Raw genomic sequence first — 119,783 nt, 5'->3', positions numbered from 1 at the left:
CATTAGGTAATGTGTGCACAGCTTGGACGAGCTTAGGGTAGTCAAAATTGGCAAGTAAGATTAATGTTTAGTTAAAGTTTAGGATCCTTCTCAAAGAATGCGATATTTTTCGCATGTGAATGAAAACCAGATTGGTGAAAAACTCACCCAATCAGTTAACCATTTAAATGCAAAAAAAAAAAAAATTTGCATCTGGTGAGAATGGCCGTTTATGTAGAAAGAGTTTGAATAAAAAAACTGATTAGGATTGAAGATGCAATGAGTTTTTCTGCTTAAAACGCTTATCGCTGGGCAAAAAGTTTAAAAGTTAACCATTTAGACAATTTTAAAAAATGACTCAGCTCGATAGAAAACTCTTTATTGGCCCTAGGACAATGGTTAAAAATATAGAAACATAAAATCTTTAAAAAATCACATTTCATAAAATCTCTGAACATAAAACATTCTATATGAACATATTCTTAAGTTATTTACATAAATATACTTTCACATACAAAACAAGAAGTTCGTTATTGCACAGTTATATGTAAAAAAGTTTTTTTTAAAAATTGCAGAACTCAAGTGACCTTTTTTTCAAGGAATTTTAAGTGCACTTTGTTTTCAAATTTAAAGAAAATTTCTCACTTAATTAATCGCTTCGGTGGTTTGTTAGTAATGCAATATTTCTTCGATTTTGAAACAGTGTTTCATAATTATAAATGACTTTGTCTTCGTCTTTCGGTTAAACTATTTTTTGTTTCATAAATTTGTAAGCTTATGTCATCAGGATCAAATGCTTTGTTTCCATAACTGGTATCAATACCACCATTAGGCTTAGCAAAAACTCTTCTTAAATCGTTATTCTTTGGCCGACCATTTTTATTTCGAGCATTGAAATCATTCTTAGCACCAAGTGTTTCCATTCTACTATTATTGCCAAGGAGGTGATTACGCCGTAGTTCGAGTGCACGGATCGTTTCTCGACTACGACCAATCTTGTTAAGACCATTCAGAACCGGAGTAGCTGCAAAAGAGTGTTCAAAATTTACTAAAACTCAGTGTTTATATGGGTCATTCTCACGAAAACTGTCATTTTTCAGTTCATAAAATCCCAAAAAAGTAAAGTGAATAAAAAGCTCTGAAACTTTTTATATTAATAGAAATATGTAATGGCATTATAAAGAAAGTATATATCCTATAAATTATACTTAATATTTAAATTAATTAATTTTTTAAATAATTAATTTATAATTAATTAATTTATAATAATTAATTAATTAATTTAATAAATAAATTTATTAATTTAATAAATAAATTAATTAATTTAATAAATTAATTTATTAATTTTTAATTTATTTTTCAAATTAATTAATAAGTAAATTAATTATTTTCACTATTTAAAAAGTGAGGGAATGATATTTTATTTTAATACATGTTTCTATCTAAGTTACATCTACCTAAAGTTTGAAAATAAAAACATACTAAGTATATCTAATATTTATTATAATTTAGTCTTATATATTTAATAGTTTTTACAGGTTTGGGAAATAAAATTGGCTGGCACGATTGAACAAAAAAAAAAAATTTGATAATATACTCATCTTGAATCATTCCCTCACTTTATACACTAGTGAGGGAATGAAGAATTCAATGAAATTTAAAAATAACAGTTAGGCCTAATTAATTTCTGAAGTCAATCACATACAATTATATTCATACAAGAAAGCAACATATAATTATCCACTTTCTCGATGAAGTTGTATTTTATTTTACTCTAAAAAATGACATGAGGGAATGACAAATGTAAAAAATTTTACCTGGTTTGATTCATTCAAATTTATTCCACAGCAAAGCTTCTTTAAGTTGAAGATGGAAACATACTGCAATTTTGTTCTATAATGCCACTTGTTAACTTCTGAAGTTTTTATTAAAATATTTTTATTCTAAGAAGATTGCAGGTGATAAGAACATTGTTGTGAGGGAATGACGCGAAACACTGGGGACAAAGTTTAAAATAGTGCTGTGTTAATATTTTTATCAGAAATTAAATATAAAATTGATTTTCTGAATTCTATATTTCAGTATTCTGAAATAAAAAACACGAATTTGTAAAAAAAAATTTTTTATTTCAGAAACAATTTTTTTCTTTTTTTAAATCAGCAGTGGGGACAAGTAAGGGAATGACATATTGGTATATTTTAATTACCTAAAATAAATAAAAAATAAAAATTGATAATTTTAATTTTATTCTTTTGTTAGCTTGCATTCCGAAGGACACTTTCCCTGAATTTTTTTTTTTCGCAAGCTGTAAAACAAACATAAAATATACTGGGGACATGAAAATGACTGTTTTTGTGAGAATGACCCATATAAATATGAATTGCAAGAATTAGTAAATATGCAATTACAAATGTAAATTTCCAATTAAATACGAATTTCAAAAAAACTTTCCTCTGAATATTATTTTTCAACGAATGTGGATTTCTAATCACCAAAATATGTTCAGTAGCCTTAATCTGGAAACACTGACTTAATAGCTTAGTTGAGATAAGGTTCTGAAGTTTGGATACTTTAAAGTTATTTTTCACATTAAGAGTATTTCGCCATACCTCAGGAACTTTATAACAGTTTTGCACACAATTATGAAATTAGTTTTTCCAAAGAGGAAAGAAATTTCAAAGTTAACAGCGCATAAGCTGCAAGTGCATAGAATTTATAACAATTACACAAAGAAAACAAGAAAGGACAAATAAAGGAGAGAGAAAAAAAATATTTGAACAATCTTTTTAGCAGGAATTAAAGTAAATCTTTTTTATATAAAAAAATAGCTAAAAATTAAATGCAGACGGATTAACAACTGAAAAATATCACTTTTTTGACCCACATAATTATATCCGCAAAATTTTAATATATTAACAATATTTTTCCCACTACATTCTAATAAGTTTTACTTTCATATTTTGTAATCTGGCAGCTTAGTTATGGAAATATATTTTAAATAATTTTTGTAAAGTTATTGTAAACTCATGACATCTTTACCCATTCTCTAGCAGAAGAGCTGTTCAAAGTTTGGACCCCTTAACGTAAATTTTGCTTTTTGCGAATTTCACAATATCTCGAGAATTTTTTGAGCTAATCAAAAAAAATTTTCACAATTACAAAATTCGTTTATCCAAAGATAATTTCATGCAAACAATTTATAATAATCCCTTATCATTTTTTATTATTTTATTTAATAATGGCCGAAATTTTTTTTAGATTGTACCTCTAAATGTTTTTATTCTTCTATATACAGGGACCCCACCTAACCTTGGGGGACTGGTTTACATTTTTGTCATTGGAAGTTAGGCTTCTTCCCCTTCGTATATTCTTTGCCGACAGCCCCGGCACTGCTCAGGGATCAATCACAGGACTACCGAAAAAATAAATTATGGAAGTTACATTTCTAAATCATCCATTTTGATATGAAATTCTTAATCTTTTTGTTAGCAATATTTTGTTGATTTTAAGGATTTTTTTGGTTTTGGGAAATTTTCCCAAAGAAAGGCTATACACAATTTTTGGTGCACTTACCAATGTGTCCATTTTCTCCATCATGAAGATTCATAAATCTTTTTCTGAATGCTACATCTAATGTACCAATTCTGTCTCGTTGATTTTTTCTTTTTTCTAAGTTCTGAATTGTCTTCCTCTTGGCTAATCTATCTCCATAAATCGATTCATCATCATCTATGCCCCGCAGTCGTTGAAGCTGTCTAGCTATCTGAACGGCATTTTTGTCTATGAATGCATCATCGCTGATATCATCCACCTTTTGGTTCCAACACGACAGTTCTATTGACGCCATGATGTGGGACAACGTACCAAATCGGTGAAATAACATGGCCACAAATTGAATAACAAGAATCAAAGCAAAGAAGACAGCAAACACTAAACCAATTGGTTCAAGCTCCAAATATTCTTTTTCGATATGGACTTCACTAGTTTCAGGATTATAGGTAATGTTGGTTTTAACTCCAAGAGGCCAGTCCAAATGTAATTGATCTTTGTTTAACTGGAGTAAGAATACTATTAAAATAAAAAGAGCATTGAACATGAAAAAAGCAAATACAACTTTGTTCCGTAGTTCCTTGAGCTCTGAAGCTACGCGAGCTTGATGTTCTTTATTTTGTTCAATAGGATATAAATATTTATCAATAAGATCTTTCCAGAATTGGATTTCGGAGGCTGCTAAGTATTCAACTTCTCCACGTTTTAATTCTTTATCTTCTATCCAGTATGGATTAATCAGATCATCTCGCTCTTGCTTAGGTTCTAGAAAGAAAATTAGTATTAACACATAGCAGGTTTTGACTCACTTAAATGGACAACTGACTTGGAAAAATTGGTAGTTCATTTCACAATCAAAAATTTTTGATTGATTTAATGTAGGGTTTAATGGCACAAAGTCCGAATAAGGACATGCTGCGCCAAACAATACGGTATAACAGTTTAAAAGCTAAGGTCAAAGTGCTTATAACACTTTCATTGTACAATTTTTATTAACAAAATGGTACAAATTTATAAAATCAGATGAAAGGTATAAATAAATTTAGATAAAAGGGTATGAATACATTATAAAATACTATGAGGGAATTGATACGATGTTTGCAAACTGAATAAAATTGTAGATGCTTAAAACATTCAAATATTGTTAAAAAGTACCAACAGCACGCAAAAATGTTAGGATAATGAATGCCATTCAATAAATCCTGTATACATAAAATTGAACCCCCAAAAAGGTAAAACGTTGTTGGTTAAAACATGGGCCAATTATTAAAATGTGGTGAATTGTGAGCGGAACATTACAAGTATGGCATTGAGGAGAAGGTTCTTCAACTAGCAAATGAAGGTGTGTTAACCGGGTGTGACCTATTCGCAGACTGCTACCAAAATTTTTGAATGGTATTCTTTCTGATTAATAGGGAATTTTAACGTTAATCTTTTTAAGATCCCTTTGAAGCAGCCCACCTTTTATGTAAAATTTATTGCATTGTAAAATTGCTGTTATTCAGAATCCAATATTAGAAGCGAATAAAAGCTATTTTTCAACGTATAAATTCAAATAGCTTTAATTTTGACACTTAAAATGTATTGTTAATTTTGACATTTTCCAAGACTGGTCTATTTAGAGGAAACAGAATAAAGAGTTGAAACCATATATGGCAACGTTACTTTTAAAAAGTAACGAGTAAAAGAACAAGTATTTTTAAAAAAAGTAACGAGTAAAAAGTTCTTATTTTAAAAAGTAACGAGTAAAAAGTACAAGTACTAAACAAAAAAAGTAACGATTTAAAAGTACATTTCTAGGAAATCGAAAATTCAAAGTAACCTAAAATTTTATTGAATAATATTCCTATGTTCTTCAATGTTTTTGCAAAATTGTTGTTATTTATTTAATTATTTTTAATTTTGAGAGTTATGGACATTAATTTATTTTTAAATTCGGAAGAATATTATAATATAATTTTAGAATATAATCGTATAATATAATTTTAAAATCAAATATAATTTTAATATCAAACTTTTTATGGATTTGCACGAAAAAGAAATTTTATCTAAAATTTGAAAACTGGTTCAAAGAAAAGAAATAAACTGATTAAATATTTACGAGTAAGCAAGTCCCTCTAACTTTAAAATATCGTTGGCGCGACTTATAGTACACAATTATAATTAATAAACCTCAATATAGTTGATTAATGAGAAACGAATATCAAAATTTACGGAAACGACAGCTCTTTCTTCTTTCCCTAGTTTATATTAACTTAAAGAGTCTTTTTTTTATTTAAATAAAAATTTATATTTGCTAATTCAAAATAAATATTTGTTAACTTATTTAAATGAAAAAAAAGATGAAAGTGGTAGAAATCATATTATTACGGAATAAAATCTAATTCGAATGTTAAAAAGCTCCTGCAATAGTGAACATTTGAAATACCCAGGAGCCAAACCAGAAATCAAAATTATCTGTTTACATATAAAAAGGAGCTTAGATTTATGTTAATATTAGAACTATAAAATTTTTTTTTAATTTTGTTTTTATTTTCGGAAGCTTTATTTTATAAATAAATTACCTTGTTCGACAAATTTGATAAACATTACAACTTATGTTAGAAAATAAATTAAAAAAAAATACATTCATATACAGGAAACCCCTATAAATCCAATAAACTACAAATTATATTTTGTTTTTAACTATAAATTTTTTTTATTTGAAAATATTTCATAATGGTAATTTTTGGATTTGTAATAACGATGTGCAAATTATGAACAAATGTTTTATTTTAAAATTTTATAAAATAAATAACTAATAATCCACGATGTGCAATACTAAATCCAAAAATTATAAACAAATGTTTCATTTTAAAATTTTATGAAATGAATAACTAATACGTTTACGTAATAGTATATATGTTACGTTTAATATAATTCAAAAAAAATATTTTGTTGCAAAATAAAAAAAAATTATAATATTTTAGATTTTTTTAATGCATACTACATCTCCATTAAATAAAGCATTGTTTTTATAATTTAATACTTTAACGTTAAAAAATTTAAAACTTGTGCCAAAATTTTTTGTAATAGTAATATGAAATTAGTTATTTAAATTACTTAAAAAAGCATCCAATGCGCACACATTGTTAACAAAATTTTTAATTGACATATTTAAATGAATGAAAAATGTTTCAAATAAATATAAAATGTTATTTTATAAATAGAAAATAATTAGATATTAAAATTTTTATGAATAATTAGATATTAAAATTTTTTAGAAAGCTTACTGAGTTTTAGAAAAAAGTAACGATTTCATTCGACATTTCCGTTACAAATACTTGTACTTTTTCCCTAAAAAAGTAACGAAAGTACAAGTAAGAGTACTAAATTTAAGAAGTACAAGTAAAAGTACGTACTTTTTACTTGTACCGGCGGTACAAGTAACGAAAGTAAAAGTACTGCCATATATGGTTGAAACCCATTTTAAAATTGAAAAATATTTTAGATTTTACAATATATTTTTACAGATTTTAGTGTCTCAAAGTCTACTTGAAATATTTTGAATCTAATTCTTAAAATATTTAGATGAAAATAAGAAACTCGTCGTTATAGTGTTAACCGTCACACGATAGGACTTTAAACAAAAAGAATTGAAAAGCTAGGGTAAAACCATATCTACGGCCAATGGCTGTAAGAATTGGCCGTAAGGGCATGTTAAAGGCCTTATATGCCGACAAGCATTGAAGGATGATAGCCATCGGTGAGCGTTTTATTCTGGACACTGATCGAAATTCGTGTTTAAGAAAATGGACACCGCAAAACATGTTTACAAAGGTGAAACTGAACGGGGAATTTCGTACTTATTTTTTAAAAAGCTAAACATAATCATTATGGAGTTAAGTCCTGGGCTTCGAAGTCAGGGTGGCTGGGTATATTATACAGATATATTTTCAGGCATGTCTTTGTATTCAGAACATTAAACGATGAAGTGGTTTTAAAAAAATTCTAAATTCGTACAACGTTAATTTATTACCAAAACTTTGTAAAAAGAATTATTGTCTTTCAAAACAGATAATTTAAAAAATTGTACGGCATCACATTATGAATGAATTTCAATCCATTAATTGATTTTTCTTTTTTTTCTTTTTAAATAATTTTTATGAGAGAAATTTGTATGACATGTCCATTCCCATTTGTATGCAATGTCCATTTTCTTAAATAGCTATATCAGTTTTCATAAACACGCATTTTGATCTGTGTTCCGTTTCTTAAAAGCACATTTTGAGCTGTGTCCAGAGTAAAAGATTACCGTTATAGTTTTTGATACAGTAAAATGATAAGTTGAATGATTTGTTGATACAGTAAAATGAAAAATATATATGAAGGGCTTGGAGCAATATAACAATAAGTCACCTTTCAAAATTGTTCAAAAGAATACTTTGAGTGGAAGAAAAAAAGAAAAACGATTTTCAAGAGGTTATAAGATTTGTCTGTATTGTGTTCTTATCTTGTGAAAATTCTTTAAACTTTTAAAGTACTCAGAAACAGTTTGCAGAAAAGATCTCATCCTTAGAAAATGAATCTAATTTTTACTTTCTATTTTTCAATTTTCTTCCAACTTTTTATTTCGTTTCAATTTTATTCGATTAAAGAAGGCCATCAACAACAATTCTATTAGAAGGAATATATTGTTTTTTAAATTATATACATTAAAAATTAAATGACTTCAAAACTAAATCTCAAGGCTTTTCTACATTTTTAGGAAAAGTAAAATAACTCATTTTAAAATTCAGCTAACAGAACATTCAGCTTCTTGACATTTTAAACTTGCTAAATACTTTAAAGTCACTCTCAAAAACCAGTTTTTTTTTTTTTTTTTATTTTTTATTTTTAAGGAAAAGAAAAAATCTCGAAAATCAGACACATATTTGACATTTTTTGTTTTGTTATAGTTTTTAGGATAGGCTCTTAATGTAAAACTATTAAAAGTTTTTTTTTTTATGAAAAGAGGAAAAAAAAATTGGGAAAGTCAAACCTGTAGGTCATCGGGTATTTTAAGAAAACCGCATTGATTTAAACATATGACAATACTTTTTGTGCCAAAATTGAATGGTCGAAATTGTGCTCCCACACTATGAGGACAGAAATATTCATGGATGACTCTTAGAATAAGGGTCAAAGCTCATTCAAAATTCTATGAAGTAAGACTTTTTCCTTAGATTTTGTCTGTTGAAACCTACTTGTACCAACAGTGAATCACAACTATGTATATTTCAGAGCGAATATCTAATTAAGACAAAATGTGTTATGTACGTTGGGCGTGACCAAAAACTGAAAAAAAAATGCTTTGGTTAAAGTCATTAACTGCCTTCGCCATTAGTTAATAGTAATTGGCTGGAAAAGAAGGCTGAAGGATAGTAGAAACGAAATCTACTCGCAGATTTACTATTACTTATTCAAATTTTTTTTTTTTTTTAAATGATACCCATCATGGATATCTGATGTTTGCCTCCTAATCTGAGGGGAGGTTTTCAGTCGCCGTCTTGAATTAACTAAGGGGAAGGATGTCAAAATTGGTGAAATTTACACATTGTTATCTAGAAAAATGAGATCTTTTTTCCGATATATAATTCTTCATGCTGAATCGAATGAAACCAAACTCAAGTTAATAATTCAAAAGTCGTAAAAGATTTTATGTATTAAAAAGTTCAGTTTTATATTTATATCTTTTAACGCGTTTAACATTGCTATGTAGGCAAGTGAATCTTATTAAATCAAATATTCGATAGATTCGAAGTTTTATGGATTTTACGTGTAAAAAGCTATAGGTCAAAAATTAGTTTTTTTATACATAAAATCATCATATTTTGTAGTAGTTGATGCAGCTGTTCTATAGACTTGGTTTTGGTATGAATCAATTCAGTGTGAAGCAGTGCATAGCAGAACGAACAAACTTTGTTCTAAACTTCGGTTTTATGAAATAGTATGATCAATTTTAAGGTCATCCCAGAAGATCTTTTCAGGTACTACTTATTAGTATGAATTCACTGACGTCGGTTCACTCTTGGCAAAATAAGTCAATTAATATTTATGTTCTTATAGCTAGTAAGGAAGTAATAGAACACATAAGTATCGTTCTCATGATTGCACAATAAGTATTGCCATGTGTTTTTCTTAAAATACTAGATTGTCTTCAATTTTGACTCCTTAAACTTAAAAAAAAAAAAGACAATATTCTGCAAAAATAAAAACACGCATCTATAGTTTTACACAAAGAACACACCCAAAAAATTTCATCAAAATCAAAAATGATAGGTATTAAACCTTACAATTTTTTTAAAAAAATAAACTTTTTCTTAAACAAAATATGTATATGTTACTGGCAAAGTATGAAACGCCGGCATTGTATAGAATGCCTGACGTTTTTAGGCAAAGTATGAAATGTGAGAAGTATTACATACTTTGCCTAGGCATTCTATACAATGACGGATGCTATTTAGGCAAAGTATAAAATAAACGTCCTGATGAGGTTATTATGTAAATGATGTGCATGTTACTGTGAATGAGCGAAATCGGTGATTGTTGACTTTCACCGGTGAATGTTGACAATCACATAGTCGCTTTGGTGAATGTCCGAAATATTTATTACATCCGATTTCATATTAATTTATTCGTGGATATAATTACATTTATTCGATATTTTAATACTTACTGACGATAGATTAGAAGAAACATGAGTGTATCGGGCAAATATAACCGGGCAATGGCACTTGATCTTAAAAAAACATTAGTGTAGGGTATACCGGGCAGTGGCACTGAACCTTAAAAAAACATCAGTGTATACCGAGCACTACATTTGCACGGTTTACCCTACACTGATATTTTTTTAAGGTCAAAGGCCATTGCCCGGTATATATTTGCCCGATACTCCAAACACTGATGTTTCTTCTAATTTATCGTGAGTAAGTATCAAAATAACGAATAAATGTAACTATATCCACGAATAAATTAATATAAAATCGGATGACGTTTTGAATTTGCCATTTTTGAATGACATTTTGGCGAATCGGAGATGTATTTTGTACTTTGCCGGTTTCTCATTTGGCATTCTATAGAATGCCTAGGCAATGTGCGAAATATAAATCATTTCATACTTTGCCGGGAAAATTTTAGGCATTCTATACAATGCCTAGTCATTCTATAAAATGCCGGATTTCATACTTTGCCGGTAACATATACATTGAAATCTAAATAAAATTTCGATTTGAGGCAAATTGTTGAACGTTTAACGTTTTCTTCTATATTTTTAAAATTTAAAAGAAATATAAAAATTCCCTGGAATTCACAGTTTTCGCTGAAGAATCTTTTAATTATTGACTGCGTGTAGAGTTAAGTAGCACTAAAGTTCGAAGCTACGCTACTTCTCAAGATACAAGATAACGCATTCAAAGTAATAAAATCAATGAGGCGGTTATAAATAAAAAGTATCTTTGGGACCCACTGAGAGAATTCACTTAGTAGTGCAATTATCCTACCTAATCCTTCATTAGAATATAAGTCCGAGTCTGATTCAAATTCAGCTTCCTCATCCTCGTTTTCATTTACAACAGATAATCCAGCTTCAGATGGAGCTCGTACAGACCCTCTTCCAACTACAGATGTCCTCCTACTCTTGAAAGGTATTACATGTGACAATTCCAACTGCCTTTCTAGGTTAGTAACTTTTTTATTCATTTGTTCTAGTTGATCTCCGATTTTCACTAGATGAAGCTTGTCTTCATTCGATTTTGGATATGTGCAAAGCATACAAGTAAATAAGTTTGCCAAACTAAGCGTTATACTACCCTCTTCGTTGTCTTTACTTCCGATACCAAGAAAAGAGAGAAGATCGGTATTTTTTTTCTTTTTAAGAAGTTCCTCTTGCTCTTTCCTCTCTTCTTCGACTTCTTTCTTAGTTTTCTTTGTTTGTACTTCTCTTGTTCCCCATGTTACCACATTCAAGTTCACAAGGGAATAAATTATAAGCAATAGATACATAGATGGAATACTGAGGAAATAAAGCAAGCCCGGAAAAACGCACCAAAACTCCTAAAAAGGAACAATATAATAATTAAGAGAGAGTACCACGTTGATAAAAGATTGCCATTTTTTAAAGTATAACTCATAAAGCAATATTATATAGGATAAAATAACTTTTTACCTGCAGCATTTTATAGACTTTCATATAATTTACTTAACACTATGCTTACAATTAATCTAGTTATCGTTGCATCCTACCTTCAATGCAAGCTATATTAGTAATGTATAGGGTACAAAATAAAATAAAAACCTTTTGATTAAATGATCAGATTTTCACCTTCAAATTTTATTAATTCAAGGGGTTGATTTTAAATATGCTTATTAATTTGTGCAGATGATATTTCAAAATACAAACCCAGACAAAAAACTTTTTTTTTTTGAATAAGCGTACTTTTTTTAGCGGATTCTTCACTCTCATAATAGAGGTCGGCGTACTTACTGGTAATATAGAACTCATGTCATTACTCATAGTTTATCTAAGGAAGCTAGCCTTTATCTATTAAGTACCTCCTTTGACTGGGGCTGTGGGATTATATAGGCTTATTATGTGGCTTTGTTTCAAATGAGTATAAATGAAAACTATCAGCGAAATTTATCAAATATTGTAATTTGTGTTGAACGCAAGGGAAAAAGGTTTTAATAGCGCTAACTATAGTTGAAGAGTGATGACAAACAGTTTCAAAATTGCTCGAAAGAAAAAGATTGTATAGTCGATTATCAAATTTTACAAAATTTTTCTTAAATATCGCTTTTTTTCTCCTGTGTTGAAAGCTTATCCGTTTTTTTCCGATTATTTTAATTTCATTATTAATACCTTGTCTCTATTTTTTTATTTAATGGGTGGCAAATTGGCCTAATTTATTAAGATTAGAAAGTTAATAAACTGTATCTGAACAGTTTCCTTCTTTGACGTTTCGTTTTTTTTCCCAGCCAAGAGACACGAAACTACACCAAAATTACATAAATTATTGATCAGCGGATTCATTTCTTGAAATATTAAAATAAAATCGTATTTTTTAGCTTGTTTGCTAAATTTTCTTCTAGACATAACTGCTTAAAAAGAAAACTTAACGTTTTATCACAAAATCAACTGTTTATTTAGCATACAGTAACAAAAATAACTTTATAAATCCTCAAACTATAATTATAAAGTTTTTTTAAAATCTAATCATGTGACCACGTATATGAACATTTTTGCCTATAATTGAATATATTGAATTGTTAATAATTTTGAATACAAAAAAAAGAATCACATACCAATGGGTTTGAGCTTTGGATTGATAAAAATACCTTGTCGATGCGATGAATTCATGTTAAGTCTATAAAGGAATTTTTGTTTCGTGTCTTTTCGGTAAGTTTTGCCAATAACGCATGTCCGTAGTGCTTTACTTACATTAAATACAAGGTATCTAGATTTTAAAAAGTATAATTTATACAAACCTGTGGATGAAGTAAGGCTGCTATAAAGAAACTACCCGATAATGCTATTAAAAATATTGAGGATGGTGAACCAAGACCATCTTCAGTAAGTTGAATCGATGTACCAACTAATACAGCCATCATCAATAAAGCATAAGCAGCACTCATTACTTGAGCAACCATTATCTGAAATTATTTTATTAAAATATTATGCAATTCAAATGTTTTATTGCAATCGAAAAAACAACATATTAAGCTTTTCTTTTACTATCGGTTGAACTAATAATATTTATTCATCAATTACTAACTGATAATTATCGTAACATATTTACCATATCATTATCATAATAGATTTATTAGTAAAAAAATTATTATATTATATTATATTACATAATATATTATATAATATAATTATTATCTAAAAATCATTGTATTGTTTAATGTCTTACACATTTTTGAATTCAACGACGGTTATAAAATAAAAGGACTTAATATTAAATTGTGAGCAAAATGTCCACATTTGAACTATGGAAAAGGAATTTATTTTAACCACTTATCGTTCAAATGTCACTTCAAAAACTTAGAATATTAAAATAAAAATCCTTCGTGTTCACATAACCTTCTCAATTTAGATTTTATTCTATAAGCACAATAACTTTAATAGCAAAAAGAAAAGATTCCATTTTGGGGAAAGAAATTAAACCGTTCTTCCACGTGATTCAATATTTTTTTAAAAACATTACAATATAAAGAAATATTGAATCACGTGGAAGAACGGTTTAACTTCTTTCCCCAAAATGGAATCTTCTTTCCTTTTTGCTATTCAAGTTATTATGCTTATAGAATAAAATCTATGAAAATCTAAATTGAGAAGGTTATGTGAACACGAAGGATTTTTATTTTAATATTCTAAGTTTTTGAAGTGACATTTGAACGATAAGTGGTTAAAATAAATTCCTTTTCATAGTTCAAATGTGGACATTTTGCTTACAATTTAATATTAAGTCCTTTTATTTTATTTTATAACCGTCGTTAAACACCCGACCCAATTTTAGGTTTACGACTACCAATGTTCAACTCCGTAGCCCTGTAATTTTGAACCCAATCCAGAAGACAAAGGAACTCTTTGATCAAGTATTGGGAAAAATTTGTCTTCGCGGAGGACTTTGGGCATGAAACTAACCAGCATTTTCGTTACATGGAGAGGAAAACCACGAAAGTCTGCCACGGTTACTCTGATGGCAAGGGGACTCTCACCCGTGATCCGTCTACCACTGAGGATATTTTACGTCAGCACTGTGGTCGGTGCAAGCCAGGTGAGAAATTCGAGTCGACCAGCAATCGCTAGGATTCGAACCCGGTTCACCTCATTGGAAGGCAAGCACTCTATTCAGTGAGCCACAGCAGCTCAATATTAAGTCCTTTTCATTTTAGATTTTATAACCGTCGTTAAACAGCCGATCCAATTATTGGTTACGAATACTAATGTTCTACTGCGTCTGTAGCTTTGTAATTTTGAACCCAATCTAGAAGATAAGGGAATTCCCGGATCAAATAATGGAAGAAATTTGCCCCTTCGTGGGGGAATTTTTGTTGGAACTAACTCGCATTTGCGTTACATGGAGAGTAAAACCATGAAAACCTCCCACGGTTAGTCTGACGGCAAGAGGACTGTAACCCATGGTCCGTCTGCCACTGAAGATATTTTACGTCAGTACTGTGTTCGTTGCGCGTCGGATCGTAACAACCGAGAAAGAATCCATTCTCGGTCGTTACGGTCGGATACGGAATTTGCATCCTTGCCATCGCTGGGATTCGAACACGGTTCACCTCATTAGAAGGCGAGCACTATCTCCTGAGCCAACGGCTATAAATTCATTACAAAAGAAACATTCAGTGACATTTTTAATACTATGTAATCTAATAGATAATTTAAATAGATAATTTTTTATCAACCCAATGAAAGCAAGAAAGCATTAGTGAAATGAGATTTAAAATAAGGAAAAAGTTGGAATCAAGCATAATATTTGTCTATTTCTAAGCAGTTAAAAATTTAGTTGTGTTTAACACAAAATAATAAAGAAATGTTTATAACGATTCTACGCTTGGGCAAGAGTTGTAAAAGGTTTTCATTTGAGCTTTTTTCTCGTATCTTAAAATTAGCTCTCAAATTTCTCACAAATTTCACTAGTTATTATTTTTATTTCAAAATATATGCTTCTTTTTAAATAAAAAAAATACTACGAACTTTTAGAGACTATTTTTGTAACGTTTAATGAAATGTAAAATATAATATAAATGATTTGCCTTTGACCCACTCATAAGAATCTACAAAAAACAATATACAGACCTTTAACAGCAATAAAATACAGTTCCATTGAAAAATTACATTATAGTTAAATAAGTTTGAAAGAAATTACCTGAATATCATTCTTGAAAATGAAACATACTGCCATAAATAAGAGTATAGGTATGATATTATAAGTGAAAGAATTCCAATTGGATATTTTAAAAGCGGCGACCATTGCCCCCACCAACATAAGAAAAATTGTACCAGGACCGAGGACAGTTCCAGTCATTAACATGCCTTGATATACAACATAAGGCAAAGATATATTGTCGTTAACTGCAACCGTAGCTTTATAATCGGATAATAGATCCATTATATTAGCCATTGTGGATGGAGCCCATCGCCGCCGCTGGGTATAAAATTCTCCAAATCCTTCTGGGCAATGAGTATAGGCATCTGATGCTGCACTGTATTCAACTCTGTATCCCCGTTGTAGCAATAAAGTACACAACCAACGATCTTCACCTAAAAAAAGATCATATTATAACACTTGCAATTCATCGAATGAAAATTGAAGAATGATCACATACCTTGATCATATTGTACATAATGTCGCGCTTCATCCGATCTTGTTGTATATTTCCTCATAACGTTGTCATCCATCAAAGCTTTGGCTCTGAATAACGAGAAACATCCTGGACTACAAAGTACACAGCCTATCATGTGCTCCGTTGCTTTTTGCAGCCAATGACCAATAGCGTATTCAAATTTCTGATACCAGACCATGGGACCTGCCGACATAAATTTCGTTACATAATATGGACATAAATTTCGTTATTCCATAAAAAAAAAAAAAAAAAAAAAAATTCGTTTATCAATGCCAAAAACTGAAGCAATAAATGTATTCTTATTTGTCCACTTAGAAAATTGCATTAAATATAAATTTGTTAACCCTTGCTGATTATTACAGAATTCAAATTAAAGCTTTATCAATTGAATTCAAATTAAAACTTCATCGAATTAGTTTCCCTCATATTTGGAAGAGAATGAATGATTTAAAAATAATATTTTATTGCTGGTTGAGTTGTGAAATATAGCTTGTATAGTTTGAAAGAAAGAGAAAATTCAAATGATTCATTTACTTTCAAACTATGGATCAAATAATGTAAAAATCTCAATATGTGTATCATTTATTTTTAGAATAGTTAATTTATAGAATAGTAATTTATAAAGTAATTTATAAAATAATTTATAGCTCAGAAAATAACAAAACATAAAAAATATCAAAAAATAATCTGCTTATGCTGATTATTTTTTCACTAGTTTTCCTATTTGTTGAATGTAGAGCCGCTGGTGGTTATACTGCGCCAAGCTCAAAATATTGCTACGCATGAAATGAAATCAAACGGTGATAAAATTTAAATTTGACGAAAAAGTAATGGGAACAAAATAATTTAAAATTAATTCCTCAAGCTCATTTTGAGTCAAAAATGTAGATTTGAATGTATTATTTCAATACTTTTTTCAAAAAACCTTTTTTACATAAAAGCTAATTCATTTAAATGAAATGTCGTTCCTGTTTCCACTATTTTTTTAAAATTAATAGCATTTTATCTAATATTAAATTATAATATTCATCTGAATAGTTTCTTTAGTGTTCTTAAATTAATTTTAAAAATAAAGAGAGATTCTTTTAGAGTTCAGAAAACTTCTAAAATTAAATTAACCCTGTTAATTTAGAATATAAATAGTAAGAGATTCTACACTATGAATTTAAATCGATGTATGTGATGAAAGGATCCGAAAAGGAATAGTCTAGGTTTCTCTAAGCTGAAGATCTCTTGCTTTAACTCTACCAGTTTTAAGGCATCGCTCACATTGCTGGTTGGAGAGCTGGGAGTTCGATTTTGGCAGATGACAAAATAACCGGCGTGTATACGCAGCAAGGTATACGTTAAATTTGTCGAGGCTGTAAACGTGGAAGTTTGGAGAGAGGCGCTGTTAACGTCGTCTCACCGGTGTCAAAATTAAGTGACATTCCTGTCAGGGTCGTTCGAAGATAGTTCTAAAAATATGGCTAGGTGTTTGGATCAAGTTCGTAACAAGGATAATTTTTTGAAAATGTGCTAATCATATCTATAATACATTTTACAGGTTATAGGAGATATTTTTTTTAAATACTTTCAACTGGACAAAAGTTGCAAAAATAATGTCGATAATTCTGATAATTTTCGCAAAATGTTGAGAAATTTCCTTTAAGAGGTATCCTCTGATAATTAGTGTTTATAACAGTCAACAACAATGAGATGCAATGAGTAATGCGATTATTTAAACCATTTCGAGATGGTTTTATTTAAAATTCTCTGTGGAAGAAGGTTCCAGGTGACGTTCTTAAGGAACTCCAATTTTTGGATTTAAAAACGTGTAGTGGTACGAATAAAACCTCTCCCCCTACCAGGTCATTAAACAAGATAGTTTTTTAAAAAACATGTTTCGTAGACAACTTTCTGCTGTTGCTAGATTTTTTTTTTTATTTTTTTTTTTTTTAAGGCTGATGTTCTTAAATTCACTGATATGTCACAAGCCCTTTTTCCACATCAGCTAAATTTCTCGTCATTACTGTGGTAACATGTATTTCAAACAAAATGACACAGTTAAACCAGACGTACCTGAACCAACAGGATGGATTCGTCCACATGCTGCACCTAAGTTTCTGTTCTTTTTCATAAGATCCACTAACAGTTGGACAGCATGTGGTCTGAAATTAATATCACCATCTAGTGCTAGAACAAAAGTATTTTCTGCCATGGTCGCTTTTCTGTTTACATCTATAGGCAGCTCTATTAGTCGATGACCCAGTAAATAATACATATACATAACCTACAAATGTAGAATAATTAATACGTGATTCTGATATTTGGTTTTCATGGAGGGCAAAAAATTATTATGTGCTATTCTGGTGTTCGGTTACCTCAGTTAGAGAAATTAAATTGTGTAAAGTTAAAGGAACAAAAAGGTAGGTCAAAAAGTGAGGGCGTCAAAAAAGAAAGTCAAGAAAGAAAAGTGAAGTAAAGTCAAGGTAGGCTTAGAGTCAAATTTTCCAGAAGTGAGGGCAAAAAAATATGGTTACCGAAATGGCACTGAGGGCTGCGAAAAGAAAAAATCCTGAGGATCAGAATTTTTCGTACTTAATAGCTCGAGGAATAGATCTTTAACATGTTACCTGTTTTTGACGTAATATTACACGGTATGGTATTTTTGACGTAAAAGTTACATTCCAGTTTAGTCCTTCATTTCCTCTTGTTTTTGACGCATCATTTTGCTCTCTATGCCTTGCCTGCGTGCTAGCAACTGGAAGAGACTATAGTTTGTCTAAAGTAATAACTCCCCTAGCTATTCGTCTAGACTCGCGGCTGTGACGAGGTATAACTATTTCAAGCAGGGGTCTAGGGTCATTGTTTAGAACAGGTTTTGACTGGTCTGCGAAAAAGGGAATATTTTTCTTCGATTTATTGCGTTAGCCTTAGAATGAAGAGAAGCTACCTTCCCTGAAATGCCCTATTCTTGTCTCCATAGCAGCCTCCGGCTTCAGACTTTTTGGCGGGAGGAGTTTTTAACGCAGACAAACTATACTTGCAAACAAAGAGATAAAAAAACCAATAATATCAAAACAGTTAGGTTCGTTCTGAGTCAATATGCCGTGCTCAATTCGTCACGGCGACGATTGGAGGGGTGCAATTTTTCAGGGAACAATTCGTTGTGAGCACAATTCATCACAAGCACAATTTTTAGAGGGCACAATTCGTCGCAATGACTATTCGTTGTGGGCACAACAAGTCATGATGATAATTCGTGGTAGGTACAATTCTTCGCGGGCTCAACTCGTCGTAGTGACAATTCAACGTGAGCACAGTTTCTCGCAGTTTCGATGAAATACAGTTACTTACAAAGACTAAAGTCTTGTATTGTCTGCAAAAGCTACGTAAATATTTAATTTGTGGCAGTTCAAATGTTAAGAAAGTATCTAACGGAAGAGGGATTTCAGATTTGCTTATTGTTACTTACAAGGAGCGGGGTGGTATGTCCAATGCTTGCGTATGAGATTTTAAAAAAAGTGAAAATAGCAGGATTTTGGTAAGTGCAAATATACAACAAAAAAAATTTGAAAATATAAAATCTGTAAAGTTTTTTTATTTGTAATTAAAGTTGAATTTGGGGGAAAAAATTTCTTTAATGAGTTTTAGAAGTCAAGACCGAAAGAAACCTCGAAAAATTTCAAGACAATATTCGAAACTTTATAAAATTTAAACCAAATAGTTTATATAAAGTTACATTTTTATTTAAATTTGTTTTCTAAGTTAGATTTTTCCAGTAAAGGTAAAACAAGGGGAGGGTGTTACCAGTAAAAGTAAAAACAAGGGGAGGGTGTTACCAGTAAAAGTAAAAACAAGGGGAGGGTGCTACCAGTAAAAGTAAAAACAAGGGGAGGGTGTTACCAGTAAAAATAAAAACAAGGGGAGGGTGTTACCAGTAAAAATAAAAACAAGGAGAATTTCTTACCCAAGCATGAGAGGAGGGTTTTCTCACTTTGCTAAAAAGGAGGGGAGGCCAAACTGCCAAAAACATATCTACGTAGTATTTGAACGGCCCCTTATATGATTTTACTTTAGTTTAAAAATAAAACCTTTTCTATTAGACCAAGATATTTTTACTTAAACTGCTAACAGAGGCTCGAGTACTTTTTTAGTTAAATTATTTGGACCAGACTTTCTAAATTACGGATAATCCTTACAGTTCAAGTCAAAATCCGTCTTAAATTACAAATGTGTTTTTTAATAAAAGAGAAACAAGGGGGCATGATAGATGTGGTCAACAAAAGGTGCATTCTCTTTGAGACTGCAGAAGATTTTCTTTTGGTAAGAATTAGCTGGTAGTCGCACAAGCATTGTTTGGCACAAATAAAGAGCTAAAACTGTGAGGAGGAAGTAGATTTTCGTTTTTCTGTATAGATACCAGAAAAAAATAAAAACGTCTTCTATTTAAATCTTTATCGCATAATATACTACTCACTTTAACAACAGAAAAATGTATTTATCTGAAAAGAAATTGGTAATAACAACCTATGGTTAGTAATTTTTAACTCAATATAAACATACAGTTTTTGTATGTTTAATATTAGGATTTTGACGGTACAGTAATAGCAGGTTTCTCGAAAATTGCCGTTACGTCAAGCTTTTACTGAAATGTTTTCATATGAATTCATAATTATCTTTCGACTGCGGCTTTTCATTAGCTTAAAATCTGCCTCTTAAATCATTGAGATAGCAGAGGAGTGTGCGACATTCTAATCTTTAGACCAAAAAATATTTAGAATATTCGGTTTTACATTTGGTTCATTGTTTAATTTGATCAAATGCTCGTAACTTTTACTGCTCTCAAACCCTAAAAAGCCCAAGTTTTCCAGATGAAAATTTTATTGTGTCTACTGTAAAAAGTCGTACTACCCGTCAATGATAGCTAAATTTTGAAACAAAAAATAAAAAGATACAGCATGACTAAAAAGACTAAATGCACGATTTACGTTTGTTGATCCAAAGGAAGGAGAATTTCTCAATTCATTGGTTAAGGAACCGCTTTGTTTAATCTGCAGATTAAATGTGATACAAAACGTAGAATGACTTATGACTCTGATTCTGGGACTTACATCAGTAAAATTTTTTTTCTTTTTCTCTATCAATACAAAACCGCCTTTTTACTGCCTCAATAGCTTCAATTACATTTTTCATTGCGGAAAATTACAAATAATAGTCTTCTTGTAGGACTTGGTGCAAGAACAAGGTAAGTCCGAATTTCCCATATAGTTTGTGAAAGCTAAATGAAGTTAAAAAAGACAATAGGATAACGTAGCTTTTCTCCATACTATAGGGTGGCCATATTTAAATATCGTGATTTTTAAAGCTCGATAGCGCGAAAACTGCTGAATCAAATTCAACATCATTTGTAGTAAACACTATGTTTGACCCATGGAGCTAGGAGTAGATGGAGGAGACACTAGCAGAAATTCGTGAAGCCGAAAGCTCGGCAATGTTAACCGCGAAATTAACCGTCGGCCATCTTACATACTTCAAAACATTGGCAGTTGTAGCTCGTTTATGCTTGAATTGTCGTATGTTCGGACAGTCATTATCATTTTTATTTTATTCGTTATTCGAGTAGTCTTACTTTGTCTTATTATTTTTTCTTGGACTTCTTATTATTTTAATTATATTATTTTAATTATGACTTCTTGCATCTTAAGGTTTTATGTTACTTTATAAAAATTTCAGCTGTAGTTTTATTTATTTCTGTCGAACTTATTCATCTGAAAATTGATATTTTTTAAAACCAGAAAGTATCCCATTGCATTCCAAATATGAAATAGATAAAAAAATTTAAATTTATTAAAAGTCTAATATCGTAATAAGTTTATCTACCTTTACTAGTATAATAATTAGTAAGTTTGAACTCTTAAGTTTGAACTCTTAAGTTTGAACTCTTAAGTTTGAACTCTTAAGTTTGAACTCTTAAGTTTGAACTCTTAAGTTTGAACTCTTAAGTTTGAACTCTTAAGTTTGAACTCTTAAGTTTGAACTCTTAAGTTTGAACTCTTAAGTTTGAACTCTTAAGTTTGAACTCTTAAGTTTGAACTCTTAAGTTTGAACTCTTAAGTTTGAACTCTTAAGTTTGAACTCTTAAGTTTGAACTCTTAAGTTTGAACTCTTAAGTTTGAACTCTTAAGTTTGAACTCTTAAGTTTGAACTCTTAAGTTTGAACTCTTAAGTTTGAACTCTTAAGTTTGAACTCTTAAGTTTGAACTCTTAAGTTTGAACTTATAAAACTCTCAGGGTGGTTGAAATTTTACAATTCTTAATAAATTTAATTATATTTTTTAAGTTGTATTGATAAATACATAGCGATTGTAAAATGGAATAGATCTACTTTTGTTTTAAAAATTCTCCAAGTTAAATTTTTTTTTTCTAAATGTTTTTGTTGTATACCTTCATTGAAAACATTAAATGTGTTTTTCTCTACATTTAAGAATCTTTTTCTGGATTTATAAAGTTCAATGCACCCCTCTAAGGAAATTGTTAGTTGCTTTTTGTTGTATACATTAAATGTACATACCTTCATTGAAAGCATTGAACATGTTTCTCTCTCAATGTATATATATATATATATATTATTATTGTTTTTTTTTAATGCATAGAATTTTCTAATCCCTAAGCTAATTTTTTTTTCTTTCAAATTTAATAATTTTGAAAACAGCTATATTCAATTTATAAACAAAATATATGTATATATTTAAGGATCTGATTCTAGATTTTTCAATGTGCCTTTGCTCAGGTTTAAGAATTTTTTTTTTTGAATAATCACTAGAATACTGTGATAATATTTTATTAATCTGTAACATATTTTTCCTTTTTTTTAATAAACATTTTGACATATTTTTTTAAAAATTGATTTACTTTGTGTGCAATTAAAAATGTCCTATTTAAGTATTCATAAAACTATCAAAGTATAAATCTTCATATGTATAGATTTATTTTTAGCAAGAGAAATTTGTATAAATTTATGTATTTCACTTTCTGAAATCATTCTTTAACAATAAACATCTTTCAATATTGTGGTATTGTGGTGTTTTCTACTTACAACTGTAAGCCTCATGCTATACTTTGTGGTGCATGAGGAGTTTTAAGTCGTTTAAATAAAATAAAAAAAATAATGTGGTATTCAATTTATTTCTATATTCAGCTTGGAGTTAGCTCCCTGGATGCAACACATTCATAACTACTTAATATATATTTTTTTTCCTTCTCTTTTCTTAAAATAATTAGTTACCTGACTTTATGGACCTATTAATTAAAACTATCAGAGTAATATAAATTTTAAATTTCTAGATAATAAGCTTTTTTATCTTCTTGAAATTGTTTTGAAAAGTGCATAGTGATTGTTAAATGAACTTGACCTAATATTAACTTTACCAAGAATTCCATTTGTTTCAAAAATTCTGTCAAGTTGAAATGTTTTTTCTAAAAGTTAGAAATACGAAAATTCTAACGGCTAAATAAAAAATGGAGAAAGCTTGGATGGATGGATGTCTTATTCAACTTAAAAGACTAAACTCGACACTTTAAATCAAATTAAGAACCCTTCAAAACCGCCCTCCAAGCTTCGTTAAAAAGCATGGATTAACTAGAAATAGAAAGATGTATGAGCGCACAACGACGCAGCAAGTAAGATGGCGGAGAACTCTCGCGGGTGCTTCACCTTGAAAGGAGTGGGCCAATGGGAGTGTCTTCTCCACTTACTCCTAGCTCCATGGTTTGACCCATAGGAATTAGATTTTTGAAAGAAAAAAAAAGTTCTGTTTTTCGCCACCAGAGACCAAAAATTGCGTTGTAATGTCATTTAGAGATTAAAATCAAGTAATGCATTAACGTTTTTAAACTAAAATTGAATTTTTTTTAAACCGGGATAGTTGAGACTAAAGTTTCGGAATTTAACAAAGATCGAAGTTTCGTGCCTCGAAGACAGTGAAGAATTTCAATGTTTTCAGCTTCCTGAAACTAGAAATTTAAATAATGGTAGAAAATGCAATTTTTACTTAAAAATATGTAGGTTAAACGAAAGTAAACTTATACACGCAATAAGAGCTTTTAAAAAAAGATTTAACTAAATTTAACGCTTTTGTTGTTAGCTATAACACAAAAATTATAAATGTTAAGTTTTAGATTTTTATTGCATATTACCAAACATTTTCATGGTATATTTTCTCATACTTTGGTCCTGAAACAAATCCACTAGACTCAAAATATTTATATACCATAAAAATGTCTAGATGGTTACTTTATTTTCTTACCTTTCGTATGATTTTTCCTTGTAATTAAAATCTCCTAACAATGCGAGTAAATGCAATTATTATCTTGCATAGACAATTTTGTAAAGGCTTACAGAAAAAAAAACTTCTTAAAGTATTTTCAAAGTAATAAAATTGTATAAAATATTGTCTAATGTATTAGACCCTGGGTTTCAGATAAAGTGCAGTGGATAAAGTGCAAGTGCAAAATACAATAGTAAATATATACGCGATTACAATAGCAAAATGAATGTAAAATACTTATTTTCTTTACTTACTTTTACCTATTTAACCTCAAAATTGCTTTACAGTATCATTAGGTAGGTCTCTGATGGGGAGAAAAAAAACAGAATAATTTTGAAATTTTAATTCTAATAGTCTAAACTATTTTTACTACTTAATCTTTTCTACTATTAATTATTGGTTCCATTTAATCCTCGCTATCGTGCTTTAAGCACCTCAACTTTAATTACGACATTTACCACATAGAAACTGATTGAATAAGCTACAAAAATTTGCAGCAAGCCTCTGAACTTGATAAAACAATAAATGTTACCTGACTCCATCTCTTTCGATGACGGATTTTTCCTTTATCTTTTAAATGAGCAATAAGCTTATTTCTTCCAGGCATTATCCATTGTAATCGACCGCCATAAGGTGTTGGAATTTTTTTCGGAGGCTTCAAACGAATATTACATTGATGGACATTACTAAAATTTAAAATTTATTTAAATAAATAGGAAATCAATGATACATTTTTGAAGAAAAAAAATACATATTTGTGATATTTGGAAGAAATATCATTCAAAAAAATACATATTTGGGATATTGGGAAAGGCTTTTCCGTAACAACTATAAAGATTTCACCCAGTCTTAGTCAGATTCGATATAGTTTTAATTTAATTTAAATTATTTTTTTGATAGACATAAATATTCAAGCTGTGCTTAAAACTTTAGATAGTGGTATTAAAACTATTCGATTTTATTTACTCTCGAGTTAAATAACACATTTTTAACTACCAACTCAAATCTATAATAGTTTGGTCTGTATTTCTAGCTCTGTATCTTGATGTCTGTATTTTTAAAATTTAACTGCTTAAAATTTTTAAATTTTACAAGTAAAATAGTCACATTTTTTAAAAATATTTTTTAGCTCAGCTTGCACTGAATAATTGGTAGTATTTGCAGAGGTGTCCGGTGGTGTATTGGTAGCATTTCGCGTTCCTGTGCTACAGGTCCTGGGTTCTTTCCTCTTCCTCAGACCTGGCATGGTTGAATCAGCCTTTCCTCCCTTCAGTGGGACGATAAAATGATTACTAACTAAACCGCCTCCAACAACCCCAGACTCCAAGGTCAAGAAAGCTGAAATGGGGACAGTAGGCCATGGCTCTCCATGAACTGTCTCGCAACTGAGTTTAGTGTTTGTAGGGCCACAAAAGCTGTGGGAAGCGTATAAGAATTTAAAATTCTGATTATTTCATGAAAAGCGTTTAGATAGTAAATTAAACGAGTAAAAGTGCGGCCCAGATTAGAACCGTTAAAAGATATATCAATAATGTTTTAACCCAAGACGCCAAGTGTCCCTTTCAAATGCCAATGAGTTTTTATATCAGGGTTTTGCAATGACCCCTCAATAAGGCAATGTTTTTTTAATCCTAGTCAAATATAAAGTAAAAAAAGCATGAATAATAGAGGTCGCAAATAAATAATTAAACGAGGAGAAAATAAAAACGATAACGAAATCTTTTTGATTGCCTAGGGAGACAGGAGTTGAAAGATGATAATTAGAAATAAGTTTGATGATAAGGCAATCAAACTTTATAAATTTTGCTATCAAGCCATCCTTACTAATGATTTGCATAAAGCTTTTTCTTGTTTAAATAATTTGAGATCCTTAATGCGTATATAGCCTGGGCCAGATTTATCAAACCTTTATCTATAAAATTGAGTTGGGAAATTTTTTTCCCCTGATTAAAATGAAGGCAAGAGAACCTATTTTTAAAAATTATATTCCCGAATTAACAAATTATCTCAACAATTTTAATTTTTTTTTTGATAAAAAAATAATTTTGTTTTAAAAAGGATAATTTTTTTTCTTCAGTTTTACATTATTAGATAAGTTTTCGAAGATAGAAAAGAGAAAAGTTTATTTTTTATCAATGCCTTACCCAGACTCTTATTGAAAACCTGAGGATTTTTGTTTTTAATGAATTGCCCAAGTGTGCTTCTACCACTAGACCTTGGTAGTCATTGTTCCATTTAGAGAAACTTGTTTATGAAAAAAAATATAGCCTGGTTGAACGAAAATTCAAGCTCAAGGTTTTAAATGGTTAATAATTTGTTTAAACATCTTGAAACCAAGTGTTGGAAAAATGGAAAAAAAATGCTTTCAGGCATACAAGTAGGATCTAAAGCATTCACAATCTGATGAATTTTTTGCTGCAGAATTCAAAGAGTAAAATTTTCAATTGCGGAAATGTTTGTACAGTAAATATAGATTTTTTTAAATTTATATTACGAACAATCCCTAATTTAACGAATAAAATTTTTGACCCTGTTTACTTCCTTAAATCATAGACCGGAGAAATAGTTTCAACATTGGCAAGTCCAAGGCATATCAGGTTATTCCTAGCTTGAATTAAATAAGATACGGGGGTCGTAGTTTCAACATAATGAAAGATTTTTTAAACTGGGTTAGATTTTTTAAACTTAGATTTTTTAAATTTGCAATTAGTATTTGAAGAGAAATTCTTTCACATATTAGCTATCAATTTTCTGTTAAAATAGACGATTGATTTGTCCCTAATATCTGTCCTTAAATTTTTAATAGCTTTATTAGTTACATATATAACAATTCTGTTAACAGCATCCATATCACGACTTTGTGACCATTTTCAATTTTAAAGAAAGCACTGTCCTTACATTTTCTGACAACTCTTACAACTCGGTAAAGAGAGAAAGATAGATGTAAAACTATTTTCTATTCTACTTTTTTACAGCAAGTAAATTAATCGTCACTAGCACTTTTTTTTTATACATAATAAACAACCATATTTACTTGTGAAATTCTTCAAAAAAATAAATGCTGAATAGATGCATTAACAATTCTTGGTTGTCACGGATATTTTATTACTACCTGAAACAAACTGGAAATTAATTACTACCAATTCTTTCCTGTGACCGGAATTGTTTCAGCTTTGATAAGTTTTTCTAAAAAGTACGATTGCATTAAAAATTAATAAGTAAATAAAAAAAATATTCAATTCAGCTGTTCAGCACACTGAATTCAGCAAAAATGGATTCTATTCATCTCGGAAGTTGGAACGCATTAAAAATTTGTTGTCTGCTATAATTGGTAACTAACATCCTAGAAGAAACTGTGTTTCAACTATTTAAAATTCTTGCCAGCACTAATTCACTTTTTAAACTTTCATTTATTTTTATTAAAGTGTATTGATTAAAAATTAGAAATTGAAAATGTTTGTAAGCTTATTTAAAATATTGGTGGGCAATTGGAAGAACAACGTAATTGTTTCAGGATAGTTTTCGAGAAAAGCGGGTTGACAACTATTATTTTTCCCTTACTAATGCTATCAAAGCTAAAATAGAATTTCAAATAACTTAAGGAAATTTGGTTATATTTTCCAATTTGTAGCGCTTTATGCGAAATTGCCAATTATGTAAAAATCTCGATTTTGAGTTTTGTTTTTCTTTTTGTTTCCGTTAATTTTTCTATTGCACGGCTGAATATGTTCTTTAAAGTTTCTCGTTTAATCACAATTACGCTTTTAATTCATCATTATTGTTATACAATCCAATTATTTGAAGATGATAATACGCATTTTTTTTGAACTTGTATTTATCATTGAATTTCTCAACAATGAACGTCATTTTTAAATAGAAATTAATTCAACGTCATTTTTAATGTTCATTTCTTTAATACGCTTTTTATCGGAAAGAAATCTTTACTTAATAATATTACTTAATAATATTTAATCATTAAATCAAAATACATCATTATAGTGAGAAAAAATATGCATATTTTTAAATAATAAAACAGTCATAGTTTCCAAAAGGTCTAGGAGAACTTTCCTAAGTCTGTATTTTTTGGAAGAATTCTTTGTATTTAAGATTCTTTTAGTTTGCCACACATCCTATTTTCAAACATTTTACAAAAATAGAAATTTTACCTCGCAGCTGTATCCATAACCTGAATCAATTGCTTTACAAATCTATTTACAACCATTTCTTCATCATCATCATCGCATAATTCATATGCATCATCAAAAAATATGTGAACTAGAAAAGAAAGACTTCATATAATTTGATCCGACATTATTTATCTAAATTATCTTATAATTACGAATTATATAATAATTATGAATTACCTAATAATTATGAATTATCTAATAATTATGAATTATCTAATAATTATGAATTATCTAATAATTATGAATTATCTAATAATTATGAATTATCTAATAATTATGAATTTTACAGTAATTGTCGAAAATTGCATTCAGGTATGACTAGCAGTAGCTGTTTTAATGTATTTTAATGATTCAGCAACCAACTTAATGAATTCGACAAGTTAGCTGTCAAATCTTTTAATTATGATTAAAATTTCACGTGACTAAAATTAATAATTAACGTACAGTTTATGGATCAATTCAAAAGCAGTATTCAACTATAATTACTAAAAACAAACAAAAAAACTAATTTCGTTTTATAAGAGTCGCTGTTCAATTTACACTTGAGCAGCCAGACCTACGATGACATCTCTGATACTGCTTTCTAAATATTTATGATACATAGTTTGTCTACGATAAGAACTCCCCCCGACGACACAAAGTTTGAGGCTGCTATGGAAACAAGAATAGCTCATTTCAGGGAGAGTAGCTTCTTTTTACTCTAGTGCTAACATAATAGACCAAAGAAAAAATTTCCCTTTCTCGCGCTAGCCGGAGCAAAACCTGTCTTAAACAATGACCCTACTTGAAATAGTTATACCTCGTTACCATTGTCACCACCACTGGTCCAGACGAATGGCTTCTTACTTTAGACAAACTATACTCTACCTTCCCTCCATATTTGCAAGTAGAGTATCCTATATACATTTTCATAATACAGGGTGTTTATGAAGTCCCAGACTCATTTTGATGCTTAATAACTTATAAAATAACGATACATTAAAATTAATAACATAAATGGTTAGACTCAAGAAGTTTCATGACCCTTGTCAATGAACTTCCACGTGTGCCCCCTTCGTCGCACGGAGAATATCAAGTCGATAGTCAATTTCACGCCAGGTAGCGTCAAGCATGTCGGCTTCCACAGAGGTTATTGTGGTTGTGATTCTGGCTTTTAGGTCATCAATGTTCGACACGATCCTCCTGTAAACATTGTCCTTTATAAATCCCCAAAGAAAAAAGTCCAGCAGCGTTATATCAGGTGATCTGGGTGACCAAGGAATCGGACCTTCTCGCCCAATCCATCTTCATCGAAGATGATCATTCAAAGAACTACGAACGATGATACCCCAATGAGGTGGTGCACCATCTTGTTGCAAAAAGACATGTGGCTGAAGCTCTTCTACACTCATGTTCATAAATTAAGGATAATGAAGTTTAGGCACAGAAAGAGACAGAAACCAAACAAATTTGACTTATTTGTAAAGTCTATGTATTAAACAAAAGGTAAAGAGCAAAAAAATGCTATATGTTTGACATAATTAATAGAAATTGCGATTTTTACTCCCTGGAGCAAATTTAAAAAAAGAACCTACTTACAAAAAACAGTATAACATGGTTAGTATGATGGTTAATACGGAGTATGTCTCCCGGACGATGCAATACAGGCCGTACAACTCCTAGGCATGCTGAGCATCAAATTATCAATCTGATCTCGGGGAATATTACACCACTCATCAAGCAATGCCCTCCGAAAGTCCGGTAGACAGGTGGGAGGAGGTTTATGGGCTGCAATTCGTCGGCCAAGCATATCCCACACATGGTCTATTGGATTCAAGTCCGGTGAGTATGCTGGCCAATCCATACGGGTGATACCCTCCGATTGAAGGCATTCGTCTACAATGTTTGCACGGTGAGGACGGGCGTTGTCCATAAACAGAAATTCAGCACCCATGGCGCCCCGAAGCAAACATACATGTTGTTCCAGAATGACATCCCTATAGATGTGGCCTGTCATCGTTACACTCTGAACATGCAGGTCAGTTCTGGAACCAAGAATAATTCCTCCCCAAACGAGCCATCCTGCACCACCGTAACGGTGTCGTTCAATGGTGTTGTCTTCGTGGTAACGAGTGCCTGGCGCTCTCCATATGAAAGTCCGGCGAGAATCAGACTGCGAACTAAACCTGGACTCGTCGGAAAACATCACACAAGATCACTGTTGCGGTGTTCACAATGCATGCTCTACTCCAGGCTAATCGCAGGCGACAGCGAGTTGCGGTAAGTGGAACATATCTGGCAGGCCTACGAGCATATAGACCAATGTGCCCTGAGCGTCTGCACACGGTCTGCCTTGAAACTGTCGTACTGGTAGCTGAAGAGAGCTGACGAGACAGGTCTGATGCTGTGCTCCGTCTGCTTCTTTAGGCAGTAACTGCCAAATATCGGTCTTCATTCGGCGTTGTAACTGGGGGTCGACCTGTGCTGTAACGTCTACTCACATTACCATCATCTTGGAATCGTTGCCAAAGCCTGGAGATGACACTCTGGGTGATTCCAAGTTCCTCGGATACTTCCAGCTGGGTACGTCCATATTCCAGTCGTCCGATGATTCTGCCACGTAAAAAATCATCCAAATGCTTCCTTTGTGCCATAACTATGCGGTTATTGCACTGAAAGGCTTTTAAAGCGCTTGTGAATAATTTTACTTCTTTGCCACCATTCCTTATATACCCCTCTCTTACACTCTCGTCATTGTGACGTACTACCAGCGTCATCTAGTGGTTTCCTGTAATTCGCATATTCTTCAGGATGTGTGTGATAATTCTACAGGTCAAATTTTAATTTTAGAGTTTTATTTCCGTGTGATTCTGAATTATCCTTAATTTATGGACATGAGTGTAGTTGTGGAAATACGAAGTTTTCCAACATCATCTTCTATCCTTCCTACCATATCTGTTGCAAACGCCATCCTCCTAGGCCTATCATCCGGTTCCAAACCTTGAACAATTTGAACTTGCATGCATGCAGTCTTAATTGTTTCTTAATAGCCTTGTACACCGTCGAAATTGGCATATCCAATTCTCTTGCCGCTGGTCTCACAGATCTTCTAGGATTATCTAAAAATGTCTGCCTGACACGCTCAACGTCAAAATCACTTGTGCAGGGACATCCGGAACGTTTCTTATCTGCGATACTTCCAGTTTCTAGAAAATTCTTTTTCCACCGCAAGATGCTGCTTTTAGATGGAGGATCTTTTTGGTAAATTCTTCTGCAATTTCTCTGTGCTTGCACTATCGATTTCGTTTCTATGAACCACCATAAAATCTGTGCTTTCTCTTATGGTGTATGCATTCTCCTTAATATCCGCTCGAATAAAACATCACATAGAAAAGTACTACATAGAACAAACACATCAAAAGTAAACATAACATTGCAATAGTTGCCAAAAACAAAAGAGAGAAAAATGCAATTAATAAGCAGACAATATTTACAAAAGTAAAGATATTCAAACCTGAAAAGGAAAATATATGAGTTATTCCATCAATAAATGCCATAAGTTTGTTTATATCTTCATTATTTTATGAGTTATTAAACATCAAAATGGGTCCGAGAATTTATAAACACCCTGTACGTTTCAACACGCATTTTATTTGTTTCTAAATACCCTTCAAAAGAAGCAAAACAGAAAATATATAAATTTTATTAAAAATCCTTCTTACGATATCTATCGGAGCAGTCTTTAAAATCTTAAAATTAGAAGAAAGGCACAGCAAAAAAAACTTTTAAACAAAGACTAGAATTTGTGCCCAAATTAACAGAATCCGAGTCAGAGACTCAAAAACGAAATAAAAAATCGTTTGTAAAGACGATTGAAAGAACTTCTTGTGATACTATACAGTAACGAAAATATTTTAATTGCCTTTTGCACTGCTAGATAAAACTTAGAAATTAATTTATTTCCCGCATAGAATATTATTTCGTCATTTCTATAACACAGAAATGTTTGACAATTTTGGATGAACTGTTTCGAAATAATTATATAACAACGTTGAAGCTGGAAAAATCTTGCAACATTCAAGTAATTTCCAGGAAAGTAAATTTAATAATATCAAAAATATGCAACAGAACTCAAATATCTCAATAAATTATGCAAGTTTTTTTAGTTATTCGTGATTGCAGGGTAAAATAAATGTTATACTAAAAAATTAATTCGTCAAACATTCGAAACTAAATTAATAAAAAAAAAGACCTTCAAATTCATAGTAATCTGGATCCACAATTCTGAGGTACTTTTGGGCATTTCTTCTAGCACATTGATCTTCATCCATTCTGTAAATCAATATAATTTAATATATTTTTCAGGACACTCGCTACATAATAATAAAAACAATTATAACACGTTTACCTTAACACTGATTTTAACATTTGCAACATTTCTTCAGTTGTTTCATGCCACATCGTTGCACATGCGTAAATCCTAGTAATATGATCAGAGTTTCGAACATTTTTACCTGCAGGATCACTAGATGTTTCAGTTTGAATTGAAATGGTTTCGTAATATTGAGATATATCGTTTTCTTCGTTGTTACCTTCTAAATCCAGCTCCTAGAAAATACAATATGGAATTCTATGAAATTAAAACTCCGAAACGGCTGAATTGCTCATATTTATTTTTTTTAATTTTATTTCATAACCGTCATTGAACAACCGACCCAAAATATTGGGTTCACTGCTACCAATGTTCAACTCCATTACCATGTAATTTTGAATCCAATCCAGAAGACAAGGGAACTCTTAGATCAAGTATTGGGTGAAATTTGCCTTCGGGGAGGACTTTCTGATGGAACTAACCCGCATTTGCGTAACATGAAGAAAACCTCCCATGGTTAGTCTGACTGCAAGGGGACTCTAACCCATGATTCGGCTGATGTTCAACCTCGTAAATGGCATTAAAAGTTCGCATGAGAGTGGTCATACCAAATACCATAGGTTCCCAAACATTTTTGAATCACGACCAGTTTTGCGAGAAAACACATTTTTAACTCCACCTTACATAAAACAATAATTAGACAAAATAATTGATTCTCTTTTGTGTTCATTTTAAGTTTAAATATTTTTGTTATGATATAACAATGCCTTGAAAAAATTGAAAATGTATTTAATGATGACTCATGTCGAGAATTTTTTTAATACTAATTAGGATGAAAATAACTCATTTTTAAAATGCTTGCATGAAAATAATCACTGGGAACTGAATACTTTTTCACTAAATAATGATTTTTTTTGCGGAGTATTAAGATATTATAATGCATAATCTATCTACATAGAGGGCTTGCGCGGGACGCACATATGAGCCCATAGGCCACACCGATGGTTTCGCTGGACGCATATAGTAGTCAAAGGGTTAACGAAAATAGATTCTAATGACGTAGCAAAAGTGCTTAAAATACGAGAGTAAAATTTAATGCCATTTATAAAGCTCATTATAACTAATTCTAAAAAGAATAAAATTTCTCTTACATAAAGTAGAAACAAAGCCAGTCTGAAAAATTTCTTACCTCACTCTTAATTTCTCCTTCATCGTCTCTTCTCCGATTTAAGGCAACTGATTGGTCAATTAACGCTCCGCAATACATTGGATTTACAAATAACCTGCATATTATTAGACGTATTTGTAATATGCTTTTCATGTAAACTAAAATGCAATTTTTTTATTATTAATACTTAAACTGCCGTGTAATTAAAAAAAAACGTAAGTGCTTCTTAATTGTGAGGAAGGTGGCTTAAGAACAATTTTCTTTCTATTGCTAATGCTACGAACGCTAAAATAGAATTTCAAAAAATTGATGAAATAAAATGTTTGAAGAAAAAAAAACTCTGCAATAAGTAGCTTATCATACAAAAACGCCAAATAAATATAAATCTTAATTTTGAATTTTTTGTTGCTTGCGCTGTTTTTCTATTACACGGCAGTATACAGGATTTTAAGTTCCCAAATTTATTTCTGAAATTCTCATTTTGGTCAAGTTTTCTTTAAGTAGTATAAAAATTAATTAGATTTTTTTCCTTTTTTTTGGGGGGGGGGGTTCATTTCTTAAATAGAAAGACAGAAAATAATCTAAGAATGTAGGAAGAATGATTCTGTATATTTTAGTATTGCTTATGTTTTAATGATACTTTAATCATCAGATTGCACTGAAATTGAATGTAAAGTTTATTTGTTCACAAACCAGAAATGATTATACTTCGCCAAACGACATTAGGTACACTTGTTAAACTGATTAAACTGTGTAGTAAATTAGAAAAGAAAGAGGAAAAACTTTCTGGGAACTCGTGATCAGTATCTGGAAACATTGAATGATTTTTCAGCCTAAGTTTCCTATAGAAAGCTCTCCTTTATGTAAGAAGAATTTTAGAATATATGAGTTTTATAGAAAATAGTACTTAATTTCATTCGTGAATAGTAGTGAACTCTGTATTTCAGAAATCAAAGCTGATTTAAATTAAAAAATAATTTTCTGCAATTAACTGCGATAAAATAATATAATGCAACATAAATATTTCGATCTTCTAAACACACATAATCTCAATGCTAAAATGAAAAACTATGAACTAATTATAATTGTGCATTGTTGGTATTTGAAACTTATTAATACAGTACAATATTGTGATTTTTTTTCGCTGGTTTCTCTTTTATTCATGAACAAACAAAACCTTTTATCTTTTTAATCCAGCGTGGAAATGGCACCAAATAAAACAAAATTTTGCTATGAACAAATCTTTTTAGAGAAACTAAGATTTCGTGACATTAACTCGAATGTTATTTATTTTAGGACCATTTGAAAGGTCCCTAAGTTAGTCCAAATAAAAATTTCACGCTGAGTAATAGAAATAAAACGATTGCCATCATCACAGTGCTCCATAGGCGGAAATAAGCACCAAGAGTGTATTTAATAAGAATTTCCTTTATAGTTTAACCTGTCAAGAATTGAAAATTAAGTTTAGCCCGGAAAAACTATACAGTCCTTGGCCAAATTATTAGACGCACTATAAGATTCGATGTAAAATCTCAATTATCAAGTGATATTATACAGCTTTATTGTTTTTACGTGACTGAAACCGGTTTGCACTTGTTTACGTTTGTATATTAAACTGTTAAATTTGATAATATACAATATAAATTTGACGATAGGATAAATTAGACGATATATTAATTAAATATTGAATATTTATTATATAAGGTATTATATTAGTATATTATAATAATTAGATCAAATTATTAGACGCACTGTAGTGTTTTAATAATTATATATTTTGCATGAGTTTATATGCAATACTTTTATATTTAAACATACATGTAATGGGTTTTTATCCAAGAGATTTTTTATATGCTTCCTATTTGTATTTATTTTTAGCGTATTGCATTGCAATGCTAACAACAATACACAACCGTAAACAAGTGCAAACCGGTTTCAGTCGTGCAAAAATAATAAAGCTGCATAGTATTACATGATAATTAAGATTTTGCATAGAATCTTCAGTGCGTCTAATAATTTGGCCTTGGACTAAGTTTAAAATAATACCTTGAGGCATTTTTCAAATAAAATTAATAATACGTCGAATCAATGAAGAAATCAAACTATGCCATTAAAAGACAACAGATACGAACAGATGCTTTTACTTATATTTTTTTAAACAAATGATTTTTGCAAATGACAAAGACTTTATTGTCGCTGTCATAAATTACTCTATGATGCAATGTATTTTTCATTGTATTTAATAAAAAATATTGGCTGATTTAAAAAAAAAATGTAATAAAAGTTAATAATGAAAAATACATAAATTAAAACATTTAAAAACATTTTTAGCAAAATAAAAAAATTTAAACAATTTTTTCTTAAAAAAAGCAATTAATTCATTGAAGAAAATGAAATGAACCCTCGGTTTTGAACCTTTAGAACAAAAATTACATATGTTTACTTGCTGCGCCACAATCACTATGAACGAAAGCTATTTTTGTTCATGTGTCATAAAACATTTTTGGAAGATGGAACGAATAACTTCCGTTCAAATGGCCTCAGTAAAAATGACTAATTCTGCATCATAAAATCTTTTTATCAAGATCTGATGTTATATTTAGTGTTATATTCTTTTAAGTAATTAATCCTTTTAACGAGAAAACTGAATCGAAAACATGAACCTCATTTTCTATAACAAAGCAAATTTCACAGTAAAAAATTCCAAAAATAACCGTATCCTTTAAGACAAGTCACCACTATCATTCTTAAATGGCTGTTATATGTTGGCAAGATATGTAAAATTTCCTCATTGAAAACTTTGTTGGTCATATTTGAATAATATAAATCATCACAGACCATTATTGCAACTAGACTAGAACATATAGGAGGCAATTCTAAAACTCACTCAAAGTAAGAAAACTAACAAAATTTGACGCATAATAAAAAATAAAAAGATAGGACAGCTAGTGTTTTAAACGAAATTAACCTGATAAAAATTTCTTAAAAAATAAAAATACTTACTTCTCAGTGCTGGCAAGACGCTCACATTTTGGTGTCCATATATGCACAGTAATCCATATTTGAGAAAGCAACCAGAGAAGCCATATCCAAGCATATTGGCTGGATACAAAGTCTTGAAAGAAATTGCCTTGCGGGCAAGTCCAAAATAAATATTTAGGTAAAACAGCCTCAAAAAAACACACATCCTCCGTCCGAACTCCACATGAAGCTATTAACATAGATATGCAGACAGGTATAGTTAAGTTAATTGGAAAAGCAAAACTAAATCCCTGAATGCAAATCTTACAGGCAAATTTTCCAAATACATAACACATAAGAGAGGCTGCTACTTGTATGAGAGCAACATAAATTGGTGTTAGAGCAGAGGACATTAAAAAAACTTGTTCATCCAGGGGACTGGCTGTAGGAATATCAGATAAAACTTGTAATGGAAGGCGCAATTGTTGAACCATTATGGGATGACTTCTAAAACTGGCAGTAAATCCTCTAAAGATGAAGGTAGCATCATCCATAGTTAGATGTAAAAATCCAAACATGGCACAAAAAATGACTATCATTTTCCATAAGGAAAGAAATATAGAAATAAAATAACGACTTTTTCTTAAATCCTCCTTTATTGAGCTCAGCTTGCGTAGAAAAGAAAAAGGGGAGTTTTTATCCACATAGTTTTCCCACCATCGAGCAGATACTAAAGTTACTGATATAGGTATCAACCAAGCTCTGGGAGTTTTTTCAGTCATTGGCCATAAAACGAAACTAGTTCCTTGAATTAGTATTGCTAATATATCAAAAATTACTTTTACAGGTCTCTTGGCTTCGCCAGAATGCCTGGATAGAAGTCCAAGTACAGATGGAATAAAACAAACACAGTTCGTCAACATGGCTGCTTTGATGACATCGAGATCTGGTAACACTATAAATACTAATAATGAAAGCCCAACTGCGTAAAGCGTCTCTCCAATAAATAACTAAAAGCAAAAACAAAAATTAATTTTAGACAAGACTTATAAAAAGTAATAAAAATTCAATTTACTCACAGAAATAAAGGTAAAAAGTTTTGGTTTTTTGTATGACTTGAAAACACATATTCTTGTACTTCGAAAAAGTGCAAACAGTTCTGGCACAATCAAGGCAAGAAAAAGACTCCAAATCCAAGGAATTCTTTCAAACTCCGGTAAAAATACTTCGTAATCTTTGTCTCTATCCAGTCCTTAAAAAATAAAGCATTATCATACAATAAAGAAGGGAAAAATGCAAATACACTACAGGTAACTGTATATTTAAAGAAATTATAGCAAAATGCTAACAACTCGAGTATATTGCAAAAACATTTTCATTCTAAGCATTCAACCTAAAAGCATAATTTATCCGTAACTTTAGACACATTCTACAAAATGATTCCTTAAATACACGATTCTAATTATGTGGGTCTTAAAAATAGTGGGTACTACAGTATCATGACAAAGGAAGAGTACATGCTTGAAAAATTGTACTTTAACAACTTCTGCTTTTCAAAATTTCTAAAAGTAGATAGAAAATAGCGCCTTTAGACAATTGAAGACATCTAAGCAGTGGCTCAGGGATAGAACGTTCACATTCCAATGAGGTGGTTTCGAATGCCAGGGATGGCTGGTCGATACGAATTCCACACCGGGCTCGCACCGACCATAGTGCTGACATAAAATATCCTCAGTGGTAGACGGATCATGGGTAAGAGTTCCCTTGGCTAACCGTGGAGTTTTTCGTGGTTTTTCTCTCCATGTAGCGCAAATGCGGGTTAGTTCCATCAAAAAGTTCTCCACGAAGATAAATTTCTCCCAATACTTGATCCAGGAGTTCCCTTGTCTTCTGGATTGGGTTCAAAATTACAAGGCTACGGAGTTGAACATCAGTTGTGGTAAACCTAAAATTGGGTCGGCTGTTTAACGACTGCTATAAAATAAAGTTGAAGTGACGCGAGTGTCACAAGTATTTAGTTACACCCCTTAAAAACTTCTTAACAAAGTTTACAATTTTTGATGTTAAAAACAAAATAAAATTTGAAAATTTAATTGTACAAGAACCATTTTTTCCTCAAAATTCCTCTCTAATCAATATTTCCTCAAATATTCTCGTCGCCTTTTTGACTATACTTTTCTATGTTGTCTACGTGTGGACAATGCAGCCCATCTCCACTGTCTAACAACTTTCGGGGAGAACCGATTTTTCACGTTATTGATTCATCAAAACTTAATAATCTCAAAATGTAAAAGACTGAATAAAAAATGGACATAAACTGTTCTTCTCCTTTGATCTTCAATTATTATTTGTGATTCATCTAAAAATAAAGTGGTCAAATAAGTATGTCCACTTTTAAACGTTTTTAATGAAAATGGACCAGAAAAAAACTGACTAACTTTTAATGAGGAATCAATTCCAATCTAGAAATTACTACACTTACCAATTTCATTAAACTTTATGTTTGTCACTGAAAATGACGTATTTTTAAATTTGTAAAAATTTGCGTGCCATATAATTCAAAATTTGAAAGACTTGTTAAATGAAATAAAAAGTAAAAGGTTATCAAAAATTATTTCTCTTTTGATTTTTAAACAAAATTAATAATCAAAGACCAAAAGACGGATCCCAGGAGAAACAATGGTGCAATCAGAGTTGAAAAGAAAGACGGATTTTGAAAATGTGTTGATTGCTTAGATTTTTAAGCGCCATGGAGATTAGATGCCCATTATCCCATTATATTATCAACAGCTATTTATTCGTTTTTTTAAACTAACAATTTGAAATCTAAATTTAACAAAAATAAAGCATGCATAAAAAAGTATAATTTTAATTTATATATATATATTGGTTGAGGAAGAAAAAAACTTTTCCAGTGAAATTGATAACGGCACATACCTAATCCTCTTTTACAGACTTGTGGATTTTTGTTTCCTTTTATATTCGATGTCATAAACAAAAGCGTTCCTTTTGAAATAACTGCAGAGCCAAGGACTACACAAAAGGTCAACAAGTAAATCAAAAGTTTGAAAGCTTTCAAAGTGATGTCAACAGCTTTGGATATTACAGTTTCATCTTCATCTTTTGGTTGAGTAACAACAAAAACATCCCAATTTTTCACATCTTGCCCACTGAAAAGAGAACAAAATTACATCTTAAAACCTAAAAATCACCGAGGTACCGAACTTTGTATCAAAGATATTTTTCATACAATGGTCCTTATAAATGGGAGGAATCACACTTACGATTGCAATTAATACACTCTTACAACTAACATTGAAAAGATTGCAATTATCATATTCATTCGCTTCTTAAGAGTTGCAAATCATTATGCTTAACAGAGAAAAACATGTTTTGAAAAAATCATTCGGGTGATTTTTTTGTTGATTTTTGTTTTAATTTTTAGCAGCAACAGCACTTGATACATATATCATTCGCTGGAATGTGCAAACACTCAACCACTCCATGCAAGCATACTAGGAGAACATAACCGAACATAAACTAACAACTAATAATATATGTAACATAAAAAAGCATTAAAAGATTATTAGCATATCATACTTCGTATATCAGTAGTATAAAGATTTGCCAAAATTTACTCTTTTCGAAGATGTATTTCTTCAAATGGTAGCAAACTTATTGAAATGCAATTGCAGATAAAATTTGCTTTGCACAATTGTTAAGGCTTACACTTATTTTCGTTTCTGTAACTTGCTCTTATATATCGCTCATGGGCTGCAATAGTGGCACAACTAAAAAAACACGCGTTTTGGACTAAGAACAGGCGTAAATATGAAAATGCACATTCTTTCAGCAGCAGTACTAGCACAACTCATATTTCAACTTGATGGTAATCTTCGTTTAAGCAAACTAAAGAATTTCTTATGCATTTTGTTTAGTAATGAAAACTTTAAACCTACTTATCTCAAAACTTGATTTTTTGAGTTGTACCGCTATTGCAGCCCATGAGCGATATGAGATTTATTTGCATTTTGTGGTAGTCAAAATCATTGAATTAATAAATCCAGGGAGTAAAAAGAAATTTATAAGATTCAAAACCACTTTATATGTAAAAATGAAATATTACGGACAATCCGTAGTTGTTTGCAGATATGGTAGTATGCCTTATATGTGTCCATCCCTTAAAACTTTAAATTCTGCGTAAGATGTAACAGAAAATACTAATAACTATTCGCTTCAAAAATGGTGCAGTCGCTTGAGTGGTATTGTACTTGCTTGTGGCCAAACGTTGAGGGTTTGAGTGAATTACACAATTTCCCTCCTTTCTTTTCTTAAAAAGGATTTTCGTAATAAATATACTGTTTATATTATATTTTTTATAATTTGATACTTCAATTATATTAATAACTCAATCTTTCACTTAAAATAATAATGGTTAATATGATAGCATAGCGGTCAACTTGTACTGCTGTTGAGAAAAAATTTTCTTAGTGGTAGCAACATTATAGCATTTTGACGCATTAAATCTTCAGTTTGAAGTTTCAAATACCTTAGCATGATCCACTAAAACTTTATAACCATATACTCTTATTGTATTAACATTTAAAAAAATTCATCAATCTACTGAAAGCGTAGAATCGTAACAAGCATTTCGTAACCTTTGTTAATAAGTGTTGATAAAAATTTAGAATGAACTATTGATTGTATTTTAATGTATCAAAATATAATGTAATAAGCAGAATTCTTTAAATGTTTTATTAGACTTTTCACCTATCTTTAAAAAGAAACTTCTTAAGGCTAATTATTTTTACAATTTATTTTGGTGAAATAATTTTAGCTGTGCAAGTGGGTAGTTTATGGTCATTCAATATCTGCATACATTTTTAGAGTGTACTATACCCACCGCTAGTCTTCGGTCATTCACATTTTCCAGCTATTAATACTCATTTACTACTATCATTATTTTGTTGAAAAATTACATTATTATTGCAAGTTAACATAAATACATAATTAAACAATGCTCTCATTTATATGCGTGTTTAATTCCATCGGTACCTGGAATTTAAAAATGCAGTAAAACTGCCATTGTAAACAAATACTACCATATCATTGATTGGTAGACAATATGTTCAATATAATAAACGTTTCGTAAGAATAAACTAAGAATTTTGATCATTTTAAGAAACAGTAAGAGAAAAGAGATTAAACAACCCACTTGATAAAGTAGGCGTCAGTCAATGAACTTGAACAAAATCCTGCTATCAGTGAAAAGCAGGTGTGGCCACAAACTCCTGAATCAGATGAGGAGTACGATCGCAAAAACATCCTATTTCACTAAACTAAACAAATAACCCATATTTTAAGGACACATAAATGTGAATTAAAGTTCATAAAATGAATTATTTCCAACAAAATAATATTAAAATTTTTTAAATATAAAGGATTTTATTGGCAGTATTTCTCCTTATTAATTGACCTTAAAACTTCATAATTAAATTAGTTTTAAAATCAAATTATATTCTCCATAAAATGAATTCTTTCAGTCAAGTGTTAAGCTGTTAGAAGGTTTAAATTCATAATCAAGTTTGCGTCCTTAGTCATAAAATGGATGTTTGGCTGGACACCTGGGTTCATTGCCTCCCATGATTCCTTTTTTGCCATTGGGCATAGTGAAAGAACAAATAAAATTTTCTTACTTCACTTCATTGAAGAAAAATTTGTACTCAATATTAAAAAAAAAATTTTTTTAATCTCTCGAGATCACTAAAAATTATTTTTTCCGTACAATACATGTTTTTTTATATACAATACACGTTCATCAAAACAAGTTTGTATATAAAAACAATTATTGACGTGTATTGACAATCTTTACATTTAGATTTGTCAAGCTAGAGCATGTTCAAAGACAAACCAGAAAGAAAAAAGTTTTGAAATATGATTTTGCTATATTTAAAAAAAAATTATGTAAATGAATTTAACGAAATGGTTTGTAGCTATTTATAAGAAGTTAAATCTTGTAATTAAAAGTTGTGAACATTTGAGGTCGTAATTTCACACTGTGCATGGGCATGCAGATTTTTCATTTTTTACCTTTAATTTGGCAGACAACCACATAGACTCAAATTAGTACAGTTGTTGAGGAAGAATTTCCTAATTATATGTCGTTGAAATATAACGTAAACATCTGAAAGTGATAGGGGTCTGTGATTTGCATATTTTTGTTGACAAGTCCAAAAGACACGATTGCGTATCATTTGAACGATTGCAACATTTTATCTCGGTTTTTTGAAATTTTAAAATAAAATTTTTTTACCCACAATTCAAACACGTATGCAGGGTGTTTCATAATGGCCACCCTTATATAATTTTTAAAAAAAACACATTTTGACAAAAATGGATGAAAAAATACCTATTTGGAGGTGTAAATTAATATTTAAGCGAGGAAAAAAATGCTTTAGAAATTTATAGTTGCATTTCAGATTGGATATTTTATACGGATTTTCCGTAAGATTTCATTTTTGCATTTAAAGTTGTAGCAAATTTTATGCTATTTCTAGTTTATTTCTTGATTTATAAATTTAATTTAAACTTAGCCATTACTACGTATAAATAAAAAAGCATGTGAAGTAACATACTAATTATGCAATAGGGTGTATTTAAGCTCTAACAAAGTAAAACAATATTTTTGTATCTGTTAGAAGGTTTAATTTCACAATCAAATTTGCGTCCTTAGTCATAAAATGGATGTTTGGCTGCCATAGCAATTGCCATAGCGTTACTACCTCGGAAGCTCAATCCCGAAAAGAATGAACATAACATGCAAGAGGGTGAAATACGAATGAAGTGAAATTAACATTAAATGACCCAAAATATCGAACGCTTTTCTTAACTAAATCATATTTTACAGGTTGTTGCCACTCTCATTCCCATATTTTGATAATCAAAATTAAAAATTCGTTGAAAAATGAGTATATTTATTCAAACAAACATTTTTACTGTGTCAGATTCAGATTTCCTAACATTATTGTCTTCACAAATTAATTTGTGCATATAAACTATCCAATCAACCCATTAAAATTACATTTTAGTACATGAAAATTCGACCATTTTTTATTAGGTAAAAGTCGGTGTTTCATTTTTTAATAATTTGCGCCCAAGAATAAATAGAAATATATGATTTAACAATAACATTAACTTAAATACAATATTGAAATTTTCTTAGTTTTCGATGAAAACTTTGCTAAAGTCGGAGTTTTAATCGAGCATTTGAAATAATGACTTTACATCTTGCTGCACCATGATTAAAGTTATGCGAGACAAAATTTTTTTAGATGTTCAATAAAGATATTTTTTTTTCTTTTGGTTAATGGCGGGCACTTGGGTCTATGTCCAATTGACCTCAGCAATGCCAGAATTGCTTCTCTCTTATCGTTACCTAGCACCTACGGCTAAGCCACGGCGGTGGAGTAGCGTCGCCCACGTCATACAACCACAAACCCGTTTATAGGGTGGGTTACATTCACACAATCACACAGAAGAAAGGACATAGAACACAGAGAGAGAGAAACATCCATGCCCTGAGCGGGATTCGAACCCGCAACCATCGGCTCCGCAGAGAGGCAAGCTAATCACTCGGCCACCTAGTCGGCTCAATAAAGATATAGTTTATAGATAATTTTGTATTTGAAGATCATTTCGTGGTAATAGCTTTATTTTTGATTATCAATACTATAAAATTGATGATTGTTACTACCTTCTTCATAATTTCCACTTTGTTTCATGCTAATAAAGATTGCGGAAACAAAGCTATAATTTCTTTGAAGTCAAATGCATAACTGCCAACTTTTAATCCTTTTGAGGATGATTTTCCCCAGTGGTAGTAAAATGGAATTTAAATTACAATTTTAGTCAGAAACATACGCTGTATTTTGAACAAGCTTATGCGGACTACTAAAACAGTATTACACGTTATTATATATGCTTCATTTTTTTTAAAAAATAGTGGTGGATCAAAAAGATTATAAATTAAGTTTATAAATGCAAGGAATATATAGGGTAAACCAACCAGTGAAGGAACACTACCCAGTGAAGTAACATTTCATATATATTGATTAAAAATAAGAATTTGAAAGCTTTTTTTTTTTTAGATATATTGGTAACAATAGCTTACTGCCAAACAATCGGAAGTCATCTAGCAATGTTTTGGATTACCTGGTTAAATAGACTTAACTGGAAAAAATTTTGAATTTGTTATTATCTCTGCAACACCTTGCTTCTTTGTAAAAATTATAAGGTGAGTGTTTGTATTTGTATGTTTGAAGTGGAATTAATTGCATGCAATAGTTTTATTTTTCTCACTGTGAAAAAAGAGAATTCAAAATAAAGTTATTGAAGTTACGTTTTATTTTTTTAAAGCATCATAGCATGATAAAGTACTGAGATAAGGGGATGTTTATTCACTGGATCACCAAACGATGAAAAACCAGTGAGGGAACAAGTGTTCCTTTACTGGTTTTTTATCGAAGTTAATGAAAATAAAAGATACTTTAATTTTCTTGTACCTTTAGTGATGTTCCGCATCAAAAGTATGTTAAAAATACGAAAAGCAACTTTTAACCAGTGAGGGAACAGGCATGTTCCTTTACTGGTCATAGATTTCCCAGTGAATGAACAGTATGCGTTAATATGTTGACACTTTAATTTTCAATTCATGATTATAAAAAAAAGCTTACATTTTCCAAGTATTTATATGCTATAATTTCAAGAATAGCCTTGTTTTTAAGTATTTGTATGGCTTATAAATTCATAAAGAGCATTAAAAAATAACCAAAATTAAGTGTTCCTTTACTGGGTGTTCATTCACTGGTAAGAGCTGTCTCTTCATTTGGTCCTCTTACTACTTGTTATTTGAACCTCCAAAACTTTAAAACAATATTATGTAAGTCCTCTACAATTTTTTACATAATTTGCAATTAGTAACAAATATGTTGACTTTGTCATTTAACTAAAATTACGAATTTTGAAATTAATATGATTTTTTAAAAGGCAAGCAAAGCTCAAGTGTTCCTTCACTAGTTAGTTTACCCTAGAAACCATACATTTTACTATAAAATTTTACGCCAAATGCGTAAAAGTTGGCAGGTATGCAAATGTTCCCTTTTTTCAATTGGAAACGCTACAAAAAATTTGTTAAACTTCCGTCTTAGTGATTTTCTTGTAAATGAATAAAAACTTTAGAAATATTAGTTTTTGTTGGAATTCATGTTGGCTTTGTTGGAATTCATGCAGCTAAATAGAATAATTTATTTGAAAAAAATATTCAGTATGATATAAGATATTTATGAGATAGAACATTTTATTGTTGCTGTGTTCAAACTGTTTCTTACGTGATTCATTAGATCAAAACTCCAACTTCACATGAAACTAATGAAAATTTAAAAGATTTTTTATTTGCTCATGTTTTAGAAGAGTTTGAAAAAAATGGACCAAAGGTTAAAATGCGTGTTACGTAGCACAAAAATAGGCCTTATTTTCAATGTTGAGCAATGAACCCAAATTTGTAACCTCAAATCAATTCAGCTTAGAATTAGGGTGACTTAGATGACAAACGTAACTTTTCTAGCAATCTCATTGAGTGAAAAAAAATTTGAGAGCAAATCAGTGTTGGCATCTTTTAAGATCTTCATTTTTTATTATTTATTCTGAAGCTCGAAAGTTAACTATCGTGAAATTTAAACATCTTTGGAGTCTTAGAAAAAATCGTTGCCTCCTCAGTTAGATTTTATGAACATATTGCCCACGGAAAACATCTAAAAACAGGGTTCCCACGGATCTTACACATATTAAAAAGTGGAGTGGAAAAGGAAAAAAATTCAATATTTTCATATATTTTTTAAACACTATAGTACAGATTTTTAATGGAAATAAGTCTATATGAGAATCCTAAGTTTTTCGATATTTTGTGGATAACTTCTTCGTATCGTAAACAAAAAAAAAAAAAAGTGTATCTTATATTATGGTAACCGGTGTTATTAATTTGCTGCAACAGTGGAATTTTGTATTAAGAACTGTGGATTTTTAAAATCTGTTAAATAAAAACTTATATAAACAAAGTGATTCATGCATTATGAATTGATTTGGCTCCTACACTGTAAAAAGTTTTGGTGTATAGTTGCCCCCATTTTTGGCGCTAAGGTAAACTAAAATCCTTTACAGTGCATGTAGTAACTGTTATAGTTTAATTTTTAAGTTTTTGCTTATTTACTGACGATACATTTTCATGCGCATTCGAATAAATTTATAGATTCAATGCGCAAGCATTTCATTGAAATAAAAATCCTATTTTTAATAACATATCCGCCCTAATTCCTTAAATTCCCAATTTTGTCAATTTAATCTAATTTTTGCACGATTACAATCGTTTTCTACTTAAAAAGGCATTTAGTTTTCCTCAACAGCAAAATGGTGGCATTTGTCTATACATTGAAAATTTTAACAGTGTGATACAGTTCTAAAAGAAAATTAAAAAAATCGTTATAGTTTAAAAAACGAATCCAAATGTATAAATAATATGCAAGCATCTTAACTTGCCATGTCCATTTTCCAAGATAGGCATTTCAAGTTTAGTCCAAGATAAAAAGTTTGCCCTCCAGTTGTTGATTTAAACATTAAATGGTCATTTTTCCACAATTACACTAATGTTTGTAAAAATTTTCAACACTATGAATCAGAAATTAATGAAATATATTCTACATATGACTGATTGTGGTACAAATAAACATGCGCGATCGCTTTGTAATTCTAGTCATTTTCATGTTTTATCTCACTTTACATTTCATGTAAATTTTGTTCAATTTGCATAAACCTTCATGGCGTTACAATTTCCACGAACGTGAGTGCATTTTTTAAAAAAAAAACTCAAATTGCATGAAATTCAGAACTTTTCAAAAATAACTACCTGCAATCATTTAAAGGTGTTTTTTCATCATCCTCATCATCTGGCAAATCCGTCTGCACTGTAGGCATACTCAAACCTAAAGGAAGAAATAAATATTTGAAATAAATGTTCCACAAATGAATCATCTGGTCTCTTTGCTACATTAAATGGAATTTCTTTGACAATTTTCACACAATTTTTGTGTTATTGAAAATTTTGAACATTCATGGCATACAGGAAAAAAATTCTGGTAAAATTACCATACTTGTATGGTAATAAAATTGCTAGTAACAACAAAAAACAATAAATTTTCTAAATAAAACCAAAAAATATATAAACTAATTTGGTAAATTTTTCGTTTGTATGGTAAAGGATTACCTGAAATTTTGGTTTTCAAAATTCTAGTTTGTATTACCACACATTTACTAAAAATACAAAACTGAAAAATGAATTTAATCGGATAAATATATTTTATGACATGCTCTAAGGTATCATGATCGAATCACCTAATTTTATCACATATCAAAATAAACATTTTATTGCTAATTTACCTTAAATTTTACCACAGTCTCGTAGTTTTAAACATACTTTTTTTCTTTTCAGTGTATACTTAATTGAATGTTTCATTTGGGTGGGGTAGCTCTGAGTGCTTCATTTGAGTGGGGTGGGGGGGGGAGGAAAGCCGGTCTTTCATGGCTTGGTAACAGATGAGCAGTTCCTAATATTTTTCGGTTATGGAAGAGCACTGAATAATCTTTTGGTGGGAATCATGCTTTCCAAATGAAATTCGTTAGCTATTGCAAACAAATTAATTTACCAAAATAAGACTTGATAATTTGGAAAACTTTTCATGTGAGAAGGAAGTTTTTTCATAGTTTCATCAATGATTAGTTTTAAAATTAGGTCGTATGTCGAACAGTTTAATTCTCAGGTCTGGAGTGGCATTTAGTCTATTTCTGCCTTTATTTTTTTTTATTTCTTTTCTTTTTTTGTATGTTATAAGTTTCAAATTAATTAAATGAGCAAAATTTAGGTAGAAAAGCAATTAAAATGAAAACAAAAAGGAACTGTTATAATAAACAATGAAAATGCTTATCAGAGATTGATTGAATGTAGAGTTTTATGGCACAAGATCCAAAGGAAGATATGCTGCGCCAAACAATTTGTTGAGTCAGATTTAATGGTAAATTGTACGCTACAATTTCATCGTCATAAAATAAATGAAACTATTAAAATTGTTAATCACAAGACACGTATTTTTAAAAGTTCATAAAAATCGATAAAAGGCGTAATTCTATAAAATGCGCAGAAAAGGTAAAACGGTACATGGGTAAGAAATGAGAGAGAATAAAATCAGATAAAACAGTTATATACAATATAAAATACCAATAGCTAGCAGAAAAATACTTAGAGAAATATTTCTTTATTGTTGAAATTGGATTTTTTTTTTCAATTCATAAGTTTGAAGGCAAATACTAATGCAATTTTTATACATGCATATTGTTTATATAATTTATTCAATATATTGTTGGGAAAAATTATTTTTTATTCCTGAAAATAATCAATATATTGAATAACTAATTTATTATAATTGTATATAAATACAGCAAAAAGTTTGAAATATCATAACTGGCTAAAAAAATATCCTTACTCTCTAAAGTCCTATCACTCTTTCTAAGGAACCCTAAGGGTTAAAAACCGCTGTGTTAGATGATTGATCAAATTGCATTTTCTCCGGGTTTTGTCTTTCGGATGTGTAATTTTTATATTGGTTTCATAATGGAAATAAGTGAAGTATGAGAGGGTGACTACGTTTATGTTAATTGTTGTAATATATCGCTAGTATTGCTTCATGATCTTAATTAATAGGAATCTATCAAATAGCTTATTACTGCAGATCTAGTGAGATGGTGCCAATATAAGAATTTGGTTAGTCGTCCCGCCCGGCACTCGACTGTTACAATGCAATACAATTTGACAACCACAATAAAATACAATAAATACAGTTACAAAAAAATGACATAAGAGTACAGATGATTTCATTACAATAATGACAGCTCAACTCCAAAAGCATGACAAGAAGATCTCTTCGTAAGATGACGGTTTGATGATTAAAAACGATTAGAAAATGTATAATTGATAGCCAAAATACAATAAAACTAATTTGAAAAGTAAGCAGATTTAAAAATAGGTATATAAAAGCAACAATGAAAATCAAAATATCCAGGGTAATTCAGAATGCAATAAATATAAAAAAAAGCACCAAAAATAAAAGCATCAGTGCCCAAAATCATTAAAAAGGGTAAACATAGGAATCTAAACCAGAGTATAGGTATTTAAAATCAGTAAAAACAAAGTCAATATTAAATCTGATAAGTTAAAATACTTATGGGATGGTAAACAAGGGGTCCATGAGGTCGTTTTGGGACATTATGTCTTCGACACAGTATTTAATGATATTTCTTATGCTTTGTTTGTGTCTTTCTGTTCTGCACCACGATCTCATGTCTCCCTGGTTTTTAAAAGTGATGCCACGGAGTGCTGTAAATTTATTGCATTCCGTTATGTTAATATAATCTTTTGAGACGCAATATGTGCCTTTAGATAACAAAGAAGGGATAGTCTGGTTGGCAGGGCGCTGGGTAACGATAGTCCGAATCCAACAGACCGAAGACTAGTAAATAGTGACTGGTGCACGTTAATTCTGTTGGGTCACAAAGTCTTCCATGTTCCCATAACAAATTATATCTATTGAGGTACTGAATTGGAGATTGATCGTTCTCTGGTTCAGTCAAAATTACGATCTGTGGATCAATGAATGAATGGATGGATGGATAAATGGGTCCCCCCTATAAACGGGTGTGACGTATGGGAGTGGCAGAAGTTGAATTCGTGGCCATAGATGGGGCCACTTTGAAACAAGAGCAATCGCACTCCTTGCGCTAATGGCTTACGACAGTAACAGCAGATAACAAAGAGAGAATTAAAACTGCAGAAAAGATTTCTATTACACAAAAGAAACATCGTTAAATTAACTAATTTAACACCAGTAGGTACTGGCTTGATCGTGGCCTTTCAAAATACACTTAAGATGCCACTGAATTAGGAGTACACTATGTGATACAATAAAAGATGCTGCACTTCATAAACGCACATAAAGGCGTTATGTTAACTGCATTAACTAATATTATGGTTATATTTAATCAGTTTGTAGTCATTTGAGCTAATGTTTGATTTCACTGGCTACCTACAATAAGGCTGAGCCACCTCACATCGTTCAAGAATAATTGTGTTTTGCAGTTTACCTGATCGTTAATGAATCGCCGAACCAATTTTGGGTTTACGACTACCAATCTTCAACTCCGTAGCCTTGTAATTTCGAACTAATCCAGAAGAAAAGAAACTCCTGGATCAGTACCCCCCAGGGGTAGGATTTGTTATGGGAACATGGAGGACTTTGTGACTCGACAGATTTAATGGCATCAGTCACCATTTACTACACGGGGAGTCTCCAGCCGGCGGGGATCGAACCAACGACCTTTTGGACATGGACCCAGTGCCCTACGCTATCTCCACCCTATATGAATGGTTGAGCGTGTAAAACTAAGCACAGATGGAGCTAGGGGTTAAAATTCGTCGCAAGACTTCCGGGTTACTATGATTTCTGCGCCTAAGCTTGAAAAAGGGAGAGATCAAATAGTATACTTGTAGTGTTTACAATATAACAAATTTTCTAAATTTAAATGTCAACAAAACAAGCATAAGACTCCACAAGCATGCTATTCTCAGCACGATGCAATCCAAAAAATAACAGTGATATTTTAAGCAATTATAGCCAAATAAGGCAAACACTCAAAACATGGCAAACCTTTATTTATGCTGTGATATTAATTTTCCCAAATTTGTTTCAGGCTCCCAACCAGTTAGAATTTATAAATTATTATATTAAGCCTGTTCACAAGTAAGCATAACATAAGTTTCTTCTTGTTTCAGGAAGTGTTTACATTCAGTCAACCATCTGGAAGACATGGTTCCGAGTAAATCACCGAAGTCATAGGCTGTGGGCAACGAGTGGGTGAGTGACGATCACTTTGATGAGCCTGCGAAAGGACCAAGTATGTGCGGTATCGGTCTTCGTTAAACTGTTGTATAGGCTCCGCCTTCATCACGTAGTGTCCGACGAAATTATTTCGCTATTTTTGAGAGAAAGATGTGGACAATCCTGATCAAGGTTGCTTATTGACGATCGAATGACAAAAATATTTATTTCACAATCTTTATGTGCGTTTTTTTTAACATTAAATATTTCATAAATTTGACGACATTTTTCTTTTTCGAGTGAATAGTTTGAGACATTTTGCTGCAAGATATTTAATTAGCTAGAGTTACGAAAGGTATAATAGCAGATGATAAAGCGAAGTAAGAGACTGAAAAAGTCTACGTTTGGCGAGCATTAAGGGTCGTCCGAGGAGGTGGGGCCAAGTGCCAACTCCTGGTGAACGAACTATAGTGCTCGACTTCGTGTCGTCTTGCTACCAAAGTGGAGGAGATATTTCCTCTGCAGATCATTCACATGGATGTTTCCCAAACCGTCGCCAATAGATCATTGTGTAGTTCTAGTGTGGCATATTAATACTACTAATACTCTAACGATTTAATAATAACGATAATTATGTTCAACTAAAGAGAAATTTTTTTTTTCAATCCCAAAGTTTCTTTGTTACAAAAATAAATTTTTTAGCTTCCTAGAGGTCTGCTTCGATTACCTTTAAAATATTGAATTAAATTGGAAAAATTTCTGGTAATTAAATAATTTCAAATTTATACGTTGTTACTTATTAAAAACAACCAAAATCTTTTTTAAAAATTTGTTTTGAAAATATGTATGATTTAATTATCGTAAAAAGATCAAGCTTTATTGACGAGACCAAAAATAAAAGGAAACAACTCATATGCATAGTTAAATTTGTTCTTTCAAAGCAATTAGAGCAAATTGTTTTTTCAACGGTAATTTACTCTGAATTTTCTAACATTTTTATAATCGCAAAATAATTTTTAAAAAAACATTTAAAATTCAAGTCTTTGCTGATTAAGGTAAGCTGATGTTCTAATTTAAGTGTTACATAACAAAATATTTGGAGATTGTATTATAAATAAAAATGAAATTTAGGTTAATTCAAAATAATAAATAAATATTTTAATTCAATATATGATAAATTTTAAAATCTGCTAACAAATCCACATTGAAATTTTTATACTCATACTTAGATTCTTCTACTGCAAATGACGCACTTTTTATTTCACTTTTTTTCAACTTATTTATAAACCAAAAGTCTTTCTGACTAACAAAACATATAGGTCAAAGGAATATATTAATAGCATTTTGAACAGATTGGGCCGGTAATCAAACTGTATCATGCTGACCGTCGGGTAAGTACGGCACTCGTATACACAAAACGTTGCATGGATGTCTGCTAAATATGGCACTCGTTAAGAACAATTATTTCCAAATTGTGAAGTGGAAATTCTTTAGTTTTCATGCAAATTCCTGGGTAGTTGAGAACGGAAATAAGTAGGTATGGCTGGAAATTGTTATAATTAGGTATGGCTGAATTTAGTAAGTATGAAGTATTAAAAGTACAATTTTTATTTATACCTATAATGGCTTATGAAACTTATCTAGACAAGTATTAATGTAGTTTCTTATGTGGTTCTTATTTTATTTTATAACCGTCGTTGAATAGCCGACTCAATTTTTGGGTTTACGACAACTAATGTTCAACTCCGTAGCCTCGTAATTTTGAACCCAATCCAGAAGACAAGGGGACTCCTGGCTCAAGTATTGGGAGAAATTTGTCTTCGAGGAAGACTTTTTGATAGAAATAACCAGCATTTGCGTCTCATAGAGGGGAACCTCCCGCGGTTAGCCTGCGGCAAAGGGGCTCTAACCCATAATCCGTTTACCACTGAGGATATTTCACGTCAGCACTGTGGTCGGTGCAAGCCGGATGCGGAATTCGTATTGACCAGCTATCGCCGGGATCGAACCGCGGTTCACTTCATTGGAATGCTCTATCCCCTGACCCATCACGGCTCTATGTAGTTCTTATGTAGTTTTTAAATATGAATCGAATGAAACAAAAAAAAAAAAAACAATTGATAGGACTAATAGTTTAAAAATTATTACACCTTATACAAATTATTAGAAGCACTATACGATTCTAGTTAAAATCTTAGTTATCGGGTGATACTATACAGTTTTATCGTTCCAAAGAGACTGAAACCGGTTTGTACTTGTTTGCGTTTTCGTATAAATTGGTTAGACAATATATAACAAATTCGACGATTGGATAAATTAGACGATATATTACATAAATATGGAATATTTATTATATCAGGTACCATATTAGTATATTATAATAATTAGACCAAATTATTAGACACACTGCAGTGTTTTAATAATTATATATTTTGCACTAGTTTACATGCAATACTTACATATTTGGATATACATGTAATGGATTTTTTAGTCAGGAGATTTTTTATATACTTCCTATTTGTATTTATTTTTAACGTAATGCATTACAATGTTAACCGATTGATACAGGAACGTAAACCGATTTCAGTCGCGTAAAAACAATAAAGTTGCAGAGTATCACCTGATAATTTAGATTTTACATAGAATCTTATAGTAAGTCTAGTAATTTGACCAGGGATTGTATGTATAAAAAGTACAGCTTTGTACCAGCACCTTCGTGAGCATCTGACATTGTTAAATAGACAAGTGAAGTATGGGATCGCGTGTTTATTACACTAAACTGAATAAAATCCAATTCAAGTCTATAGAATTAAAAATTGAAGCTATGAGAGTTCAAGAGAAAAGTTTCAAGTAAAAAGAAAAACTTTTGTAATTGTACGTATTTATGCTTCTGACATCGCTATCTAAACAAAAGGATCATTATTTCACATTTCTTATATTAAATTCAATAAATTAAAAACTATTGAAGGTTTTATGATTTATAAGGAAGGTATAAAAATTACAACTTTAATACATGATAATCTCATAATTTCTAAACTATTGGTTTTATCAACTTGGTTATAGTTTCATTCAATTTAGCGTAAAGCAATACATAGGATCCAAGATCAAATATTTCGCTATAATGGCAATATCAAACGCTTCAACAGCTATAAGTAAAAAAGGGTACTTTTTTTACTTATAAAATTTTTTGCAACTTGATCTATTTGTCCTATTTGATTTAGAGTATGAAAAAAAGGAAATATGCCTCAATTGGCTGGATAAGAGTTTCTGACTCGTCAATAGGTATTAATCAAAACATGTACTTTTTATACTTTATACGTACTATATTCCTCCTAACTTTTAAAATATTAGTCCTATCAACTTTGTTTTATGTAATTCAATTCAATGTAAAAAATTTATAAGAAACAATACCTCACTTGTCTAGTTAGTAAATTTCAAATTTTTCCTCTTTTGACTCTCTCTACCCCTCAGTTTATTCAAGATAGCAGCTGAAGCTCATTTTGAGGAGGGGAGAAAACTTCAGTTTTCTTTATTGGACTCAAACTGTAACTTTTATAATAATTTCCAGCTTTCTCCCATTTATTTCCGGTTTTTGAACCTCCCCCCCCCAGAGCGAGAGGCGGCCCATTTCGAAATGTTTAAGAGTGTTTCAAACTGTTTTATAACACTATTCTTTTATCTATATGGTTTAAACTAGTTATTAAAGTATGCGTTTTTCAGTTTAAGTATTTATATGTCTTTTTCTTTAGAAATGCCAATACTTGCAGAAACAAAATTAGTCCAAATATTTTGTATAGGAAACCATCAAAAGATTCAAAATTAAAACTTATGTTAGCATAAATCCAATAAAAAAGAAAGCAATTGTTCCTTTACTGTTTGCAATGATTTAGTATTTGCTTAGTCAAGAAGCAAATGTAGATTTTTACCGTCGAACAATATAAAATTGTATATACATAGATGTGAGAGTACATTTTCTCCTTCCCAGTGTTGAGAAAAAAATTTGAAGAATATACGTACCGATAAATTATGAATCTGAATAATGAATATTTTTTTAAGATATAATGCAATGCTTCAAAATCTTTTAACATTTGAATCTAGAAATTATCATCAAAAGATTACAAGAAATATACTATAAAATTCGTACAAGATGTAAAAAAAATTAAATGGGATATTTTTAATAGAAATGATGGAAAATGTCATGTTAAGAATTAGGCTTTTTCCCTTATCTTCGATTTCTACATGAAAAATGAATCTGTATAGTTTATATACAAGCTGCTGAAATTACAATTTAATCTAAAATGTATATTATGAACAGTGAAATAAACAATTTTTTTTGTTTGAGTATATTTGCTATCTATAATTAACAGCATTAAAATAATGAGTAATCCTAGTTATAGAAAGAAATTTCTTACTTTTCTTAGGCCGTAAAAAATCTTGAAATGTCCTCGTAAAAATTTTGAAAGTATACTTTATGCCATAATTTATTCAAACACTCATGCAAGTTTCCATGAATTAAAACTTTTAAGCGTATGTTTTAGCTCGAATTAGACTTGGTTGAATTAAATTAGTCGTATTGGCTTATTGAAATTACATACATTTGCAGGCTTGTGTGCTCAATTTAGGCTTATAAACCTTTATCAAGTAGAACAGATTGAACAATCCAGAAAAAGACATCACGAAGAACACATCCAGGGTTATGGTGTGATGTGAACCCGCTGCCTCCATGCTTTGCACAGCGCTTGGCGGATTTTATTGGTTTATTGGAATTACATATATTTGCAGGCTTGTGTGCTCAATTTAGGCTTATAAATTGTTAAGCAGAAGGACAGACAGAACAATTTAGAGAAAGACATCACGAAGAACATATCCAGGGTTACGGCGGGATTCGAACCCTCTACCTCTACGCTTTGCACAGCGTTTGGCTGATTTATTAGTTTATTGGAATTACGTAGGCTTGTGTGCTCATTTTATGCTCATAAACTTTTGTCAAATAGAAGGGCATATAGTTAGAAGGACAGCACGAAGATACATTCAGGGTAACAGCGGGATTCGAACAAGCTACCTCCAAGCTTTGCACAGCGTTTGGTGGGCGATACCGCTCGGCTAGGGAGGTCCCTGAAATAGTTGTAAAAGGAAGTATGTGCTTTTATCTCCTATTGTGACTCCTTGACACAAAATCAGTAATAAACCAAAATGAAAAAACAACATAACAGGGAGCCGTTATGGCTCAGGTCATCCAGCTATGGCTGATCGATACGAATTTCGCGCCCAGCTCGCACCTACCAGAGTGCTGACGTAAAATATCCTCAGTGGTTTCAAATCATGGGTTAGATTCCCCTTGCCGTCTGACCAACCGTGGCAGGCTTTCATGGTTTTCCTCTCCATGTAACACAAATGTTAGTTAGTTCATTAAAAAAGTTCTCCACGAAGGTAAATTTCTCCCAATACTTGAGTTCCTTTGTTTTCAGGATTGGATTCAATATTACAAGGCTACGGAGTTGAACATCGGTAGTCGTAAACTCAAAATTGGATAGGCTGTTTAACAACGATTGATTGATTTAACTCTTATGTTACAATAACATAACAGCTAAATCAATGCGATATATCATTTCACTCTCGTATGGTTAACTTACAAATTTTATTGGATATGAAGCAACAATATAAAAGCAACATGATTGCAACTCCATCCAATGAAAAATCCGTGCAACCGAAACCATAATTATGTAATTTAACACTTACTGATCAAAAAATTGCCATTTAACTTGTAACCAAGTTGTATTAATTTTATCAGCTGGTTTTTAAAAGGCATATTTGATTTTAATTAAATATAAAAGAAAGAACGTTAAAAATTATTTTAATCAATTAGATAACATTGAAATTATTGTAATGTATGACATTTCTCTTTAAAACGGTTTAATAACGAATTTTATTGGATACGGAGCAACAACATAAAGTTATGTAATTGCAACTTCAGCCAACTATTTGTTGGCTTATTATCTGTGTAACTAAAATATTGATTTAATAATTTTGACATTTATTGATTAGAAAGAAATCATTTAACTTGTATTTTTAAAAAACAGGATATTTTGATTTTATTAACTGATTTTTGAATTTTACATTTGACTAGTTTTAACTTTGATTTCAAATTGTCAACTTTTAAAATTTTTTATTGAATAACTAATCTTTTATCGTTATTGTTGTATTAGTTTATTTTTATATTCAATGATAAAAATTAAAAATTTAGAAACAACTTTTATTTAACGTCTTTAGCTATAGATATGGGTGTAAATTTTTCATGGTTGTTGTTTTATTAGTTTATTTTTATATTCAATGATAAAAAAAGAAGAAAAGTTGAAAAAAATTTATTTAACTTCTTTAGTTATAAAGATTTATGGTTTGTATGGTTTAGTATGATTTATTACCTTAATTAAGGAACCGGCTGGATATGATCTGATAATGATTATTCTTTTGAACAGGGGTCTACAAAATATTCGATATCTCTAAAGGATAGAACTAAATTTCATGAAGCCCGAAAATATCTACGCATTCTAATTCAAAAAAGAAAAGAAAAATTGGGTTTTTTTAAAATATTAGGCGCCATGTTTAATTCTCCGAGGCAACTGAGATTTGTAGACCCTGTTTTTAAGTAAGATATCCTTCAAACCTTTTATTTGTTTTTAAGTGTAATTGTATTTTGGAGTGAAATATGATTGATTTTATATCATTTTAAGCATAATAACCGTTTTAGAGATTGGATAAGGCAATTTTATATATTCAAGCAAATTATCTTAACAAATTTGTATAGGATAAAAAATGTAATATTTTTTTGGAATTATTTTTTGTTGAGAGTTATGTTTACAGTTCTTTAAAACCAATAACTATTTGTAATATAAAAAAAATCCATTTTTGTTTCCTACTTTTGTTATCCTGATAATTATATAATATATATTTTATTCCAACATCTATGCTGATTAACTTAAAGATATTACATTTAATTTACAAAAGATATAAACTGTATTTAAAATAATAATAATATTTTTTTAATTGTAAAATTTGGAACTAATCTTTAGTACACCTTATTATGATTTATCTCAGGATAAGCATTCGCTAAAGACATATCACAAGGACAATAGTTTTCAATTTGAATTCTAATCTTCTAAATCTTTTTAAGTCATAGATTTCAATGCATGTTTGAAAGCTCCTTTGTTAAATCAGGAAGGGGATGTGTTGCAATGCTTTTGAACATTTAGTTTGAACAAAGAATACATGACTTTGAACTTAGCTTTCGTACAAAGAATAAATTTAATTCCGTTAATCAGGTTTTTTTCACTGCCATATATTTAAGCTTAGAAGAAGATAAACTCCTAAATAGGATAATATATATTATATATAATATATATATATATATATATATATATATATATATATATATATATATATTTATATATATATATATATATATTTATTTATATATATATATATATATATTTATTTATATATATATATATATATATTTATATATATATATATATTTATATATATATATATATATATATATATATATATTTATATATATATATATATATATATATATATATTTATATATATATATATATATATTTATATATATATATATATTTATATATTTATATATATATATATATTTATATATTTATATATATATATATATTTATATATTTATATATATATATATATTTATATATTTATATATATATATATATTTATATATTTATATATATATATATATTTATATATATATATATATATATATATTTATATATATATATATATATATATATATATATTTATATATATATATATTTATATATTTATATATATATATTTTATATAAATATATATATATATATATATATATATATATATATATATATATATATATATATATATATATTTATATATATATATATTTATATATTTATATATATATATTTTATATAAATATATATATATATATATATATATATATATATATATATATATATATATATATATATATATATATATATATATATATATATATATATATATATATATATATATATATATATATATACAAGATTTGATAATTTAAGCACTCTTTTTGCATATTGAAGGTAACTTTTTAGGTTTTTATATTGTTGTCATGGTAAAATAATCCATTGGACTTAAGTATTAAGATTTTTATAAGTAATGAAATTGTACGAAAGGTTACTCGAATCCTTACCTTCATTTTAATAATTTTTCATTGTAGTTAAAGAAAACCAGCCATTGAGGGAAATTTTAATTATATTTGTAAATAGACAACGTAAAGGCATGCAAACGAGAGAAAAAATTAAAATATTATTTTTTAAGGGGTAAAATTGTACAAAAATTGTGTCCAATATATTGGACGTTGATCAGGAGGTTTATGAATTCAATTACATTCTATTGTGAGCAATTTCCGGGTTTTTCATTTTTATCAGGCTTGTTCCAAGGGATTAATTTGATTTTTTGAATAAATTTATTCAAAATCAATTACTTCAAATATTTATTCGAAGTTGTTACAAATGACTATCTGGAATCCATTATATCAAAATTAAATGTAATCATATTCTCAGGGGTTTCCATTTTTATCAAACTTATTCTAAGGGTTTCATCTGATTTTTTTTTATTTTATCCAATATTTTTTTGAAATAGAATTGTTGCTACAAATGTCTATCTGAAATATCAATCCATTATATCAAAATTAAAAATAATAATATTCTCATGAGTCTTCATTTTAGCTGGCATATTCTAATGGTTTCATCTGAATTTTTATTTGACCTAATATTTATTCAAAATTAAATTGGTGTTATAAATGGTTATCTGGAGTCGTAAGGGCTCAGGGGACGGAGCATTCGCCTTCCAATGTGGTGAACCGGGTTCGAATCCCAGCATTGGCTGGTCAATACTAATTCCGCATTCGGCTGGCACCGACCACAGCGCTTACTAAAGTTGTCTATAACTATACTATAACTGTATTGACTATAACTATAGTTGTTAAGAATAGCTTTCTAGAATATAAATCTATTTAGTCCAAATTAAATTTAACCATATTCTCAAGGGTTTCCATTCATCAGGCGTATTCTAATGGCTTCCTTTGATTTTTTTTTCAATATTTATTCAACAAAATATTTAATAATATTCGATTGGGAGAGAGCTACCATTTTTTGCCTAATTCTAATGATTTCAACTGATCGTTTCCTCGCCCAGTATTTATTCCAAATTTAATTTAATTACTTTCTGTTGTAAGCAATTTGCAAGGTTTTCATTTTTAACAGACATGAGGGGATTATCGACTATGTCAACCTCCATCTATTAAAAGGTACCTCTACATAGAATCAAGTTGATTGATTGATATGAGTGGAATCTCGGTGTTAAGCGCGAAGCGCTTCTAACCGATTCATCTATACTGTTTTGGCATTTAGTCCAGAGGTCATATACAGTTCATAGTTCTAAGTTAGGATCAGATAATAAGTCCATGATGAGGTGAGGCATGAGTTGATTCAGTAGTACATCAGTTGTATGGGGAATTCCCCTGGATTAAAGTTGTGAGAAGATGCAGTACGTCTTGGTCCTTCAGCAAGTCTTTAAGTTCACTGATGAGGCTAACAAGTCTGTGGGCTGTAGAAGTAGTCGTGTCCTTGGTCGTTTTTCTCTTTCGACTGGGACGGGCCTCGCACCCAGTGAAATTTGAGGTGTGGTTTTGCATGCAGTTGCAGCATTTAGCTGGGGAGTCTCGGCTCTTTCTGCACTGGAATGAATAGTGCCCTTCGGCACATTTCATGCATCTTGGGCTGGAGGAGCAGGAACGTTGGGTGTGGCCGAAACTCTGACATCGAAAACACTGCAGCGGCCGCCGGCCGCCGTGGTATTTCTCTATGCTGATCGGGATCTGCTTGATGCTCTCAATATGGTAGATCATCTCGTGATTGGCTAGCATTGGCATAACGATGAGGTACAGGGGGAGGGGCCTAAAGGCTTCACCCACTTTCTTCTTAAACTGGACATAGAATCAAGTTAACATGTCTTTAATACTAGTGATTTGGTATTTAATATTTATAGTGGTAGTTATGCCACATTACTCCCCATGCAGAATTTAATCTGTGATAGAATTCGATGAACGAATACCATTAGCTGATTTATACTGTTTTTATTATTTTCATTTATATCAGTTCGCTCATTATAATTTTTCTTTATTATTGTTTATTTCCATTTCTCTCATTATTATTTTTTTCCCTTCAATTTTGTTGATTGACCGGGAGACTTTTTTACTTAGCTCTATATATATTAAACATATCAACTGTTCAATGTGGATCACCCATCGATGCTCATATCACGTCCGCAGGTCACCATTGAGGGGATTATCGACTATGTCAACCTTCATCAATCAAAAGGTACCTCAAGATAGAATCCAGTCAACATGTCTTATATACTAGTGATATGGTATTTAATATTTATAGTGGTACTTATCCCACAAACATATTCATATGGTGTTGGACTTAATTTTCATTTCCCTGCTCTATGAAATAGATCGCATTTAATAGTGAGTGATTTTCGGGGTTCTCGTTTTTAACAGGCTTTTTCCAATGGTTTTTTCTCATTTTTTTTTCACTGTCTAACATTCACACAAAAGTAAATTTTATCACATTCTATTCAAATCAATTTGAGTCAAATCAAATTTGTTTTGTTGTTAATCAAAACGATTTTGAAATTTTTTGGGCACATGCGGTGGACTGCTGAGCTTGAAAAATCTGAAACATTTAATAGCTGGGTATGTTAATTTACAAAATGCTTACCCGAATGAAACTTTAATATGCCCGGACATCTTTATTGATTGCATATTGATGAAAACACATGATTGAACCTATTATTAATCTGACGATAAAAAAGACAGTAACAACGACACATCAAAACAAAAACAAAACTTCACTTTCAGACAAAAGGCACCAACACTTTCAATTTTAGTCAACAAAAAAAATTAATTAGTTAAAATTAAGCATTACTAACAAGAAGTATTAAGCACGATTAAGTATTGATGGTGTAAATAAAGAACACTATTGTTAACAACGATATTATCAAAATTATTATAAAGAGCACTATTGTTAACAATAATATTTTAAAAATTATTATATGATATGTGCGTGCCCTTCAAGATACTTTGAAGCGATGCTGTAAAATTATACAATAATTATACTCACAGATAGAAAAGTAGGATTTTTTTAAAATAAAAATAAGCGTGACTTATGAAATATAAAAGTAAACTAATTTCAATAAACAATTTCTTATTTTTGTATGATTAAATTTATTTAGATTTTAGCAAATCGAAACGATTTTTTCTCATCCCTCTTTTCGTAGCCATTTTTTCGCCTCATCCGACATCTTGATGGTTTTTCATCAAAATTTAATGCACTTAATCGGTACCAAGGGTATATTTGATTGAACATTCCCGGGTGAGCATGTAAGGGCAAAAAATACATGCCCGATCAGAATTTTTAGAATTTTTAAATGTCTGAGCTATATCGGGCAATTTTTAAGCATTAATAAACTGTTTGGAGTAGCTTAATAATTAGAAGTTTACGTACTCAGATATTTTTCTCGTTCACGAAACTTCAGAAATACCTTTTGAGGCACTAAAGCAGCTGCTAAGAAAAAAGAAAGAAACGATTTTCCAATTTTAAAAATTTCAAATCAACTCTTTCTTATTAATGAAATAATATTTACAGGCTATATTTAACCCTGTAGATAAAGTTCACAAAGTTATATTATAATTTCATTTTTTTTTAAAACTCTACTATCTTATTATGCAGAATAATCATTTTATTATCATAATCATTTTATCAGACTATTATTGTAGAACCTGCAATTGTGAGACTTAACTACTAAAACAGTTGCATTTATCGCGATATTCATTAAAAATCTTGTCTATGTACTATGAGACACCTTATTGTATACAGAATTTTTTTTACAAAAAATAAACATAAAAATACGCATCATAAGGATACGTATTTTTATCAGTGTAAATATTATAACCATAATACAATCATTAAAACCATTATAGCCATTTTTAAGTAGACCAACTTTATTTTTCAATCGATAGGGTAGGTTGCAAAAATCGATAGGGGCGGTCCCATTAAAAAACTACCATAAGTTTGGTACACATTTCCTTGTACATATTAATCTAAATAAATAAATAATAACTAATTTTCAATATGTTTTAAAGATGACATTCATCTGATTTCGATATAAAACATAGTAATTTGAAAAACTTCCATTTGACCTAAGTTTTTGAATATGTGTGGCATATTGATTGGCACAAAAATTCGATTGGCATTAAAAAAAAATTTATCAGCGTAAAAACTATTACTTAAAACAATAGTTAAAAAATACATCTTTCTTCATAATTCCAACCATTTTATACTTTTAAAATTTAAAAAAATCCTCATTAAAATGATAAAGATAGAAGTATTTTACCGTAGATATAAAACATAATTATTTAACTCAGTTTTGTACAAATTGATTTAATAGCTTGAGTAATTAAAAAAAATAGATGAAATCTCTTATGAAGTAAATAACTTTTGTGTTCCTTTTCATTCATTCGTTTACAATCAAACCTTATTATAATTAATATGCGAGCGTAGTAAATTCTGTGCTAATGCAAAACTAGAAATTAAATGCACGATTTCAAAAGAGAAAGAAAAAATATTTTAACACATAATAAAGAGTAATAATAATTAGATAGCAAAAAAATTAATTGCATAAAAACAACGTATTCGGATCGATTTATTAATCTCATTTCCGCAGTTTCTATTCATTAGTTGACAATAAATAGTAATTACGTAGACCTACTTTATTTTTCAATGATTGTTGTCAAGAATGATAAGTTGATGTTTTAAGTGGGGGTTGAGCAGGATTTAATATCAATTTGCTTGATCTTTTTTTTATGATTCAGTAATTTAGGTAAGAGAGTGGTTTCTAACTAATGTTTAATATTATTTATTTATACATTTTTTTTGTAATATGTTTTATTTTAATTTCCGGCTTGTTTTCAAACCTTCTATTGAAAAATCACTAATTTTTAATATGTTTTAAAGATAATATTCATGATATTCATCTGATTTCGATATAAAACATCGTAATTTGAAAAACTAACATTTGACCTAAATTTTTGAATATGCGTGACTTATCTCAGCAGTGGCTTGCAAGGGGGCAACGGCCCCAGGCATATATCCAAAGGGGACATCCTTTTGGCAACTAAGTACACTAAAACTTGAAATCTATTATGAAATTTTTTTATGTCAATAATGTTTGAACAGATAAGTATTTTGCTATGGTGAGATATTTTATGAAGAATAAAGTATGATTTTCAAGCGAATTTAATAATTAAATTTAAATGTTCTTTATATTTAAAGAAAATTTAGGATTATTTTGTTGGAAATAATAAACATTTTACCATATAATAATTTTCATTTACATCAAGTTAAGTAAAAAATGAAATTTTAGATTTATATAAATACATATAATTCCTAAGTTTTTCAAAATCAAATTGGCCTTTTTCTACCAGTTTTAGTTATTTATTTATTTATTTCCCACACCTCTACACTCCATTATATTGTATCTGAGTAAAATAAATCGTCAATCATTATTTCTTTGTTAAAAAGTAAAAAAAAAAACGACCTGTGATTCATGAAAAGAGTGAAATTATCGATCTCAGCTGATAATTTAAAGGTATTTACATAAAAAATAAATCAGGAATTGAAACAATGATATTTTAATTCCGTGTCCTAATGAAAAACCACTTAATAATTAAAATAATAATGTTTTAAAACCTACATCATTAGAGATTATGTGACTTTAAAGTGACACATTTCCTTTCGTATTTAAATACTTTCAAAAATTGTGTTTTATTACTTCTATTTATAGCATTTCTCAAGTAGAATAATAATAAATGTTCTTCACCTCGTTTTCTAACAAAACATTGATGAAGGTTAATTCTACTGACCTGCATCTTCTTTTGCCCTTCTTTTACTGCATCATAAATCATGCGTTATTTAAAACAGTTGAGAAACAATCATTTCTTTCTGCTAATGAATGTTTGCCGGTCATGAAGACGATATGGAACTCTTATCTTCAATTCCGTTCCTAACTGTCTTCTCTGAATAGCAACTTTAGGGTTTTTTAGGGGCAACTTTAATGGGGTTTCTTCCATTTCTTATTGGACTGCAGGCCATTTTCATGTTTTAAAATATTCTTTTCTCTCTATATATTTGTTTCTTGATTCGATTATAGGATTCTTTAACATGGTTTTGCGAAGTTCTGTTGCCAAAGAAAATAGAAAGTCACAGTTTAAATACCTTACACTTGAAGCAAAATGATGATTTTAAACTAAATATCATCGTGCTGGAAAAGAACAAGCGGGAATTTAGAACGGACAAATAACTTAAATGCTTTAAAAGTTATTAAACTTTTTTAAAAACCGCCAATTTGGCGACATTTTTCAACCTAGATGAAAATTATCAAAATCACTGCCTTATTCTCAGTTTTTGCAAATTTTTATGAACCCAGATAATGCAGCATTGGAATAAGTTTTTAAATGCAAAAAAAATTAGACCACAACCGCTTTTCATTCCAACGCTGTGGGTTTTCTCCATATTGGCGTTTTGCGTCTTTTTCAGAATAAGAGCTGTCTTTAGATTGGCTAAACTTGTCCTAAAAGTTATGAGTAACTGTTGGAAATTCACAGCAGCAATGAAAATAGCACATTAATCACAAAAAAAGCATAATTTCATGTGACGAAGAAGTCTTTGAAAAACAGCCTTAACTCTCTTTCGATAGGATTAAAAGGAATCCTGAGCAATAATTCTGAAACCGTGAGCAAAAATATATACGGACTATCCCGAATAACTTTTGATCTAATGATCGAATCTTCACATTCTGGGATTTAATCTTAAAGGCTAGAGGAGGTTTCCTCAAATATGCTAATTTATTAGTGCTGACAATATTATAAGTTACGAAATCAAACACAAAAACGTACTTTCTCTGAATAAATACTTTTACTTGTATGCCTTTTTTTAACGGTAATTTCAAATTTTTTTTTTAATATTTTATTTAATAATTGTCAAAAAAATTTTAAATTATGAGGTATAAAATCTTTTACATCATTTTAAAGAATGTTATTTTGCATTGCAAAATAAAAAATCTGAGCAAAATCGGACGAATAGTTCCTGAGAAATAAAATTTTAAATCGCATTTTTAAAATTTAATTTATCAGGAATTATTCAACCTATTTTACTCAAATTTTGTCTTTTTGTTACACAAAATTACATTCTTTGAAATATTGTAATAAACTGTACTCCATATGATTCAAATTGTTTTTCGACTATAAGATAAAATAATAAAATAAAATTATAAAATAAAATAATAAAATAAAATAATAAACAAAATATATAATACTTACTAAAAGTTATATTTCTGCGTGGAAATTATCTTTGGATGAACAAATTTTATAATTATGTAAAAAAAATTTTTAATTCGCTTAAAAAATTCTCGAGATTTGATGAAATACACCAAAAGTAAAATTAACATTAAGGGGTGGACTAAGGTAATTTTGGACTGCTCTCCTGACCAAACTATTGGGACCATAATTACGGAATTTTGGAGGTCAGAAATCTGAATCCATCAAGAAAAAGGTATGCTTGTTCAGTGAAAGTAGTTTTTTGTGTCTGATTTTGTAACTTAAAATAAATTAAAATATCGTTAGCACTAATTAATTAACATATTTGAAGTCACCCCTAGACCCATTAAGATTGAGTCCTAGAATGCGAAAATCCAATTATAAGATCAAAATTTATTTCAGGGGGATTCATTTTTTATTTTTCGAACTATACAAAAACTTTTTATATAAAAATGTTGTTTCTTTATTCGAAATAATGCCCGCGTCGAGCGCTCCCCAATATAGACGTAGTTTATTGTTTTTTTTTTTTTTTTTTTAATTTTCTCTAGCATTTTGTTAATTATTCAACTGGATATGATCATATAAATTCAACTGGATATGACCAAGAAAATCGTATTTCTTGTACAGACTTACAGGGAATGCGAAATCTTAATTGTTATGTTTAATTACCTCCACATTTAACACTCAGCAACTTCTTTATTATTTATTTCTCTTCCAAAATAGGCTATTCTTTTAGGCCTTAAATAGCAGGAAGTTAATTTTATTTATCATTTTTAAATTTGTTGATTTTATTTTATTTGGTGCTTAATTTTTGATAAGTTGAAGAAAATCACTCTTAAAACTGAATTGGCTATGTGACTCTAAATCAACATAAACGCAATTATTCCGAACCTTATGACAACAGTTAAAAATACCATAATTGTATAAAAATAAATGTTTAGTATTTTTATTGAAAACAGAATTACTGAAACAAAAATAATTGTTTGAGGAAAAGGCATCGTTTAAATGGAGATTTTTGGAGCTCTACAAGAGTTCTTAAATTAAACAAATTAAACACTTAATTTGCTTTTTTTTTTTTACTTTCAGATTTCCCCAATAAAGAAATAAATTGAAGGGAGTTAGTTTTCTATCACATCAATAAAATCTCAATAGTTCACGGCTTTAATTCCACATTGTTCAAAACTTCACTTTGACTATCGATTAGATTTTTTGCGATATCGATAGGCAATCTGTTTATCAATACCCAATACCTGTAGCCGCAAATGAGGTATATCTATGACTCGGCATTGATTACTAAGATCACTTAACACTAGATTGCCTAAGGAAGTCATTTTGACCGCTTTTAATTTCAATTAGAAAAACAATTATGCCTATAATGACGCAATTTCTTAGAATTTTGTGACTTTTTGTACAACATATAATTTTTTTTTATTGTTAATATTTACTAATAACTTGTTAAATAACTGTAAATAATATAAAAAAATGTTAAAAAATAATTTTAAACAAATTTATTTACGCATTCACAATCCTGTCATTTTGACTGCCTTTAGGCAATATAGGTATAGATTAATTTTCCGTCTTTCTAGTGTTAATGAGACTGGTAATTACAACAATAATCTCGTTAAGAGCAAGAATCTGAGAGAGTGACACACTTGAAATACACGCCATCTCAGATTTTCTTCAAAAAATTACCAGTTGTTATATACCTTGTCAAAAGACAAAATCTAAAATATTTTGCCCCAAAGTTGAGTTGTTCATTTTTTATGGCCCCCCAAAGTTCAGAGCGTTGCAGGAAAATTGCAATGATCCACAGCTCTTATCGCAAACAAAGTGCCTCCGAGTAATTTAAATATCTGAAAAGTAAGGATGTTGAACTTTGTAAAATGGGTGAAAAGTTTGTGGCAAGTTGTTGCCACAAGGTCACCGAAGGTCGTAAAGAGAAGCGTTTTTGATGTTTTTCGCAATTTTCAACGATTAACTATAGCTTGCGCCTTATAGTTGCCACGGTAAATAATGTGTCAATTGAAAGATAAACAGAAACAATTTCAAAAATTTTTCATATAATTAAGGCATATTTAATGCGCTCTTAATTATTTGAAGTTGAAACTGAAAAATTTTCAAATTTTACCAATATTTTAACAGTCATAATTTTTTGCGGCATAAATATATTGAAATAATTTTACCTTTATTTTTCTCCATTATTAGTCTATCTAAAAAAGTAAAATTTATTGAGGCATGTAGCTTTAAAAAAATTAAAAAAATTTTTAACATACCATGTTTCGATATTTTCTTTCTCGAAGCAACTTACTCGAACACTTTACTTTCTGTATACATTTCACAATAAAAACCGATATTTTTAACATTTAATTGTATATAATCTTGTTCGATATCATTTTAAAATAATATTTTATTATCATTGACATTTACAATTTGTATAAAACAGAAATACATAAAGGTAATGCTGTGAAACATTTGTTTTGTAGCTACAAAATGCGTGTGAATTATTTATTTAACAGCTCCTTGTATAACAGTTGGATGCCTTTTAAGCTTGGGACAGTAAAAGGATCCACACTGGGTAATTGTATAGGACCAAAAATGATGGCGCTTCAATGTACAGTGTCAATGTTTTCACGTATCAGCCATTTAAACTTTTGAGCTCCTCTATGGTGCAGAAATTTCATCTTGAATAAATCATTTCCACAGTCTTCCAGAATTTTTCCTATGTAAAATCTTCTGTCATACATTACTGCATAAAATGACGATGAAGTTCACAGTCTTTTTCTTCAAAAATTTTGATCTATTGCCTATTATTCTCTCTGAAAATCCCAAAATTTACTGAAAAGCTATATTAAATTTTTTAAGAAATTGTTAACTATTGAAAACATTAAATAAAAAAATTGCATAAAATTAAAAACATAACAAAGCTCATTTTACTTCAGTTGCAGCTACTAAAAGATGATCTTCATATTCATTTTCATCTTCTTTCACAGCATCAAAATCTATACCTTGTAGCGTATCTACCAATACAAAATTGCAATTCACTAGTATATAGGACACGTTAACTCGATTCTATGATGAGGTACCTTTTCATAGATGAAGGTTGACATTGTCGATAACAACTCACTTCCCACATTGGTGACCTTGGGACATGGCGTGAACACGCCTATCTTGGCAGTAACGCCCACTTCTATATGAACACGCCAACATCGACAGTAACTTTCAGTTCTCCCGGCTTCGCACAAAAACAGCAATGATTCAACTAGCGGTATCCATTCATCGAATTCTATCACTGCTATAATTCTGGTGGGGGAGTACTGTAGCGTATCTACCATTACAAAATTACAATTCACTAGTACATAAGACGTGTTAACTCGATTCTATGATGGGGTTCATAGATGAAGGTTAACATTGTCGATAACAACTCACTTCCCACAATCTTTTCCTTTTATTCTGCTGAAATAAGAAATCACTTGTTCATTCGTAAGATATTTTTCTGGGCAAACTTTTTCTTTTCATCTATTGTAACACGTCTCATCATCGTGACAACATTCCGTGCAGTAAATTTTATTACCTGTTTTTCCTCCTTTAGTAAAACATGGCTGTAGAAACTGTTTTTGATTTTGATTAGGACGCATAATTTTTCTTTTTGGTTTCAGTGCCCATTCCAGTTGGGATACCATAGTTGAAAAGTTTTCATTTCTATTAGATGTGCCAGCAATTTAAAGAAAAATTAGTAGTTTGGAAGTCTATTTTTTTGTTACTGTCTCCATTTTTCTAGAAAACATGTTTTTAGCTTTGTCCACTCCTGATAATATTAATTTCGGAATAGTATGTTCTTCTCTTGCTATATGCAAAGACAATTCATCTGCAGTTTCAAATGTAAAAATACAGTTGTCTTCAGAACAAAATATGAAGTTAACAAACTTACGGATAAGAGAAATCAATTTATGATTTTAATTTTTGTCTAACTTTTGTTTTGTGCTGAATCGGATTTCTGTTTGAATGCTACAATTAAATTTTATGTTGTTATAAGGAACTTTTCTTCCTGTTCCGATTTCAAAATATTTTGATACATCGTTAGATTCATATTTTATATATATCGTTAGATTCATATTTCATATATATCGTTAGATTCATAATTCATAAAAAATATTGTTAGATTCAATTTCTATAACTGATGCTTTAGTCTTTTTCATTCATCATTTAAAAATAAGCGCATCATGCACATCTTTAGCTGATATTACATCATTACCTTCACATACATATGTTCTAATAAACATTTTAGCAATTGCATTCTCTCGATCAGCTTGATCTTTACTTCTTTGGGGTTCATTATAGTCATGCCTAAGTATTTTTATCCCCCAAGTTCACCATCAAATACCGGCTTTCGCTGCATATATTGCCAGAATAACAGCCTGCATTGTCAGTCTTCACATGTAGTTTCTTCATGCTTGGAAAATCTAACGTAAACTGCTAGAGTTGTGATGTTATTTTTTTGCAAAATTTTACAACACAAATAAGAAAGAGTTGAGATACAATGTTTTTCATGTATAAAATTAAAAATTGTTGTTCATAGTTTAATTAACTTTTAACATCAAAATTAATGGAGTTATTGGATTAGTCCTAAAAGAATTTTAGACAATAAAACTAAATACAACTACTTTTACAATTCATACTTATCAAAATTTATTAAAAATATAAATTTCTATTAACAAATATATGGAAGATATATAGTAAGAAGAGAAATTGACGAAACTACTTAAATAAGGCCTGAATACATATGCAATTATCCAGTGTGGATCCTTTTACTGTCCCAAGCTTAAAGGTATCTAACTTATTATACAAGAAACTATTAAATAAATAATTCACACACATTTTGTATTTACAAAACAAATATTTTACAGCATTACCTTTATGTATTTCTGCTTTATACAAATTGTAAATGTCAATGATAATAAAATATTATTTTAAATGGGTAACCAACAAGATTATATACAATTAAATGTTAAAAATATCGGTTTTTATCGTGACATGCATTATAGAAAGTAAAGTGTTCGAGTAAGTTGCTTCGAGAAAGAAAATACTGAAACATGGTATGCTAAGAAAATGTTTTAATTTTTTTAAAGCTACATGCCTCAATAAATTTTACTTTTTTGGATAGACTAATAATGGAGTAAAATAAAGGTAAAGAAATTATTTCAATATACACTCCTCAAAAGTGAAATTACAACACCAAGAAATAATGCACGTAGCGTCATGCAAATTTCAGGAGCGATAGTAGTGAGATGGATATGCAAATGATTAAAAAAACAGACTAATAAAATCATTATAAAGCAATTTATTCAATATCTAATATGGCCACCTCGGGCAGCTATACAGGCCTCAATCCGGCGAGGCATGCTATCAATGACTCCATTGATGGTTGCCTGAGGTAACCCTTGCTAAGCCACATCCACTGCTCTGCGCAGATCATCGATGGTTTGCGCCGTTGGTCCTCTGTTCATGCCACGTCCAATGAGATCCCATAGGTGTTCTATGGATTCAGATCTGGAGAGGCTGCCGGCCAGGGAAGGATGTCAAATCCAGTCAGGCTGTTAAGAGTTCGCTGTGCGACATGCGGCCGGGCATTGTCCTGCTGGAATACCCTGTTGGGTGCGCCCTGAAACAAGGGCTGAACAACGGGATACACAACTTGTGTGACGTAGCGGTCCGCTGTCAAACTGCCGTGAATGTGTACCAGGGGCGTTCTGCGATCAAACATTATGCCATCCCAAACCATGATGCCCGGTGTAGGACCGTTGTGACGCTCGGCGTAATGGGCTGGTTCGTAGCGCTCTCCGGGTCGCCGCCATACCCGTCGACGGCGGTCACTTCTCCACATACAGAAACGAGATTCATCCGTGAACAATACCCGATGCCATTGGATGGTCAAGGTACGATGACGATGACACCACGCCAGGCGTCTAGCCCTGTGTAAAGCGGTCAACGGTACCCCTGTTGCTGGTACCCGTGCACGTAACTGTACCTCATGCAATCTGTTGCGTATGGTTTAGGTGGACACAGATCCACCTGCTCCTGAAGGCAACCAGCTTCGGATGGCACGTGCCGTGGAGAAAGGGTCTCGAACAGTCAACTGGCGAATACGCCGATCTGTGCGCTCTGATGTGCACCTGTGCGCACCACTTCCTCTTCGGCGTGCACGTAGACCTTCCTGAATCCATCGTGTGACACAACGTTGGATGGTACTCACGTTGTGCCCAACACAAGTTGCTATTGCGCGCAGCGACAAACCAAGTTCATGGAGTTCGATAATACGGTCACGTTCCCCGGTCGTAACTGATGGTATTGAGCTCGCCGACGTCTCAGAGGTATTTTCGACGCTTTTTCGAAAGTCGCAAATGCTACGCAAAACCTCAGATGCCGTTTATGAGAAGGGAAACTTGCTGGCCTTTATAGCCCGAATATGCGTACCACGTGATCAGATGCGTGCGCAAATTTAATCATTTGCATATCCATCTCACTACTATCGCTCCTGAAATTTGCATGACGCTACGTGCATTATTTCTTGGTGTTGCAATTTCACTTTTGAGGAGTGTATTTATGCCGCAAAAAGTTATGGCAGTTAAAATATTGGTAAAATTTGAAAATCTTCAAGTTTCAACTTCAAATAATTAGGAGCGCATAAAATATGCCTCAATTATATAAATAATTTTTAAAAGTATTTTGCTTATCTTTCAAATGATACATTATTTACCGTGGCAACTAGAAAGCGCAAGCTATAGTTAATAGTTGAAAATTGCAAAAAACATCAAAAACGCTTCTTTTTACGACCTTCGGTGACCTTGTGGCAACAACTTGCCACAAACTTTTCACCCATTTTACAAAGTTCAACATCCTTACTTTTCAGATATTTAAATTATTGGAGGCACTTAGTTTGCGCTAAGAGCTATGGGTCATTGCAATTTCCATGTAGTGCAAAAGCGCTGAAATTTCCCTGCAACGCTCTGAGCTTTGAGGGGCATAAAAAATGAACAACTCAACTTTGGGACAAAAAATTTTATATTTTGTCTATTGACGAGATGTGTAACATATAGTAATTTTTTGGAGAGAATCTGAGATGGCATGAATCACCCGATAATGTTAGGTGTGACAGTTTATTAGATTCTTGCTCTTAAAGGCAAATTGCTTCCAATTCGCAATATTATTTCGTGAATACAATTTCTTTTATCGTAGTGCTGAGATCTAACATTTTTTGAATTCATGAAAGGACTGTCTTTAAAATAAAGGCGTTATCCCGAATCCTCTAAGAAACATTTGATTTTATGTCTGTCAATATTCAATACAATAAATTCCAAATCAAATAGTATATGTGTTATATAACATCTTTAGTACTTAAAGTAGAACTCTTACTTTAAATTTGATTTATTGGATTATATTTAGTTTGATTTTGTATATCCAGTTTAATTTTGCGTCGACTAAAAAAGTTGTTTTACGCGCGTTTCAAATTTTACTTCATAAGTGTAGTTCAGTATAGTTTAAAAAGTTTCGTGTTTTTTTATTAATTTTTCACTTTTTCTTTCAAAAAATAATCGCAGATTAAAGTTACATTTGCTTGAGTGAACACTGTAGCTACCATTTAAATTTTTATAGATGCAAGAAGATTTTTTATCTTGTAAAATATAATCTTTTGAATAATCGGGCTTTTAAATAATCTTTTGAATAATCGGGCCTTTAAATAATATTTTGCTAAAACTAGGTGATTCCGCTGTAAATTGTAAAAAAACGGCCTCTTTATACGATGTTCCAAAATATAATCCATAATAAAAAATAAAATATCTTTATTTATTTATCATACTTTACGCTATTTCTAAATATTTTTTTTTTCTTGAAAAGCTTTCGGCATTTTCAGTGCATTTTTAAAGACATTAGAAACAAACTCATTTTGTTAAAAACTCAAATTTTAAATTTCGTTCTATTTTAAATTTTATTTCGATATTAAATTTTTTGAAGCAGTTAGTAATAAATAAAAATTTATTGAATGAGTTATTAAAATAATTAGCAAGAAAATTTTTTGACTCTCTTGACATTATGAAACGCAAAACTTTCATATGATTGTTGTTTTTTTAAATTTATTTCAATATTAAATTGATTGAAACAGCTTTTAGAGGAAAATGTTAAACTTTATCATACAAAATTAGTCATTAACAATTGTAAATTTTTTGTATATTTTTTTAATGTATTTCAATATTAAATTAATTAAAACAGCTACTGAAGGAAAATCTTTAGCTTTATATTGTAAGATAAATTATTAGCAAATCCAGAATTTTAATATAATTTTTTTTTAAAATTTGCTTCGATATAAAATTATTTAAAACTAATACTGAAGAAGGCAAACCCAGCTTTTTAAGTTTAATAATGCAGAATTATTCATTAGCAAACCCAGAATTTTTGAAAGATTTTTTTTGTTGTTTGTTTCAATATTAAATTTTTTGAAGCAGTTACTGAAAGTAATTTCTAAGCTTTATAATGCAAGATTAGTCATTTTTTCCGGTAATAGAAGGCCTTCAGCACAGCAACGAGCGCTGTAGATTATCACAGAATCTGCAAAGTATTTTTAATCTCAGATTATTTAAAAAAAAAATGGAAAAAAAGAATGGCAGAGGCTCCTTTTTAAAACATCTTTAAACTTGTTTCAAATAAAAATTAAAGAGCTGAATTGAGAGAAGACAGCAATGAATAAGATGAAAATATTATTATTATTATTAATTGTTACTTGATAACGGGCTCAACTGTAATGGAATTTATTCCATTTTTTTAGAATCACTGTTTAAAGTTATTTATGATTTACTGATTTTTTAAATCAAAGATAAGATTTTAAGAAGGGAAAATTAAGAAAAAGAAAATGAGCTTTTTCTGTTAAACAGAACGAAATTTATACAATACTACATTCGCATAATACCTTTTATAATTCTGTAAAATGTCATACACTGCAAGAAAAATTTATGTTTTCAAAGACTTTTTAATTTCTAGAAGATGTATATATTTTTTTCTCCCTTAAACTAAAGTTGTATTTAAAAAAAAACTGGGCTGTTTTTTAGTAGTAAAAATAATGCATGAAAAACACTGATGAGAGATTGAATGCAGTAGAGTTAGTCAGAATGTAATTAATTTGTACTTGTACTTGTAATCAATTATGTATTACAGTTTTAATCGTGATAATAATCAAACATACATACGAATACAATTGTAAATGTATTTTCAGCTACTATTGAATTGCAAATACAAGTTACAAAGATCCATGATATTATATTTTATTTCATAACTTACGTTGAATAGTCGACCCAAAACTGAGTTTACAATTAGCAACGTTCAACCTTGTAGCCTAGTAATTTTGAACCCAACACAGAAGACAAAGGAAACCCTGGATTAAGCATTGGAACAAACTAGTTTTCGTGGAAGGCTTTTTCTTGGAGCTAAGCCATTGCGCGTGACATGGAGAGGAAACCACGAAAATCTACCGTGGTTAATTCAACGACAAGTGGATTATAACCCATGGTCTGTCAACTTAATCTGCCTAATTACTTACCGATTTTAAATTTAAACAACATCAAGTTTTAAGGCATAATTTTTAAGGACCTTTTTTCAAATTTTGCTACATGTACGTACATACTACATGTAGGTTTGGCTGAATTTTTACAATAATATCTCCGTCTGAGTATGCTGCAAACATGATTAGACTAGTGAAGATAGTACTGAAGAATCACTTCATAAGTTCTGTTAGAGGGGTCATTATATATGATTATAATTTCATTTCAATATTAAATTCATTGATACTGTTAGTAAAGAAAATTTTTTATCTTATTAATGTGAGTTTGTCATTAGCAAATGCAAAATTTTCATAAGCGAAAAATTAATGAATAAATAATATGGCGCTACACATTTTTCCAGTTTCTGTGTAGTTATAAATTTTTTTAAAAATTTCTCGCTATCCTTTTTTATTTATTGATAAAAGCGTCCAAGTACCAAAATGAAACATTTTGACCGAGAAAAGAGTCAAAATTTGGCTAACGTTTTTGAGTTGTTCCGAATTAGGTCAAAGAGAGACTTCCTGAAAATCATTTCGCTTTGATATTAACATAGAAATGTTTATTTTTAAAGGATACCGATTTGGAAGTAAGAAATACAAAAGTAAGAGGTAAAAACATAAGTAATTTTTGGAAAAAGGACAGATTTTAAAATTGTTCTTCTATTTTTAGCTATTGTTTATTTATTTGGTAAAATAAGAAGACTTTGCACATAAAACTTAAAAAATAAAAATAAATAAAAAGTAGTAAAATTTTTTTTGCTGTTATATCTCCTTACAACGAAGTAATCCTACAGTTTATTTCCTTTTATAATGAACTTTTTATCAGAATATTAAATAATAATTGAAACATTCTATTTATAACGAAAATGTTGTCTTCGTGAACAAATTTTTCAGTATTTTTTTTTTCGATTTTCGTCAATTTCAAAATTTTTTATATTTTTATATTTCCGATTTCCACAATCTTTTCTCCATTGAAGCAGGTGGGACGGACACCGATGTCTCTTTTATTTTATTATTTTTTTCTGACGCTCTAATTACATATACATATATACATATACATATACATATATACATATACAAATATACATATACATATACATATATACATATACATATATACATATACATATATACATATACATATATACATATACATATATACATATACATATATACATATACATATATACATATACATATACATATATACATATACATATATACATACATACATATACATATATACATATGCATATATACATATACATATATACATGTACTTACATATAAAATATGAGCAAAATAAATAAATAATAGATGATTCTTTAGTTACGTGTGTTACTACAAATGTGCGTGTTTAGTAAATAGGTTTATAAAGCATTTTACAACTCTACCCTTTATAGTAAACTTGTTAGATATTTTTCAATTTGCTTTCTTTAATTAGTTGTTAAATCTACATGTGTCCTAAGTTTTCTAAGAGAAGATTTAAGTTCAATAATTTGAGGATGCGAAAAAAAATCTGAAATTTTGTTACGTGTGTTACCTTTTATATTGCTACATACTTGAAATTTTGAATATATATACATTTAATTCTGTGAGATAAAAGTTAGTAAAATTAAAATATTTATTTTGTGGAAAGATTTATTATCAAAGGTGAGTTTAGTGATTTTTTTAAAACTTTTTTCTTACAATATATATGTTTTTTTTTAATTCGGTGAAATTGATGCGTTACGTGTTACCCTTTCAGAATATTTCAACTGAAAAATCACAAATATTCCATCAAAATATTTATTTACTTTTAATTAACAAAAGAATACCCATTTATTTTAACAAATGAAGCAGTTCATGGTTCGTGCAGAAAATTTTACCTCTTCTTTCCATTGGTTTAGTGAGCAAAATGGAGCTTATTTCCAACACACGTATTTAATCAAAATCATCATTGTTAGAACACTCATAATATGTGTCTTTTCCATTCTTTCATAAATATTGAATTTTCAGTTTTCAACCATTTGCATTTGTGTCCATAAGATGTCCGAAATAGAACACGTAATATGTATCTTTTCCATTTTTTCGTAAATATTGAATTTTCAGTTTTCAACCATTTGCATTTGTGTCCGTAATATGTCCGAGATGGAACACGTTTCTGAAAGATTTTTAATTGGAAAATTACACAGCAGTTATTGCAATATTAAACATTTTCAAATGTAAATATCAAGAGGGGACTATACGGAAACTGACTGCATGTGCCTCAATCGTGCAGCCTAATCGTGAGATACTTAAATGATACGCATAGCTTTTATACTTTGAATTACGGTTAAAAAAAATTTTTATCACAAATCACACAATTTTGAAACCTAAGCTGAATGTTTAGGATGTAACTGATTAAAAACAGCATAAGCTTTCCTTAGAAACGTGGTTAGATAGTACACTGTTAAAATTTTTATTCTAAAATAACAGTAAAATAACCGGCAGCAACCTGTCCATCCAGTTAACCATGAAGTATACGGTAAAGAACATTTTTTACATTTACCGTTTTGAAACCGTTTACAACTTTTGTGGTTAAAACACCGTGAATGCAAAGCTATACAGTTTTTTAACCATTTACAACCAGCATGGTTTTAAAACCGAAAAATGAAGTTGAACTGGACATTGGAGCTAGGCTTTTCTTTGGATATTGGGCATTGGAATTAGGTTGATGTTGAGTTGTGTTTTATCAAATGAATCATGGAATGTGATTTAATTAGTTTCTCTAGTTGTTTTACCTATCGCAAGAGATAGGTAATACTAGCCTTTTTCGTGTTAAGCAGCTTTATGGTGCTGCCACTTATGAGTGAATGAGAATATCGTATTCCAATACTGTCGTGCAATTGAAGAAACAAAGTAAGTGCTTCACGATAGATTCCGAGAAAAGTGGTTTGAAAACATTTTTTTTTTTTTTGATTGCTAATGGTTTGGACGCTAAAACAGAATTTCAGAAAACTGATAAACAAAATTTATTTAAAAAAAAATGTTTTTGCAGTATGTAGTTTATCGTACACAGATGCCAAATATATAAAACTCTCAATTTTGAATTTTTTGTCGCTTACGCTGATTTTTAAATTGCTCGACAGAATAGCCCAGGGTCATAAATTGGACAATTGGAGTGCAGGACACTGGAAACTTTTCATGCGTAGAAGAGAATAGAGGAAATATTGTGGTGTCAACGCTGGGACTTGGACTCCTGTTCTATCGGTCATGAGATTGACAGATTACCCCTCTCAGCGAAAATATGTTCCCAGCTGTAATGAACTAAGTGCATCATTAACTGGGCCTATTTGGTACTATAAAATTCCAGTTGTTTATTCCTATTGGGTGAAAGCTATTAATAAACGGTTTTTCTCACAGTTAACAGTTTGAATACCATCTTATTTATAATTATTCAACTATTTTTTTGAATATGGTAATATAATAGTTAAACCAATTCTTATTTAACCAATTTTTCAGAGATATTTCTAACTATGTATTCCCTTCTTTTGCCAGAATTCATCCAATTAATACAGATAACCATTTCATCTTTCAATCCTGGCATAGTGTAAACAAAGTCACTTCTTTAGTTAAAATCATTTATTAGTGAATCAAATTCCTCTGACATATTTAGTGAAGAACGTTTTGAAAGTTCAAGTTCGCTTAGCTAAACCAGATACTACAACAATTTTCTTTTTTAGCTAGTTAGGGAGACTTTTGAACGATTTGCGATTGTTGTTCTCATCTGTTCTTTCATATTTTTCTTGTGTTTGCATTTCTGAACCCGCCCTGTTACATTGGCCTTATACTGCTTCTTTGTAATAACAACTAATTTTATTTACTTTTTCTTCCCGTAGAAATTCTTTTATTTTCTTGACTTTGAACTGCAGAATGGGTGCTTTTTCCTTTCTTTGCACCTTTTTATTCCTTTAGCTTCTGATGAGGGTACTTTTTTAGACTTATCCATATTGAAACAATTTAAAAAATTCATTTGAAATATTCTATTTAAACCATAAACAAATAACAAGTAGAAGTAGAGTTGAGTTGTTCTGTGTACCTTATAGTTCTTCCGCGTATAGTCAAGGAAACAAACAAGTTGAATCCGTGTTAAGTTGTTCCATGTTTCTTATTAATGTTCCATACAATCAAGTTTAAAAAAAAAATATTTAAAAATTTAAAAAAATCAAGTAGAAATTTAGTAGTTCGATGCTCTTTATTTTTGGTCTATCCAGACAAGTGAAAAATAATTTTCATTTGAAAAAAATTTACATTTAAAATAAAGAGTAAAAGTAATTCTATCTCACTTAACAGTAAAGCGACTAATTTTGTTACGTGTGTTACCTTCAGTTAGATTAATTTTTAAATAAAATTATTGATGGTATAAATTCAAGAATTTTTCCATTGAATTACTAGCCTTCTTAATTTATAAAGCAAAAATATGTAATATTTTCTCGATTATTAAAGTTTTTATTGTCAAACTTTTTTAAATATGCTACGTGTGTTGCTGAATAATTAGAATATCTCCTTTAATCAATCAAAAAATGTAAGCCAAATTTAGAAGAAAAATTTTTTAACAAAGATAAAGAGATAAATTAGTGCTATATTGTATTAAAAACTATTTTAAAGCTCTCTAATATTTTCAGAATTCTATGAGAATACAGCACAACAATGTATAGAACCAGTGTTAAATTTCAGCGTCTACAATTTTACTAAATATATTTTAAAATCTCAAAATACATCTGAACTACTATAAAGTGAACATTTTATAGATTCTTATATAATTTTATTTTTAGTTTTATGATAATTTTGAATATTTAGTGTTTCAGGACCACTTTTAATGGCCTTAATAATAAATAAAGCTTTAAGAATAAGGAAAACAAAACCGAAAAATTGTAAAGACTGTTTAGGTCGTTTAAAAGAAATATTTATTTTTAGACATATTTATGTAATTGTATTCAAATAATGCATCTTTAAACTTTTTTTGGATGTTAGTTTTGATTTTACTTGCCGAGTGTGGAAACAATCTAACTTTGTAATCTCATTCGCACATAAAATTAAAGCTTCAGAAATTTTTTTTCTCAATACCACCGGGATATTGATATTCGCCATTCTGGTATCAAAAGGGCAGATGTACTGATCCCTTTTTCAGGGGCACCACATTAGGTAGGCAAACGTTGCCCACAAAGTAAGAAGGTCAGATAATACCAAGAGAGAAGAAGGAAAGAGCATCCTCTAATTGGGATTCGATCCCGATACCTTTCTGATATGAGGTCAGCTCCCTGACCACCATACAGAGTTCTCGGCACTATTAGAAATTATTGATTGATAAGTGTGTTTTCAACAAAAGATAGTAGTATTCGACTCATTAAAGAATTAATTTTTATAGTATTAAAGTTTTTATATAATATTTAATAAAATGTATTTTTTATTAGTTAACTTGTTGGTCATACAAAAATCAAGAAAGCCTAGTAACACTATTATTTATTAAGATAACTTTTTACGGATAAAATTTTTACATTAAAATGAAAAATTTAAAATGGATCCTTATTTTATAAGTGTAATTAATTCCTAACATCAATTTTCTTATTGTATTAATTTTTAATCGATAAAAACTTGAAATATCAGTAAGTAGTTTTCACACTGTATACCATTGCTATCATTCAAAAGTAAATTTTTTAACTTTTTAGGCAAAAATACTCATTGTAGTTTGAGTTATATTTAATACAACTATATATTAAAAATCAGCATATTAAGTTGAAATATTGAAAAATATTTCAGTGTTAGCAAAACGAAAAGCTCCTAATATGTGCTTATAAAGTTAAGATGTTTAATAAAATGTAACAAATTTAAAATAATTAAGATTAATAAAATAAAAAAGTCGTATTTATGCATTTTATTTCGTAGTACTCAAACTATTGTTTCCGAAACAACTTAAATTCATTTTGACATTTAAAATTGTATACTTCCAAGTTATGTAAAAATATTTATAACTTAGATTTCAAAAAATAACTCCTAATGAAAATAAACTGTAAAGATTATAAATAATCTGAAGAAAATATATTTTGTATGAAATTATCTTTGAACAAATTAATTTTATAATTGTGTGCAAATTGTTCCATAGATAATAATAAAATGCAAAAAAGAGAAATTTATGTGCTCAAACTTGCGACACTTGACGTCATATTTTCCAAATTGCGGCAAATCTCCACATTTTGAGGATCAAGAGTTTGAATCCGTTGGCAAAAATGTTATGTTTGTTTATACGTTTTTCCGCAGGACTATCGCACCTCTTGCTTTAATGGCCTACGACAATTTCTGATTTCATAACTTAAAATATCATCTGCTCTTTTTAATTATCATATCTAAAGTTAACCTTATAAAAATTAATATTAGATGTTAGTAAGTAAAAATCCGATCATTCGATCTAATTCCGCCATTTAATTTTTGATTTTCCCGCTTCGTACTATTTAATTTTACATATTAATGCACACAAAAAAAGAAATTCTGTTAAAATTACCATACTGTATGGTAATGATACTTCTGCTGGAAATAAACCACAATTCTAGTTAATAAAACCAAAATATGCATTATTTGAATAATTTAGTTGAAAAATTTCCTTTCATATGATAACAGGTAATCAAAAATTTTGTAATTCAGAATTATAGTTCTTATTACTACACATTTTGTGAAAAATACAAAAATGAAAAGTAACCAAATCAATGCTTTTTAAACAATGCTCTAAGGTACCATGATAAAACTACTAAATTTAACCTCATTTACCAAGTTTTATCACGCATTATAAAACTATGTTTTATTGTTAATTTAGCCAACATAATTACCAAACACTTCAGTAAAAACTACCGAGTTTTTTGGTGTTCCTACGAGCTAGAAATATGGTAAATTTTATCCCATTCTGGAAGTTTTGATCATACTTTTTTTCACATTGCATTTATGTAAAATGAATGAACTTTCCTTATTTGTAATAACAATTAAAAATCCACCCTCAGTAAAAAAAATATTAAATTTAGATTTCTTTCCTTCAACTTTCTTTTTTTTTCTTTTTTTTTTTTTACATTAAGCATAGTTTTAGCATAATTTGATTTTAGTACTGACATAAGATATTTTTGGTTTACAATAATGTGTCCTTGAACTATAAAATGAGCAAAATGGAAAACAAAATCTAGCTTTTTATTTAATCCAATTTTTCCATGTACTAACACAAAATATTAATGTTTCTAAGTTGCTCTTAACCACTTGCAATATTTTTTTAGCAATATGTAACAGAGAAGAAAGTAAACTTGGAAATGCAAGAAAAAAAATTAAAAAGAAATTCAACCTAAATTATTTTTGATATAATCAATAAACAAATAAGTGCAACTTAATTATTTTTAATTATAGGACACGTTTATAGAATATCAAATTATAGAATACGTTTATAGTGTTCCGAAATTTTCTGTGGAGAGCAGTTTGAATGCATTTAAAAAAAATTGAAAGTAATTTTCTGAATGTTTCATGAATTTGATGTCATAAATGATATATATATATATTCGGCACGGCACACTATTTAAATTTATTTATATAAATTCATTTTATACAGATTTCGTAACTTTCGATTTGGTTTAAGTGCAAAAAATTCCAAATCAAAATTATATGAAAGCTGGATAAAAATATTAGCCCTCAAAACTGAAAATTTAATTGTAGTAACACGAGGAAAAATCACTGTTTTCTTCTAATGTTGACCTGTTTTCGAAACACAACGAAATACTTTTGAAATTTAGTTACATTTTCTTTTAATGTGACATATTCTAAAGATTCTAACGCTGGAAAATACAAATGTTGAGAGTATTATTTTGCGGGATGGTTTGAGGTGCACACCAAGTGTTTGAAAACAAACGTTTGGTGGGTGTCACAGACCCGGGCCACCTTGAAAGTGGGAGGTAACAACAGATGTGAGGAAGTGGGATGCAGGGTCACCAACTTCTTTTCTAAACACTGTTTGTTTTGATTCATCTTTGCATCAATTTTTTTCTTACAACTTATCGAAATTTGTTGGACTCAAAAACTTGATGAAATCTGTTCGCCTCTTTTATATAAACATCTCGCAACTTCTTATAACAAATTTTGATTTTTATATGTTTAAAAAATAATATATGCTAAATATCGTGTTACATCTTTATCTATCTTACAACATGTTGTAAAATACGCCTAATTTATGTGCAAACAGACAAAAAATATTTTTGCAATGATGATTTAAAATATTAATGCAATTCTTGTGTTTCTGAGGAGAATTAGAAAATATAAACTAATAGACACCTATTATCTTTTAGATAAAATTAATGTGATGGTACAGTTACTTTATTAATTATTATTGCATTATATAACTATTTATTATTACATTATAAATTAAAACTAAGAGTCATTTGAACTGAATATTAATAACAAAGGGTTTATTAATATTACTAGAAAATTAATATCATTATCAAACTGATACTTAAAATATTTTCTTTCTTCTAATAATATTTAAATATTAAAATATTATAATATTTTCTTTAAAAAAATTTTAAAAAAATCTTTATAATACTTTCTTTCTTTTCTCTAATGAAAAATATTTATGTTTCAGGCGAACATAATTTTACAAATTACAGAACTTAAATGATTTCAGATTTATTCAGAATAATAAATCAATCAACAATTAGAGCAACAAATTTTTTTTTTTTTAATTTCCCCATATGTCCCAAAAAGGGTGAAATCAATAACAGTTCGGAAAGGCTTTTCAATTTAAATTCATATATAGTAAAACAAAAACGATGCGTTCTATCATCCATTTCAAACTTACGTTATGAGCTCCAGTTTAAATTTTAGGCACTCTAGCTAGCCGGAAAATGGTCACAACTTTATTAACAATAAATTCCCTTCAGAGATAAATTCTGATTGTAGCTGTCAGAAAGTGATTAAAACTTGTATTGTCCTCAGGCGTGAAGTGCTCGGATGAGATTTAAGCATTCCAGTTAGACGAAAAGTATGTATATTTATGTGATAGAGATTAATCCTTTGTCAACAAAAAAAGTTCCTGAGAATATTAATTTTTTCTTATGCATATATATCTTCAACTCGTTAATTTAAATACATTTTGAACAGAAAATGAAAAAAAAACCGTGAGCTCTATAATGTCTTTAACTTTTTAATTTCCTATTAAATTACTTTTTCTTTTTCTCTTAATTAGGAAAAGAATTATACATTTGTTAACTTAGAGCAATACATTTAAAAATGCAACAATTGCGTTTAGTTTAAAAATCGAAGTAGATTCAATATGACACGTAGCAAACATTATTTATAATTGTTTTAAATAAAAAAAGAAATAACATTTAATATCAAAATCTAATTTTAATTTGATGAATTTTGTGGGAGGTACAAGTAAATGATTGTTCGTAATCTTTTAGTAAAAGAATGTTTTAATTCAAAGTAAAAGTCCCCCTTGTGTATTAAAAGTTTTCCTAATTGGGTTATTTCCTCTGTGCTCGCATAATGAGCATTTAATTCAGTTACTTAAGAATGCGTAAGCAATAAGTGAGGATAAGTTGATGAGTAGTAGAGCAAAATATTGAAAAAATATGTGAGATAATAAAAGTTAAAACTTAAACTAATTTATACAAATATCTATTCCAGTGATAAATAATAATGAAATGTCTCCATTGGAAAGAAAAAGAAAACTGAACTATCATACAAATATACTAAATTAACTAACCAACATGCAAAAGATCTTTAAACTAAAAAAAAAAAAAAAAAGGACATAATCGATTAAGAAAAAAAAATAATGATCGATATGCAAACGGAGAATATTGAATGCGCGGGAAACTTTAATGTATGCCTTAAATCAATTTGAGGTAGAACAAAAATTTGCCGGCTTTAATGCATGTGCGACGATAAAGAAAAGTACGAGCAAAATTTTAAAATACCAACTACCAAAGCATTAGCAAAAATATTGAAATATAAAACACTAAAAATATATAGCTGATTTTATTTATTTACCTTTTCAGTTAAAAAAACAATTTCTTTTCGTACTTTTTTTATACTTGTGAGATAGAATTTAGTTATAATTTCTTCAACGTAATAATGAAATTTTTTTTGATAAATTGATGGAAGCACTCGCAATTAAACAAAAATCTTACCTTTAATTGCAATAATATCCTCGATTAATCGCAGACTGTTCAAATCTCATCTCTTAGCGCGTCGCACTCCCAGAATTGACCTTATCTAGTTGCGCACTTAAGATGCTGTGTGGTTGGTGGCCCAGTTTCTTTGCATTTGACAGCCTATGGGCATGCACTCGGGCGTAACGATTCACTACTCATCGCAGTTGTTTCAATGAGAAACCCTTTAATTCTTAAAACAAAAGAATTTTCTTCTTACTAAAGTAAGTTTCAAATATATATGGTTGATTTTTCACCGAGCTGAACAGTTCCATTAAATGCGAGATTGATTTACCATTTATTTTTTAAAGAGAAATTTGAAGAATTTCAAGATCATACAAATTTTCTTATTTTTTTTTTACATCCTCTAATTCAGGGCTTTTCTAACTAGGGGGTGGCTAATGAAGGAGGTAAAATTGCAAACTTTATTGAAGGTTCCTTGTAATAAAACATCTTAATTTTTCTTTTTTTTTTAATTTTTAAAAAAAAAACACTTTGAAAACATAAATGCATAGAAAACTCAATTACCTCATACTTATTGAGAGAAGCAATGATTAATATCATCATACAATGATTTATATGATGAAAAAAACAAAAATATATTGCAAAAATTGCGGTTCCTTGGTTTAAAATCGGATAAAAAGATTTTAAAATTGAAATAGCCAATCAAATCTTCAATAAGTATTTAACCATTTTTTACTGTCATTTTTCTGCTTTTGAGACTTACCTGTGATTCTCAATATACATAAAATAATACGCAATATACATAAATAAAAAAAATTCCACAATAACTTTTGGTTTAATGGTCAGATTACCAAGTACTAAAATCAATCTTAATGATTATTCGAGGGGCCTAACTTAATTTCAACAAACGATATATTAATTTATGAAATCAAGAGTAAAAACTTAAATAAGTTTTTGCTCTTTTCTTTACTATATTTCTTTTATGCATTAATGATAGTATTATCATTAATGCATAATTTTTCCCCGACAGAATTGGATTCTTAGCCCTCAAAATATGGGGAGTTGCCAGTAGCCACAATCTGAAAAATATAGTTCCTATTACTCGTATTTAGGCTGGAGAGACGTTGAAAATTTGGGCCCTTTAATGATAATTTCACTTTTTCTCCAATGAATAGCATAAAAAAAGTCGTATTTTTAAATTTTCATGTCTCAAGAACTATTCAAATTCTAAATCAAATTCTAGATTTTGTCATTTAAAATTACATAGTAGCTAAAAAGAGTGTAAAAATTCGTATACTTTACAGTTAAGAAATTTGATGATCAATATTAAAATAATTTATGAAAATAATAATTAATTTTAAAAAAATTACAAACTAATATCTTTGGATATATAAGTGTTATAAATGAGTGCATATTTTTGTTTATTTCTCTTAAATAATTTCTGAGAGATGGGGAAATACGCATAAAATGAAACTAAAATTAAGGCTACCTAAACTATTGGGACCATACTTTCCAAATTACGGCTACACCTTATGATTTAAATATCATAAAATTACATAGTGGGTAAAAAGGATCTAAAAATTTATATACTTTATAATTAAACAATTTGAGGATCAATATTAAAATAAATACTAAAAAGTATACATAATTATAAAAATATTACAAAAATTATCTTTGGATAAACAAGTGTTATAAATGAGTGCAAAAATTTATTATTTTTTTTTTTTTTCATGATTCCAAAGATATAGTTAAATGCACATAAAATGAAATTAAAATTAAGGCGACCTAATCCTTTGGAACCATATTTTCCAAATTGCGGCTACCTCTCATGATTTGAAGGTCAAAAATTCAAATCCGTTAAAAAAAATAAAAAAATGGCATATTTAATCAAAATAAAAGTAAGTTTGTTTTCGTGCTTGATTTCGTAATACATTACCATGACAAGTATTATATTACGTAATATAATACGTTCACAAGCCTATTTGAGTTTAATCCCTCGCGTCATTAAGGAGATAACTTAATATTTAATGATGTTCTTATAATCGAATCATCTTATTTTTATACGTGAAAATCCAATCATTAGATCAAAAGTTATAATGGGATTCTATTTTTTTTTTATTTTGCTTATTATGCATTACATATATTTGTGGCCAAAAGAAATTAAAATATGTCGATTTTTCTTTTAAAAAATTCGTTGGTAGAAAAGGATTTTTCTTTGTTCACCTTAAAATATTAAATATTTGAGATATGTATAGAATGTCATAGAAATGCATTTTTAAATATCTGGATTTTTAGAAAATTGACATTTTATCATCGTTTTGCCTCATCACGTTTAAATCTGGTATCTGGAGCAGTTGTGAGATTTCATCGGCACTTAGCAGGGTCATTTGTTATCAGGCGACAAAACGTGATATAAGTACCGACATTTTCTGTCAAAAGAACAGAATATGTAATTGGGCGATTCCACGAAAAGTGGTCCTGAGTGACTAAATTTTCAAAATAATCGTAAAATCAAAAATGACACAATTTCGGAATCTAGAAGATGTACATTTTTTAATAGTTAAGATAGTTTTTTGAATTACAAAAAATATTTATGTGAATTCTAACAAAAGGTGGAACACTATGAATTTTAACAGGAGTTCTCTTCTTTGTTATGTTATATTCCAATGGAGTTCTTAAAATATTAAAGAGCAATAAAATAGTTTTAGGTAATAAATATAACTATTTTACTCTTTTATCATTGTTTAATGTATTTTTTTAATTTGGCCTAAATTTTTTTGCTTGTTTGAAAGTCGATTAATCAAGATAGTCTAATTTCCCAGTAACACACGTAACATAATTTTGCATTTTTTTCTGTAAAAGCTTAAGTAAAAAAGAAAATATAAAATTTTTTTCTTTTATAAATTAAGAAGGCAAGATATGCAACGGAAAAAATTCTCGAATTAAAACTGCCAATAGTTAAAATTTTATAATTAATTTTATTCAAGGTAACACACGTAACGAAAAGTTACGCGCGTTACTGTTATGTGTGTTAGAGGTACTTATACACTTTAATTATTTATTTATTTTCAATAAAAGATTTAAATCATGTTCGGAAATTTTTTATAACCGCCGCGCAACTTCAATGCCACAAATACGGAATTGTAAGATTGTGGTTTTTTGTAAAATCAGGTCGGTATAAGCATTAATAAAAAGACAGCATAATAAGACGATAATTTTGAAACTTTTGGAAATTGTTTTCCCAAACTTCTATTTGTTATACGTTTATGTTTAAGTAGAATATTTCGACTGCATTTGCTAGATTATTATAAAATGGATAAGCTTAAAATAGTGTCCTTATCTGGATTTAAAAGAATAAGAAGATGAAGAAAAAAAGAAAAGAGCATAAGATTCTGCATTTCAAAGGAAAGAAAATAAGGAAATAATGAAAGTTAGACTTGAACTTTCAAAACAGATTGATAATGATGTAAAAGGTTCACCACTAAGTATTTCAGATGAACTTAATTATTAATAAATGTATTTTCTTCAAAAGTTAGATTGTTTATACTATGCTTGTATTGAAACAAGAGATGGTTCTCTGGATTATTACGGGGAAAAACGGGCAATAAAACGAAAGAACTATCTAACAATGTTTCTAAGAGAGGCTTATACTGATTTTTGTCAGTTGCATCCTAAACATTGTTTAATTTTCCATATTTAGTGCTTTATGACTAAAAAATTTATTGCTACTGTAAAACTTAGAATCAAAACAAACATCATGAAATTTTTATTTTTTAACTGGAAGGCTAAAATTAAGTTTATGACAATACATGGTGATGGTAGAAGTATTTATGCATATAAAATAAAAGAAATTTTGGATCTAATTGTTAGAAGGGTGCTTTTACAAAAATTTCTCATTGCTTGTTATAGGTTTCTAACCATCATTTATTGTAGTTTGGTAACGATGAAAAAAAGATGACAATAGCTCACAATAAAAAATATATAATGGCAAATGTGCAAGAAGAATGTTTTGAAATAACTCTTGAAAATTGGACTAACTTTCAATAATACGTAAGAGTTAAAAGAATCCGAGGTGATACTTTCCAAACAAACATATCTAGCATTAAAACCAGGGAAATTCAAGTTGACTTTGCAATGGCATATTCTTTTGAATATCAAAACGAATTTCAATCAGCATTATGCTGTCCAGCCAGCATGTAAACTCTCTTTACACACATAGTATCCCCAAGAGATTTTGAGAGCGCTGATTGGCTTTCTCGTCATTGCCTTCTGTTACGTCTTTTTGTAGGTCCTCCCCAATAACATTTCTCCGTAGTTTGTTCCCAAAATGTAAATCAATCATAAATCAGTTCCAGTATATTTCTCATACTAATTTTAAGACAAATGTTGAAGTTTTGTTCAAAAAATCAAATAGCGTCATTAATTGTATTTTAATAATAACACATTTATTTAAATCTAATTTGCTTTAAATTTTATTCTAATATTTTTCTTTATTTGTTTCAAATATTTTTTGTACGTTTCAGTAAAATATTTTTTAATATTAATGTTATGAATTTTAGGTAAATGCAAGGTAAACAATCATGTTTTGTTAAAACATCAAATTAGTATAATAATAATTATTATTAAACATAAATTAAAGTTTTATTAGGTAGCTTTTATGTAATATAAATATATAAGAATTGATTAATATTCAAATTGAATAGCATTATGCACTTAGAAATTAAAATCTCTTACTTAAATGTATTAGTATGATTGCAGAACCACTCAGTTAAATTTGAATTTATTATATGAGATTTTAAAATGTATATTAATAAATTTTTAAAATAATGTTTGATTATTTGAAAAAGATTTTATCATATCTAAGAGGAAAATATTCTAAAATGTTAAAAAAAATGTAATTATAATTCAGCAAAAAAATTGTAGAATATTTATAATTAATAAAATTCATTTTCTAGCGAGTACCATATAACAAGTTAATAAAGTACAATAATCTGATTTCCTTGTTGATTTTCTGTTCTACTTCACTTTTACAGATATTCTGGCTTGACAATCAGAATTTTTTTAAAAACTTCTTTTACATTTCTCCTTCTGAATTTTCACAAACGCACAGTGGTGACAAACAAATAATTTCCTGCAACTAAATAAAAAAAAATATTTACAATCCAATAGATATGTACTAGAATTAAAAGATGGAATTTTTTGTGAATTTATTCTTTCATTACTCATGATATTAATTTAATGGACAATAATTTAAGTATCTTAAAAGACAATTGCTTGACTTCTTAGATGTCAATTAATAGTTTTTCAGTTTTATAAAACATTTAACAAATTAAAAAGAAAAAAAAAACACTAAAATTAAGTTATAAATAGGTTGGCATAGTGCAGATTTTTAAGTTTTAATTTATAATAATAGATGGCGCCACTAATTAATCTTAAATTTAAAATTTTATAATTTAATTTTAGTAATCCAGAATAAATAAATAAAATATTAATTTAATTCGATGAACATTAATTTAATTAAATAAATATCAAGTGAAAATTATTCAGTTTTCATTTTATAGTGAGTATAAGAATTAAGCAAGGCAATTAAACTCCGATTTCAATGTTATTCATAAATCAGAGGGATATTAGCTTCATAAGAATTCATGCATGTAATAATCATAAATTTAAAGAAAAAAGCAATCCTCCGATAAAAATTAAATACAAAATTTTTCTTCAAATAACAAAATAGTTACTTACCTACAAACAAATCTTTGTCCATGAGGTTTGAAAGTTCTAGAATTCCATTTCGTATTGGTAAGTTCCCCAAATTCTATTACCCACTTGTTGCAATCGTCTAAATTTAGAACATTGCTTTTAAGGGTAATGGTATTTGAGGAAATATATTCTACTTCATTTTTAAATGAAAAAGGCAGTTTCTCTGTTGAAAAAACTCACATTTCAAGTTTGTACACAAAAGCTGGAGTATAGAAATCGCTCTATGCTGAAAATAACAAGCACGGCAGAATGAAATACCCATACGTCACAGATGGCGTTGCCGAGAAAGCCAATCAGCGCTCTCAAAATCTCTTGGGGATACTATGTGTGTAAAGAGAGTTTACATGCGTCCAGCCACAGTTCCGTTATTCACAGCAGCTGTTGTCTTAGACGATACTCTCCAACAGAGTTTAAAATAGAGTCCTTTACAATATTTTCCTAAGGCAAAGACAAAGGTGAAACAATGTATACACTTTTATTTTAAGACTGTTTAAAAACGATTCTACTTCAGAAGATGAGCTAACAGAAACCTTCTATAGTAATAAGTCAAGTTAAGAATTTAAAAATAAATATATGGTTGAATTATTTCATATTTTGTCAATCAAAATATAAAAAAAGAAATTAATTTGGAAATATTTTACGATATCACATGCAGAATTTCCTTCTATGGGATAGGTGTGTAGTACAAAATCTTGAAAGCGAAGCAAAAAGCAAAGTTATTTATATCATTGTGTTGCTATACAAAAAAATTTATTTGCTATCCAGTGTTGTTTGCAAAGCTAACCAATCAACTCATCCTTAATACAACAGTATTATATATTAGCCAAAAGGAAATAAATATATTAATTGAGAAGATCAATACATGGCAACGGTAATACAAAGCATAAAATCTATGCATAAGTATCGTTAGATTCTTGAATAAGATGCATAGATGCACATTGTGGCACACAAATAGTCAGTAAGTCAATTTCTGTTCCCTCCTGATCAGAAGTGCGCCTATAACTGAAATTAAAACGACATATGCTTTATCTCGGGAACATTATTGACGCAAATGCACATGCTTGTGAACTTAATTTGCAATGTTTGCATAAAATAATTGGAAAATATGCATATTTTTGTTTCCAAACAGAAATGATTTTGAAGGAATAGATGTGCCTAAGATTTGCTATGTTTTACTCTCTAAACCAGTATAAAGAAAGGCTACAACCATCTTTCCAGACCATTAACTATTTTATTTGCTAAAATGAATTGTTTTTTTTTCTGCTAAATTAAAATAAATAAATGTTTTAGTGCAACATTTATGACTTCTCAGTTAAAATATTCACAGAGGATAACACACGTAACGTTCAGTTAACACACGTAACGCACCAATTTCACCAAAATAAAGAAGTTTTTATTGTTGCAAGAAATTTTTAAAAATCACTAAACACAACTTCGATATTGTATCTCTCTATAAAAGAAAATATCTTAATTTTTTGCCTTCATACTTCACAGAATTAAATGAATATATTCAAAGTTTCAAATATCTAGCATTATAAAGGGTAACACACGTAACAAAATTTCAGAAATTTTTTTTTTCAACATCAAATTAATTTGCGCCTTCAATCTTCGTTTTGAAAACTTACAACACTTATAGATTTAACAACAAATTAAGAAAAGCATAAAAAATATCTAACAAGTTTATTATAATAAGTGTTAAAGTTGAAATATGTCGTGTAAAAGTAACACACGTAACGAAAGAATCGCCCAATTTCGAAATTCAATTTTCAAAAAATTATTTCCGGAAAAAAATTACTCACATTTGCAACGCTATGTTTATTTTTCAAAATTTGAAATTTTTAGGAGTGAAATAATTTTATGTTACTCTTAAAATTGAAGTGGTAGAGAAGTTTGAATAAGTATTTTATTAATTTTTAAAAACTACCTTAGGTCTTATTAGTTTATAAAAACTACCTTGAGTTTTATTAGTTTATAAAAACGTCTTAAGAGTGGTTCCGATAGTTTCGATTTTTAAAGGCATAAAAAGTTGCTTTAATGTTTCGTTGTTTTTAAGGATACTTTCTAATCTTTCAACTTTGCTCAATTTAAAAAGTTCCAGTTTTTTTTAAATAAAAATAACTCAATAATCACAATAAAAAATTAATTTTTTAATTGTGAAATTGTATGATTTCATTATTTTTGTAATAATTTATGCATATTTTCATGCGTATAATTTTACAAGATCGATCTTCGATTCCGTAGGTGAAATATATTTAAAAGTGCAATTGCATTACATATATCATATTGTTTTATTAGTTGTTATATTTGGTCAGTAATCACACGAAACAGCTCTCATTCTAACTAAAATCACCTGATGAAACAGAAATTATTTAGATTATTACGAAGACATTAATTATGAAAATCAGTAAGAGTTATCTGAATTTCATTATTTTTGTGAAATTTGTTTTTAATGTCAAGTTATATTTTATATTTTTTAGAATCCTTGAAAAAATTGAAGAAAAAGAAACAAAGAATTTGCATCTAGGTGAAAATCTGACCCAAAAGGAAACTTTTTATTTTGTTTTCAGAAATGAAGTATATACAGTCTTTAATATTCAATCACGTTTTGCATCAGGCAGCCATACTTTTTCAATCACTTCATCGTCGTTATCAGAGTCCATCCAACAAATTTTCCTTTTCTTTTTATGAGATTATGCATAATCAAATTTTTGAAAATATAAAGTAGGATTTTTTTTTTATCTGTATTTTTCACAACTTTAAAAGGTTCACTTTTTTCGATAACTGCTTTGAGAAAAGAAGAAAAGAAAGAAAGAAAGAAATGAGAATTTATGCATCCCCTGCACTGCATTGTCTTTTGGTGAAGTAATTTTCTTTTTTAGTGCGCTTTTCACAAGCTTCTTCATAAATAAATAATTTTAGTTTTTGAAATATCCTGATCTTTAAATTAGCCATAACAAATTAGATAATATGTGCTTCATGTAACATTCCAGCACAAAAGCAAGTAAATGATTCAGAAAATTATCGTGATGCTGTATTTAGTTTAAATGACAGACGGTTAAAAAGATTGAGTTTTTAGAAAGAAAAAAAATCAGCTGCTTTTTTCATTATGTAACTCAAAAATTAGCAGTTTTAAAATTCAATCAAAACTGTTTAAACTATGATATCAAATTAAGGAGCATTAATCAGTTTAAATTACCTAATTTGGAATTCAAAAATAATTGATAATTAATAATTGAGCATGTACAATCAAAAAGTAAAAAAAAAAAAAAAATAAGAGGCTCTGTTGAATTATTCAGAGTACAGTGAGAATGAACTTTAAAAAAAATATTTATTACATAAAAATACTTTTTTTTCTTATTTAAAAAACTGAAAAAATATTAATTTTTTTTTGTTATGTCAGGAATATCCAGCATTAATTATTATAATTTTATTTCAAATATTCTTTCAAATTTATAACTGAATGTTACTATTCGAGACAATTATTACCCGAACGTGTGTTCTGATTAGGGACAGTAAGAGCACTTCGAACTTTTAAAATTGTCATCTATTTCATTACTTTTGGTTAGATGCCAATTCTTTGTGATAGGGCAGCTCACATTATTTATAAATAAAGATTTATTTATGAACGAAAACAATAAATTAAAATATGAAAACCGGATAAAACTTTTTTATTTCCAGTTACTCTCTTAAAAATCATTCAACGTTTAAACAGATCATAAAACGAGGCATTTAAATCATCTTACATTCCTTCTTATTCAACATTTCCTTGATTATATTTCATAAAAACATACTGCTTTTGCTTCGAAGGTTATTTAAGATGCGTATGTGAAACTGCTTTTAGTCAGTTTAGCAGAATATTAAAACAATGCTCATTTCTAACTATGATCCGGATAAAGTAAAATAAACAAAATATATTTTTTTATCTCTACTTACTACTGAAAGTTGGTAACCTTTTAAATCAAACTTCGGTTGGTAAACCTCTTTGTTTAAAACCATTGCATGTTTGGAATGTTTATCAATTAACTCATATTCGACTGCTATCCTATTTATAGGACAGTTGAATTAAAGGTGAAAAAAAAATAAAGCGAATATTAAAAATCAACATAAAAATATACAGTGACATAAATAGAAACCTATATTTCAATGACAATTCAGCTAAAGAGGATCGTTATTACAAAATTCATCCACCTTTTCGTAAATTAAATCTTGCACTACTGCAAATTGGAGCATTTTCAGAAAATTTGACAATGTACGATAGAATGGTGCGTGGTTTTGGTAGAAATGGTTGGCATTTCGAAAGTCAGCGACTATAAATTACCTTGTTGAATCAATTCCGTGAAACAACAGTAGACAAAGAGGTGAACTGCAGAATAATTAAAGAAAACTAAGTCTTCAAAATTCTGAGAATGGTTAATAAAAAAGTCAAAGATGCTATCAATTAAAATTTTTTAAGGAAAACTTGTTACAATTTGCAAATTGTGCGATTTTGGACTATGAAGAAACTGTTTTATAGTTTTCCATTCATAAAAATCTTTTTATAAGGTAAATCAAACTTTGTAACGTTTAATTGTGTATTGGACCGTTGTCCTACTTACAGGACAGTCTGTATTTTAAAAAAAAAATTATATTTTTTATGTTATATGCGTGCCTTGTTCTGATCGCGTTTTAAAAATTTTACATTTTTCCTACTGTTGTTTATATGAGTGGTCAAATATGGGATACATATTTAAAACTTCTTTAAAAATATCATTTTTTTTGAACAAAAAACAATGTTTAGTCATCTCAGCGTAAAAAAATTTATTTTCTCAAGTATTACAGACATTTCAAATTCAAAGTATCGTGTAAAAATGAGTCAGAAACAACAACTTATATTATAAATTTTAACATTTAAAATATCAGTACCTTATTTGGTAAAGACTCTCAGTGAAATTCTAATAAGTTATATAATTCCTTATTTCAATCGGGAAATAAAGTTTGCGCATACCTGAACTGTAAATAATAAATAAATCATTGTAAAGTAAATCATTGGAGTATATTCTTAAAAAATTCATTTAAAAAAAAATTGAATTTTCTGTTTAATAATTTCAAATTTAGTGTTTTCAAATTTTACTTTTTGCTTTTTATAATTTCAGTTATAAATCTTCAGTTTCGAAAAATCTACTTGGAAACCTTTCGCTCGCATGAAAGGAATCAACTACTGCTCTTTTCTCATACAAAATGTAACTATTGTTTGTTTTCAAGACCAATCTCTTTGCTTCATGAAGGTTCTGATGGTGAAAAATGCATATTGGTGAATCTCAAAAGAACTGAATTTTCAAGTCATTTATGCTTCTGCGGTGATATTTTGAATATTTACGTTAAATATTTATTTTAAATATGTGCCTTTGTGGCACTAATGAGTCCAATCGCTGTGATTAGTCCCCCTGCGTGTTACGTCTCTGCTCGATGCGTTAACCTGTGGAACACATAATATTCAATGTTAATGATCATTTTATAAATCTTTCAAAAAAGCGTTTTAAAATTACAACATTGCTTGCAAATATAGCTGCAAGTAAACAAAAATATCGATTGGTGGGACTTTAAACTGCATCAAGGCTGTAAAGATAAGGAAAGCATTTTATTATAAAACAATATTTAATAAATAAAAACACTAATAAAGCACTAAAATAAAAACACTCTTGCTTTTTTGAATAAAGAATAAAAATTCATGAATGAAATAAAAATACAAATATGTGTTTTTTATTTGTGTTTTACCATCTTTTGGTAAACACAAGATGTTCATGTTCAGAATAGAAGAATTATTTTAAGAATATATTTTTATATTGTTTTCCTAATAGTTAATGCTATTAAGAAGTTGTTTTATAATGTGTCTTGTTTTAAAGTAAAATACTTATCTAGTAAAATCGTTTTTTATGATTTTTTGATTCTTCATTACTGTAGACCAGTATCAGAATTTGAAAATTCAGAAAAAAATAATTTCAAGTTATTTATTTTGCAACCTTCTGAAAGATTTTAAGAATTTTAGAAAATTGGAGTTGGCAGATATGATATGTGCACTAATAAAAACTTATAACAAATAATGTCGGAAAATTGTTTTCAGTAGTACTTAAGTGTAATTAAAACAGTTGAATGTATATAAAATTTGGTTACTGTTAATTTTTTGACAAGTTATGGATTTTTATCTTTAGTGTGATACAAAACAAAAATTGCTTTTAATTTTTTTTTTCGCTTTTTTTTTTTGCAATTTTAGTATAAGATGAAACTTTTGTGTTTATTCACTCAGACACATTATTATTCACACTATTTTTCTTCTTCTTTCTAATATGAATATGATAAAAGTAAATATTAATTGCTTTTATAAATAGATTTGTTACAAAATGTTTTGTATTGGTTTAGTTGCATCTGAATGTAAGGTTACGATATCAGAAGCTATTTTCTTTTTATTACTAACGTTAAACAATATCGCAAATTTGTGTGCATTTATATTATCAGCATTGTGTTTATTATTTAAATTTTGAATTATTCGGTTGAAATTTAAGACAAGAAGTATTTATTCATTTTTTTATATTTCTTTTTAAATAATAAAATAGTAAAATAATAGCTTTAGTAAAAAATTTCTTTCTTGGACTTGATGCTTAAAGTTTACCTTTAGGACATATACATCATGGTATACATTTATTTTATGTACATATACGTATAAAAATTCAAATCAGTATAAAGGAATCTTAGTTTAATTTTCATTTGAATGTTTCTGCATATTCTTCGTGAAAACCGAGTTTTGTAAAAGCATCATATTATAGCTTTTTCTATGGCAAATTCATCAATACCAGAAACTTTCCCCCGTCATCTACTCAATTTCCTGCTTTTTCTTTTCTTAAAAAGCTCTGTTAAAAATTTTTACAACTAACACCCAGTTTTTGTTGGAAAAATCTATCTATAATGCTCATAACCCATACTCTCTCTTCAGCGAAATGCAAGCAATGGAATTGGTTTGCTTTAAAAAAATAATAAATTTTATAGTAGCTGCAAGCTTTTATAAGTTGATCAAAAAAATTTATATTTTTTCTGTCTCATTCTTGTATGCATTGAAATGTTAGTGCAAATTTAATTTAGATAAAACACACTATTTATTACTTTCGTTTCTTTATTTTTTTAATTTAAATGTTATAAAAAAATTTGTTGCAAGGATCGATGGTTTGGTACAGAACAGCTTTAAATAATTATATTATTGTTAAAAATTTCTGAGGTGGCTATGTAAAATTAGTTTTACCATGTAAAAAAATTATATTTCCATTTTTTTTTTTAAATATTAGGTGCTTTCCTGGTTTTACTACCTCAAAAAATACCCATGAGAACTTTTGGGTTTTCTTTCAGGTTTTTTATTAGGCAAAATTTCAGATACTCAAAAAATAAAGTTAAGTAAGTATTTCTACATTCAATTTCGATGAAAAAAGAAGTGAAAGAAAATTTTTGGAAGCAAGTAATTTGGTTGGATTTGAATTAGTTCCTTTATTATCACAATTATTGCAAAAAAATGATAACTTAAAAATTCAAACAACAATTTTATTTTAATCTTGAATAAATCTTTAAATAAGGATACAGTTTTATTTTATGGAAATAATTAATGAAATATACACTATCTACCAATAAGTATTTGGACACGTGAGGTTGAAAAGAAAAACAAACTTTATTCATAATCAATAGTTAGTAGAGCCTCCGCGAGAGGCAATTACAGCGCGAAACCTCCGGGACATATTTTCCACAAGTCCTTGTGTGACGGCTAGTGGTATTTACTTCCACTCAGCTTGGAGAAGACATGTAAGTTCCTTCGCCGATTTTGGACGGGTAGTACACCCCTTAATTCAGCGATCTCACTCGTCCCAGAGGTTCTCGATAGGGTTCAGATCTGGGCTCTGGGCAGGCCACTCCATTCGATTAACCCCATTCGCAACATGACAGCTAGCATTGTCGTCCTGGAAGTGTTAGGGATCCACCCCGTAAAACTGCCACAACGTAGGAAGCACATTATCATCCAAAATAGTGCAGTAGGCATCGGCGTTGAGCTTACCTTGAATGAGGACCAAAGGTCCCAATATATACCAGGAGAAACACCCCAAGACCATAATTGCACCTCCGCCGAATTTGACTGTTGGCACAATGCATTCTGGCAGGAGACGATCTCCAGGCATACGCCGGACCCAGAACCTGCCATCCGATCGGTAGAGGGTGAACCTTGATTCTTCGCTCCAAAGAACCATTTTCCACTTATCTATGGTCAAATTTCGATGTGCTTCGCACCACATTAACCGAGCAGTGCGGTTTGACTTAGTGATCACAGGCTTATGGGCAGCAGCACGACCATGAAAACCAAGCAGATGTGCTTCCTTACGGATGGTATTAATTGAAACAACACTCCCGGATGCCTGTTGAAACTCCTGGAGTATGTGGGCCATCGGCTGGGCGCGGTCCTCCTGAATTTATCTGGACAACACCCGTCGGTCTCTATCTCCCAGTTTCGTTGGTTTTCCGACTCGGGGCACATTCCGACACTCACCTCTCACCTTACACTTCACCTAAGTCACTGTCGATTTTGGGTAATTCAGCTCGCTCTTAAGGATCGGCCATTTTTATGATACCCGACAATTATACCTTTTTCGAAATCAGAGAACTCCGAACTGTGCGCCATCTTGCATGAGACTAATACCGACGTTGTTCTCTACACCATATATACCGGCGGAAGGAGTAACGTATCTCAGGACCGCATATATAGTCATTTGCTTAGGTGTCCAAATACTTATTGGTAGATAGTGTAGCTATATTTTAAGATGGTAAAAAAAAATTAAGTTAAAGTTTCAACTCAATCTAAATGAAATATGTAATTTTAAAACTATATAGTGTAGTTTTTATTATACAACTTCATAATGTAAATATTATATAATAATCAGGAAATTACAAATGACCAGAGTAAAATGAAAGATCACTAGAGTAATGACTTTGATAAAAAAAATTTATAAACTAACAAGTTCAATTGATATTTTTATGAAAGTGGCTCATTTCTAATAAAAATTTCGGAGTACATTTAAAATTAAGGAAAAAGTCTTGAAACTGATTAATGATATAAAACTTAGCAGAAAGCTCTTTATTTAAAAAAAACAAGGAAAATATCAATAAAAGTTTAGTTACTCAAGTAATATTTCTTAGTTAAATTTGAATTTTTTTTCTTTTTTACGAAAATCAACTGAGCACAAAATATAATTTGGAGTAAGAGGAAGGAAAATGGATGGTAGCAGAATTTTATTTAGTATTTGTCTTGAAACCCTGTGTTCGCTTTTTCAAGGGTACAGTGGGTCACAATTCAACACCACACAGAGCACAGAACATTTTCTGGAAGAGGAAGATATTCGTCAGATGAATTGACCAGCAAGATCTCCAGACCTCAAACCTATAGAGCATATCTGGAACGCTTTGGAGATGGCAGTTGCAATAAGTAACCCCCTCCGAGAACTATCCAATGTCTGAAAACAGAGTTACTGAACGAGGAAAAGAAATTGCCCCAGGAACTCATAAACTGCCTTATTTCTAGTACAAAATCACGGTGTACAGTATATGTATCTGTGCGAGGGCCAATATCTCCTACTAAACCATTTTTTTAAATTCCTTCTGTCACCATTCTTTGAAAACATCTGGGGAGTGCTACGCATGATCATGCGTGTGTATTATAACTGTTGGATGGTTATTATTTTTGTATGTTCCAATGTTCAACTCTGAGTTCAAACCAAAATTTTTTTTAAATCTATTGAGTAATTTTAGCGATAATCAACCAAATATAATATCATATGTGTAATAATATTTTGTTGATTATCCCCAAAATTACTCAATGGATTTTAATGAAATTTTAGCTATTAAATTATATATATATATATATATATATATATATATATATATATATATATATAGCACAATAAAAACAAAACCGAACAAAAACGGAAACAAAAAGAAAACGAAAGTAAGTTAATAGCAGATAATATCAAGCGCTAAAGCTGCTTTAAATATGATCACTATAGCATAGCACAAAAAAACAAAGAGAAAAACTAAGAAAATGAATAGGTATTGAAAAATTATTTTAGAAAATATAAATATAACTTATTCAATTGTTAAATTCTGTTAAAACAATATTTAAACAGAATTTAACAATTTGAATAAGATATTTTTAATAATAAAGTATCCTATTTAATAGGTACTCTTATTTGTAATTTTTTCCCGATATTTTGAAAGTAAAAAAAAGAAAAAAATAGGTTGCATCACCGGCACGATTATTTAATTTAAATTTTATTAATTCTTTAAAAAAGACTCATGTAAGTTCATCACTTCTTTTAAAAAAATTACTTCAAACTCTAATAAAGAGTTCATATAATTCAGAAAATAAATATCTGAATTTTATGATACATTATTAGCTAACTAAAAATTAGGGTCACAAAATTTTTTTTAAATTTAAGAATGTGTCGTGGAAATAATAATACAAGAGAAATGGTTTTCGAGATTTTGGCTTGTAATATCGGTCATCTTGCTTTGAATTATCATAAACGGTTACTCTTGAAGGAGAAAAAAAAACTAAATTTAAAAACACATTTCACAACAAGATTTGCCGAGTCGGGTCTGGGATCCCGAAATGGACGAAACTCAGATAACATTGAAATCCGTTTAAATCTTATCACCAATGAAAAATCCGACAATGAAAGAATTTCGGCAAAGTCGGGATTTGGGCTTGTTAAAAAAAAATGACTACTCAACCTGAATTTGCCGACTAGATGATATCGCTGGGGGTCACGTCTGTGCTCGATCGTCACAGATATTTTCCCCCTCTTCAGTGGGCGTAATCAGTAATCAATCTTCAATTGTCAAAATCGGAGAAGGAAAATCGGAGGGGTGAAGGACTAAGATGAACCTAGGAGAGGGGTGCTAGAGGATTATCCTTTATCGCTTCTTACTTGCCAATTATTTGACTTAAAACTAACGCCAAGCAAATGATGTTCACAGTGTAATCCAGGTGGCAACGTTTATCATTTTTTTTCAAGATGTTTATCGCCAAACAGCTTTTAAATGAAATCGAGGTAAATTTCAGAATGCAATGGCATCATCAATCTATACTCTGGAATATAAGAGGTGACAAGCTGATAATAATGATGATTAATAGAGGAAAGCATGTGCTGCTAAAAGTTTAGCACGTGCTTTTATAAAAGTTATTTTATTAAAATGTCAAAAACTTATTCTTGGTTTAAGTTTAAATTATTTAATTTCAGAGATTTTATCATAAATGAAATAAAATAATTCTATATTTATCACTTCATATAAATGGTGCTTTAAAAATCATACATTTCCATGAATTATAACTTAATGTTAGTTAATAATTTTAGTTTGCGGTTATTTAATTAAATTTTTGTTATATTTTAATTTTTCTTAATTATGATACTCAGCTTATACCAGTTGGCATAAGTAAGTGTAGTGTTAGCTCCCTAATAAGTTAAAAGCGTTAAGGTTTTTTTTTTATTATTATTATTTCGATTGTAACTTAAGAATGTTAAGTTCTTCTAATTGTAGTTATTTAGTTTAATTTACGTTGTAGTTATCTAGTTTAATTTAGTTAAGTTTAATTTAGTTCAAACTTATTTTTTATGACTATCATCTTGATTTATTTATTCGTTAGTTTACAATTATACTACTGCTTTATTAAAAATATATTTTGTGAATATTCGGATTATATTTGATTTGTATTATGTTGTACTTGTTGAAAAGCAGAAAATTAAACTTTCTTAACCTTCACTTTGAAGATAAGAAATTTAAATATATTTTCAAAAATTTTAAATGAAAATTTAATTAAAACGAAGAGTTTATGTGTGATGGTCTTCGTTATAACTCCAGAATCGTTTGAGCTATCGTCCTTAAATTTCGACAGTTGATGAAGAAAGCAATTTTATCCCGATCTCAAAAGTAATTAAAAAATTTCAATTACATCTTTCAGGGGAGACTTTGGAAAGTGTTGACAACTTTGCCTGCACATAAACCCATTGTAATATTCCTTCATGAATATTATGTGGTTGGTTCTCATAAATAACTATCACTTATATAGACAACACTGTTTATTATTAACATATATAAAAATAATATAAAAAGAAAAGGTAAATTAGTGACATGATCTTATCTGACTTCGCAAGTCAGTCCCGAGAATGCTTCTCTCCCTTTTAATTAATTACTTTTTCGGAGGTGAGTGTGCGAAGCGCCCTCTGGCGAAGATGTCCGCACACTACACCCCCCACGCAAGATTGAAGTATCTCCCTTGATACTTAATCTGACAAAACATATAAATTGATAGTAAACAACCATATCGTAAATATATAAACTAAAATGACAATTAACATTCATCACTAATATTAATGAATATTTCAAATAATGCAAATAATGTAGTTAAATTCAAATAATAAAACATTTTCAATAATCAGGTAATGCACTCAATTATTTAACATAACGTAGCATTAAACTATTAAAATTTATAACTTGCTTATAAAATCAAAATAATATATAAATAAAAAAAAAACTTTAAATTATCAAAATGTGAACAGTCAATATTTAAGTCAGAGTATTTGGAAACAGACGAGATAATGCATCCGCATGCGGCATTTTGGAACCAGGGCAATGTTTCAAAATTATATTATACTTTTGAAGAGCGAACACCCATCGCTGTAACCGAGATGACTGAGGAGCACACTTCGTTAAATACGGTAAGGGATTGTGGTCAGTGTAAAATTCTATTTCAGAGCCAAATATCAACGACTCAAATTTCTTTAATGACCACACAATAGCGTAAGCTTCTCGTTCTATTGTTGACCAGGCTTGTTGTGTTTTGGTCAATTTATGACTAGCGTAAGACACTGGGAAAGTTTTATCTCCTATTCGCTGAGAAAGACAGGCTCCTATTCCAATCTGTGATGCATCTGAGTAAATAATGTAAGGATTACCGGGCACTGGTGTGTAAAGTGATGGGGCTTCTACAAGGGCTCGTTTGAGACGTGAGAACACAGAGTCATGCACCTCACTCCAGGGAATTTCTTCCGGCACTCGCTTTTTTGTCAATTCTGTTAGAGGATACACTAATTCAGCATATTTCGGAATATAATCTCGGTAAAAACCACATAATCCAAGTACACTTCTCAATTCTTTCTTAGTATTTGGTCTTGGAAGTTGTTGAATGACTCGAACTTTTTCTGGATCGGGCTGGAGTTCACCCGAACCGATGATATGTCCCAAAAACTTGATACTTGGTTTAGCAAAAGAACATTTATTCAGGTTAACAGTGAAATTGAGTTCTTCTAATCTTTTCAGAATCAACTCCAGATGTACTAGATGTTCCTCAAAACTATTAGAAAATATACCAATATCGTCTATATATGCTCGTGAAAACCTTTTAAATGGTGCTAGGGCCTTGTTCATGACTCTCTGAAACGTTGCTGCAGCATTCCGGAGTCCAAACGGCATAACTCGAAATCTGTACTGAGAATTGTGAGTTTTAAAGGAAGTTAAATCGTAACTTGCTTCCTCCATGGGAATAGCATAGTAACCCTTTAGCAGATCTAGGTTTGAGATTACATTAGCTTTCCCTATAGTATGTATTAACTCAGTAGTATCTTCCATAGGAAAATCGTCCGTTATAGTCACAGCATTCAACGCTCGATAGTCGATGCACATCCGCATCCCTCCATCTTTTTTACTAACGCACACCACTGGATAAGCAATTTCAGCTGAACTCTCTTCTATTAAACCAGCATCTAAAAGCTCTTCTATCTGTTCATCTACTTTTCCTTTCAAAGCATCCGGAATACGGTATATATAAGGCCTCTTCCTCTCACTGTTAGGTATGAGTCGAATCTTATGCTCTTTAACATTTGCTTTCTTTAATTTTCCAGTCATAAGTTCTTGATGTTTACTCAGCAAAGAAATTAATTTTCTTTTCTGATCATCATTCAAATGTTCTAAGTCCAATTGTGAATCAAACATAACTTTTCCAATGTTCGTTTCAGGTACTGTAATAATTTCACCAAATTCGTCCTCATTTTCAAATATCACACCAATTGAATTAACTCTAGCATGAAATCTCCTTATCTTGTTTACATGCACTTGTTTCACTCTCCCATCTGGTAATTTTACCATGTAAGAATGTGGGGAACAGTGCTTGACAATTTCACCTGGACCAGTCCATCGGGCATATATTTTATCGGCAGAATCAGGGATTAAAAGTGCTACATGTTCACCGACACTAAAATTTCGTACTGAAGATCTTTTATTAAAATAGTCACTGTATGCTTTCTGTTTGTCAGCAGCCATCAATGAGGCACTTTCAGCAGCCTTTTCCAGTCTGACTTTCAGTTCTTGAAGATAGTCATCAGCTGACTGAGACAAAGTTGTAGGGATTCTAATTTCACCAGACCAAGATGATTTAAGGATAGACAATGGACCTCGGGCCTCTCTACCATAGAGTAGCTTGAAAGGAGATACCCCAGTAGTGGTGTTTGGAACCTCTCGGTACGAGAATAGCAGAAACGGGAGTTGCAGGTTCCAACCTCTTGGATCTTCACGTATTACATGATGCAACATATCCTTTAGTACTCGGTTCCACCTTTCCACTAGTCCATTCGCAACAGCATAACCCGGACAGGAGAATCTGGGACTCGAACCAATACGCTTCAGAAATTCTTGAGTTAGGGCAGACTTAAAATTAGTCCCCTGATCACTAGCTATAACGTTGGGTATACCAGTTCTTGTAAAAATTGTAAGTAAAGCATCGCAAGTTGTTTTAGCAGATAGCGATTTCAACGGCACAGCTTCAGGCCAGCGAGTATTTTGATCAACAAGACAAAGTACATATTTGTGTCCTCTGCTAGATGGTGGGTCTATAGGACCAATGACATCCACATTCACAATTTCGAAAGGAAGTTCGGGACGAACCACACGAGTTATGGGCGCTCTATCGCCAATTTTCTCAGTTTTTCTAAGTTGGCACCCATCACAAGTTTGGACAAATTCCGTTATATCTTTCCTCATATTCGTCCAGTAAAAACTATATTTTATTCGCTCTTTCTTTTTCCTAACCCCCATATGACCCCCAAAAACGGATTCGTGTGCCAATTTTAAAACTTTATTTTGCCTACATTTTGGTAAAACTAACTGTATAACTGATTCATTAAGAATTTTATCCTTATGGTAAATTAATCCATCCATTAAAATAAAATTGCCTTTGTTTTGTTTTAATTCCGCGCGAACTTTCTCTAATGAAATACAATTAGTTTGCTCTTCTTTTAATTTATAATAATCCGAAAAAAATTTAGAATCTTCATTTAAAATATTCGTCTCCCTCCCACTCAATGAGCAACCGCTCTCTTCCCCCTCTGACAAAATATCCTTTTCATTAATTTGTTGTAATAACACGTGTGCTGATTCTTTTTGCAATACGCACCGATTTTCACTGCTTTCCCCCTCGCAAGAACTCTCCAAGTCTGACGAAATCAGTTTCTGATACAAAAACGGTGGTATCAACGCATCTACATTTAATTTATCTGTCAGTGCAATTATGCATTCTATGGGATAATTTAATGCCGAATCTCTATTCAATGAGACCCTTGTTTTTATTAACTTAGCCTCAACATGCTCACCAAGCGCCGAACTCAAAATAATCTTTCCATATTCCTCATCAGCGGCGCCAGGAATCAAATTCGAATTACAAACAAAAATTTGAGTTCCAGAATCTATTGCACATTTCAATTCCTTCCCCCCTCCCACGTGCACTGATACATACTTCAAAGGGTGAAGGTCAACAGATGGATAAAAATGTTCGGAGGAGATTTTTGCAATGACAGCATTTTCTTTAACTTTCATTTTCGAATATTTATTCCCACAATGTTTTGCTAAATGATTTTCTCCGCATATGTAACATTCTAGTTTTTTGTTTATTTTATTTTCTTTTAATTTCAATTCCTCTCTCCGCTTTTGAGGAGGAATATATTTCCTTTCGTCTCGCGAATTATATTCGTTTGTGATACATCTAGCGTTAGGTGAATGCACTTCGTAAAAAGATTTATTTTTTGATGTAAAATATAAATCGCACTCCTTACCCAAAATCAAAGACTTAAACCAATTTCTTTCCTGTTTTATGTTTATGTGCGTCGCGGTTTCCTGATCGAGTGATTGATATAATTTGTCACTAACTATTAGTTCTTTTAATGTTTCGAAATCAGAAACGTTTCGCAATTTACAATACTGCTCAAAACCGGTAGCCAAACGTGATGCAAATTGGACATGGGTTTCATTCGGTAAACGTTTTGCTCTCTGAAAATTTAGCAAACATGCTCCCGGCGTTGGTTCAAATTCTCTAAGAATAGTGTCTTTTATTTTTTGATAATCCTTTATATCCTCATCCTTAATGTAAATCAAAATATTTGCAGCTTTCTCCCCCATTAAATTTAACAAAATTTCTCCCTTTAATTCTTCGGGTACCTTTTTTGTATTAAAAGCTCTCTCTAGGGATGAAAAAAATAAATTCCACCCTTCTGTTCTCTTAGGAATCGGCAGAGTTAAAGTGCGAACGCTATGTATGAAATTCTCGACTGAATTTATATTTATATTTTCGGAGATCATTACACTATTTGGGTTCTTAAGCGTACTCTCTAATTTAACTTTCTCTAAATTAATACGCTCTAATTCCAAAAGTGATTCTTTCTCAAGTTTTGTTTTCTCTAAAATTATTTTCTCGCGTTCTAACTGGGATTCCAAATCGAGCTTCGCCTTTTCTGCTTCTAAAGTAGCTTTTCGCAATTCTAACTCCATATTTTCTTTTCGTTTCATTTCTTCATTTTCTTCTTTTCGTCTATCGATTATTGAAGATAACATTTCTCTAACAAAATGTTCTTCGTAATTAGTGTTCTGAATAATCGCTGTTTTTAACTCATAAAGTTTTAAATCTTGGGTGTTCTCAACACCCAATTCAGCAGCAATAAACTGCAAATCCTCTTTCCTACCTTTCGCTAGGAAAGCCATTTTCCATAAAAATATGAAAAAAAGTTACTCACATGATTCAGTTCGTATCCTGGCGCCTACTGTGCCAATGTAATATTCCTTCATGAATATTATGTGGTTGGTTCTCATAAATAACTATCACTTATATAGACAACACTGTTTATTATTAACATATATAAAAATAATATAAAAAGAAAAGGTAAATTAGTGACATGATCTTATCTGACTTCGCAAGTCAGTCCCGAGAATGCTTCTCTCCCTTTTAATTAATTACTTTTTCAGAGGTGAGTGTGCGAAGCGCCCTCTGGCGAAGATGTCCGCACACTACACCCATTATGCAGCACTAGTGTGATGTTCATAAAGTACCCACTTAAATGGAAAAATAAAAGTGTAGTTATTTGAGAAAAAATTTTTATGGAAAGGAGAATGAAAAATGAATTGCGTGTTTTGCACATTTAATTAACCATAGATTTGCCCGGAATTGATTTGCAAATAGTGAAAAATATACAAATTAACAAAGAAATTTTTATCGTATAAAGCAATAGAGCAAATATTTTCTTCTTTTATTATACCCAAATCAAAAAAATTTAAATCAATATTATTATCATGATTACGAAGCAAGAAGAAATCCTCGGGGTAAATATTATTCGATAAACAAGTATAATCTTGAAAGATAATGAAATCATCAATAAATCTAAAAACAAATGTAATATTAAGTGTATAATTTTTCCATAAAAATGCAAAAATAAGATAAAGATTAATAATTATAGTGAATATGAATTTATCATTTAATTCCTCAGTTTTCTATAATATTTAAATTACCAGTAATAATATGTTCAAGATCATCCTTTGTGATATTCATAATGGGATATATTAATCCTCCCTAAATTTTTGCTTATATCAGTATAATTAAATATTGTTCTACCAAGAGATTTATTTTAAAGGTTTTAATAATCTTGAAATCTTTTAAAGGAAATAAAGATCAAAAGTATTAAGAAATTTGATATTAGCAAAAATAGGATTTTGAAAGTAAATACCGAAATATCACCTATCTGAATTTTCTTTTTATTTGGAGAAATTTTACTCATTTTGGCTTTTACAAAATCGAAACAAACGTGTTTCTAAGTCTATAGATTTTGAGCAGCAAAGCAAAATGTAACTTAAAGAAATTTTTTTAATAATTTAATGTTAATTCTTTCCCCTTTCTCCTTTCTTAACATTATTATTAAATTTTTTTAATAATAATGTTAATCCCGTCTTTTTCAGTAACTTGGGGCCCCGCCAAGCTTAAATCCGGCCCTGCGGCGCAGCAATTTAGATTTTACCATTATTATTATTAGTTCCTTCAGTAATAAAATTTTTACCACGGTGTAAAGCATTACCTTTAAAGAAAGGCAGTCAAAATAGAAATAAAAAATTTGACATTCTGTTTTTTATAACATGAATAGAAAAACTAACGCAAAATTTTTTTATCCTGTGAGAGTGATTCTTAAGACGAACTGCTCCATCCTACGATTTGCATATGCGGAGGCAGGTTATTGCGATAATAGCATGCACGAGCAGTTCTTTTTACATATACATAGTTTCAAACCATTCAATACACTTCGATAGAAAAGGAGCTTTACTTTTTAAAGGAGGATACTTTTTAAAGAATGCATTAAATTCTTAATCACCTGTTTAATATATAATAAATATATAAAAATGTTAAATGGATGAAAATGTTAAATATATAAAAACATTTCTAAAATTATTCCGCGCATGCATAGTCTGAAAAAACTACTTTAAAACCCCATATCTTGAGAAATTTTTAACAATTTTTTATATAAACTTAAAAATAGCAATTTCAATAGTGATTGAAAATGGTTCCGAAAATTTCGTTCATTATCTGCGGAGTTATAGCCCAAAAAGTTACAAGAAAAAAATTACTATTTTATTAAAATTTTAAATATGGAGGGGTTTGCAAATAACAACCAAAGTTATCAATGCAAATTAAAATCTTTTATTTCATCTATCCATCATCAATCTTTTTTCAATCTTTCATTCAAATTAATTGATTTATTTTTTGGCATAGGGTGTTCAAAAATACTTGTTTTCGTTTGTAATTCATTGCTGTTCTTTGAAAGCTTTGAAACATTTTTTTTTAAGTATGAGAAATTTCATGAACTAAACACGACTAAAGTATTTCTTGAGAAATAATTCTAATTGGATTTAAACTACTTTCTTTTAATTCTGCTATTCAAACTTTTTTCAATGTCTCCTACCACATAAATTATTGGTCCACTTTTTATTAGATTTTTCCATGATTCAATGCTATTTTGTGGCATCTAATAAAAACTAAAAGTTCAACTTTACTTTTAAAAGAATTTCAAAAATGTAGTTTACAGGCGTTGTTTATTGGGATATTCTATGTGTAAAAAAAGTTTTCTGTACTTTTTTTTTTCTTTTTGTATAAAATATAATTTCATTTAAATTTAAAAAAATGTTTGGATTGAGCAAATTGATTTACATTCCTTCATTTCGTATGACAAAAACCAACTAACTACATTTAATTTATTTTAGTAAAAGGTGATTTTTCTGAAAGCTAATAAATTGTCGAAAAATTTATTTGCGAAAAAGAACAACTAAGTTTCAAAAAGAAAAGCTTCAAGATCAAGATTTTTGAAAAAGTAAGAAAAAAACTTTGGATTTGGGAAAAAAGGAGAGTTAATTATAAAACCGCATTTAACAATGTTGTGTTTAATAATAATAAATAAAATTGCCATGAAAATATTTTGTTAATACCATTAAAGACTATTGAATGATTTCTCAGTTCTGTACTGAACATGAATTTAATTTAGTTCGCAAGTCTGTATCACGGCTTGAATATCAATACATAGAAATAGTTTCAATCATTATCCCATAAAATCTTGAGAAAAATAATTATTTTTTCTAATTATGTTTTTACGGTGCAGTTACTATATTATGTAAAATTCTTATATGTGTTGCATTTTCAAACCTCATTCATACAGACGATAAATTTTATGGTTTAAAATTATTAATAATAATAATAACATTATGATCGATTTCATTAAATTTAATTGACTTAATAATTCTACTCAATGAAAAATTAGATTTGAACTACAATTAAAAAAATTCTTAAAGACTTCAAATATTTCTTTAATGCGATTGTTAATAACGACTTCCAACGTTTAGAAAAAAATGTTCTGATAATTGAAATTTTATTTAATTTTATAGTTTATTTAAAATTGCAGAAACACTACATAAATCTATTTCAATTCGCTAGACAAGATAAGCTATTCATGAAATGGCGGTAAGTCAAGGTACAGATCTTTCGCTTCTTTCATTCTTAGAAAATTTTCCCTCTTCACTATTTACAAGCATGCCAAAATATTATATTAACCTCTTTTCATGGCTCTAACGGGAAAGCTAAAATATTCACGGCTTATTATCAAACGCGCCAGAACATACCCTTAAAAAGGATAACCCTATAGTCTGTGGGGGAAACATTTTCAGCGTGTTAGGTGGGTCATCTTGACCATCATTTAGTAGCAGGTGTTCCTTTGTAACACTCCTTACAATGCCTTTTGTTCATTTTGGGGGGAATAAGTTTGTGACGGATCTTGCATGTCATCTTAACGCATAACTAACTGTTCAACATTACTTTAATTATTAACGGAAACTTACTTAAATTATTACTTAAGGTTAATCGAAATAAATACTTTACACATAACTTATTTTTTAACAATACTAAAATTATTGCCGAAAAAAATCCAAAAAATGAGTAATAACTACACTGCAGTGCAAAAGAAAAATTTACTTAAACAACAAATACAATATACAATTGTTGTAGCATTATGAAAGAACATTTTGTTAATACGTTAATTGTAAGGAAATAAAACATTACTTAGATTTGAAAAATAATCATCTGTTCTTGAAAAAACTTAAATCTTAGGTCAGGCCCGTCATCAACGACGGGGGGGAGGGGTGTCTCACCACCCACCATAAAAATACTTTATTTTTCGTGAAATGTTTTTTTTTCGGGGGGGGGGTGAATTTCTTTTTTGTTGTAGCAATTATTTCAGACTTTCTCTTCATCAGGGGTTGCTTCCTTTTAATAGTTTACTTAAAATTTCGTATTTATGTATAAAGTAATAATTGAATGAAGTAAATATTAATAAACTAATATACGGACAGATTGGCATAAATATTGAAATTCATTAATTAGTAACAAAATAAAAGAACTCAAGTAATATTTTTTTTAAATTGTTGTCTTTTCTTATGAGTCCTTGTAGTTTAGATGGATTTTCTTTTTTATTTAATTAGTGCAAATTAAGGGAGATTTTTCTACAAAAGATATAAACTGTCTTGATGGTTTAATATTATTTCATTATTAGAAGTATATAACGATTTATTTTGCAAAAAATATGACAAGAAAAACAATATAAGTTGTACTGAGTAGATTTTTATTTCTCTCTTTAATTTTGTTAAATGTTTAAATATAAAACTTACTGGAAATTGTATATCCATTTTAATATAAATATTAAATTTTTTATTCAGAAAAATATATTAAAGAAACAGTAACTAATATATATGATAGAAGTTTTATTTTTTATCAACTAATTTTAAAAACTAAATAAGATCAACTGACATTTTTTTGCATTATTCTATAAAACGGCTTCGAAAAGTCTGAAAATATGCATGCTTTAACAAAAAATGCAAAATAGAATGGTCAAAAAATATATATAATATTCAAAAAATAAATCTGTAATCATTCATACATTTTTCGCCAAGATTCCAAAAGAGGAGAGCGTCTGCTTCTGGTTGCTAATAGCTACCAGAACTGGACCTAACAGCACCGATCGTTCCTAAATTACGGTGCGAACTGAGATCACGTGACTAGTTCGCTTTCGTATAACCAGTGTCACCGGTGCGAATATTGGAACGCGACCATATTGCATTGTTACATTGTCCAATAAATTACAAAAATTAATTATAGGTCTTTATTTTTTAAACCTTTGAAACATTTGTGCTCGAAAACTATCACGCTAATGGAGTTTATTTTTTATTATATTCTTATTTTTCGAAATCTTTTTTTCCAACATGAGCCTGCGAAAAATATTATTCCTACTGTCTAGCTTATCACTGATCACTCTCTTAATTTCGAACAATAGTTTTATAATAAGTGTAAGTATTTAACCCTTTGAGGCAAATTTTTTATTAAACATATTTTTCATACTTTTTTCAATATTTTATAAATATTTAGATCAAGATAAGTGAAAACATTATATTTAGCATTTTAATAATTTATGGTTATGAAATACAACATGAAACAGGGATCTTTACTTGCGTTAAAAAAAAATCTTCCTAACACGGCTCACTTCCAAACCATAATTTTTCAAATTGGAGTTTAATTACAGTTATTTAGATCTAAGAGTTATAGTCATTCATCATTGAAATGTATTTAATTTATTAAATCAATCATAGATAAATTTATGAATAGTATTGAGAAAAAAAAATTTTTTTTTCAAACTGCTTTCTTTAGATTGTATATTTTAATACAAATATAATTCCGATAATCTAATAGACTTTATTTTAGTAGTCTAATAGACTGTTTTTTATAATTAAAAAAATAACGAAATATATTTTTGCTTTTTATTACAACGTCTGAAAAAAAAATAGATAAAAGGGACACCGATGGCTCATCTGCGTCAAAAAGGATTAAAGTAAATGTAAGTTTAAAATTAGTAGAAATAATATAACTATAAAACAACTTTTTAAAATTAATGTAAAATAACTTAAAATATTTTTATTTATTAATAACATAGTAGAATAGGGCGTGAAATTTCCACCAGCTCGCTATTGGTAACTGAATGTTGAGGGTTTTCGAGAAAGTTTTGGCTTACGAACTACCATTTTATCTCATAAACTACAAAGTAAACTGCCATATGGGAGGGAGATTAACTAAATACGTAATTGGCGTAGCCAGAACATTTTTGTAGGGTGGACCCCTCAATTAGTTCCAAAGTATTACACATAATAACCAAATAAAAATATTATTAGTTCTAAAATTAATTCTTTTAACTGTGTGTGTAAATACTATAAATCCGTTTCATATGTGCAGAGGATAGAATATCATTGGAAATAATTGTAAAATAATAATAGTTATTATTATAGGCAAAAATTAACTATTGAAGTTAGAGTTAGGTTTCAGTTTAGCTGGAAAATGGTTTTGAAATAAGTTGCTGTTTTTTTAAATTCTAACAATAAAGTCCCATTTTTAAATTGTTCAGGAGAAGGTTCTAGTTGGAGGAAAATTATAGACTTCGGGTGAATACCTCTCTCGGGAAAAAAATATTCAGCAACAGTTTGATATAAAAATGCCGTCATTAAAAAAAGTTGGAACACTAAATTGTCCTAAGCCTTTCAATTTTTCGACAAAATTTTATTTATTTAATATAACATTGATGAAGGATAAAGTTTTATATATAAACAATACCCATTAAGTTTTTAAATCTAAACTGTTATTGAAAAGATATCGAATTATTGAGACTTTTATTGTATTTTTTATTCATAACATTCATAGCAGAAAAACTCTCGAATAAAATTTTCTTTTTCCAAAAATCTTTGTAGAAGAAAAAGGTAACTTAATTCATTTTTATTTATTAAATAAAAATTAAAAAATAATACTGAAATGCATTTTTTTAAATTATTAGAATGTAAATTATACAATAAATTAAATTACTTAATAAATTAATTAGCACATTTGTTTCTGTATTGCTTTTTATGTTTTTTAAAAAAAAATACTGCCTCCATCACTGCTGTTTTAGATAACTTTTCTGAACTGGCTCCTATCATAACCCAACTATTTCATGAAACAATATGAAATTTTGTTTGCATCTAGAGAAGTGTCTTGAGTACATATTGATATTAAGAAGTAATTGATGCGGTTTCTACTTTTTAAGTTAATTTTTGAGACAAAGTTAAATATTTCTATGTTTTTTGCCGCATAGTTCAGTTTTAGCGAACATTATTAGAAAGGAATTGTAATTCTTTTCTTCCCCTCTTATTTTTTAAAAAAAAAAAAAAAACAGTTGCGCATTTTTATATTTGCAATGAACAAATTGTTCCGCTTAGCTTAAATTTCGAAGTAGTTTTGGAATAATTAAATTGTTTATATTGACAGTTTTAATTTTTTTTTTAAACAAGAAAATTTTTTTTCAGAAAAATGCTTTTTATAGCTGCCATGTAATCTTGTGACTAAAAAAAAAAACTTTCAACTTTTTTTCAAAATTTTGCATTAGTTTACGAATTGATAAATATAAAAGATTTTTATCTAAAGGTGTATATGTTTTTTTTTTTTTTTTTTTTTCGACAGGAATACATTTTTCTGCTGTTTAAATGAGCAATATTATACTTAAAAGTGGAAGACATTTTTCTCTATTTCTGGTATCAATATGGAAAAGCAAAAAACGAACATAGTTTTCTTTATACAATTTTCACTTCTTAATTTTATAAGGAAATCTGTGAGTGACCACCAGATAAATTATCTTCTCTTAACAATAGAAAAGCTCTCCTGCTATTTTTAAAAATCTATAAATGCATTCCAAAAAAATATGTCTTTTGTTGATCAAATATCTATTGTAACACATTTATCCTTATTTCACTTTATGAAATCTTAATATTAAAATCATGCAAATTATGAACATGAAATAGAGGCATAGCATCATATAAACTAATGAAGTGGAAATTTAAAAAAATAAATATAATTAATGGAAATTACTAAATATATGTCATGATACAAATTAAAAAAAGTATGGTGTAAGGTTTCTGTATTCAAACAGAAGTTTGCTGTGAGAATTTAAGCAATCCAAAATTTAATCTAATAAAATTCACCAAATACGTAATTTAAAATCAAATTTAGTTTAATCTAATTTTGGTACATAGAAATTACCAACATGCCTAGCATGTCTTTTAAGTCTAGTTTCAATTTTTTAAAAATTTTTAATACTTTCAAATCATTTAATACTGGCATGAAAGTATCCGAAATTTAAGACTATTAATTCTCTTCTATGCAAACGAGGATTTTGGTAGAATTAATATTAAAAAAAATCACTCTAACTTAGATTTCTTGTCTAAATTGGGTAAACGTGTTATTATCAGCGTGGTCATTACGGAACATACTGTATAATTACAGGAACTGGCAAATTAGGCTTTAAAACACAAATGTATATTAAATATTACAAACAACATCTTTAAGCTAATCGAAAATTAGTATTGATACCCTTTCGATTGTATAGAACAGTAAGAATACATTATTCGGACAGTATAAGTAAAATCAATGCTTTTGTATTCCAAATACCGATACTATTTCAATACACAACCACGCTAACTGTAGAAATGTACTCGAATGCAAAGTTGGTCAAAAAAGTAATTTCTTAGTTACAATCATGATAATAACTTATCAGAATTTTGGTTAAAATTGTGCCTGGGAATTCAAGTGATTATGATTAATTGTAAATTCAAAAAGAAACGATTACAAGTAATCCTCGTTACATGTAATCGAGATCTATCATTACAAGTTATCATAATATACGGGTACAGGTGATCTTGATTATATTGTAATCAGGAAGTAATTGATTACTTCTTATGTACTTTGTATATTATTTGGATAACTAAATGATGACTTCATTTACATGATAAAAGAAATACGGCCGGTGTTCGACGTGGTCTATAAGTAAAATAAATTTTACTGTGAATGAATGATAGAATGAAGGAATCGCTGAACCAATCGATGTATGATCAATTGAATCAAGAAATTAGTGAAACAATGAATCAACGAATCAGATAAATCAAATCAAAGAACAGCAATTCAGTTAATTGTCTGAGCAATACATTAACAAATGAATGAATGAGTGAATTGAGGAATCAATAAATCAGTGAGTTATAAATTAGAGAACTAATCAACTAAAGAAATAATTATGAGCAATTCAGCTTATTAATAACTGAACTAATTAGTGAATGAGAGAATCAACAAATAAAGGAATCAAGAAATCAAATGGTGAAGAAATAAGCAGATCTATGAATCAGTACATCCATAAATAAGAGACTCATTAAATCAACGACCTCTGCGGATCTATGAACAAATGAGATAATCAATTAAAAATCATTGACAAATTAACCAATAAATGACGGCTAATTTAATCATCAATTAATCTATAAATGAGAGAATTAAAGAGTTATTAAATTAATACACGAGAGAAAATTGATTAATGAATGAGAGAATTGATGGCATAGTAAATCAAAATAACAGAAAACCCATGATTTACATAATAATTTATTGACTCATTCTTTGATTTAATTATTTATTTACTTTTTTAATAGTTAAGTCACTGATTCATTTAATTGCTTATTCATCTACCAGCTGATCAGCATTGTAAAAACATATATATTAAGGGTGGTAATCACGAAACTCCCTCTGTAGTATTGTCAATTATTTTTAGCAATCTAAAGTTTTAATAGATAAGACTGCTAAATATGTAGTTAATTTATTATTAAAAAAAATCAACAACCTGAGTCAACTTCTGATTTTAAAAAGCATGACTGTGAGAATATTACAGAGGCAATAGCAGTTTAAATTTATTATTACGCTTAATATCATGAAATATGTGATGTTAAAAGATGCAAAATCATATTATTTTTCGAATTTGGAAGATTATTCATCATTAAGGCATGAAAATATTTGGAATTAGCTATCAAATACCATTAGTATTACTAAAATGCTAGAAAATGTTAACATATTTTATTTTTACTTTCTCAACTAGACGTGAAAAATGTGCATGAACAGAAATCATCTGCTCCTGTATCAG

General features: G+C 29.6%; 1 protein-coding gene across 2 annotated transcripts; it reads right to left on the bottom strand.

The window, feature by feature from the left end:
• Window positions 1–342: 342 nt before the first annotated feature.
• On the bottom strand, window positions 343–87,234 carry LOC107443595 (chitin synthase chs-2). 2 transcript variants are annotated; one of them, XM_043053560.3, is made up of 17 exons: window positions 87,115–87,234; window positions 47,846–47,921; window positions 39,826–40,058; window positions 37,968–38,140; window positions 36,931–37,898; window positions 33,949–34,042; window positions 32,796–32,995; window positions 32,640–32,719; window positions 28,388–28,496; window positions 24,754–24,907; window positions 17,971–18,181; window positions 15,892–16,092; window positions 15,432–15,826; window positions 13,033–13,197; window positions 11,049–11,601; window positions 3,553–4,293; window positions 343–1,003 (listed from the first exon to the last, which is right to left on the bottom strand). In XM_043053560.3, the coding sequence occupies exons 2-17, from the start codon at window positions 47,911–47,913 to the stop codon at window positions 693–695; spliced, it is 4,656 nt and encodes a 1,551-aa protein (XP_042909494.1). In that variant the 5' UTR covers window positions 47,914–47,921; window positions 87,115–87,234; the 3' UTR covers window positions 343–692. The 2 variants fall into 2 exon arrangements, with proteins under 2 accessions (XP_042909494.1, XP_042909493.1); XM_043053559.3 differs by lacking the exon at window positions 87,115–87,234 and adding an exon at window positions 56,276–56,424.
• Between the last annotated feature and the right edge of the window lie 32,549 nt (window positions 87,235–119,783).

The sequence above is a fragment of the Parasteatoda tepidariorum genome, chromosome 11, assembly GCF_982258835.1.
Source record: "Parasteatoda tepidariorum strain Cologne lab strain chromosome 11, Ptep-v5.0, whole genome shotgun sequence".
Taxonomy (NCBI): domain Eukaryota; kingdom Metazoa; phylum Arthropoda; class Arachnida; order Araneae; family Theridiidae; genus Parasteatoda; species Parasteatoda tepidariorum.
Note: the sequence above shows the minus strand (reverse complement) of the source record. Positions and strands in the feature narration are given on the sequence as shown.

Coding starts and splice junctions, on each gene's coding strand:
- LOC107443595 (XM_043053560.3), bottom strand. CDS start 47,913: ATGCCTACAGTGCAGACGGATTTGCCAGATGATGAGGATGATGAAAAA. Junction 38,141..39,825: donor AGTCTGTAAAAGAGGATTAG/GTATGTGCCGTT, acceptor TTATTTTTTAAG/GACTGGATAGAGACAAAGAT. Junction 24,908..28,387: donor GTTATGGATACAGCTGCGAG/GTAAAATTTCTA, acceptor TTTAAATTTTAG/TAATGTCCATCAATGTAATA.